This window comes from Varanus komodoensis, unplaced genomic scaffold (assembly GCF_004798865.1).
Source record: "Varanus komodoensis strain SLA01 unplaced genomic scaffold, ASM479886v1 scaffold7_3, whole genome shotgun sequence".
In the NCBI taxonomy this organism is placed as follows: domain Eukaryota; kingdom Metazoa; phylum Chordata; class Lepidosauria; order Squamata; family Varanidae; genus Varanus; species Varanus komodoensis.
Genome location: NW_025336480.1, coordinates 9,402,671 through 9,506,452, shown reverse-complemented (window position 1 = coordinate 9,506,452; position 103,782 = coordinate 9,402,671). Strand labels below are relative to the sequence as shown.

Here is a 103,782-nt window from a genome sequence, read left to right as displayed (position 1 = left end):
GAATGAAATGCTGATGCTGGGTCACATGCCTTCCTGCTGGTGCCACAACAGCATTTCCTGAGTTCCCTTCCAGCACAACAAACTCTTGCCACATACCCAGAAAAAACACCATCAGCAGGGTTATTCGCCAAGCACTTCCCCAGATTGTGAGGAGGAGGAGGAGGAGGAGGTCATTATTATCTGCTCCAGTAACAGACTGTCAGCTCTTCAGTTGATGTTAAAGAAGCAGTTTTGTTGGCTAAGCAAGTTTGGAAAAATGATGAACAGGGCTGATCATCCTCCTTGCAGGAAGCAGTTGGTCCAGCTGGTTGAGTATTGGGTGCTTCTGTGGTGAATAGATCAGATTTGCTGCTTCAGCTCCCACCATTCCTGACCATTGGCTTTGCTGACAAGGTTTTCTGGGAATTGAAGTGCAAAAGATTTGGAGAAGTATTTTTTGCTCATCCTTGGCCACATGACTGGCAATGGCTCCTGAGGATTTTAGCCAGGAGCCTCTTCTGGCTGTTTCGGGAGCAGTCAAGGACTGAATCTTGAACTTTTTTCATGGAAAGTAGATGCCCAGGTACAGAGCTACAGCTCTGTCTTCTGCATTTTCAGTACTTCTGGTGATGCTCAAACCTCTCAGGAGGAATTCAAGCCACTGATGAGCCACCGTTCTTTCTACAGTTCTCATCAGGTCAGACTTCCCTGTGACAAATTTATTACATAGGTTGGTCACCTTCCATTTTTAATCACCTATTTAAAGTCAGGATGGACCACTTCTTATCTTCCATATATTTTGGCCAACATTTCTCCTTGGCTGTGCCCTAGCCAGCATAGCCAATGGTGAGCTATAATGGGAGCTGCAGGCCAAGACATCTCAAGGTGGCTGGAACATGGGGCAGGAGGGCTTCAGCAGTGGCGAGCCCTCACCTGCAGCGCTATGCCAAGGGCCCACTAGGGTCTGGCGTGGCCCCGAAGCAGGTGCAGGCCTTGTGGTGCTGGCAAGCACCAGTGTATCCCCAGGCACCTTCCTTGGTGTCCACGGAAACATCCCTCTCCTCCCAGTTTTTGTTTTGAAAGTATCTTTGCATTTTCTTGCAGCTAGGATTGGGACAGTGGAAGAAGAGCCTGTGGTGGCTGCCAGATTAATTCCCCATGAATGCTTTTGGCAAGATGACTTGTCTTTTTGACAAGTTGCACCCACCCATGGCAGACATTTTATACTCATGCCAGGGACAGTTTCTCAAATTTCCAAAGATGCCCAAAACGTTACTTACCATCGGCCTAGAAGCTATTCAAAAGAGGAAAACTAGCTCTAGGGATAGGGATTTAAAAAAGACACCTTTCCACAGTCTTACATTTCAAAGCTGCTGACGCTTCAGTCTTCTTCCACTTCTCTATTCTTCAACCTTTTTCCTCAAGGATGATGGACAGTTAGTGAGTGTAGATGAAGCTTTGAAATGCAAAACTGGAATTCAGGGGGAAATGGAGCCATGCTATTTTGCGATCAAAATGAGGTCAAATGGTGCAAAAATGGGGCTTGTTCCTAAGTGAAAATGTGCACTGCTTTAATAACGCAATTTTAATCTTTAAGAAATGTAAGAGCTTCCGCGAAAGAACTGGGAAGCTCTTTTGTCAAGTTCAAGTCAGGCCGTTAGCGGTTCAGCAAACCTGCAGTGATGACATTACCTGCATTTTCATAATTTGCAAGTCGGGATCCTGGCCAGCTGCTCTTTCAAACCCCTCTGCTCTTATGACTGATTGGCACAGGCAAAGGGACAGGAAACAACCCAGTCCTTGCCACAGGCACTGCTCATGAGAAGAGTATGCCACGCACACAACTGTGACACACAGCGAAGCATCATGTCGGGACCAAACCTGAGCTTCCTATCTTTCTATTAGGCTGCAAGCTGTAAGGCACATCTCAATGGAGACAAGGGAAATCAAAACGAGAGCACAGTATTGAGAGCAGAGCAGAAAGAGGCTGCTAGTTACATGCTGCAAAGAAACCCAGTATTGCACAGAAGAACCCCTGGGGGAACCCCCAAATTCACATGAGTTGAAACATTTGAGGGAGTACATCCTTAGCCTTGCTCCTGAGAAGTCCTGGGCACTTGGAAGAAGCCTATGATTTATATATATGGAGCAGTTTTGGAGAAATTCAACATGCAGTGTCAAAACTCAACAGATCAATCTGCTCCCAGATGCATGCTCAGTATTGCTTCAGGAATGGTTGTATCAGGTCCTGAGCAGTGAAAAGAAATGTGTAACAGTCACTATACGAAACTGTATGGTACCATCAAAGTAGTGAGGCTGCAGGAAGCATGTTTCAGAGATGCTTCTCTCCTCAAATTTGTGCACTGTTTCAGGAAAAGGGTAGGCTAAATACCTTGTTTCTGAGCACAAATTCCTTTAAGAAGTGTATATACTACTGAGCATATTGAAAAGTATGAGGTTGCTTGGTAATTGACTGCTCAGGCAAAAGGGTCACCTGCAGGAAGAAGAAGGAAATCTTGAGGATGCTTCTGGATGATCTGGTGCTTTGGATCAAGAGGTACAGGACAGCTATCTTTTACTCCTTAATGGAGTTTAATGGAAAGAAAAATAGATGTTGTAACAGAAAAAGAAAAGCTGGACCACATATGCAAGACAACAATGCCTAGACCACCCCATCACATTTCATACATGGAGTGAGGGGGAGGGTGCTGCAAGATTCCTTGCCAAGAATCTTGCCAAGATGCAATGCAGGAGTTTGCGATGAAATTTCAGTGGCTTACAATGGACAATTTTAGCTTGAAAACTAAACTTCCCCGGGGCCCCGGGAGGTCAGGGATGGGGGTGAGACATGGACAGCCTGAGGGTGCCCCTTCCTGTTCTAGAATGTCTGGCGAGTTTTCAGGGACTGAAGAGATGAAAGTCTCACCAAGAGTATGTTTGTCCATAAGCAAGTTTCTGAGAGACAAGGAAAAGGTTATTTGTCTTCCTGTGGCCTAGAGAAAACCTTCCAGGTGTCCATGCGTTTAAAATATTGACACAACAACTCATCCGAAATTGATTCCAGGGTAGTTCACAGGGATTAAACCACACACAGTTTGAATTCACTCCACAGGTATCTTTCAAACCACATACAATTCCAGTTGAAGCCAGATATTGTTAGCCACCTAGGAAAACCTTGGCAGTTATAGGTGGCGTATAAATACATGTATAAACAAACAAGCAAACAAACGGCCAATAAAAGCATTAACCATAGTTAGCAAGTGGGAGAAGTTGGTGGCCTGTGGATCAGGCTTGCATGTGGCCTGAACGCTTTGTGTGAATGGAAGCCTGCGGTGTTTTGGAGCATGGGCCACAGGGATGCAGAGGTTCAGCACAGAGCTACAAAGAGCTGCAAACATGGCCAAGTCCAGGTGGCAGTGGAACTCTGGACTTCCAAGGCAGTGCCTCTGCTCTATGGCAAATGCTCCTGAGACTCAGGAAGGTTACGTGGGGTCTGCTGGTATGCAGTGGGGAGGAGCTGCTGCTTTGAAATGGGGATAAAACCTTTAAGGACGTCACAAAATGCTTGACAGCAGCTGAAGCAATTCTGACCACCCATCTACCTTCCACCAAGAGGAAATAAAGGAGAGGAAAACTAGCAATTACATGGATGATGCATTTATTGCACAAAGTTCCCCTAAAATTGGGAATGGTTATTATAATACAAGTGCACATCTTGGGAAATATATTTATATATATATAATATATATATACAAAAACACAAAAGATAACAAGTATGTACATTTTGCCCAGCATATTACACATACCACCATCTACATAATTTAGAGGAGACTGAAAACAAAACAGAGAAAACCTTCTTGAAACAGCTACCTTAACTAATAGAGATTTTAAAGACAAGATTTGAAATCCTAGTTTGGATTCATCCTCTTTTGTGTGTGTTGTTTTTAGCAGCCCTACATTTTCAAGCTGCAGTGGATTTTTTTAGATGTATGTGCAATACACTTAAATATTTTCAGCCTTAAAATTAAGACATATTAATGGACATGGGAAGTATTGCAAAATTCAAAAAGATTAGTTCTGTATATACATGTTTCTGAAAAGCATGACAAGAGGTCAACACTACAGTGCTGTTATAATTCCCTTTTAAGAAGAAAACAAAATCGAAACAAAGGTGTGTGTACATAGTACCTTGATTTTGCATGTACCATAAACAAGCTATCAGTTACAAGAAAGCAGGCTACAGTAACCATTCCAGCAACATCATTAGAATGAGCATTAAAACCTTTCAATACCAAACCCCAAATGAACTGGATGCTGGGAGTGGATAGTTCACGCCTGGTTGTCTGATGCTGCTGAAGATGCTAGATCAATGGCAATGCTTAGTACGACCTGAATAATGGTCACATCAAATTGTGGTTCCTATAAGTAACTTGCCACTGCGGGTATGACTGAGGGCGCAAGGACTGGCCTGCTGGGACATCACCACACCTCCTGCTGTCAAGCAGGGCTGCGAGCTCAGCCAGAAAGCAGCCTGAACGGCTGCTTCCAGGACAACAGTAGCTACCTGATGTAGCACAGCACCTGCACAGACAGCTGTCACATTGCACAGAAATGCGACAGGCATATGTGGGACAAGCAAGAACTGGAGACCAGTCACCCCAATGTCTTCAAAAGCCACCGTGGAACAAGCAACATCAGTACAAAATTTGAAACAACCCACTTTCTCAAAAGCAGAGTGGAATAACGATTATTGAAAAGTGTAGACTTCTAGATGAGGGTCTCTTTTACTTAACACCTTGTGTCATTTGGCCTGTGAAGTATTCATTCAGAATAGCATCTAAAATTTACGAAGGAAGGAATGACAGATGAACCAAGCAGAAGACTTCATTTCCTAAGGGCAAAACAAACTTTCCCCAAACTGGTGCCCCCCTGTGGATGGTGGGCATTGTAGCCCAACACATCTGGAAGGCAGCAGGTTGGGAAAAGCTGATGCAGGGGCTTCAGCTGAGCAAATGCAGTGGTCTTACTGAAGCTGGCACAAGGAAGTCTTCTCAAAACCACCCCGGGCCTTAATCTGTACTGAAGTCAGCAGGTCATGCAATCCTTTTCAGGACCGCAGCTTTCATCTGCACACTGAACAAATGGTTAAGAGCTTTGTCAGATCAGGATGGGAATGCTTGGAGCCTTTTGCTACCGCTGTCTCTAGAGGAAGGTCTGGGATCACTGGTATTTGTAAGATATACTAATTGTGGGGTAGAAAGGAAGAGTAAATGTACATTCCGGTTTGAGGTCCAAATAGGAACCACTCTGTGTTTATACATTCATTTCTGGGGAAGAAGGTAGAAAACAACAGAACATTGTATGAAGCAGGTGCTGCCAGAGCACAGAAAAAGCCTGTTGTCTAAAGCAGTGCACGTTTGCTTTTGTTTACATACCAGCCTCCAGACCACAGAATTCAAATTCATAGTTTAGCTCAGTTAAGAATGTAAACGGGTCACTGGACAAGAACAATCCACATGAATGAAAATCTGATCATGTATTTCCCTTTATCAAAACAGGCTCCAGTTTCAGTTTAAGGTTTTAAAATACCTTCTGTGTTCAGCCCAGCAGGGTTGCCTGTGCAGTCAGCTTCAGAAGCAGAACGAGGCTCCCGCGTGCATGAAGGGCTCTAAGCCGCCACTTAGCAGCAGGGACCCAATGCGCGCATGGGGCTCTTGATCAAGGCTGGCGCGCTGCAAGCCCAAGCTCCATTCGATCCCATCACAACAAGCAGGCTTTGTGATCATTTTGCTGGCACAGCTCTCTGCAGTGGAATCAACCACAGCGCTCCAAAACCAGTGTTTTCACATACGCTAGTCGAGGAAAGGGCCTGATCTGGAAAGGCCTTTACTGACACGATTCTCATTGAACAAAGCCTCAGAGCAGCATGTGCAACCGTGAAAGCCACATTAGGCGGCCTGCTAATTCCTGATGAGCTTGGGGCTTGCAGACGTCTTGACAAAATAATTCAGGGCAGGGGAGGTTGTTGCCCTAACATAGCCGCCATATTCCTAGCCTCAGTCCTGCCATGATAGCTTGACTGTGGCCCGATGTGGCAGAGGAAGGGGTGCAGGGAAAAGACATCTTGTTGGCAGAATTGGATTGGCGAGGCGGCCTTGCTGTTTGTGGAAAGGTCTGCCCAGGTTTTTAAGCAAACCCGTTTGGAACCCATATGGTCACTCCATTACCACAAAGGGTAAGCAGGGGGACGCACATCATTCAAAGGAAAAGGGGTTTATGGTGGTGAGAAATGATAGGGTACTGCTGCTGCAGAAGATGAATGTTGGGTTTGGGTTCTCCAGTTAGTATTTCGACAAGCTGCATAAGGACATACGCAATATAATGGATGTGATTATCCACGAAAATGCTAAAAATTTAAAATGAATAGTTAAAGGCCCAAAATGCATGCGGGGGGGGTGGGTCCTCTGTCACAACTAATACAACAACCACAGGAGGTGACAGTGGCACACAAGAGTGCCAAACCACTGATGCTGCTAACAAGGGAATTTGCATCTCTTAAACTCCAATGACAATGTGAGTACCGGGCAGGGAAGAAAGAAATGCTGGCAAAACCAGAAGGAAATAAATTACCTAGCCCTAGCCATCGGAAGGGAAAAAAACCTAACACGTTTCAAGTGCACTGTCACCTCTGTTTCTCTCAAGCATAACATAAAATTATGAAATGGCTGTATAAGTCCTGAGAAATATCCAGCATAATGGTGTTATTTTAATGAAGTTGGGACTATATACCTTTGATTTATGTTGTCAGATGACACATGAAATCTAAACACTAACCATTAATGCAATTAGTCACAAGCATTATGACTGATGCCTGGCTAGATACTAGGGTAAATGAGAAAAACTTTTAATACAGCATCCCATTATTGAACCTGAGGTAGAAAAGCCTAATCTGAGAATCATCTAGCCACCTACCATATGTATTTCTTAGAACGGATGGGTCCCTGAATAGACATCTGTATTGAAGAATAAAGGCGAGAACAGTGCAGAGGTAAAGGATGAGTAGACGGACGGCACATTAATAGCTACAGTTTGCGGTTCTTCTCACTTAGGGCTGCAGTCCTGTGAAAACCTACCTGGCAGTATGTCTCACTGAACTCACTTCCAAGTAACCTGTACAGAACTGCACTGTAAGCCTGCTGTTAAATAAATAGGTCAGAAAAGCTGGTGTCATTGGGTACTTTGTCTAAAATGTTGTCGACATAATTATTAAACCACGGAGCAAAACCAGCCCCAACTTCAAAACAGCTTCTGTAATATACCTGAGTATTTATGCACAACATTTTTTTAAGTACTCTCACGCCTCATCCAATCATATTTCCCATGGTATGAATTCTCTTTACTTCATACTAAAGCATCTGAAATCTGAAAATGGGCACAAACTTATATCCTACTGAGATCGAGGGGGTTTCAGCGTGTAGTGAAGTGCGTAAATTCCTTGGATTTTAAAGGAGTTTATGGGCATGTATCTTTTCTTTATAACAGGACTCGAATCAAGACGAAGAAAGCCTTAATTTTTTCCCGCATTTTGGAAAAATAAGCAGTAGGGAGGCTTTACCACATGTGTTTTACCGCAGCATCTGCAAAAGCATCTGCCAGAAAAAAATTGTTAGTCTTCAAGGTGCCATGAGATTCTGTGAAGAAAATTGCAGAGAAATTGCCTTTTCTAGTCTGGGTACTGTTTGTTTTCTAGTGTTCTTAGACAACAGCATCAAAAAGCACAGCATCAGTAACATAACTGAGGGAGAAATTATACATGTCTTTTGGCTTATATACTCAGGCTTTCTCTCCATGGAAAGTGCCTAAAATTCCTTTCAGAGCAGAGCATGGGTCACTGTCCCAACACCCTGCCTGACTTTCAATGGCTTCCCCACCCCTATACAGAAAAAAAAGAGATAGTCAACACTTAACCTTTAACGCTGAAATGGTCAAAATTGTTACAGGTTATACAGATTATAATCAAGTGTTTTAAATGCTCTCCTAATTGGTACCAAGTAGCCAGCTAGTTCCATTCTCTCGTATAAACAGTAACAGCACTGGATAGGGTGATGAAACAGATCTTTTTCCTGGTAGTCCATAATTTTAACAGTTTGTAGTTTTATCCGTTTTGGCAGTAACTGTCCAAGCCATTTACGGTCCTCCAAGCTCTAGTGTCTTCTTTAGTGACCTAAGTCTCTGGTCTGATTTTCTTTTTAAATGAATGGGAAATGAAGGAAGCGGGCAACGGCCCCACTTGTTTGTGCCTTATGTGTTCAGCTGCAGGGGCACAAGTCACCAAGCTGTTCGCTTCATTTGCCCGCAGGCAAGAAAGAGCCCGGACAAGAGTGGTTCATCTCTGCTTCCTGGTATTCCCTTGTATGCATAAAAAAGGACGTTATTGTCTTTACCCTTTGGTATTCTAGAGCAGAATCTGGGCAACATACGGAGAGTGGGTGCTTGCTACAGCTGCCAGCAAAGGGAGGTCGCTCGATTCAATCCTAAAGAACAGACAAGTATTTTCAATGCACAGTCTCAAATGTTCTGAAGCTCATTAGTATGGCACAATATTTTTCTCACGTCTAGGTACCTGCCCTTGGATTATTAAAACAGCAGTAGTTGTATATTTAAAAAGCAGAGCCTCTGAACTGTCACACTAGATATACTGCGATGACCAAAATACATTTCAGTAATTAAAGTGCACACTCATTCACTTCATAAACACACATGACTGGGTTGCTTGTCGCAAGAAGTCTTCCCCCTGGACTAGTCTGGCGACAGGTCGACATTACTAGGGACTTAATTGTTTCCAGCTGTCTTGGGAATCAAAGTACATGGAAGCAATTTGGAAAACTGCCCATGAACCCCAATGATTTTCAGATTTAAACAACTGGGTTGAAAGAAGTAGAAATGAATAAATGAGCTCCAAACAGGGAAGAAAAGCTGGGAAAGAAGTGTGCTTTTATGCCTCTGAACAGTATACACTGCTTGTAGATCGCTTTAGGGATGGGCAGCATCTGGCCAGAAACAGCATATTGAAACATATATACAGCATAGTGCATCAATAATGCTATGTATACGCCAAGAAATAATTTACTTTTCCAGGAGTTTTATTAATAGCTGGCTGCTATTGCCACTTTTAGAATACAGGTCCCTCTTGCTTCTTCTGTAAGGCGGTAGTGCCCATAAGCAAGTAACAGCTGGTTTTGGAATTCCGCCTTTTGCTGTTCCTAGTGGATGGAAGTAGGCCAGGAACAGATGGGCTGGCTGTCACTTGGGACTTTCACTTAGTCCTATGCGTGGGGTCTCAGATGCATGCAAGTTCAGTGTGCAAGTGACTTGCACTGTAACCCTAAGCACTGATCCTAAACATCAGAGGGACTGACTTCCTAGCAAACACCATGTCACAAATTTGAACTTTTCATAGTTTCTGCAGTGTGCTCTGAACCTTAGGGAAAACCTACAATATGCTCAAAAACAAAAGGATGCCTTTTGTAATAGCAACTTACTGACAGCCTTACTGGACAAGGTCAGTGTGCCTGGATAGGGTCTCACACAACATGCCACGCAAAAGCCCAGTAGCAGCATCAGCTATTGCAGACTGGCTATTCAGATCAATGCTAAAGACATATACATAACAGGCCAAGAGAGTTATACTCAATGGGGCTCATACCCGAGTACCACTCCCAGCTCCTTCACGTGAACTCTCATCTGGCCTTTCAGATACTCCGACAACATTTTGCTCTTGAAATAAAGCTCCTGCAACCGGTCCTCCAGATGCATGACACACTGGGGATAAATGAAAAGAGGAACCATGAGGTTACAAACTACTCCAACCAAAGCAAAAGTAATTAAAAAATATAATTAACCCATTCATGCTGCATTTTTAAGGCACGCTCAGGTAAACTGAATATGCTTATGTCTTTAGTAAGTATCTCCAAACTTTCTTTGGACTTTGAAAATAAAGGACTATAGCTGTACAGGAAGCAACCCTCTCTAATCAGAGGGAGAATTTGGTTGAAATTAGAACATGTTATTTTAAAAAACAAATTGTCAGACAGCTATGATTAGCTCTTAACAGCTTGTTAAGATAGATATTACTGCTTGTGCTTTCACCAGATTAATACAATAACAAGGATCTTTTATGAAAATGTTTACTTCTGCAAAACACATCATCCTACTCCACCCCATTTCACCCTGTGAAATGAAGCAAAACTATTTGTTCAATCAGACTGGGACCAAGACATGTTGCCCTCATTCTGATTTAGCTTTGCTACTACACCCTGTAGCCAAAACCATTTGACTACATGGCATCTTCAGGCTTCATACATGATTCCTGGTTAGTTCAGATGCCTTCTGAAGACATCCCTGATTAACTGTGTGTCATTTTTTGTGAACAGTTATGGACAGTTAAGCAAGAGAAGTGAAGTAAGAAAGGTAAGAGAGGAAGCATTGCTTCTCCTCCAAACTTCCCTTTTGGTCTGATAACCTTCACAGATGAAAATTCAGTGCAGCCATGTGTGTTGCTGAAAAAAGCCAATGTAACTCTGAGCAGCTAGGTATAGCTCACCCATGCTGTGCAGCTCTGAGATCAACTCTGTCCACATAAAAATGATGATAAATTAAACCACAACTGTTCACACAACACCATTCCTACAATTAATCATGAACATTAACTTGTTCTGAATCTATCCTCTGCTGCACACCCCTGATGAATCTGACTGATCTGTTAGATTAAGTACAGGAATATTTAAAAATGCAGAAGTATTTTCCATCATGCACCTTCCAGTGCTCACTACTTGCAAATGTGTAATATAGGGTTTATAAATGCATAGATTCAAACAGGGCTGCCAACAGAAGCCTTTCCTACCCGTACCTGGAGATGCCAAGGTTAACCTGGAATGGAACCTTCCACCTGAGAAACATCCTTGCTAGAGGATGCCACCATGTTTCAGATGGAAAAAAGTCCAACTAGAATCAAAGCTAACTAGAGAATACTGAACTGTAATATATTTTGCTTTCAGATGGAGCACTGAGTCAAAGAAATGGCTCACTCCCATTTATACTGAGATTTGATCAGATACTTACAAAATTTGGAGATAAATTATGCTTATAAAGTTGAAGAGTGGAATGGAGCAGGTTGGAGACCAGGTTGGAGACTAGTACATCTTTCCCCAGTTTATTGTCGATGATTCGCCTCTGACTACTGGCTACTTGCACTGTCCACTTATCCGTGTCTGCGATAATGCAGACAGCTTCTGCAATTGGTTCATCGAGAACAGGGTGCTAGAAGGGAAATAGTCTGAGAAGTAATTTCTGAGTATCACTCTTGGGTGAGAATTCTCCTTGGAATGAAAACTTGGAAGGATTTAGCACCTATGTATATACTCTGTCATATATTAGTATGCAGGGCTTTGGGAAAAGCAGTAATCATGAAAGGCAATCAGTAAACTTATGCCTTACGACATAAACAGTAGGCAAGGGCCAGGAATCAAAGAATTCCCTAACTGCATAACTGCATGACTGGACAAGCTTTGGTTTTCTATTGTGGAACTAACTGTTGTGGAACCATGTGGTACCACATGGCACCCGATTTCCAAAAGTGATGAGAATCTCAAAAGTACTTTGCAATGTGGCATGGAGCCTGTTCTTTAAAAGAAAGTGATAAAGACACTCAAGAACAGACATGCCTTGAGTACTGTTTGAATCTCAGCCAGTTTCTTTATGTGTGTGTGTGTTCATGTGCATATGCATATATGTCTCTGGTAGGTATTTCCAATTATAGTTAAAAATTATTATTAAGAAAACAAAACTTGCTTGTGATGGAAATAAGAACTGGATGGATGCAGCTGAGGCAACGCAGAGCTGCGTTGACATATTCTCTTTGCAAATTTGCTTTCAGTAAGTTTGCATGGAAGTCAATTACAAAAGTAAGTTCAGCAGATTGTGATGACAAGGCCTTGTCATCACCACCTGCTGGACTTCCTTTTGTAGTTGACTTCCATTTCACATGGACAACTGCTGAAGGCATGGAGATATGTCTAATTTATGCAAAAGGACCAGCAGAGGGAGCAAGGAACAAGCATGTTTTAAATAATGGGCTTGAAATAAGGGTGTGCGAGGAGATGGGGTGGGGGGTGAAAATCCAAAAAATTTCACGATCCCCCAGCCCAATTCTGGTTTGCCAGCCCTGCACTGGTGCTGACTCAGTACGGGGCAAGCTGAGCTGGCTCACTGACTTTTGTGTTGAAAGCAGCCCATGGTTTGAGCATTTTTAAATACTAAGGAAGTTTACACAAATCGTGCAATTTCAGTGTTTACATAAATTATGCAAATTGTGTTATTTTGCAGCTTTTGTGCAAAGACCAAAAAAGCAGGTGCTCTAGCAAAATTTCTAAGAAATTGTCCAATCCACACAAATTGAGCTAAATCCACATTCTTTTGGGGTGCCTATTTATGCACAACATGGGGTAAATTGCAAAAAGTTATGCAGTTTAGGTGAAGTTACACAGACTGGGCAGATTTCCTTAGCAATTTTTTTAAATACACAAACAATGACCTGCTTTTTAGAGACTGAGGTCTGCAGACCTCTTTCCTCCCCCAAGTCAGCCTGCTTCTAATCATTTGTTTGGAAATAGGCAGTAAGTTTGCTAAGCTCAAAGAAATCTGACTTCCCAGCATCAACACATCCTTAGTTTATGGCATTTTTCATTTTCTTCTTTAAAAAGGGAAGGTCCAATCCATTTGAATTATTTATACTTAATTTGTAACTGGGCAAATTTCAAAATATCATCAAAATTATGTGACTTTAAGTGTGACTTTAATTTTTCTAGCCAGTGCTGAATATTCCCTTAAATATATCACCTCGGCTATTCTTAATGTTTGAAACAATGTCTTCCTTTGTATGTGTGTGGGTGCATGCATGCGCATGCATGCTTACACATGTGTGCGCATCAATGAGAAGCATTCATTCAAGAGAAAAGCAAAGTATGTCTGGAAACAAAATGTTGGTTCCTACATCCTGAATAATTTTGCTCTAAAGGCCACTGTGTCATAGGAAATGGTCGAGACAGATGCTGATCTTAAAAGGTCACTGCTCATTTAAGAAGGCCTGTCTAATAGGATGCTTAATATGTATTGCTTTATTTGTAGTTAATTCTTATTTCGGTGTGCCTGTAATGACAATTAGATCACACTCTCACAGCTTTATTTCTGGGAGGAATCAACTATTTTAAAGGATCTGCTAAGAACATAAACATACACTCAGTGGATTGGCCCAAGAGTCCAGCTTACAACCCGTGGCCACCTAGATGCCTCTGAGGGCGGAGAAGCAGGGCATGGTGGTGATTGGCCATCCTCTTGCTTGCCACTGGCACCAGCAATACAGAGGCATACACTTATCTCATGGCCAAATCAATAACAACCCTAGATGGGAAGCAAAAGCAAAGGACAAGCCTGAACCCAAGAATGACACGTGGCTAGGGGACTTTTGTTTCAGAAGAATCGTTGCCCTGGTGGCTCTTAGAGGAGGAAAAATGGATCCAGTCTTAAATCTTAACGGTAATTTCAATGGCATCTAAGCAGAACTAGCCTTTTCCCTCAAACTTTGCCACTGTGTTTTAAAATACTTTAATACTGGAAACTGTAATCTGCCACTGACTGGTTTTGTTTATGAAAACTGCCTGGAAAATTAGCAAGCGGCCTGCCAATGTTTCCCAAAACATTAATTATGACACTTCAATATCAAAATGTTAGTCCAAAGACAAATTAACAGTGACCATCTGACTCAAGGTCTCCAAAACCGGCTTTCTAGACTGGACAAGTATTTCATATCACTGCTATTAATTAGAATTTTAGCAGAATGTGACTAAAGAAACTAGAAATATTTAACTGAGTCACAGCTCCATCCCTATTCTAGCAGGTTTTCAAAATACTCCCTTTTGTTGACTGTCAAAGATAGATTCATCTGTTGCATATAGTTTAAATTACCTGCACAGCATGCGACAAATCTGACATCAAACAGTGTCTCAGTTTCTCATCATTTCCTACTCCTTGCAAAACAAAGTCAGGTACGTAAGATGAACAGTAGCCACCTAGCAAGGACCTTCCAAAATTGGCAATACTGGGCTGGACAGAGTTCACTTCAATTAATTTTGACCTGAAAGAAAGGTATAACATGGGCATGTATACTACAACTAGCACTGATTTCGCTCTGCTTCAGCGCAATACCACAGTGGGCAATCTATTGCACAGTTAAGGTTACTTAAGTCCCATTAACTCTAGAGGGTCTTAGACATATACAACCATATGATGGATTTCCATCTTAGTCCAAATGATCTCATCTTCCTTGTTGATTCAATGTTGAAAGATGGGTAAAAGTTTCTACCAGTTCATAGATGGCAGAAACTACACAAATGCAAGAAAAAACTCATGGACCAGTGCTGAAATTAATAACTGTAGAACTATTTTTTCTTGGTCAAGTGCCTTTCTTTCAAGAGACTTTCTCAAATAAGGTATATACCCCACCAAGTGTGAAAGGTAATTTCAGACCCTTTAAGTGGCAACCTCAGTGAAATAAGCATTTCTTACATTGCTCTAATTAGTGCCTTGAAAGAAGCCCAGCTGAAACAATTAATCCATCATTTGTATGAGGAAAACATATACAACCTGTCTCTTAATATTAATTTTGCAAACACTAAGCATAGGTCTTTGTGCGTGTATGTGTGTACATACAGAAACACATAAAATGCATACATCTGTTCTATCAATAGATGCCATATTGGGCAACTATACCAAGGCCCCCATTTTGTAGGAATGCAGTGAACAAGACAGATGTGATCAAGTGCTAGTTTCCATAGGAAATACCTACCCAGGAAAAGGTATGTCTTCTTCTTCTGCCCATTCTTCTTGCTCTGCCCCATAATAGTTATTGTTTGTTCTGGCCACGTCGTGAGCTGCATCTTCACTTTCGCTGTCACCAAGGGCACTATCAGAACTTTCGTTTCTTGGAATGTCCCAATCCACACCTGGGTCAGCCTTTTTATCTGCATTCTCTCTGTCCCCATGGGGGACAAACATAGAGATCTTGTCTCTTTGGTCCTGCTCTGCAAAACAGTTTTTGCAAGTTTCTTGACGAACAGATTCCATAAACTTACAAAATTCGCTGGAGGATTTGTTGTTTTTTGTGCACGGTTTGGAGGGAAATTCTAGGCTACTGCTAGGATCTAAAATGTCTGTTGTTGCTTTCACTGGAATATCATCAATAGTCCTACTTTTAATTGAACCTTCCTCAGTAAAATATTCACCAAGAAGACTTGTACTTTCTGTATTGTAAGGATTCCAATTCTGCAGCTCGATGGCCACCTGTGGGAACTGTTCAGGCATATTCAGATTTCTTTGTTGGTCCTCCAGGAGTTGCCTAGCTTCACAGTTCTGATCGGCAGTTACTCTTTCTTCAGCCTTCATTTCGTTGGTGTGCCTGGCCATTTGTTCAGCTACTGCTTGACTTCGGACCTCAATATCTGAATCGGGTGACATGGAATCCCCTATGAGGAAAGTCACCTTTGTCTGGGCCTCAGCTGTGCTGCAAGGAATTGCCTCAGATGAGATTTTATCAGGCGGCTTCTTTTCTACCACAGTACTTGTTGATTTCATGACTTCCACAGACTGATCATCAGCATCCAGTGATGCCTCACTCTTCCATGATCCACCTGTTGGTTCCAATCTGGAGTCCGCCAAGGCACACGTTTCCACCGAGGCTGATCCTGCAAAAGCCACTCTCTCTAACTTTACATCCAGGCAAGAGCTCAGCATCTCTTTGCACTGCTTCAGATCATCAGGCCTTTCTTGGTGGTCAGCAGATGCAGATCTGCTTCCCCTCACAGAAGCCTCCATCTCTGTCTTTATGGCACCCTGTGAGTCTTCTCTCTCCTGTCCTGAAACACCTTCTGGATTTTGACCAGTTTTGAGAGGGCACTTGCAGTATTTGCAGCTGCAGTCCGAAGGCCGGACTTCTTCAGACTCCTGAAGGGGTAAACTGGCTCTGTTCCTATGCATTGTGACCAACACATATTCAGACTCCTCGACCTCCCCTTTCTCTAGGGTGGTGGTGATCACTGTGCCAGGCATCACAATGGCTTCATCCTCTCCATTTTCCAGGAGATGCGTCTCTTGAAGCTCAGAACATCGTATGAAGTAAGTGAGGAAATACAGCAAACGCTGCACCAGATCCTGCCTTTTGCCAACCACAATCGTTTTTGATAGTCTCACAGGTGACCCAATAGCTCCATACAGGTCTCCTTTGGGATAGAATATAAAAGAAACATTCTAATATGCATATTGCCTCATAAAGTACAATGTCATGACTGAAAATCAGACATGCTGAAATTTCCAAAACATAAACTTAACAGAGATCTTCAGTATAAGTTTGTATTTCAGTATAAGTATTTGGCTGGGATGGCTACAGAGCAAACTTTACCTGCAAAAATATTATGCAGCCCTGTTCTATTTAAAAGTGATTCCAAACTGCAGTCTGTGAGACTTTGACTTATGGGACTGCTGCAAAGATCACCTTGCCCATCTTAGTCTCTGCCATGTTGGGTTACTGGAAAGGTTGTGACCCTATGCTCACTCGGGAGCAAGCCTCCTTGACCATACAGCACTCGCTTCTCAACAGTGGTGCCAGGTGGAACCCTGATGTGCAGATGCTTATCACGGCAAGCTCCATAGCCATGCCCTGAAGGGCCATCCAGAAAGGTAGGAAGCCGAGCTGATCCATGGAACACATAAATCGCAAAGGGCAGGGACATGAAGCACAGCACTCAGTTTATCAGGAACATCTGAGAGAAGTGCCTGCTCCACTTCACTGCATGCTCCCCTCCATCACTGCTTCTGAAAACCCACACATGAGACCAGATCCTAATTCTTAACTAAAGCCTTCCAAGAATGGAACTTGTATCATAAAAGGAAGAAAAATACTTCAGGATTAAATGGTTCCCTCGAAAAATATGGGTGAAGGATTTGCAGAAGGAGGGAATATGGGTCTAAGAATAAAACACAAATACTGGTCCAGACTGCTAGCTCATCTAGTCTGCCCTGTTCTGATTGGCAGGGGCTCCCCACAGTGTCAGACCAAGGCCTTTCTGATTTTAAATCCTGCTTGAGATGTTCTTGATTATTTCTGCTCCTCCTTAATCCCCTGCTTTACTTTGTGGTTTACATTATTGTATTTTCTTATGCTTTAATTTATGGTAAACTACTCTGGAATTGAGAGCTGAAGAGTGATATATGCATATTTTAAAATAAAATAAAAATAAAACAAAATAATAAACAGAAAGATTAAGTGGAGACATGAGGTACTGAGGGAGAGACGGAACTGCTAATTCCCATTCTTGTTTATTTTCCTTAACCCAATTCAGCAGATAAATACTGATACATTAATTTGTATGTCATTTTCTTCCCCTTTCTCAACCCTCCCTCCTACAGTTTTCCTATTATACAAAGTAGTTTAACAAAAGTGGCATTTGGGGCTTGGAATAAATTCTCTGGGGTAATTTCAGACATACCTAGCTGTGCCCATAATGGATTGTATGGATGAGACTTGGCCAGCATGTCCACACTCTGTGAGGAATGCTTTTCTAGAAAGATCCTGATGGGTGGCTGGCCATTCGGCATGACTGTTGGAACCCAGGCCAGATGGTTTGTCAAAATTGCAGTCAGAAGAGCTGGGAGGAATCTGAAAGAAAAGAAGGCCTATAGTTTAGGCATAATCCAAACTCTACACAAAGATTTTTTTAAACATTCAGTTCTACGAAGAGAAACTTCTTATACAGGAAGCACCCTGCTTACTCTAGAAGAGAAGGAAGAGCTTCAGTTTGGATGCCCTAGCCAGGCAAAAAAGTCTGATGCAGCTCCACAGCTCTTGTGCATCACAAACTGCTATCATATTTGTCCAAGAGGTTCACATGTCCCTTCAATTTCTTGCATTGGGGACCTCTGAACAGCATTGCTAATAAACTGGAAGTTTATTTTTATTCTAAAATATTGCTCATCTGAAGGATTTCAAAGCTTGTAGTGTCAGCAGCTTTTATGGCCCATGCACTCTGGAGAAATAGAATTTTAAATGTGCCACTAGTTTGGAGAAGATGGAAAGTATATCACAGCTGTTATAGCGGCTTAGCAGTCAGGCCATAACATCAAGCAGCACCCTGAAATAAAAGTGTGTGTGTGTGTGTGTGTGTGTGTGTGTGTGTGTGTGTGTGTTGAGATCTGGCTATAGTCTTGCACTTCTTGGTTTCGCTATGGTTTAGTCTTCAACAGTCGAGAAGGGATGGCTAATACGTGATGGCCAGCTGTAACATCTGGTTTCAGTACTGTTTGGAGGATATATGGTTTGGCAGTTTGCCTCAAGTTTTCCTTTCTGTCCATGCAGATTTTCATATTGTCAGGCAGCCATCACTGGCTCCAAGTTTTAAAAGGAGTCCACAATGTCAGAGTTATTTTGTTAAGCCTACATTTTAAAAAATTAGTGAAGAACACAGCATGATTTTGACTTAACAAGGGTGAAATGTTTCCAGGAAGCTGAGATGTAAGATATTTACATAACAGAGAATCTTACAATATCCAGGCTATGAACTAAATTTTGGACAGTTAGTTTCAGTCCATTACTGTTGCCTATTAAAACTTCTGAAGAAAAATATGTGCTTAAAAACTCTTTGCTCTGTAAAACTATATGTGGTTTTATTAACATTTAATTTTAGATGCTAACTAATTCACATCTTTTACATCTTTTAGCTTCTGGCTTGAACAGTAGTTTCCATGTGCTAAGTAATTAGCGTCTTACAGACCCTTATCTGGGATTCATTCCCACTCACCTCGGTGAGGGTTATTTCTGCATGGACATGTATTTGCTTGCTAATGCTGAGTAAAACTGAATTCAAGCCATGAAAAAAATAAGAAAAATGCTATGGGTTTCATCTGTGCTTTCACCCAGTGCTGCTGCTGAGAGTACATTTTTGGATCCTGGTGTATGGCATTTTCTCTTTCATGAGCTTTGCAGCTTTTTACAGGATCAGGACACTCATTATACATGTACTTACTGAAATTCCACTTCACTTAGTAATAACTTATTTGATTTCTTTGAACAGTAGCTTCCACATATATCACATGCCCATTTCATAACACATATCCTCCTCCTTTACCATGTAACAGCTCTGAAGCTTCTTAGTGCCCTCCAACTGTTTGCACTTCAATTCCCATCAATCCCAGACAGAATGACCAATTGCCAATAAAACTGGAAGTTAATAGTCTAAAACTCCTAAAAGTACAGAAGGCTGTACTTTCTTTTCTTAAGTTCATCCACACTTCATTCTCCAGCTAATCTACCACGTTGATCTTTAATATTGCAACATTAAAAAGCAAAAGGGAAAGGAAAGGAATTCTTTACTGGTTCTTGGAGGCTTGTTCCATTAAGAAAGTAAACTCCTTCATAAAGCGATGACAGAGCTGGTTTTTCTCAGGCATTCCAGACATCATGGTAAGCCAAACAGGTTCTGCAATCCGTGGCATAGTGTAGAGATTACAAATGGTTGTTCTAATGTAAAAAAAAAAAGAAAAGAAAAGAAAAAAGACTAAGTGCTCATGGTAAAAAATCTGTTACAATATAGGAAAACATTGTATCCTAGGTTGGAACTATTTCAGTAGAAGTAAATTGCCATTTTACTAGTAACCAGAGAATATGCACTATTCCTGGGTAACCTCATCACATCCCATAGCTTTCAGTACCACCTATATGTTGATGACACAATGGCACTCGATCCTACTTCTCTCCCCAAATCTTCCACCTGTGTACAAATCCCACATCTGTCTGATCAGATATTTGTCATAGAAAGTTCAATAAGTTCAAGACTCAATTTTTCATCTTCTCCTCATTGATGTTAACATCCTGCAAGAGTAGGCCACATGTTTTTGACTTCAGCTGGACCATTCTGGACCACTGGACATGCCAGGAGGGGCTTGTGGGTCTTGAAGTTCAGTGTATCCATAAATCTACCTTCTGGCCACTCCCAATCGACTACAAATCTGTCTATTTGACATTTACATTTAGGTGAATGCTGGCCAAATGTCATTACTTGACTTGGAGTGTATCTTAATTTTTTCTTCCTTATACTATGATATAAATCTTTCAAGTGGTGTCTTCAGGTGAGTTAGAGATGCCATAACTAAATCATTTTTACATGAAACCCTGGTGGTATCATATCCATTGTGGATGCTAACACAGAAATCAGGGTTTCACATTTTCACAATGACTCTGACTGACATATTAGAAATAATATGAGTTGTTTAGCTAGCACTTATTTATTTATTTAGACAACTTATATGCCGCCCCATTGCCTGAGCCTTGGGGCGGCTTACAATCATTAAAATCCCGTATAAAATGCAAAAAATTCATCAAATAAATAAAATACATAAAATAAAATAGTGGAAACAGCCTGGTCAATTTAAAATCAACAAGTAAACCATTAACAGTTAAAATAGCATTTAAATAAAAAGGCCTTGGCCTGGCGCTGAAAAACAAATAACGACGGCGCCAGGCAGACCTCTCTGGGGAGCGCATTGCATAGGTTGGGTGCCACCACAGAGAAAGCCCTCCTCCAAGTACTCACCCTCCTAATATCCTTCACGGACGGTTCCTGGAGAAGGACATCCATTGCTGATCTCAAGGGGCGGGAGGGCATATATGGATGCAGGCGATCCTTTAGGTAACCAGGGCCTAAGCCGTTCAGGGCTTTGTAGGTGAGAACCAGCACCTTGAATTGGGCCCGGACTTCAGTGGGGAGCCAGTGGAGCTGACGGAGGATTGGGGTTATACGAGAACAATGCCCAGTCCCCGTCAGCAGCCTGGCAGCAATATTTTGCACCAATTGAAGTATCCGGACCGTCTTCAAGGGCAGCCCCACATAGAGCGTGTTACAGAAGTCTAATCGGGAAGTGACCAATGCATGTGTCACTGTTGCCAGGCAGTCATTCTCCAGGTACTCTACAAACCTCAGAGAAGTATGCTACCTAAGGTTCCACAAATGTTTGTGTTTCTACCAAAATTTTTATCTCCTTCATACAAACTCCCCAAATTTATCCTCTTTCTTTAAGTGATAATCCCAAACCTTCCCACAATTTTCATTTCTATTCTTTCTTGGGTATTTGTAGTGAAAACATTTCCTGACAAATGCTTTGAGAGCCGTCGGGGGGGAGAGGAAGGGTAAGATGAAAGGATAAAAAAATGCAAAAAAGACCAAAAAAAGATGACTATAGGTGTTATTTCTAGAGAGATTACTATATTTTTGATAAGGGCTTAGGAATAGAAGTAGATTTTAAAACATGTATAAAACTGAGGTAAAAAGTGAAGAAGTTAGGGACATAACTCAGGCACCCAAAATGGCAGTTGGAAATGAACAGGGGGAAATGGCAGAAGACCCACCTTTATATACTAAGGGGGGGAGAGGCAGGATTCCCACCAAAATGGGCTTAGCTAGGAGAATCTTCCCAACAACAGACACCACACAGAGCCCCTATGTCCTGCACAGAGACCACGAAGAAGAACCACTCTTTCTTGTGCTTTTCGAAAAAGCTTGAAATTTAATCAGTTCCTTTGCCTCCTAGAATTCTTACTCATTGTGAATGTCTCATATAGTTAAATAATTTGTTCATAAGTATCCTACATTCTGAATAAACAACCCATAGTTCTGGTTCTCTGATGCCTTAGTTGACCATGTCTTAGCAATGAAAGCCTCAGGTCAGTTAAAATTCCTTGGTATAAACTGCTCACTAAGTCTGGCATTTTCAGAATATTAACACCTCTCTAGTTTTTATGGCTCCAGTAACTTTCTGTCTACGCTCCTATAATACAACAGCTATCCATTTAATTCTTTTCTCACCATTACCATCACCCAACCTTTAGGTGAAGCACAAAGCCATGATTTTGTGTATGACGCTCTCACTCTCCTTTGTTTCCATATCCACTCTGTCACTAAGTCATGTTATTTCTCCCTTTACTGTTCCTTGGCAAAAGCTCTAGTCCACGCTCTAGTCATCTCTTGTCTTAGCCACTGCAAGCCTCTCCTCTCTGATCTTCCATGATCTCATCTTGGTCCAGCCTTCTGTTGTCCAAGTCTTTCTCTTCTCTCACTGTTCTATGTGGCATTCATCCTTAAATCTCTTTGGCTTCCTTTCTGCTCTCAAATCCAACACAAGCACCGCATCCTGATCTTTATAATCTTCCATGGCTTTGCTATCTGCCCAATGTCAGATCAGTCATCCAGTTCCATCACCCATGACCCTCCGAAAGCCTCATGCTCCCTTATATCTTTGCTGCCTTTTATAGCTCAAACGGCCTCCCAGGATGCCTCTGTGAGACCGCCTCTCCTACTTCCTTTAAACTTCACATTTCCATCGAATCTTTTGGAGAATCTCTTGCAGAAGTGGGCAAGTTATAGGCCAAGTAACTGATAGGCCACCTAACCCACCATGCCATATCACTGCCTATGTAGGCAAGGGCAGATGAAGTTGTCAGAGAAGAATATTTGGAAGGCCACAAGTTCCCCATCCCTGGAAGCAGAAAATGGTAGGACGGCGATTTTCACCACCATAAAATGAGAGCCAGTGGGTTTTGTGTGTGGGCATATGTTAAAACAGAAACTGCTTTGGATATGCACTCCAGTGCCGAGGTGGGGGAGGTAAGTCAAATAATGTTTTATTTTCTTTTAAATGGTATGAGCAGAAGGAAAAGTGAATGGCAGCACTCATTTCAGTACCTATGACACAATCACAACCACAAGGCCCACAGGACTAATTTTTTCAGAAGCAGAGGTTGCCAGAGGTTCATTTGGGTAAAGACACAGCTCCCTAACTGCTCAGGAGTTCTCCAGCAACTCAGCAGTGCAGGACAAAGGTGATTTTCTGGGAATTTTTCTGGAAAAATTTGGTTCAACTGTTCTTTCCCAAACTAAATGCACATGCAAACTGCACACATGACCTCACCTGAAAAGGCCCATCAAATGGGAAGCCACACTGGAATGAGAGTGTAAGAACAGCCAGAGCGGCCTGCAGTCCGCAGCCCCCTCTTTACGAGCAGTGCTGTTCCCGTTAGGCTATCCACAATACAGATTCGAGACAAAAGCCCAATGTAAACAAGCTTCCCATAGGGTTACCTTTCTGCTCCTTGGACCAGACACATAGATCCCATTGATCAGAAAGGGCTCTAAAATTGCTTAAAACAGATGCCTGTGCTTGCACCCTGAGGTCAGGCAGTATTAGAAGCGTGAGGTAAAACCGAAAGCTCAGGAAAATAATTTTAAAAAGAGGCTTTTGGGTTTTGTTTTGAGCCAAGGCAAACCTCTCAGAAAGCTTATTCAGTTTGAGTAAGATGTTCTAGGGAGCGGGGAAGCGTCTCTCTCTCTCTCTCTCTCTCTCTCTCTCTCTCTCTCTGTGTGTGTGTGTGTGTGTGTGAAACAGTTTCTGTTCTAATACCAAGATATTAAGCGATTTGTTTTCACCGAAAGGCTAGCCTGAGTCTTGTGACTCGTTATTTACTATTCTGGTAACTGTGGCTGCATCTGCAACTGATAGTGTTTCCTCAGAGAGAGATCAGATTCCACTGGCTGGCTGCCAGCAGGCATGTGACTGCAGCAAAGGGAACCCTCAATGCCAGACACGTAAGTAATTGCACAGAACAACTAGGGTGAGGATTAGCTGCCTTTCAGCCTTGCAAACAGGGGAAAAGCCTGTCTTTCCTTGCTCCCTGAGATATGCAAACTGCACAGACGTATTTCCCACCACCACCGCCCTTTCGAGGCGCCACTTGTAGCCAGCCTTCTTTCAAGGCCTGAAACAAGCCCCACATTTAACAGAATCAACACTGGATTAGACATCAGCACCTTACTGGAGTCTAAGAAAACTTCCTTAAGAAGCTTCTTTTCCTGAGAAAGTTCCAGTAAAAAATGAAAAAGGGCCTGGGCTTAGAAGTATTGACAAGTAAGGAACTCTTAAGCAGCAGCAAAAAGGAGGCCAAAAGAAAAATTGAATAAAACATCCATGTGCGTATTTTTATGTATAGGCACACCTTTAAAAATTAGTGTGATTTGAAAAGAAGCACATTATAGCGGGGAAGGCTAACGAGGTGATCTGCATTGACTACTGATGGGCAACTGTAATACCCCAATTCTCTTTTCTTATGGCTCTTTATATTTAAATCAGCTGAATAAGTGGGGGAACCTTGGGAAAACCTCATTAGCAGAGTGATGGATAGAGGAAGATATTGCACTAGAAGGACGACGTGTCAGAGGAGGGGGGCACGGCCTCAGCACTGCTGTGTCCTGGCCCTCTTTGCACCTGCAGGTTTCATGGCTGCCCTATCAGCCTGCCCTCGGTTTTCAGGGGGGAGGGTGCTGTTCTTAAATGCCAGATAGGAGCGAAAGAAGACCGCTCTCATTCTTTATCTCACAGTGAGAAGCAGCGATCTCAATCCTACATGCAGCCAATCTAGCTTACATAACCAAGACCTGGAGTACTTGAATCAGTATCAGGGCAGACTTAAGGGCTGGAGAGTGGGGGTTGCCGAGGTCTGTAAGGGTTTTTCTCTACAGGCTCCCTGTTCTTCTAAAAGCTGGTCTTGAGTGTGAGCAACTTGTGCTGGGCAAGTGGGACAGACTGGAGATTCTGTTGGTGTACCACCCACTTCACTGCTCAGCAAATTCCATATCTAGGCCGACAGAAGTGGTCTCAAATGTGATCTTGCCTCTCCAAGGCTGTTGGTTTTGGGAAGTGTCAACATTCATGCCAAGGGCCTCTTTTCTGGGGCAGCTCATGATTACATGGTCTTCATGACAATCAAAGGACCGTCCCAAGATGTCCTTGGACCAACACACATAGTGGAGCACACTCTAGATCTGTTTTTTCAGCCAAGTGCAGGGATGGTGATCTGAACACGGGGCACTTTGATTCAGTCCCTTTGTCATGGTCAGAGCACTACCTGCTGGGTAGGTAGTAGACTGATGAGGATTGTTTTCCTCTGCAAGGGAAAGGAGACTAGAGAGATCTCCATGCCCACATGCCAGTGGATCTGAAAGGCTTCTAGACAGCTCTGGGATGGGATGAGTTCCAGTTGGTATAGCTCAAGGATGCTAACAAGGTGCTTGGACAGGTTCGTGCAATGACCTCTATTCTGAACCCTTGCCTCTCTTGGCTAATAAAAACTAGCAAAGAAGAAACATTGCTATATTGTGGCACCTTTGGTTGTGAGAGTATGACTGGATCACACATCCAACTAATTCCCTTCCTCACAACACTCTGATGTGTAGTTAATGCGTTTATGGATAAGCAGACTCTGAATCCTGGTACAAGACTAAGGATGATATCGAGTTGTGTCCATCCGCTGGCAGAAGAGCATCGACCCGCAGAGCAGAATCCTGCCACAGTTCTCAAGCTCTCCTCCTCAAATCTGCTCCAAGGGGCTGGAGGTTCTGTAGCAGGTAGAACAGGATGGCTCTAATCTACAGAGTCCTATCATTTCAGAGCAAAACTGTGCGCCACTGACCCCAAAATGTTTGTTCTCATCTGCTTGGGAGGATGGCTCCATGACTGGGCACGCCTAGTTCAAAGCACACAGGAAGTTTCCACTGACTTAAAGGAATTCTTTCATTGCCAGTGCCAGACCCTTTCCAAGGAAAAGCAATCATTTTCACACGGAAGAATCTATAGAAATAATCCATTTGTTTACTTAATACTGTAATTTGTTCTGTGCTCAATTTAATTTTTATCTCACAGGCATTTCCCCCTCCTTTTTATTTTTATAAATACCTGAGTTATTTTGGAAGGCAGTCAAGACCTTCAACATGCCAGGATGTGCTCTGGAAAAAGCCACTACTAGATTCAGAGGGGCCTCACTGAGCAAGACCGTGGGTCCCATTGCACAGTTGGTCATTTTAAAGTAACTCAGCGAAAGGGTACATTCGGTATTAAAACCCCGGAGTGTCACAAGGACTGACAAAGCTCAAGAGGTGTGTCCCTCTACCCTGTTTGCAATGTCACCTCCTCTTCCTGCATACTTTCCTCCCTCAAATAAATGCCACCTGGATGTTAGAGACATAATCAGCATTCATGCACCCAGCCAGCCCTCAGGGCTGTAAGGGCAACCAAATGTGTGTGCAAGGAAAGTTGCTGGTTTTACGCAGCACACTGCAGCATGGCAACAGACACCTGCACGAGCTCTTGAGCACCAACGCGGAAGGCACGCTTGCTTTCAAGAAGAACAGAAATGTTTTGTGCCTGTACAATTAACCAATATGCAAAGCGAGTCTGGACTGAAACACCATAGCGAGATCGTTATCAATAGCAACACTTCCTTGCAGGAAATACCTTGAAATTGGAATGGTGAGGAAAAATAGGGCCCTCTTTTGTTTCTGAACTCCAGGGAAACAGAAGCAGGCCAAGGCGCAAGCAGGGGCACACAGAGAACTTAAGACAACACCTTCTCCTTAAAGCATCTTAAAGCGCTACAGGATTTGGCTGAGCTGTAGTGGTTTGTATTTCCAGGAGCAGGATTCCCTTTAGTTTCTCCTCTGTCTGTGGTTTGGTGCAAGCATTCATTTTTCAGATGTTTGTGGGTAACTTTGTCAAATCAGCCCCACCCACTAATTTGCCTCAGTCCAAATACATACATTCATGTGTACTAAAAATAACACATGTCTTAATCCTACGGCCAGTTTCCTTACAAGGCAAAGGTTTGGGCTTTTTTACACAAATATTAAAAAGCAAAATCATGCTTTTTAAATTGTGCACGATTTAAGCTGTACAGATAGATTCTTTTCATCTAATTAGTAAGGAATAATATCACATATTGCAAAGTCAGAATGCTGAAATGCCATGAGAGCAATTAAGACAGGCAAGCTTTGAGCCCAGTGTCAGCATTCTAGTCTTCACTGGTGCATTTTGCAACACTTATAAAAACAAGGTACAGCACATTTGTAACTTACAAAAAGATGGAGAAAACAGAAAGTTATACAAGAGGCTCAATCTGCAAAATCAGGGAAAGACTGGGCAGAAATTCTGCATGTATTCTATGTGAAAGCAAATAAAACTGAACAGCATTTTCACATTGACAACTGCCATTCCAAACAGCTCCTGGTTGGGGTCTTGCAATTCCCTGGAATTGCTACAAATCAGGTCCAAAGGGATCTTGTCCCTTGCATGCTGCAAATGCTTGAACGCACCCGTTTGTCAATTACTCAAAAACTAAAGCCTACAGGAGGGAGGGGAAAATATCGCAGTAAGATAGAATGTGAACATGGTTACTGAAGACTAAAAATAGCTTTATGATAATTTTGTTTTGTTCTCACTGCCCAGACAAATATCTTACAGAAGAGGCAGTATATTTTTCATTTGTCTTGGTCTCTAGTAAACAGATCAGCTGGTCTCTTAAACTGGACACTGACTCCTCAGTGATTACTAGTTTTTGGTACGCTGTTTGAAAAATAAGTTTCTGGGTCAGGTTACTTGAATAACAGGTGATAGTCCAAATGCTATCAGCCCCCTAAATAAAAGCAACTCTCTCCTTTTTGAAAGTTTTCTCTTACACAGCATAGAAATACACTCACAGTTTCTCTCACTCCAGAAGGTTGGTAAATGTGTCTCCCCAACTAGCTAGTGTTTGAATCACCATTTGATTTCAGTATTTGGCTTTTTTTTTTTTTGCCAAAGAGGGTTGGAAGAAAAACCGCTCCTGCCATTCTACAATTTCACTGTTTATACTCAGCAATTTGCAGCTCCCAAAAAGGAAAACTTAGCATAGAAAATATCCTAACTACTGTGGTCCTTCTACACATTAACATGCTTAGTTAAAAAGTAAAATCACCCAAAGCTAGTTTAATTTCCATCCTGGATTTTGTGTATCCAGTTGTACTGCTGCAGAACAATATTTACTGCACCATGGAAACCTGGGCATAAAACTGTGCTTAAAAGGCTCAATCAGGACATCTCTTCCTGATACAGTATAAATCCGACTGGTTTTCTCCTTTGCAAACATTTTCGTTCTATTTACCCCTATTATCATGCTGATAAGTGATCTTTGCTTCTTTGGATGTGCTCCATGGGTCAAATGGAACAGAACCATTCTCAAATTAGGTATGGAACAGAAGCCAAAAGGAGACACAGTCAGGGATAAAATGAAAACCAGTCCTGCCAGTGGCACAAAAGAAAGAGGTTCCCATCCCATGTCGATCACTATTGCAAAACTCTCAGAGTAACTGTTTGTCCTGTCTGAACATGCTTGGTTGGTGGCGAAACTGACAGAATTAATAGGTGCTGTTCTCTACCGGGAGGCACCTCTTCTCCTTCAACCACTGCCCCGCTAGTCCTGCGTGCAACCAGCACTCCGTACTTAGCTCTTTGCAGCACTGTTCAGGTTAGGTCAAGAGAGGATGGATATGGGATGGTCACCAAATGTTTCAGGGGAAAGAGTCCCCTCTAAGACAGTGCTGCCATACTGCAAATATTATCTGTATCAATTTGCAAGGTGTTGGTCTTAAAGCAGTCTTTGAACAAAGTAATTGTTCCAGGATGCTGGTCCAGTAGAACAGCAGCTTGAGCAGACACGGGGTGGCAACTGTTGCCTCCAATTAAGTCTGTGCAAACCCAACTTTCTAACTTTCCAAGCTCTCTGGCAAACTCTGCCACCTACAAAACTTGGCACTGGAGAAGTCAAGGATCAGAGCTGGGAGCGTCTGCATGCTTTGAGCTCAGGCCCAAGTCACAGCCCCCCTGGGATCCTTCTGCCTTTAATTATAAGAAGATGGAAACTGAAGTTAATGCTTCCTCTTCTCAAAATGCTGGAGTCTCTTCAGAAGCCAAAGGCAGGGCACAGTCCATCAACTATCCATACCTCTGTCTGCTACAATCCCAAAAGGGAAACAAAAATATTTATCCTGCTCTCAATGTTGTAGAGGCTACATTTAGGGGATGAGGCAACCTTAACATTCAAAATAATGAAGCAAGTGGAAAGAATCTGACAGCCATTCCATCTTCCCCTGTCATGCTTTTCAAGGGGAAAACATCGATGGCTGATTCAAAGTTTCCTACAGGACAATACTATAGAATTTGCCCATCTTATCATATGATCAGCTAGACTTATGAAAATGAGCATAGCAAGTGGACGTTAATTTCAGGCAGCTATACATGCAAAGAAGCTGAAGCCCTTCAGCTCATAATCTGTTTCTCATGTGGCTTTCTGTGTTTGACAGCTGTTTCAGAAGAACTTCTGCTCACACCATCTGCTCTTGGTGAAGTTGGGATCTTCTCAATACAACCAATAATAGGCAATATGGTTTCCAATGCATTCTCCAGAAGCGTAACAACTATAAAGTGCAACTGTATATAGGTCACACTTAGTCAGTCACAATGCTTACTTTATTACGAATACATTAAATTTCTATACTGCCCACAGCCGAAGTTTTCTGGACGGTTCACAACATTTTAAAGTCACCCATCCAGATTCCGAGCAAGCCCAATTCCGCTTAGCTTCTGAAATTAGGCAGGATCAGGCATTTCAGGCTATACAGATGATAATTTTTCCCATCCACTCTCTGCCTCCATGAAGCATTTGTGAGATTTGTATTCCTCCTTTTCTCCAAACAGATGGGCAACCAGAAAGGTAGCCTAAATGGAGAGCAGAAACTTGCCCAGGTCTCTTAGAGAGGTTCATAATAGACAAAGGATTTGAACCTTGGGTTTTCCATGTCCAGGTAGGACACTCTAACCTCTACTTCACACACTAGCTCTCTTACTGTTTGGCAGCAAACAGTCTCTCTAAATCTCAATTGTGAGATGAGGGACTTCAATTGAACATCATATGCTCAGATTTAAAAACTCCGTCACACTTTGCAAGAGAAGCCTTAAATATTTGGCTACAGCATATACTGAAGTTGGAAACCAAACTCACCTGAATTCATTTAAGGCATCCACAATCCTGTTATATGCCAAATTCCGCTGGCTGGCATCAGTGGATCGACGGCTCATTTTCATAGCCTTGGAAACAATTGTACAACATATAACTGACATCAGGCATAGCAACAGAGAATGAAAAACAAGTCATGTGCTGTGCTCTATCTAAGGTACACCCAGACAGGCAAACAACTTTGTTGGGTTTTTGTACCATGATAAAGCCTGGCTCCTTGCCAGATTTCATGTCAAGATAAAGATACGCACAGTGCATGTATCTGCATTGTCTTTTCTTTCCACACTTTTTGCTTGCAAAGGGCTATAAAGAGACCCCAGGTTTCCTGCACTGACTCCCTCACTGCAAGAGCAGTGCGTCCTTTGAATTAATATGCTTTCAGCCAATTGCAAGCGTAATTAATTGTTTCAGCAACAGGATCTAATCTGTGAGTAAAGGACTAAACTGAAGTTGCAATGACCTGCAGTCCTTTCAAAATCAGAAATGCTATCAAAGCAAATGAAGAGGACCCAGTTCAGGTATTCACTGGGTAAGCAAGAAACTGCACATGGTATAGGACAGCCTTCCCCAACCTGGTGCCTTCCACAAATGTTGTGACCATGGGCCACATCTGAGGAAGGCTGGTGTAGACACATATGCACCCTGTCCCCAGACAGATAACCTTCCCCCGATGAAAGGCATGAAATACTTGCATCGACACACTGTCTCCCCTGCCTTTTTAGAAGAAGCACTACATAAAATGGGCATTTGCACAATAGGAAACTGGGTGGAACACTCATGTCACATGGCACAATATCCGTGTAAGGGAGGAGAGGTGACTCATCCACAAGGTTTCTTGCCTAGAGGAGCAGAAGCAGCCTTTGCTCAAAGGAGTACCATCCCTGGGCAACACTAGGCACCCTGTTCACTGTATGAATGCAGTCACAAAGGCTGCAGGAAAACCTGGGAAGCCACAGGACTGTCGGCAAGGCAATTCTCTCCTTGCCACTGCTTTGGCATAAATAAACCATGTGAAGATATAGCACTGGCTTATTAAGAGTCTGACCAATACATCTGTTAGCTCAATTCTGCCCACTCCAGCATTCCCCAAACTAGTGTCCCAGGTCAGGGAATCTGGGAGTTGTACTCTAAAACCTCCCAAATGAACCCATGTTGGAAAAGGTTGGTCTGCCCTAGCAAATTAGCGGCAATCCAAGGTCATAGGCAAGGGACGTTCCCTCCTGGCCACTTCAGATCCTTTAACTAGAGATACCAGAGGCTGGACTCAGGGACTTGCTCTATGCAAAACATGTGTGATTCCATGGAGCTATGACCTAACCAAAGTCAGTATTACTTAGTCTGTCTGTGCACTCACATAGAACCTAGTTCACAAGATACTCTAGCCCTACTATAGACCAAATAGTACCAATTGACAAGCCAAACCAGATTTGCTTTTCTGTTTTTATTTTATACTGGTTAGGCAGTGCCTTAGTGGCTTTTTTTCTTTTTGGTAAAAAAGCAATATAGAAATCAAAATCATCACCCTCAATTACATGAAATTAAGTAATTAAATTGAAGATTTGGATAAGAATAAGGAAAAATACAGGCGGTGGGGTTACTTACCTGCTCTATAGCACTCTTCAGTTTGTTCATATGGCTCTCAAAAAGAGGGAAGTGTGAGAAAAAGAACTCATTAAATTTGCTATTTTCTTCTTCATCTTTTGAAAGTGAGAATATCACTCCAATTGCTATTTTCTTTTTCCTGACAATTCCTGGGCTTGGGCTGGAGCTGTCATCCGACAAGTTAAAGCTTTCTTCCACCGACCTTTAGGGGAATCAAAAGTTGCATACTAAATTACTTCCAAAAATTTACACTTAGTATGCTGAAGCTTCACTTAGAATAAACCTGTTCCCTCTCTTCTCTGTCACAAAAGACAGTCATATCTGCTATGGCTTATCTGAGACATTGTTCTAAGCACGGCAATGTGGCACAAGAGTCACAGTCTTACTGTCTAAGTTCAGCACCACAATAAGACATTGCTTGAATTCACTATATGAATAACAAGTATATGTTGCTGCCCTCACACTTTTGTATTAACAAGAGATACTGAAAAAAGACCAAGTTCGACTGAATACAAAGGGGAAAAATCCCATTTCTAATGCATAGTGGAACTTACAGCATAAAAGTATGATTAAGTAAGAGCAGGCTAAAACATGCCAATTCCAATATCCTAAAAATCCACCCTGGCTACCATATGAAAAGATCTCACAGAACTTTTGGAAAAAGCAGCAAGATGTTGCGCCTGGAATTTCCTTCTAAATAAACACATATGTAAGTTTCCTACAGAAGCATGGAAGGCATTTTTAACAGCTCTGACTCACCACCTAGGGAAGACCCCATTCTCCAAGCTTGTTGTCTGACTGCGACGCCAACGCCGTTGGTAACTACTAGCACAGCTTCTGTTCAATGAGGAGCCCGGAGAAGGAAATGGGGTGATAAGCAGGCTGCTAAGAGATGCTAAGAGCCAAAAAAGAGACAGAAGGAGATTGTTTCCTTTAAAACAGAAGAAACAGCATTTTGCAAATCAAGTGCAATTTGACTGATAAAAGTGCAATAAACATTGTGGCCCAGGGGCAGCACATCAGTCATCAATCTGGGTTCGATTCCCTGCCAGCTCATGCACACAGATCTGTGAGAAGCAGATCCATGTGCAGTTTCCTGACAACAATCTTGTTTAGATGTTTTTCTACAACGCCTCACTCTGCCCTAATTATTTTGGAAACACTGGAACATGAATCCAGCCATGCTTTGTATCAAGCATAGCATAACAGAAGCATGCAAGAGTAACCATGCTGGGTCAGCACAAAAGCCCATTAGTCCAGCAATCTGTTCACACAGTAGCCAGCAAGAAGTCCGCAATTCATCCACCACACAATAGCACCCTCCCACTTGTGATCCCCAGCATCTGCATCAGAAGAGCACCAAACTGTGCCTGCTACTGTGTGCAAGGGCTCCCTCCCAGTCTATCGCTACTCCAAGGGCCTGGGAGTAGTAAGTGATCAAGTGACCACACTTATTAGGCGCGTGGAAGTCAACGTGCAATGCCCAGGACACATTCTCACCACAACATCTGTTTTTATGCATTCGTGTGGATGCAAGACTCAGCAGCATATGGAAACCTGCTTCTGTGGATTTATCAGCATTGATGCGTCAGGATCTAGAAATTTAGGCCATGACATGCCGTCCGGGCAGACCAGCAAGGGAAATCTCTGCTGTAAATATACACCCTTTAAAGTGTGCTCTGTAAAAGCTCTCTGACTTGTGGTCACCTCTATGATCTTTCACCCTCAGCCCTGTATATATAACACTCCAGTATTAACAAGCCAGCTAGTCACGAGGATGAGTGAAATATCAATAATGAATTGCTTTCAGTTTTAGAAAGTGGTAAATAATCTACTGATATTGAATGTGATAAAAATCATGCAAAATACATACTTTTGGCATTACCTGTTAACCTAATTAGTATTGGAGAAATATTTTATATCAAACACACTGAAATAATGTAAAGTGCTGACCATATTAGTACATGCTGAAGGGAAGACACACCATCAGGACTTCTGATTTCAGATGTCCAGAAGCAGAAACAGACTAAATGAATATAGAATAGTGATAATACAGTCCTCGACTCCTTGATAAATACATTACCAGATCGTGCGATTCCGCTGTCTCTGTCTTCATTCAGCTCCCGCCCAGGCATGTCCATTGGGTTGCTGTGAACTACGCAGATAAGGATGCCAGTTAGCCCAAGAATCTGAACTTTCCATTTCGTACTGTTCCATTTAATTATCCAAATAAATCATGCTGATTGCCTGCATTCATTTAGGATGTAAAAAAAAGCAGCACAGCACATATAGAAATACACACATCCATCACCAAGAAAGGCTGCAAAGCTGGTCCAGCCAAAACAGTTGCTTGTAAGAGTGCTCTGGCAGTGCTTGTCAAGCCAACCATTTTATTTCAAGGCAAATGAAATAATAGTGGCACAAGGGGGAAGAAAGAAAGCACTCCATGCAAGCAATAAGCAGCATACTAAAGAAGAAATTGATAGCAAACAGCTGTTCAACGGGTGTTATAGAACAATTGGGATTTGGATTTAGAATTCTTTGCTTCTTCAACTAAGCATGAAGCTATCTGCATTTGCAGCCAGTTCTTATTAAACAGAGAAGTGAAATCCTAGACATGTGCTAGGATTTCATCCACCAGATCAAAAGCCTCTTGATCGCATTTATTCTAGAAGTCATATCTTTGTCTGATCCATGAAAATATATATCTAAAATCAGCCATGGAAATAAGACTTGGTTAATAGAAACTAATAACAAAAATCACACTATTTATTTCAGGAGTACAGGTGACCAGTGAATTATCATTCTTTTATGCTGGAGTTCAAATTAAATCACATGCTGACAAATATCCATAGTTAGACATTGCAAGCCGCATTCAAATGCTTAGCTGGATTTGAAATGAAGAGTAAGAGATGGAGTTGCTTTAAATTTTAGCGTATTATCTATATCCATCCCCACTGTGTGCATCCGATATCTGAGAACTTGGTTTGTTTTGACCATGTTTTATTTCCAAGGCTAAGCTACAAATCCACTCAGTTTTGTCACACCAGCTAGACTAACCACACAGCACATAGCAAACCTGCAAAGAAAGAGGCGCTCCGGATCAGGCGGAGCGGACCTTGTTCAGAGAATGCCCGCCTAGGGCTGCAAAGCTGTGAAAAACCTACATGGCAAAACGTAAAATACATATGAAAGAATGAGGTTAGTAAAGCAGAACAGATTTGGGGAGGGGAGAGAGATACAAGCCAACACAAACACAGACCCACAGACACAGCTAAACCCACACCTTTTACATTTGGAAATAGAAATTCAAACTGGTTAACAGTCCTTCTCAATAAACAGTACCTGTAACATTTTTATATATGCGTTTTCCTCATTCACAATAAATTAGAACGTGGTGGATGGGGGAATGTCAAATTAGTTTTTAGACTGTTCAGAAGCACTCTCATTTATTCTGATTATCTCAATTCACAATTCACTGTATTGACATAATCTATAATGTACCTATTTCTTCACTGGCTTAAGACATTAATCTTTCAGAGTGACCAGTGCATATATGCACACACATACAGTGTGAAAGCCCATAAAACAAGCAGACAATTTTTTGGGCGAATAGCTTTTTCCTCCATTTTTATTGCCCCCCCCCATTTTTCCCCTAGGGTTGTCACACTAAGACATGCATGTATAACAGGCATTGATCTCAGAGGCAGCAAACCACTTTGGCAAGTTGTCTCAGGTCAGTTTGGTTCTCTCCCCAGAACAGTTGCTTTAAGGATGAAAGGGCGGTGTGATGTAGTGGTCAATATGTTGGCCTAGGACTGGGGAGATCCAGATTCCAATCTCCCCATGGCCATGAAGATCATTGGCTGGCCTTGGACTCATCATCAACTTCCAACCTACTTTACAGCATAGAATATAACGGGTTAGGGACAGAGGAGAATCATGTGCCCTTGGGGGAAAGATACAGCTAATCATTGCAAATTTAAAAAGGAGGGTCAAGTGCTGTCTTCACTATCAAAGCAATTAGGATGGGGCAGACCTGGGCATCTCTGGGCGTCCCTTTCCAATAGTTCCTTTAGAAAAAAGTTCTACATCTGAGCTTTTGGGCGAATTGGATCAAGGAGGATGAGAAGGGAACACTTTCTCCACCTCTTCACATGGCTCACGTACTGCAGGCAAACTGAATGGGAACTGTCCTTTCATCTCTGCTTCTGCCTTTCCTTGAGGCTTTTGTTATGTCTTAATATTTTTACGACAGCAGATGGAAACTCCTGCTCCATACTTCAAGCAGCTTCCACTTGCTTAGGTGAAAGCATTTAATATGTCTATAATTCTGTGACCCCGTGCACACAGAAGCTTCCCTTTTTCTTCTTCTGTGAGAAGAAAAACCCCAGTCTGACTTCTCTCTTTCAATAGGAGAGAAGCGAGAAATGGTTCCTTTAGCTGTGGCCTTTTAGGTTTTAATCATCCACAGGATCAACTAAGGGTTTGCCTGGACCTGATTCACTCAGGATATCCAACTACATAAACGGACTTTGATATTCAAACGCTATACTGTCCTATAAATCTTATTTTCCTTCTGTTAATCAGCTGTCTTAAAAGGAAGATGAGCATGAGGCCCAACCGTGCTTCCAAAAAGCAGGTGAGCTGAAAAACCCTGGCTTGCACACAGTATCCTACTAATGCACAGAGTAAACTTTTGAACATCTAGAGTTGGCAAGATCAAAGGGTCATGAGTATTCTTTTTACTGAATTTAGTTTCCAGAAATGTTCTGGTTATAGATTAACTCTATTTTGCTTTGACCAACATTTTGTTCCTTCTACTTTTAAAATGTGATTGCATATTTTGAGAGGTGCCTACTTTGGTGCATGTTTCATAGAAAGATTATTTCTTCAGGTTGGATGGCTGGGGCATGCTGGAAGCCGTAGTCCAAAACTTCTGGAGGGCATCCTGTTGGGGAAGGTTCCTCTAGGGGTATTCACTGAACCTTTTCATTGACAGGAATATTCTTAGGTGTGGTAGAAGAGTTGCAACAATCCCGCAGAATCCATCTTTCTTCTGTTTGTCACTTATTTCTCATGCTTAGCCTTGGCTAAGAAGTGAGCAGAGCCAAGAGGAAGTCTGTGAATCTTTACAAATGCTAGTGGTACTCCTCCTGCACAACATGGCAACTTTCTTGCACAGCACAAGCAGCACAAACGAAGCTTGCAAATCACACATGTGTGCACCATTGCGTGGGTTCAATTCCTGGTGGGCACCTACGCAAATACTTGGCACACTCAGCACCAAGGCTGACCCTAGGTTGCAAGAAAGTGGGCCAGAGTCTGGGGAGTGGAGCTGAGGGAATCCAATGGATTTCCAAAGTGGATTCCTCACACATCCCTATTAGAAGGGATCAGGACACTTCATCAGGGCATCTGGATTATTCACACGCACATAACTCACTTGGCCATTTTGCACTAAAAAGGCCAATTCACCAACCATTTCCAATAGTATTTTACCCTCAAGGTTACACTGAAAGTGAGAGTGAAAGGTACAATGACAAAACTTGTATACTTTAATATACAAGTTAAATCTTTAATATATATCCTTTAATCTTAAGCTGCTATAAATGATGTGGTCTAAAGATGTTAAGACTGTACAAAAGAAAGCAGGGAAGGAGAATTATTTTCCCTAATTTTTCAAATAACCCTGAAAAATGGTGGCGGCTGGGGCGGGGTGATTTCCTTGAATTTCTCAAGAACTCCATACTCGTTTTTCTCAGTTATTTCCTTTAGGCTTTCCTGTCTCTGATTTGAGCACATTAATGTGGTGAAAGAAAACAATATGAAATTTTCCAGCATGTCCCCAGTCCTGAAAGCCAAGGTCTACAGATTCAAGACCTGGTTTGGATTGTATAGTGCATTCTTCACTGTGCCTGCACAACGCATGCCACAAAGGAGCAGAGATCAAGTCCTTGCCCCCACAATTCTCACCCAGCCCAGCTCTCTTGCCATGAGCATTGCAAGAGTGGACCACGTGGCCCCTGACTGAAGTAGAGGGAAACCAACAACACCAGAAAGTTCAGAGACATTTCTGCAATGAGAAGGAATTGGCACATTCACAGAACTCTGGATAAGTCCAGAAGTTCAGCAGTATTTCTAGAACAAGAGGCACAATAATCTGTCCCCCTGGTTTGCAGGTCAAGTTCGCCCACAACTTATCCCTTGAGGACAAGCAATGCCTCCTGCCACAAGAAAAGCAATTGGTCCTCTTGCTGGATGCACTTAGAGATGTTTCATTTAAACAAAGAATGTGACTAGTGCCATTTGGGAAGTGTCTGGAGTACTTTCTCTGGAGAAATGCAGTCAGAAATTGGACCTCTGTACAGAAGGCATGGATGCTGGTCCTCAAGGGAGTAGGTTCCTCCCACCTGTTCTACTCAGGCACCTCTCAGTCCACAAAGCAGGGGGTGACGAGGAGGAAAAAACCACCACTGAACGATGCACAAAGGGTAGCCCATCTCCAAAACAAGCATAAGAGCAACTGGGTACCACTCACAAGGACTGATGCTTCATGGAAGAACACCAATAAGCTTTGCAAGAACATGAACAGAAACAAAAACAGAAGTGCCAGTGAGCATCTGGTCTCCACCTGGTCAGCTCAGACCACAGCTGATAGCATTTACTCTTTGGGTGAAACATTGCATGAAAACATGGCAGCCTTGGGCCATGTTTGAGCAGCTGATGAAGAAACAGATGGATGCCTTTTGAATGCTGGAAGCATGCTTGCAAACATCTGTGCAAGGCCAACAAGGACATGCTCTGTACCAGTTGTATCCCTACAGTGCACCCCAACTGTTTCTCCCCCACTCCTCCTCTTCCTTTGTGATGGCCCCATTCTGTGGTACCTTGACGGCCTCAAGTCTTTGGCCTGGAAGGTGAAGAATTCTACAATAGTGCCTGTTTTCAGAGCAAGTGTTTTCTTCCCTCAGCCCGCTGCTCTGCTTTCCAACGGCCTGAGAAGCTGCTGGCATCCTGGCTCTTTGTTCAGCTGCTTCCTCCCTCCTGCCCACATTTCTTCTCGTGGGGAATCATATGTTGCTCATGCCGCCGACTCACCACTCCACCAACTCATCTCAGAGGTCTATGTTTCTGTCTTCCCACCTCACCCGCAACACCAGTTGCACTATGCCATCAGCCTGGTTTCCCCTTGCACACCACCCTCCATCTCCTCATGGGGCAGTTCCCTATTTTCATATCTAGGGAACTGATCGTTTCTTGTAAGCAGACACAGCGGTGCAACCCTTCAAAACTCTTTATTATGAAATTATGATAAGCAGCGTGTCGTGCGGCAAGTTTTGGCACCAAGAGAACAGCTAATTTAAATTAGCTTGGTAAAGCACTAGGAAGAGGGGGCCAGAACACAATCACTTCTCAGGTTGCTGGAGAACAAAGCAGGGGGCTAAAAACAGGAACAGCCACTTCTTCAGTTGGCATCACCCGGGCCTATTCAGCAAACAGCCATCCACCCATGACTTATTCTCAAGGTGGAAGCTCTCCTGATGTCTGAAATTACAGAAACCTTTCCTTAAGATAGGTCCTCAGATAATGAGAATGCGGCAAGGGGCAGGGGCACTGGGCACCACTCTGTGAGTACCTTTGGCAAAGTGAGGCGTGCCTCAGAACACCAAGTAAAACCAACACAACCCTGGTGTTTCTCGGACAGCAATAAACGCTACTGTGTGTCCCAGATGTAAAGAAATCACTTTAATTTTATACTCTTGATCTTTAGCCACCTATTAAAAGCTAGTTTGTTCCTAAAAGCTGAGCAACATTGATTAAAAAGATAGCTTAAAAGGATATTTGAGCACATGGTTCTTTTGAATTTATATGGAGCAATCCGCCGGTGCTTATATGGGTTCACTATGGATTAACCTTTTTAGCCAGCCTGGTAGATCAGCCATTAGACAGCCAAATACACCATTCCGAACAGTAAGCAGCTACACAGCCCAAACAGATGGCAGGACAAGCAGGGAAACAGAAAGAATGTAGCTGGTGGGAAAGGAGAGGGTTTTGACAAGATACTGTTTCATTTTTTGTCACAATGCAATTATGGAAGATTAATTAGGCTGCTATGGAGCACCTGCATGGATAAAGGCCTCTAACTGCAACAAAAACAAAGGAACAAAAGAATGACAGAAACCACAACAACAAAAACAGCAGCAAAAATAAGCATGATTAATAAAGCTCACTCTTCATATTTATTAAGTTGTGCTTCACAATAATTGTCAAGAAAAAATTGCATGTTTGAATCCAGAAGAGACCTGCATGAGTGGAAAGACTCTTCGACAGGCCCATGGCAGCTCTGCCAATTTCTTCTAAAGGTCCCTGACCCACTGCAGCCCCTCAAGCTCCATCACATGCCCTTGCGGAGGATCCCTGGGCCCTCAGGAACATCTGTGAGAGAAGCACTGGAGGCGGCAGGAGAACCAGGGACATCCTGTTGGACAAGCAGAGCTTTTTTGCTCATTATCTCTGGCCCCAGTGCATAAAATGCTAGGAAGAACCAGGCTGGTTTTATTACCTGAGAACAACTGAACAGCCGTAATCTTACAAGGCAATAGCAGTAACAGCAACAGTAGCAACAGTGGTAGTGGTGGTAACATTGATTGAGTTAAAAGCACTTGACATGAATGGCCTGCACATTTGGACAGAGCTGGACACCACCTGAAAGAACAGATGTGTAGTTTGGGTGCACTCCTAATCCCAGCTGTATTAGTGCAGCTGGGGTTTTGACCCTCTTCCAGAACGAGGGCCAAAGTCTACTTTGGCAACTGCTCGGGAGCTGCATTCCCGTGGTGGACAGTCAGAGGCAAAAGAGGAGAGGGCAACATACCAGAAACAGCCGCATGTGGCTGTGGGACAGTATAGAGGTACAATAAATAAATTGGGTGAAAGCTCTTGCTGCCTTGGGAATTGCGGGGAGAGGGGGAAACTGTCAGAAAACAATCAGCAATCCAGCAAACGAGTAGGATCAGGAAGAGCAGACACCTGGGAGGAAACTAGGGGCCACCTGGATTTGGTCTGTGGGCCTGAGGTTCAACGCCAGAGGCTTAGGTAGCCCCGGTGGTGTCTTTGTCCACCAAGGCAACTTAGGGATAGTGGTAACTTCACCATGTGATCCATGGCATCCTGTTCCTTTAAAATGTTGCTTCCCAGTTTGTGGAAGTTTATCTGATATATCAATTGTCAAAAGCCTTATGATAGAAATATCCCAAGAAAGTCAGCCAGCACATAATTACCTATGTTTGTAAAAAGTCCATTCATAATTGTACCATGATCTGGCTTTAGAGTGTTGCTGTCTTGATTAATGAACTCAAGACTGTCTTGAAGCCTACATGAAACAAACACACAAACAAAAATCCAGTCATTTGTGTTCTCTAACTTTGTACTTTGATTTTATTATTCTCTGTGCTCTGCCTCCATTTTCCCCTCCAAAACGATGAATGACTGCAAGCCAAGCATAGCACAGAAAAAGGAACACTCTTTCCCTTCCTCAATCTTTTCCCCGGCCGAAGTCAAACTGGTTTGAGGCAAAGCCTGCCTCCCCACACCCATAACTCACATCAATCACATGCTGTTTCTCATATACTCACGTGTTTAAGCTTCCATAGATACTGCTTCCAGTTCGAGCTGTGAACACTTTGCTTAGCATAAGCTGTGGAGGGGATCTGTAAAATGAAGACAGCAAGAAGGTGAAGAGGGTATCTCAGTACAAAGCCTCTTGATTTTGCTCTACATACTTTGGCATACCATCCACAATCATGGAGATACACCCTGGCCCAAAACATCCGGAGGACATCAGATGGAGGGCAAAACAGGAGGGTTCCCCACAGACGGCCACTCATTCTCTCTCTGATCCCACCCACTTTCACCCAATCACTGATGGTTCGGTGGTTTGGTGATTTCCCCAAAGCATCCTATCTGTAAGGCAGGTTGCAAAGCAGAATGCAATAGCTATAAACCACTCAGGTGTTCTTCACTCCTAAGTTTGGATTCATTCACCTTCCAAAAGATTTTGTTGTAGTGTGAACAACAAAATTATGTAGCTCTGTAAAATTGTACTTGATTTATGTTTCATTTCTAATTTAACTTATTTCTCCTAGACAGTCAAAGCAGTGGGAAAAATGACTACCACAACAAAACTGAAACACACATTTAACAATTAAAAACAACCTTTCATTTTACAGGATAAAGTAAGGGCAGACAATCTCTGGTCTGTGGGCCTAATCCTGCCCGACACAGGAGCCCTGTCCAGCCCTCTATGGGTTCCATCCTCTGCCCTCCGCAAACTCCCCTTTATGTCACAGTGGGAAATCCCTTTGCATCACCATTCAGAGATCAAACATCAGCGGCAAATTCCTTCTCCAAATTCCACTTGGTCAGGGCTAGCAGGAAAACTGCTGCAGCTCTACCGAGCCCTAGATGAGCAGTACGAGGGAATCCACCACTGTGGCAGAGGGGCTGGAACGCCCGATAGGTTCTGTTCCCCCACGTGGCCGTGAAGCTCACTGACTCTCAGCTTAACCTACTTCACAGATTACATAAATTGCCTGGTGTTCTTGCAAGAGGGAACAAAGGAAGGGTAGAAACATATAATAAATGAATAAATAAAATAATACTGCAAGCCTTGGCCAAGTCAGACTCCTCCTTACCACCCTGACTGGGATGCAAGCAGAAGCCACCTGGCTTTGTTAGCACAGCCAAGAGTCAGCTTCTGCAAGTCAGGCCCAATTCCTTTCCACCCTGCTCACACTCCTCTCAGGCCTGCCTCACTCATGCCCCCATCACATCTCTCTCTGTAAAGGAAAAAATAAGCGGGTGCTGCAGCTCACCCCCATGACATCAACCAACCCGCAGGTCTTGGTATGGAGGAAATCTGGCTTTGGGCCCAAAAGACGTGGCCCTCCATCTCAACACATGGACCACACATTTAAACACAAAAAGCTTAATGCCACGAAAAGGCTTACAGTGACATTCCAACCAGGACTTCTGGTTTCTTTCCCCTAAGAAACCGGTGCTAGAAGCCATGGTTGGAAACTGGCTTATGATTCCTGCCTAGATTTGGGAAAATGAGCCATTGGGTTCAAATATCATGCCGACCTTTTTCTTGCTTGTAAGTTGCTGGCTACTGAAGCCACTTCTGCTGGTAGGAGAAGCAATGCAGGAGTGATCTGGTAGCACGCATCAGCACACGAGTCTTCAGAGCTGATACTGTTTTGTGGGGATGCAGCAGTGCAGAAGATAAACTAAAAACCACCTCTGAATTTCTGTGAGTCTTGACTTGGTATAAAGCAGTGGTCAGGGAATTGCTGTTGGACTACAATTGCCAGCATTTCTGATCATTGGCCATGATGGCTGGGGCTAGTGGGAGTTGGAATCCAGTAACATCTGCAGAGTTACAGATTCTAAACCCCAATAATCAGAAACTCTGTGCAGATATAGAACTGAATGCAGAGAGGGAGAGAAAATGGGCTTGGACTTGCTAGCTTTGCCCAGGGATTAATGCATTTTGTTGAAAATGCACCCTCTGTATTTTATGCATTGTCAGGGCCTTTCATTCCACCATCCATTCACTGATAGAACTGGGGGGTTTTGTATGAGAATTTCATTCATTTGTAAATGCACACCTGGCTAATTTACATAAAATTTGCAAGGGAACAAAATTACACATATTCTCCCCAAAAGTTTTTTTTTAAAGTGTGCAAATCCACTGAATTCATGTGACTCAGAAAGATCTGGTCCAGGTTGAAATTTGCAAGATGGAGTCATAAACTTCTGAAAAGTCTGAATCTACTGCAAATTTCTCAGGCATTTCTAGCTCTGCTCACAACTTCCCCACACTGATCAAAGATGCATGTAAGTGGCAAGGATACAAGCTGTGTTTCAGCACCTACGTTGCCTGACACATACATGCAAAGGAGCCCGTGGGCTGCAAACAAGCCCTGAGGAAATCAGACAAGGCCAGGAAGAAAGAGCAATCCCATAACCCTTCTCCATGGCTTCATTTCTATACTCTTTGGATGTCTGCACAGGGCTATGCAGGACAATGCTGGCAATTTCTTTTAACTTAACAACATGAGACCCCAAGAAAAAGCTCCAGAAGAGCAAAGCCTTACCGGATTTGATGGATTTTTAAGGTTGAGCCCTTGTAACTCATGGCTACAGAGCCAAACATCATCTCTCCAAGCATATTTGCATCTGAGGAACACCGAGAGCCCTGCAAAATATGCCATTAATTTTTATGTTGCACAGTTGATCACTTTTTGGGCATTCTTAATTAAGGCTCTACCTAAAGGGGAGCAGGAAACATCATTTTGGCTTAGAATCTTTGAAATATCATCAGTAAGAGCCTACTTGTTTGTGCGGCCACATCTTTTGCACACTGGAATCTCAGTCTTGCACAGCAGTTTGGAATTTACCACGGCTGTTTCTCATCACACCAATAATACTCTTTCTACAAATATAGTTTTGAATCTGATTTTCTCCCACATACACTGTTGCCAATCTAACATTTTGGTCTGGGGAATACCATATGCCTCAGAAACCTTGGGGCACGACCTCCGCTCGTGCATCGTTCTGCCCCTCATGGATGCACCTTAACTTTGACTCTGAGGGATGCTCTGCACCCTCGGCCACCCTGCCACAGAGGAAGAGGCGAGCAAAACTTGTTAGAAATCAAAATAGAGCCTTCCAATAATACAGCAACCAGTCTGTAAGATAATAGTCACCAAACACATTGTAGAACCTTTGAAAAATGTATGCAAAACATACTAAAATGTATGACAAGCTGTTCGAACACCTAAATTCACTACTTTCCATCATTAATTAGCAACATCAGTATTAGACTAGCTCACAATTTTGCACGCTTGGGTAAATCAAGTACATATACAGTTATCTTGTACTAGTCAAATAAGTAACACTACAGATAATGGGTTGGAATCAGATTTAAGTTAACAATGAAGAACTTAATTCTACTGATTTAAATGGGCTTACACTATGTATGAATGAATTTGGAGCCAAGCCTACATATCTTTTGTAGGCTGAACAGTCAAAACCGGCATTTTCTAGCATTAAGACAGAATAGTTTTCAGCCAGTAATGTACGGGAGGGTCGAACTGAATTTGTGGGGTAGCACTATAATACTCCATTTTGTAGAATGAGATTTATGGGATGTCTCTTGGAGATGCTTTTTTTTCAAAGCCCATTAATTAATTAATTTATTTCCTTCCAAGGCAGCTCACATAATTCTTTTTTGCCTCTCAATCTTATCCTCACAACAACAACCCTGTGAGGTAGGCTAGGCCAAGAGTCTGTGACTGGTCACCCAGTGAATCCACGGCAGTGAATCCATGGTGGAGAGTAGAACCCAGATCGCCAGAGTCCCAGTTTCACTCGCTTAACCACTATACCACACTGCCTCTCAGAGTGACAGTTGTTTATTTGATGGGCAAAATATGATAATATAGGTATAGATACTGCTGGATTGAATGGGCCTTTTGTCTTTCTCGTTTTCCTCTAAGTTTTTTTTTTGCAGGTATTTCATCACTTCTCATAGCTTTTGATAGCTGAAAATCCATAAGTGCACCTCACTGCACTGAAATTAATACTTTGCAAGGCACGTAAATTATTCAAGGGAGGAGCTATATTCCATCCTTTGCATCAAACATTTAATTCATTGACATTATCTTCAGATATGTTTAATTTCTCCTCAGCACTTTTAAGAGAATATTGCCAAGGGCATGTTTGCTGCCTCTTCAGTACCGCATGTGGGATACTAATAGATGTGACTGATAATACTAATTGTGGCAGAGATTGTGAGTAAAGTCTGCCTGATGTGGGATCTAAATGAGGCAGCAACTTCAATTCTGGGCAGAGTACACTGTTTTCTTTGTGTAAGAGGAAAGGAGTTGAAAGAAACCCATGTCTCTTCCTGTCCAAACCACAGCAGATACTCTTCCATGATGAGGAAAATAATTTTATGCTCAGGCACGGCAGCACATGAAAATGAGGGGGGAGGTGACAGGGAGAGAGGGAGGGAGGGAGGGTGTGTGTGTGTGTGAGAGAGAAAATGTGTGTGAGAAACAAAATGTGTGTATGTATATGGCAGCGTTTATGTAAAAGCAAGAAAATGTGTATATGTGCAAGTTCATGTTTTGAGTGAAAGGATGTGAGAAAGCAGGAAAGTGTTGGGGACAGGGGTTAAAAACAGCAACAAATGTACATTAGTAAAGCTCGGTAATCTGGTATTAGAACTGTATATTTAACATCCTTAAAGCAAAATTCCAGAATATGTTATGTTAGGATTCACCACTCCTAAAACAGAGAATTACTTCACTACAAAGGGTATAAAAGCTCAGCTCTATTTTAGGAAGGCTGAATAGAAAGCACTTGTGATCAGTGCAAGGTGAGACGACAGAAATATATCCAGTCAGATGATTCTGGCTGCACCGGTGGCCAAAAACTGTCCTCTTACGTAAAGTGTAGCTCAAATTCAATGGGTGCCAGTCTCATAAAACTTTTAAGTTGTCAGCAAACAAAACTGTACAGTTTAACATTTTCAAATTGCTTTCCATGCAAAAATAGATGTTTTGAAACATCCTGTAGCATAAGGCTTCACAAATATCTAAATCAAGCATGACAGACATTTGAAATACAGAGAGATTTGGAAGGGCGCTGGGAGTCCATGACTGTAGACAAACTTTTGAAACGGCAGTCTTAGAATCAAAAATTTACCATTCAAATTCTCAAAACTCTATTTCTGTATCAATGACAAAAACTGATCTGAGAGCGATTCTCCTCTTCTGGTTCTGACTAAAGACTCAAGAAAAGTCTATTATGGATAGACTGGAAATTTCTATTGGCAATCCTGAGTAAACAATGGACAGTATCCAAGCTGACATAAGCATTAATAGAAATTACCTTGCACTGGCAAAAGGCATTTCTAGCACAACACCAATAATGTTAGCAGGCCTGATGGGTTTTCCAAGGAATCCATTCACGGGTGAGCTAGAAGTTGCTAACACTAGCACAATGTAATTTGCATTAGCTATCATAACTTACTTTAACTCTTGGAAGGGGATACGGTTCATCATTTCCCAAACTTACAAGAAAGCTAAAACTTTAACACTGATTACAAACACCAGAAATAAAGCAGAATTTGTGTTAATTTGTGTAGAACATTTCTGGTTGAAGAGTGAGAGATGGGCCAGCTCCTTTTAAAATCAAACCTCAGCAGCACACAGTGTAAAACCAGGGACAATTTCCCCCTTTGACTCTTCTTTCTTCCAGTGCAAGCCCATTTTCTTTTATTTGCTGGCGAACAGGGCAGGTGCGCACACTACCAAGTTCGCTGCATCCAAGTCACATGCCTCTTAGTGGCTCAATGGTCTCTCACTACCTGTCATCCCTGTTTGTCAGACCAGCCAAACCACCTCTAGTAACATTCATCCTGCTGGTGATATTCTGAGGATTGCCTATTCCAGCCTGCGGCAACATCAGCCATCTGTTTTGTTGGACAATCACCAAAGAATGGCTTCCGGGCTCACTCCCCACCCTACAGTCCCAAGTGCTTCCTAAAAAGGCAGTGTTTTTGAACATGCAACGCAAGTCACGATGCCCACATGATGCAATTAAGAAGAGGAACTCTCACCTGAAATTTTGGACATTGCTCTTTTGTTTCAGAAGATGAAGAGGAGGAATTAATAGAACTGTCCAAAGAGGAGGAACTGTCTCCTCCTGGTCTGAGCTGGCAACATTTTCCAAAGACTTTCACCTGCACATCACTGCAGAGTTTCTGATGGTGAGAAAGACAGTTTGCATTATATTCAGCAAACCCCAAAAGATGTTCTTGAGTATCATATCTCCTGGAAGAACCATATAGGAAAGGAAAGCAAGAGAGCTTTAATTTAGTACAACTATTTTAGAAAGGAGATGACAAGCCAAGTGGAGCATCTTGAAGCATTCTGGCCACTTAATATGTCTTGTTGGTTTGCTGCAAAGTTGGAGTCAGTTTGCAGTTCTCAAATATCACATTCAGAATCTGATTCTAGATGATCATGATTAAACTGTAGGAATAAAGCTGTGCCAATGGCAAAGTCAGTGTAAATTTATCCTAAGTAACCTCTCAGATACCAACTACCACTGCCTATAGATCTGCAGTGGTTGTCCTACATGTGGAAGTTTGGAGGACTAAAACTGGTAGAAAGGTCAGGGTTTCGGACGGTCCTTACAAATAGGAGGTACCTTACGACATGCACACTGATATTGCTCTAAATAAGAAAGGAGCCCACACCACTGTCCCGCACATCCCTTACACTCCTGGCAAAGGTCGGCAGCAGAGAACTGTGTGCAGCTGCAGCCTTCCACGCACAAGAGCAGCCTTTCCTGAGTTGCTGCCTTCCACATGCCTCGGACTACCACACTCGGTCAGCGGGGCTGCACTGGCCGGGTGGATGGCACCTGGTGTCCCACACATTTGAAGGGCACTAGGCTGCAGATGGATGCTCCAGGATGTGTCTGTACCCTGGAGAGAAGCAAGTGCACCGAACCTGGGCCCTTCTGCATGCAAAGCAGGTGCTCCACCACTGAGCTATGGCCTCCCACTTAATCCAAACATGCATGCACTTTAATAATGTGCAGAAAACAAATATCTGTCTCCAGTTGAGGCCATGAACTGTCAGGCAAAGAAGGCTGCTTTCCACATGTGGACTGTTGTACTTGGATCAGCAAGGAAGAATGGGGAGGGGCACAATGGGAGCAAATCCTTCTGTTCCTCCCATGGGATAAAACAACGGTGGGGGTGATGTATGCAGAACACGCTAGGGAGGGGAGTTTATTGACCTTCCACTCTGAGGTGGCCTGGTGTTTCTTCCATGTTTGCGACAGGGCTTGAATTTTTAAGAGGTCCATGTGCAAGCCAGATTCACAGGAAACCAGACAATTTCAAGGGGCAGTTGGTGCAGCTTTTCAACACAACTTCACCAGCTGTTCTAATAACAGATTTCTTGCAAAGACCTTTATGGGAAGGTAGAGGAGAGAACGACTCACATTCAGTTGCTTATGTGCAGCTTCTCCTTCCTCAAAATCCTGCAGGCAGGATGATATGCACGTCTACATGAATACCTCCACCTGTGGACTTTGAAAGCAGGTGGCCTAAGCCTGCACAAAGTCAGCTCCAACTCCCTTCTTCCTCTTTTATGATTGCAACCCAAGAATACTCTCCTGTTTTCACAAGAACAACCTTCTATTATGAGTGGCTGATCATTAAAGAGACAATGCTGAACTTGGGCACTGTTAGAATGACTGCTGGCCAGATTCCTTTTTTTCCTCTCCTCTCCTCTCCTTTCCTTGTTTTTTTTTTTTTCTTTTTGGGTGGTGGGGCATACAATGGTTGAAAACATGTGAATGGCTATCATATGACTTCACTAGCAACTCGTGAACTAGAATTGCAGTTTATCTCTGACAAACAACAGCGTCTTGGGCTAGGCACAGCATCATGTGATAAAACCACACTGAGCCTGCAGGGTTACAGCATCTCTCCTAGGCAAGTCACACTGCAGCTTGCAGCTGACATTGAACATTTGCTTAATCACATTCAGGAGCAAGGAGGCAGATGTAAGTATACACACTCAAGTATACCAAGATTTGCTATGAGGATAAAATGTATTTCCCAAGTAAGCAGCTCCGCAAGCTTGACTTCACTAGCTGGTTCCACACATGAACCATCTTACAGAGGTCCTATACAGTGGTCTTCTTCAGACCACCACCAAACACTGGATCTTGAAGTTATCATTACCTGACTGAAACACTAAGAAAGATTATACCTTTGCCCTTTACAAGGGAATGTAATGCACTTAAGGAACACTTGGGTAAGCAGAGGTCAAATGGTCAGTCTTTGGGATACCATCTGTCAGTAGCTTGCCAGGGAGCAAATCATCCACAAAACACAGAACCCAGACAAATTTTAGGAGACACAATTTTACAACCAAGCAGATGCTTCGGGGTAACCTGCTGGACATCTAGATCAAGTATCTGAGGTGTCCACTTCTCCCCTGCGAGGTGCTTGGATTTGAATGTCAATGAAATACAAGATGCAACCAATCGCCAGTTATTATGCAACAAAAGAAATTGGCCGCCGTGTGTGTGCCTGGCACAGCTCAAGCTGTGTTTCCAAAATTATAGAGAGGTTACTGAACAAGGACTGCATAGACGAGAATCTTGGGATCCCTGTCCCTGAGAGATGCATGCTAAGTGCAGTAAATCAACACCATAGTCCGTGTCCTGCTACTAGCACCATCTGATGCACCCACTGGAGCCAGCCGCACAAGGAAAATAGTAGCAGTGTTTCTACACCCATAGAGTGGGACAGACAGTTCTTGCTAGTTCTCTCTCCACTTCTTCTTGGAGGCAAAGCTTCTGAATAAGACCCGATTCTTCTGTAGACCCAAAAGCCTTCTGCCCTTCTTCAGAAATGCAACCGTCCATGCACCAGTCTCAGTTTTAGGCAAGTCATGTAAAAGTAATGGACTCAGAAGAACCAATCCCATCAGCAGTTTAGGATTCAATGTAAAATGTTCACATCTGTAACCACCAAGTGTCTGAATAAAACCAACTTGCTTAACTTCTGACCCATATGTACACAATAAACTTAGGATGCTAATATCCATGCTCAGCTATTACTGAATTTTGCTTCATCCAAAAGGAAATGAACTACTAGCATAGACCTCTCCAAGCCCAGCCCTTCTCTGCCGTATCTTGGGAATTTCCCCTCACTTAAGAATATCGTATCTTTCATGTTATGGAGTCAGACCACTGGTCCATTGGTACCACTCATCAGTACAAACGATCCAATTCAGTTCTCGCAATCCAATGTACCCAGTGTTGTCAACACTGACTGGCAGCAGCTCTCCAGGGTTTCAGGAATGAGTTTTTCATGACCTACTTGGTGATGCTGGGGATCAAACCTAGGACCACCAGCATACAAAACAGAGGCTTTAACACAGGACCACAGCCACTACCCTACTTTTTGGCCCTTTCTTTTCTTCTCCCAGTGGTTCATGTTACGATTTGAATATTGTTGATTTAATTGTTGTTGATTTAATTTATTGTTGATTTAATTGTTTTTAAATGTACATGGTTGTGTGATTTTAATGAATAAGGGCATAGGGAAAAAATCAATGAAATCAATAAAGATATTCTTAAACATCCACGGTTGCTATCCAATAACAAGTGTCAGCTCTTTGGAACTTTCTATTGCAGGCTTAATATAGTCAATTGCTTTGCTTCTTATCCCCTTCCATCTCTTTTTAAATTTCCAACTTCATCTTCACTAGCTCATGACAGCTTCCATTGCATCAGTCCCTCTAACTACTGTCCTGACTAATACAGTCTTAAAAACATCGCTCCCAATATGGCCTGGGCAGTCAATCACAATATAATGCATATGAGCATGAAACCTGCAGCATCATATAAAGCAGGGGTGGAATACCAGGGGCCAAATATGACCCTTGAGCATTCCTAGAATGCTTTGCCTGTTTTCTTGACTTCATCTTGTTTTCCTCAAACATGTATAATTTGCTGTTTTTCTCCAAAGTTTGTGAAGTTTTTCCTCCACACTGAAAGAGCGAAATGCCACACCTGTGGGTTAATTACTGTCAGCAAAAGCTTGAAGTGAAACTACAGTTTTTTTGGCATTGTCTGAACCTACACACCACTGGAATGCAGCCCTCAAGGTCCTTGGTCTGAGAAAAGGCACAATACCCATGATGTAAAACTGAAGATTTATCAATATCTTCGTAAGTGACAAAGACCAGCAAAATTAACAATGATTAAGAAATCAGCCCTCTGATTTACTCTGGAATTAGAAAACAATGCTTCTTGCACTTTTGGCATACAGATACACAACAGTACAATGCAGTATGGCACATATGCACTGCATGGAACAGAATCATTTTATATATGGTGGCCTGTTTTCAACAATGTTCCGTTTTGTATGCAGGGGAAATTATGTGAATGAGAGAAAAAAAACTTGTCCAAAACCTTACCGTTACGACAACTACAGCTGAGGCAACAGTTTAAAGATAACTTCAGAGTCATCAAGAAAGTAAACTGGTTGCAGCCACATCAGTTCAATCCAGCCCTCTGCAGGCAAGGCGGCTGCACGTGGGGGAAACTCCGCTGAGGTTAACTCACCCTTGCCATGACAGGAGCACACAAACTCTGCCTGGCTGGCTGGCGACGGAGTCTTCTCCCTTCCAAGAGAGGTTCACCAATTCCACCCTGCCCACTCCCATTTATTGACTTATTTATGACAGAACCTTTGCAACCGTTGTTGTGAACCGCGCAGACAGCTCTGGGTATCGCGCAGAAGAAAAACTGCTATAAAGAAATAAAGGAGCACGAGCTGTGGCTGTGAACAGGTACTGTTGGAACCTGAGTTCTCAGAGTGAGGCAGGAGTCTCAATAAAATATTTTACTGCAGTAATTTCAGTAATTAGCAAAAAGCATTTATGGTCTTAATAAAGATGCACACTTAACAAATCACAACAAAGCTGCTAGACAAGAATCAGTTCACGAGCCTCACAACAGAAGTGCCAACTTTCCCTGGGTTCAGCTCACAGAACAAACCCCAGCAAGTTCACAGTTCCAGAGAAAGCAGGAAGGCTTCCAGGTTGCCAGTGCTTTGTTTCCAGCAAGATCGACTGCTGCTTGCTCAGGTATAAATCGAGGGGAGTGGCTGCTAAAGAATACTATTAGGCAGGCATTTTATTATAATGCATGAAGCTGTTTCTACTCTTGCTTCTCTTTAAAAATTAGGCATGTGGTGATCTTACTTTTGCAGTTTTAAATGTTGATTTATAAGCTATCTTGAGTCTGATTTTATGGCAGCAAGGCAGCATTATAGATGTCAGCCGGAATAGGAAACAAATAGGAGTGGGGCACACAGGCTTTGCATGGCTAGCCATACAAGGGAAAACTGGCAATCCAGATTAGATTCATGCACTGCACTCAGGGGTGCCTTTGAGAGCAAGTAAACCAGGAACATCAGTTGAGGAGAGACTGGCCAAACTGTTACCTGGTCCTAATGGGCATAATCACATTTAAAAACATTCACTGACTTTCCAGGCTTAATTCAAATTTCTGGCTTGGACCTTTAAAGCCCTACACAGGCCACCCTGAAGGCCAACATTCTGCCATATATACTTGCCTATCTTCTAAGCACTGCATCCAGGTGCCCACAGTGGCTAACGGAAAGGGGTCTTTTTTGTGGTTCTGCCTGATCTGTAGGACTTTCTCTCCTGCCATGTTCACTTGGTGATATCACTATTATCTTTTCGGCTCCCAGCAAGCACCATCCTTTCATTGGTTCTAAAGATACTTTTATTAAGCTGCTGTTTATGTATTTGATAGCTCATTAATGTTTTTAGAGTGTTTGAATTTTTGAAATGTTCCCTTGAGAATATTTATTCATAAAGAGGGTATAGGACTTCCACTGTTAGTGCTTTTCCCTCTTCACTAGGTCCTTTAGTTGGTAGTAGTCCTGACTGGTTCATACATGGGTTCTGAGATTCCTTTTGGTAACTGTGAATTATACATAATGCAAATCAACAGCACATTAATGATAAAAGACAAAAACAAATACTTATGTTCAGTTTTACACAGAACATAAGGTAGGAATTTCAATTTTATAGAGCATATTTTAAAGTGGCACTGTATAAATAGTTAAAGAGCTTATTAATGATTGACAGGCAGTATAAGAATGTTTCTGATATGCATAATTCATGGTCTGGATCTAGGATGGGCTGACTTCACTTTAAAAGGAAAAACAACCCAAACTTTGAATCCCTCTGGTATGACACTGTGTTTAATTTTAAAACATATATGCTCAAGATATAATGATAATGATGATGATATTATCGTTATCATTATTATTATTATTATTATTATTATTATTATTATTATTATTATTATACACCCCACTGACAAAACTATCTGGGCAATTTACACAATCCATAAAATAAGTGATAAAAACAAATAAAAATATCAGGAAAAACATTTAAAAATTTAAAACAGCTAAAAACAGGTGATAAAAAACAGAAAATAGAAGACATGACAAAAGGGTGACTCTGTGAAAAACCTGGTAATCCCCCTTCAGCCCCTGGGTAGCCGAGTAAGTCTTTGGAAGCCTCCAGAAAGAGGACCATCTTAACCTGGTGATGAGGAGGGCCATCTTGACCTTAAGGGCCAGCTTGGCCAGAGTAGGGAGGCTGTTTCATAAATATCGACCTTCTTCCCACTCCTCATCTAGAGGGTCAAGAGGACTGCAAGAGGCATTGTTGGGCCATGGCTCAATGACCAGTGCTGGAGGCTTCGGCAAGGGGCGGCATAGAAATGTCCTAACAAATAAATAAATAAATCAATAAATAAGAAAGAGGTTACAGCAGGGGTAGCTGTTCTAGAAATCAGAAGCCACATTTGATCATAGTCATTTCTCTATGTAAACATCTGTGATCTTAAAAGGCATTTTAATTCCATCCACATGGGACTGCCTTTGGGACTTATCAAACTTTTAACAAGCACAGCACATACTTAGACTGGTAGAGAAGTGTTCCTTCTAGCAGAACTGTTTGTAATTAGGAAGGGTTGACAGAAGATATATTGCAGGCCTTCCTTTTGTTAAAAAAAAAAAAAATCTTGGCTAGGGTGTGCCATCTCATGAGCTAATGTGTCCCACTCAGCAAGAAATGTCACTCCGGTGGGTATAGGGAAGAGAACGTCGCCTTGTCAGGAGGAGGAAAAATGCACACATGCCCTGAGAATTAGCTGATTTTCCAATTCTCCTGATTTGTTCAACCCCAAACCTTGCATTCTCCTAACCCAACACAGCAAGCACTATATTTGAATAAAGCAAGGATCTATCAATCACAGTAGGATATGTGGGGGTCAACAAGCAGAAGTCATTGAATTCTCAAATGCAGCTAACAGATGCTCTTTTCACAGCAAGAAAACATTTGTCCCACACAATGTTTTACTGCAAAAGGGCAAAAGTGTCGTGGGATGCAGCTAGCACTTCATGTATGCCATCAAGTGAAGAAAAGAAACCATTTGCCACTTTGCTGAGAAATGTGATTGAAATATTTTCACTTTCTATATAAAGTTTCTGTTTTTCAGAAATTGATTCAGTGGTCATTTGTTGGCCAGCTTTGGTGAAAGACTCAGCACACGCAAAAGTCTACTTGAAGATTTGCAGCCTTGCAATGGAAGAAACACTGTAATTAGAAATAAATAAAAATGATTATGAAATAAAAGAGAACGTAGTACACCTGCAGGCATTTTCATTACCTCCTTATTTTTTTTCCTCTGAGAAAAGTTTAAAAGAGCTTATTGCTTGGATTGTCAACAATAACAACAAATTTAAAAACCCAAGGTGGATTAAATATTCCCAAGTAAAGAAATTTCAGGTGAGATGTGATGGGGAGGCAGAATCACACAGTGGAAGACAAAAATGTGCCAGAAGGCAGAGGACAGAAAAAGGTTGATAACATACCCCTGAGCCATTCAAGTTTCTTAGTAATTATAGCTTCCTTATAGCCTGAAGTGCCTGATCCTGCTTAATCTTGGAAGCTAAGGAGGGTCAGGCCTGGTTGAAATCTGGATGGGTGACTTAAATGTTGTGAATCTCTCAGAGAGCTTTGCTATGGGTGGTACAGAAACGTAACAACAACAACCTGAGTAAGATATTATGGTGCCTTCCAGTCTTTAAACTGACTTCAATCCTTGCTTGCCGCAAGAATATAAGAATAAACTACAGGTGCAAAATTCTTTTACCTGACAGCCTAATTTTGTTTCAAAGAACTTTTCATAGCAGCATACCATTGGTCAATGGGACAAAAGAGGAGGGACCAAAATGCCATTATATTTTAGCTTGAAAATCTTATTAACAGTAGCCTTAGCAATGGTATTTTAGATATTTAATTGGGGAAAAACCACCACAAATGCTAGAATAAGCACCAACCAATTAGTGGCTGGGGAAAGAGGATGGGGTCAGGTAAGAGAGTATAGCTATCTGGAAAAAACTGGGGGAGAGATCTGGTCCCCAGGGCTGGAGTTTTGTGCCCCTGAAATAAACACCACATACAAGGTTGCTAAAACTATGAGAATTGTTGCATCCTCTGAAAGAAAATATAAATTAGCAAAAGGCTTGGTGAAAAAGAAGAGATTACTATTTTAATTAAGCCATTACAAGGAATCACTGATGCTCTAGTGCTTGGCAATGCAATCTCCTTTTAAATCTAGCAAAACAAACATCTCTCTTTGAAGTGTAACTACCATTGCAAGGAATGTACTGCTGAATCTTCTATGTATTAAGCTTGTGTTTCACTTTGAAGAATGCATACATAGTATAATCAAGTTTAAAGGAATATTCCTTACCGAGACAGATGCATCTTCAGTTCTTCTTTTAGCGCTGGAGTCAAATAAAACATTTCGGCCTCTTCTTTCGCAGTCCTGGTACACAATTAGTCGGATCTGACTTGGATCGAATTCCGGCAATGGCCAACTATAATAAGTGAAAAAAGAAATGAATAGCTTCTTACAACTGATGCATCAAGTCTATTGAAAGATGGCATCATAAATGGACAGTATAAAATGCTAATATGTATGAAAGACATCAAGAGGCAACTCCTTGCCCAAATCGCACAGTGCTGTAAAATCCTGCTACTCCATGTCAGTTAAAACAATTTCTTCTCAAAAGTACTTCTCACCCTTTTCAATACACAATTATGAGTAGGATTATAATATCTGTGTTAAAAGCACATGCAGTGATAGGTAATGGGTTGTCTTGAATTTGTTTTAGGATTAATATCACAAAAACAATTGATTTCTCCTAAAGAATTTATCATGACCATGGAATCATCATGAGTACTCAGTCCCTTTTTCACAGAAATCCAAGACATATTTAACATCAAATTTCTAACAGTACACTGAAGAATTTTCCTGTTAAGCCCTTTCTCTTTCTCCTGAAAGGCAAAACAACCCTTCCTCCTAGGACTGTGGCCTCTGCCTCTACACAATTGCCTCTACAAATCTTGGAATAAATTGCACTGTGTCTGAAGAGGGAGAGGACCTTTTAACAAATTCTTGACAGCTACTCTCTTAAACATGATTTCTGTCTGGAGAGATGATGCTGAACCACGATTAAAGCCAACAAATATGTGATAAAAAGGGAGGAAGAGGGGAAAGTGCCCGAGTCACTATCTTACAACTCCAACCAGCGTGATGGATGGCAAAGTAAAAACAAAACAAGCAAAATCTAGCACTATTCAGCATTCCTACTCTGAGAACAATAAACATGAAAGGAGGGGGTAAATCATTAGCCCCTCACTCTCCCTTGATGCTTCTGTTACACTCTGCACATGGAGGTCACCTTTGTGAGGAGAAATCTCCATGAAGGGCCTCCATGCAATTCTAAATGCTGATTTCCTGGCGTTCCAGATCGCCCTGATGGACTGAGAGGGCTCTCTTTTTCACATTACTGCCCTCCATGTGTGGATGAAGTTGTGAGTATTGTAGATTGCTCATGGTTTACAATGAGGCAGCACAGAAATGGGACAGTATAAAAATAGGACTATGGGGCGGTACAGAAATGAACTTAAAACAATAATTAATAGTAATAATAATAGTGTGAGTGGGGATAGGGGTATTCCATTGCCTATTATTCTCAGATTTATAACACTTAAATAGGGCTTTTCTGACTTATTTCATGAGTTCCTGTGACGAACAATGCATAATAACCAACGCAGGCAAGCTCTTGGAATTTAATTTCACTATTGATCAAGCGTCTTGTACAAATCCCCATCCCCACACCATCCCCAGATTAGAAGATGAGTACCCAAAAAGTTAGCATGTCAAAGAAAAGGCTATGGTAGAAACTTGCACTCTGACAAAGAAGGAAAGGTAGAGGGAGAAAACACAGCATAAGGATGAGCATTCAATCATGTGAATCTAGCAATATGAAGGCCTGGGGAAAAAATGGAATAGAAAAAGGGAGGACCCTGTTTTTTCCCAAGGACCTAAACAAGTAACATTTGCTCTTGCAGCTTAAGTCATCCATCCTACCAAAAAATAAAGAATAAAAAAATTACAGGCAGGGGTTCAAGTTTGGCTTTAGTTTGCAGTCTACATACCATATATTTCCTGACTTTCTTGGCTGCCTGTTTTATTACTGTTGCATTGCCGCTGACAAAATGTCACACACTGATACAAAATCTGAACCACTGTATAAATAAAAAGCACCTGTGGACAGGCAGCATATGGTAGCAACACATTTTGTAAGGACAAAGTGGTGGTGTGTTTTGAAGAAATGTAGCATCTACCCTCCCAGCTTAAATGTGAAATTGCCATTGAGCCAAGAGAATCCAATGGTGAGAGGAGCAGGAAAAACTAAAACATTATGCTTAGAGTCTTACTTGAGGAGCCTTAAGATTTATTTATATACTGCTCAGGCCACTCATATAAATGTGATTTTCCTGCCCTCAGTGTGTGCTAGTAACCAAACAACTCCTTACCAAATCTCACCCTCAAATCCTTTCATTACCTAACTCTTAGCAGTGACCCACCCCCCACCCCCAGTATTAAAGTATGACTTCCACATGCCAGTATTTTGACATTCGCCTCTGACATCTGTACCTGGCAATGAAGAGCAGAAAATGTTCCAGAAATTTTAAGCAAGTCTGTTTATAAAAAGCTCCACGAGCAGATTACCTACTAAGAGGAAAGTGTGCTAAATATAAAAAGCCTGCTACATTCAGTAACCTGTTTGATCAAGGTAACATGAACCTGTTTACTCCACTGTCTATACGCATGTTATTGAAACTGACTTTGAAAGGATGCGAGTGTGTGCTATAAATCGCCTTTTATAAGTGAGCCAGAAAACTATTATCAGTGTTACATAACATGACCTCTAAAAGCATTCTTTGGCAGCCCCAAAACAGGCTCAGAAACTGAGCACAGGGTATTCGTAAGACACTGGCAAGCTAGATTCCCACACATATCCATCCAACAGCCAGCCACATGTTTTTGCAGCAATTAGATGTGTGAAAAATAAATTGCTCATGTGAAGCCTGCATAAGCGACAAGGAGCGTTTATCAGCGAATGGAGTGTTTGTAAAAAGATCGTTAAAAGATTACTATCATCCCAAACTGTCATGCTGCACTGAAGTTGTGTTTTTTTTTAAAGCCTGCTTCTTTGAGAATCACAAGCTTCCCTCTAAAGCAGTGCTGACCAATGTACTGCCCTCCAGATCTTGCAGGACTACTGTTCCCATCAGTCTTAGCATAGCCAATGGTGAGAAATAATGAGAACTGTTGGCCAGAACATCTGGAGGGCTCCAAGATGCCCACCTCAGCTGCTCTGTGAATGAAACCTTAAAAATGTGCCCTAGTTTTAGCATGAAAACTCAAGGCAAATAAAACAGTCCAACTGATCACCTGATGTGTAACCTGTGTCATAGACAAGAAGATACAATTAGGACAGAATACAGAGAAAATGGTTTCTCGTAGGCAAAGGTGACAGATGGAGATGCTTTTTATTCCCTATCTGTTCAAGATGTATGTGGAACATATAAGAAAAGCTGGATTAGAATCAGAGGAAGAAGTAAAAATTGGTGGAAGAAACACCCATATTTTAAGATATGCAGATACCATAATACTGGCAGAAAGCAGCAATGACTTGAAATGACTCCTGATAAAAGTGAAAGAAGAAAATATAAAAGCATAGCTGCAGCTGAACATTAAAAAAACAAGCATGTCCACAGAAGAATTACAGAACTCTGCTGTTAATAATGAAAAAATTGCAATTGTGAAAGATTTCACATACCTCGGCTCAGTCATCAATTCAAAGGGAGACTGCAGCCAAGAAATACAAAGACTGAGACTTGGAAGGGCAGCAGCTGAAGGAACTAGAAAAGATCATCAAGTGTAAGGACACTTCACTGGAGACCACGGGCAAGATCATCCCCACCATTGCATTTTCAATCACAGTATATGGGTGTAAAAAGTAAACAGTGAAGAAAGCCGACTGGAAGAAGATTGATGTGTTTGAAAGTCGGTGCTGGAGGAGAACTTTGCGAAAACCCTGGACCAAACAGAAAGATGAAGAAGTAGGTCCTAGAACAAATAAATCCAGAGCTTCCTCTAAAAGCAAATATGACAAAAATGAGGCTGTCATACATTGGACACTTCATGAGAAGCCAAGACTCCCTGGAGAAGATAATCCTGCTAGGGAAAGTTGAAGGCATAAGATGAAAAGACAGCCCAAATATGAGATGGATCGTCTCCATAAAGGAAGCCACAACACTGAACTTGGAACTGCTGCATGGCTCTGTCATGGACAGGACATTTTGGGGGACTTTCATTCAGAGTTGCCATAAGTCAGAGAAGCATTGCTGGTGCATAACAACAAAAAATGAATAATGTTTTGTTTTAAAGGATCTCTTTCTACCCTCTTTTTAAACCTTTAGAAGACACTGAAGTGGTACAATAGGTAACATATAACATAATAGGACATTCTATATCAGCCAGGTAAGTTTTGAGTATATTTGCATAATTTGTGTACGAGTCTGTTGTAAATGGATCCACAATTCAATTTGAATATTTAATCACATTATTATATATTATATGCTATAAATATGATATATATTATATTCTGCAATACTGTGCGGCTCCTGTCCAACAGCATCCAGGAAGCCACATGCCTAGGCAGGGATCTGCCATTCTCAGTCTGACTCTCTGACCAGAAAGTCCCCCACTCCTCCTTGATCCTCCCAACACTGCGTTGGAATAAGAGGATTCATTGTTAGCATGGCCAATGCAGCATCTCTCATTTTGCCCAAACCCTGCCAAAGTTCTTGAGTGGGGCTATTGGCCCAAGCAGCTCTTCCTCTCTGGAAGAAAAAGCTGCCCATCATTGATACAGGAAAGTGATGCTTTTTCTGAAGTAGCTTTTTGGCACCTTAGAAAGATCAGGAATGCTTGCTCAGGTCTGTTTTGACATTGGGAGGTCAAAAGGCTTCTAATATGGAGGACCTATTTGAAAGCCCATATAGTTAATTATATGTAACCTATCTTATTACACATCAGTTTTATTGGTATGACAAAACAGACCCAGTGTTGTGGAAGTGTACAAAAAAGACACATCACTAAAATAGCCCCAAAGGACAGAGTTTAAACCAGGGGAAACTACAAACATCTGTTTCTTTCCAGGGGGTGACATTGCAGCAGGGTAGGGAACCTGGGCTACATCCAGCCCTCTTGGGGACCCAATCCCTAAATGGATACGCCAACCCCTTTTTCCCCAAACAGCAATCAGGCGGTAGGTCCCTGGCTTTTCTGCACCCCTCCCCAGAGACCTCTCCTAAGGCTTAGTTATTGACAGAAAAGGCTCCAGGGTGCAATCCTGTGGCGGCAGCTGAGCACTTGAACTGGGAGCTTGTCATCCAGTACCAAGCAGGAGTGGCAAAGGTGCCCCCCCATCCTCCTGCCATGCATTTCTGCTGGAGCGCCGTTTGCCTGTCCAGCTGGAACATCTTGGAGAGGGAGGGGCAGCGGCTGGAAGACGTTCCAGATGGCTCATATCCGGGCCTCTGCAGGCTCTCCCCTCACTGCTCTCCAGAATGCCCCCTTCTCCCCTCTCTGAGGTCGCTTTGCAACTTCAGAGAGCGGCCAGGACCGTTCTTTCTGCACCAGCTGCAAGGCAAGAGGAGGGGCAGGAGTTGGAGTGCTATTTCTGCCCTCAGATCTGGGAATCCAGTTTGGCCTATGGTCCCCCGAGGGGCTGTGAGAGGTTTCCTCCAGATATAATATGCTGGCATTTTTTTAAAATGTTTGATCCTACAGCCTTTTGCACCTGGACCTTTTGTCTTTGGTCCTGCCCATCAGTGGAATGCAGCCAACAAGGGATACAGTAGATGGCCAAACCGTTCTATCATCTGGAGCATGGAACAGTGGCATCTGGTCCTGAGCTGGATATAAAAGATGCTCAGTTGTGAGCGGGTTGTAAAAACACAGCTTTTTTTTAGTGCCAAGCACATAATGATCTGAACTCAACTTATTTTAACCTGCCTTGCTCCCTGCAACCAACAGAGAACAGATACTGAAACACACTCCATTCTTTACCATTTTATTTACCTCTTCACATTTATTTATTTTATATTTGTTTTCTGCTTGTTGCATTTCACCCAACTTTATACACTTTGGTAATTCTGCTGCTCAGCCTCTCCTTTCTTTGTACATCCTAATGGCTGCTATGGTCCCAAGCCATAGGATGCTCTAAAACACCAAGCTCTTTGTTAAGCACCTAAGGGTGCAATCCTATCACCCTCGGGGTGGCTGCTCATAAGCCTTGAAGGCATACGAGCCTCCAGTACAAGGCATGAGACACAGCGGGAACCTCTGCAACACCCTGCATTTTATCTATTGGCCCTCCAAATTCAGCACCTGGAACACAGGCTAGAATCAGGAGCACCAGCCTTCACCCCTCCTCAGCCTGTCACTCTTTTCCCTCCAAGGCCCAGTTGCAACATGGAGGTTGCCAGAGGACCTCACTGCTTTGACTTCAAAATAAATCCTACAATCTCCCAGATGATGTCAGGAGACTGTAGGATTGCTTCCTTAAACCCTTTCTTTTGGTCCCTATACTGTGCAAAGTAGACAGGATCCCACCTTAAAGTACCCAGAAATAAGATACCAGAACAGGTGGATCACTGATCTTAGTGCTCCACCATGTACTGTAACTTGGATGTTCAAGCTGAATCAGACTAATAAAACATTTCATACCAGGAAACAGGTGCAGAAGATAGCAACAAGAAGAAAGAAGCAGCATTGGTCAAAAAGTGAAAAACTGAACAGATTGGGTATACTAATTGTTTTTAAAACTGCAGTTTTATGGATGGAACCACTGATTTAGATGCAACTCAACAGGAGTCAATCTTAACTGAATTCTAGATTAGGTAAACACCAATGGTATTTCAGACTAGATATGGTTTTCCACTCATTGAAATCTCTTTGCTCCAACTTATTCAGATTGCAGAAGCTACATTCCAGTATTCTGAGTTCCCTCTGAAAGAATTTACTCCTTCATATCCTATCTACAAAATATTAGTATGACCAGAGGGCTGATAATATTTTTGTTACATTATCATGATCCTTTATAAAAACAACAAAACATGGATTCCCACTTAGACAAAAATCCTTTTTGTTCCTTAGCATAATTTATGAAAAATATAAACGTGCACTATTTCCTGTATGTAACAAAAACATTTGCCTTCATTTTCAAAGTACATAAAACTTATATTGATTTACAAGATGCACATTACCCTATTTCCCATTTGTGACACCAAAGTACTGCTTTATGACATTACTCAGAATAGCCCCATAGAGACACTTGACAGCTTTCTTATTGTTCCCATTATACAGATGGAAAATAGAGGTCCAATGTGTTTCACCTTATCAAACCATTTAATCCAACAGGGTTTCCCACCTACAAGCCACTAAAATGAACTTTCGTTGAATTTTCCCTGCAATGCAAATAGTTTCAAATTTTATTTAGATAAAATGTAAATTCTATGGAAAATTCTCATAATTTTCCTAACATCACCATCATATCCAATAACACTGGCTGATTCCCTAGAACATTACGGCTATCAAATTATTACTTCCAACATCATATTAACTAAAGTTACAAAAACTGCCGGACAACTAATCACTTTAAAACTATTTTTAAGGGCATCTACGCAAATGATATTTATAGTTTATGCCAGCTTATCTGTCCTGCATGCCTTTCATATTGGCACCTTTTTAGAACACTGATAGAACAAACGCCCTGAAATAGGCTCCTGGTCCTTTTCATCTGGTACCCAAGTCACTCTTGAGCTTCCTAACAGTGACTACTACTGGACACCTCAGTGGAAAAGTATAAGCATTCAAATGCATCTAATTACAGTGATGTATAACAAGGGAAACACTGAATCCTCTTGCTAATAACTAGTGCCCAGTTTATGTTTCAGCTTGTAGTATTTATTCTGTTAATTATTTTGGTGCATGTGCAATGATTTACACCATACAGGGTCAGGGTTAGGTTAACATCAGAGTGATCTCATGGGTTAAAATTAAAAACGCTGTAGGTTTTAAAGGAATTCTGTAGTACATGTCTGTATGTATGTGGGTATGGTGATACCTTTGCTGATGTAATGTTGCATGAAGGATTTGTACATGTAAAATTAAGGTTACTTCTCCATAAAACAGATGTTGTAGCACCTGGCATAGCTGAGTCTTACAGCGATTGGAACCTGTGAATGGGGAGTGACTCACGGGTAGTGGATTTATACCATATGAAGGATGAGATAGGAATCAATAACAAACTCACTGCTTATAATACATAACAGAAAAGCAAATAACTGAGGAAAGATGAGGCTGTTTAAATCCCATTTCATTCAAAAGGATTTAAATTGCCTCACTGTGTTCAGGATTTTGGTGTTCCTAATGAATTCAAAATTCATAACATGGATAATGCATGGCTTAAAATATGTGCAGCTGCAGGGTTTAAAAAATACAATAAAATTAGTCAAGGTAAGGAGAATAAGGGCTTGTAGGCCGCTACCCTCTCCTTCTCACCTTGGCGTTCATGGCCACCTTGCACCAACTTGCCATGAGCCAGTCATTCCAGGGGAAATTCTAAGGAAGCTTTTCTTCAGAGGAGCTACTAATGGCCTGCAGGTCTTACTCTGGCCATGTCCAACACCTTGTTTCCGCCCTAACATGGCAGTGATGGATAAGTGGGTACCTATGGCACAAGACAGGTGTTTAACTCTTTGTCCACATGCCAAGTCTCCCCTGCAAATACGCCCCCTGGCTCTGTTCACTGTATTTTGCCTGAGCCCAGCTGGGCTCCTAACGGGATAAAAAGCCCTCCGGAGGAGAAAACAACCTGGGTGTCAGGAGTGATAAGGATGACTGTTGGGGCATTCATTCTCACAAACTGCTGGCTTCATTCTAGATGGTTGAGAACTAGAATGTAAAACAACTCACAGTGCGACTGGGGAGGGTGGGTCCTGTTGAGACTCTGAGATGAAGTAGGCGGAGGAGATTATCTCAAGGCCAGACACTTCACTGAGCCAGACTGTTCCTGGGAATGGCCAAGATGTATAGTCAGTGGGAGGGGCCTTTGAGGATTTGGAAGTCTCTGATGAAGACCAGCCCCCGCCCCGCCCTGCTCTCGACCACATGGTGAGCGATCAAGCAGAGGCGGGGGGCCCAACTGAAGGAGCGGGGCGCAGAGAGGAGGTGTGTTCGCCTTCAGAGAGCCCCTCCTGAGGGGGTGGGGCTCAGGCATGTTCATAAGCAGAGTTCCTGGAAGCAAACACTAGAAGTGGGTTCAGCAAACCACCCTGTGCATGCTCAGAGATCTGCTCTGGGTGATTTGTACTTGGGAGCAATAAAGGATGTTTTGCAAGGGAAACTGCGTGTAGCTTTTGACAACTCAGAGGAGGAACCTTGGCTCCCAACACTGGGCGATATTTGTAAGGCAGAATCAGTAGGCGAAGGAAGGCTTAAACACCTGCTCTTCTGCCCACCAAGCCTGCCCTGCAAGAAGCACCCCACTTTTAAAGTCTTGCTATCCAAATAAATGTGGCTCTGTTTGAATAAGTCTGCCAAGATAGCATGGCAGTCCCATGAATGCTTTCCTCAGCTGTGTAAGGGCTTTAAAATACACATTCTAAGTTACTTGATGACATCTTATCCTCACCTGGAATTCTTACAGGTAACACCCTTACTGGTAAAACCCTTCTCACCTCACAGTCATTCCTTCATAACTATCACCTAGTGACCTGTCAACTTAAGTTACTGCCTTTATTCACTTAGGGAGATTTATCTCCCTGTTAGCCATACCTAGGTTTAGTTTCCAGCTCTACCCACAATAAAGTGCTTTAATCAAGTATTTTATATTGGATAACTAATTTATAGAAACACCAGCCATACAAACACAGGTATTAGGGCTGTCCACAAACCCTTGCATAGTGCTACAAAACCAGCTCTGATGGCGCCATCTTGCTGGATTGCTCTATGCTAAGTGGGTGAAGCCTGGATCTACTTGAATCTGCAGGAATCTACTTCCAGGGTATACCTAGCACATCCTCTCCACTGGGTTCACTGTGATTTACCATGACAGAGCGTTAGGCTTCCCATAGGTGGGAAACCGTATTATATACGCAGCTCTGAGGCCTGGGAGGTGGCCTTGGGCCAAGCAGGCTCTTAGCTTACTCTGCATCACAGATAACATTAAAATCTGCTTTTGGCACCCAACTGGGAGGGAGGGAAATTAGACAGGATGGAAAGACAGACAGACAGTATTCAAATCACGCAATATTGATGAAAGTGATGAAGCTCTGGTAAGGAAGCTTACAAAGGTTTAGAAAACACTAACTTTGAAGGGAACCTCCAAATTCTAGCAGCAAGCAAGAGCTAATCACGGACTCTGCATGGCATAGTGGTTCAAGTGGCGGGCTGGGATTGAGATCGGAATTCTAGTCCACATTTGAACATGAAGCTACTGGGTGACCTTGGGTCAGTCACTGACTCTAAGCCTAACCCACCTCACAGGGTGGTTGTTGTGAGGATAAAATGGGGAGGAAGAGGACAGTGTAAGCCACCCTGGATTCTTGGCAAGAGGAAAAAAGGAAAATATAAATATAATAGTAAACAAATAAACACAGACAGGATCCGACTAGAGAACAAAACAGAAAGAGGGGCACCACTGCAAATTTCAGGGCAGGGATTCACAGAAACCTTCAAATGATTATCCTGAACATTTCCAATTGCAGGACACCTATACAAACCAATACAATTCAGGTAACTTGCTGTTGTTATTTTTTAATTTTATAACATCCAAACATATAAGTGCTTGTGAAAAAGGATGATCTGAAACAATTCCCCCCTTGTCCTTTTTTTTATAAATGAGAACATGGAGTGAGGATGTAGCACTTCAGCCCTATTCTTTAAAGGAGGGATGCAAAACCTCTTTGAGACCGAAGGTCAAATTACATTTCCTGTATGGCTTCCAGGGCACTCTGGAGAGGGAGCCAAGGTGCCATGCTCTGATTTACATGGGTGAGCTTACATTAAATTAAATTAAATTAAATTATTAAATTAAATCTTTAATTGGTAAGGGGTTTTGTTATAAACCCTGGGTACTCTATAAACACAAGCTCCTAAAAACATTTTATTTTTCCTACAAAAAGCAAAATAATGGCACGGAAAAACTGAAAGCCAGAATTCTCAGTTCTTGGCATTCCACAGCTAGGCCCACAAATGCAGAACAAAATTTTGATCTAAAGAGAGTTAGAAAATATGCCAATGCAGGAATGCAAGGGAGGATCAGGAAAGACTAGATGTCTTATGATATCATGAATATTTGCAGTTGGCAAGAAGGAGGTGAACACCAACTTTGGGGCTTCATGTTCTGCTACAGTGGAATTAATTCTATTCATTGGGCAATCAATTGGGATCAGTGCTTATATGCATTCGGGAGTGGGCAAAAGGAGCATTTCTGGAGCTGGCTTAACTCAAAGAACTAGTGTGACTGTGCAGCCGCAATTGTTCCTCAGGATCCATCATTAAAACAAAGAAAATGTCCCATCCCCATAGCCGTCTAGCCCTGCTGGGCAATTCCTGCCCCCTCCAACCCATACAACTACTGATTACAGGAGTTTCCCCACCTCTAATGAACTCTTCCAATCCCTGCGCAAAGAGCATGATGATGGACTTGTAATCCCAATCAGCGATAGCTTTCCTTTCCCTGCTTTCAGAGTGCCTGAGGTCAGCCGATGTGGAAAGGGGTCTTGCACAGGTGGTCCATCAGGCCCATCCGCCCAAACTTTGTGAAAGTCAGGACATCCTTTGCCAGATTATCTTCCCAAATTCTCATGATGCCCCTGAGACATCATAAGATCTTCCGTGCTTTTTCTGACACTCCGCTCTCACCTCTAAGGGAAGCCAACAGACTGTGCCAACCATCTCCAGCCTCTCAATCCTCTCCACCACAGTGGGCTCCACCACAGGAGTGGGGAAGTCCTCTTTCTTACCTTCTTAACTATCACACTGAAGTGGTTCTGGATCAAAGTTATGGGGCCAACAGCACTACTTCAGTGTTTGCAGTCTTGCAGGAAGATGCAACTGACACTGGTACTGGGACAGAAGGGGAACCATAGACAGACTTAAAGTTCTGAATGGGACAAATTCTTCAAAAGGCCAGAAATAAATAGGGCTTATTCCAAAAGTTTGAATAGTTTGAAAGTTTTATGTGGCAGGAAATGCCACATTTCCTGCATGCCACACCTGCACAGCTAAAGTTGGAATCCAGTAACCCCTGTCCAGATGAATGCTTGATATCACACCAACTTCTGTTAGGCAGTGATCGGGTGGGCAAGGCTGAGCAACTACCAAAGGATGAACCCTCAGCAGGGTCCCACCCACAAGAGCCCTCTGGATTTGTTCCTCTTCTTCGCCACTGCAATTTGCTTGGTTCTCCTGCCTCTTGCTCTGGTCCAGGGTACAGTGTTGGCCAGGAGTGGGAGCAGAAGATGCCACTGGCTCCTTGTTCACAGGCACTGTGAACAAGATGAGGAACAATAACCCTTGGTGACAGTGGGGATGAGAAGGTAAGGCTCCCGGGGGGGGGGGGGGGGCTGCTGAAGGTAGGAGCTGGCCTTGGGCAGCAACCTGTTTCTTCAGATGCAAAGACAGAATCTGACCCATCTTACTCACCTGCTCATTCTCCAATAATTTCTAAATTAAGCTGCACAAATTTTGGTTAAACCATCCTGAATTGTTTTATAGCCTGCGCTACTTTGAATGTCACATTTAAAAAAATCCAATCTCTAATGCTGTCTCTGGGCTTCTGTCAGACTGTTCTCTAGACCCGCCTTCTCCAACTTGGTGCCCTCCAAATGTACTGGGCTAGAATTTCCATCGTCCCCAAACAACACGGCCAATGACCAAATAAAACTAACTTGAGCTAATTTTCACTGTTATCTCTTGCCTGTGGGTTTATAGTCCCTTTTTCCATTTGGCTAAAGAACAGATTTTGATTCAGGATTAGTAGTAGGATCATCTGCTAAAGACCCACTCAAATCCCCCCACTCCCCATTTGCAAATATTCCTCAGCCCATTTTTTTTAAATGATATAATTGGACTGGGTAAGATGGATTAAAAGAATATACTGATGCTTTCGTCATTTAACTGCTATAATACTAGCTACAAGTACTTCAGGAGGGGGCATGATGAAGCCAAAGTGAAGCACTTTTGAAATCACATGTATTTCAATAATGGAATTTAATGGAAAATAATGGAATTTAAAAATGCATACATTTGAGTGGAGCATGCTCTAGATAGTCAGATGATAAGGTATGGGGATACTTTTAAAGTATATTGTACCCCAACTCTAAGCACATGTTCAGTTTCTAGGAGCTTTATTATACATTGAAACTTTCACTAGTTGATTATTTTAGGAAATAATCCTTATTATACAGGCAGTCCCACCTAAACAAGATTGTAACCTTGATGGATTAGTATTTCAGGCAGCCTTCCATAATCTTTCACTACAGCAGCAAATCTCTTTGAAAAAACTATAGGAGGTTATGGCTGCAACTCTACAACTACTTACTTAGGAGTAGGCTCAGTGAACTCAATAGGGTGTACTTATTGGCAGAAATTATCTCAATTGCACTGTGAACATATATGCACATGCACGCACACACAAAAACACACACACCTGCCATGCTACAAAGCTCTTCTGTAATAAAATAAAATAAAGACAGCATCAGTTCTGTAAAATAAAACAGGACAACATCAAACATACACACTTTTTAACCAAGTTTACCGAATTGCAATTGAAAAGATTGCCCAGATCTTAATATTTTGTCATACCTGGGAAGCATTTTTGTCCCTTAAGCGAGCTCCACTTTTCAGAATCTCTACAAACTCCTGTTAGGAAGACCAGCTGCCAACCCAGGTTAATAATAGAAATGAACCACATTCATCCAGAACCACAAGACTGTCAGGTGACAGATCGAGAGGTCTGAATTTAACTGAAACAAAAGACGTTCCATGCTGAAGCACAAAAAAGGAAAAAAGGAAAACAAGGATGCAGAGAGGAGCTTGATCTTAGAAGCAGGATTATTCCTGTCACTGACACCCCCCCACCAAAATCCCTCAAAGAAAAGAAGCAGATCCCTGAAGCAGAATCCAAGCTTCGAGACCAGAGTCCGTGCATAGATGCTGCCCTACAGTTTCGTAACAGAGAGCCTGCCTTTCCATTCTGTTGTTCGGTCCAGAATTGTTACTGAAGCAAACCCTGCTTCCCCAGTTCCTTTGTCTCCTCCAGTGTGTTACTGCAGAGGACAGAAGATCAATCTAATTCAACAGTGAGCTAAGTGCCCCCTTGGCAGCCACTGTGCCAGTTTCCTCTATCCTTCTCCTTTAGCAAAACCGATCTGGGTTGAGCCTCATGACCAGGTTGCCCAGCAGCGGTGGCTGCAGCCCCGAACCTCCATGATCCACGTCTGCCAGAAATCCAGATGGACTGAAGGGAGAAAGACAACAATGCAGCCTCCTCTCCGGGCGACCTCCCACCTTCCCCTCCTCTCATTTTCTACATTCTTGGAAGCTGCAGGATGCCTGTGTTCAACCCTTGCTGACAAGCTCAGCCAGATGAGTGGAAAAGCAAGCCCTGATAGTCATCATGTGACCCAGAGCTGTCAGTATATGCCACCTGGATCAGCAACCGCTTGCCAGCCAATCCCGGCTCCGCCTTGCAGACATGCATGCAGATTTCACCATGAAAATAAGGCCATTAACCATTTAGCCAAGCCGAGCTCTTGATTGGATGCCTGATTGATTATTCAGCACAAAGCAGGAAAATTATGCTTCTTGTTCAAGCCCTTTTATTGCACTCTTCTGGCACAGAGCTGGGAAGAATCCCAGTAAGAGTGCATTTAAAGTAAGAAGAGATAGCTTTGTTATCCCCCCACCCTGAAATCTGTACCCTCCAGCATTGCTCAGCCTGGATCTTCTATAGGAACAAAGGAAGCACTGTTTGCTTCTCTAAGGGCTCATTAATATTACAAGTGAAACCCCAGAAACTGCAAAGACAATTGGATGACAATGTGCAGTTTAAGACCCACTTAGAAACCCTGCCTGATTTCCTGGCTGTAAACAAGGTTTCATAACTGCTTCTGGGGCATCACATAAATATGGAAAGGGCTGTTTCAGGAATTTCATCATAAAAGCAAACGCAGATTTTGTAGGGCTTGCCCTACAATCCTGGAATATGGGGCAAGAGCAAGTCATGAAGAATCTCCAGTTTACTTGGAAGTGTAATCCTTTCTCTCTTGCCTCAGCAGTAAGTCTTACTGATTTCACTGGGACTTCCTCCCAATTGTGTTCAGTACTGCAGCTCCCAAAGGTGGCAGTCTGTCTTTCTGAACACCCTTTTCCCATTGTCTCTTTGACGTAAGAGAATAAGGAAAATAACAAAGAATTCATGGTTTTTATGTTTGCAGAAACCATCATAGAAACTAGAATCTTTCTAAAAACAAGCAATTTTTAAAAAAATTTGTGTACATTTTTGGGGAGAAAAATTAAGTCATGCCACCATGAAACCCCCCCCCCCCATGAAAATGGCATACTCAAATCTTGGAGGGAGGGAGTTTAAAACATCACTAATCTTTCTTTAGCTTTAGACTCCTGTCAGTCCCCTAAAGCACATGTTGTTTATTTCCTAAAATTCAGTTACTTTATGGTGCAGGGTAGGGTAGGGACAGAACAGAAACATGTTGGATGGCAACCCTTCTTCATAAATATATTTTGTAAAATGTTGATTTTTTGGAAGATTTCCCCAATTTTATACAGTACAAGAAAGAGTCTGACTAGGTGTACACATTATTAAAGCCCATGGTTTATTTCACACATGGTTTGTAAACCTACCTGGGGTTTATCTAGCAGATAATCTAACAAACTGTGGTTTGTTTTCTCACTTCCTGGGTTGTTTCTCTCCTCCTTTGCTCACTCCCTACTTGTAACCCAAATGTCCTTATGGTACTGAGGTGCTGGCATGTAGAGCAGCTAGGGCTCTTTTTGTTTTAATTATTCTTGTCCATCTGCTCTCTAGGCTGGTGAAACAACTTATGGACAATCCATAGTTCTGGGTTTACATGTAATAACAATCCATGGTTTAAACAAACCAGAGCTCACAACCTGAAAACAAAGCATGAATTCTCTTTTGGGTTTTTTATAGTTGACAACCCATGCTTTATCGTGATATGTGGGTTTGCACTTCATAGCAATCCAGAATTCAAGAACTCATGAGTTAAACAAACATGTATTAGCATGTTGGGAAGCTCACTTCACTAGCTATCTTATATTTGTAAAATCAGTGTTACTGGATTATGCCATTCAGTGTCCAGAAGTTTTGATGGATTCCACTGAAGAACAGCAGTGTTCTTCCAGCACTGTTGTTTAGTGTTTGAGGGATATCTGATATACCTAAGTCCAAACCTGGTTTGGTCCCTGACCACTGGATCTCTGTAGATCACTAAAGAATTCACTTTTTTAAAAAAAAGCTCTGGGAATTCTGTTACTTCTGCATTTGGTGGATTTCAGCTCAGGAAACTATACCTGGAATTACACAGCTCAGTTATTACAAGTCTGAAGGATTTTGCTATTTAACTTGCTCCAACATCTAGTTATTTAAATCTTCAGAATGCAACAGCCCCAGCCCTGATGCATTGGCTGGTAATTTTTTCCAATGGACACAATTCTTTCAAACCTATCTTTTAGGCTCTGCTCAAATCAATGGCGCATTAAAGCACTCAGTTTTGTCTATTATTTTGTTATTAAGGAACACAAAGGGAACGCATATTCAGCGACACCCAAAAGGAACCATGGTTAAGTGCACATCTCGCTCTTAAAATAATGATGTCAAAAGTGACCTTTTCTCCTTTGATCAATGTAATGGTGAGAAGTTAGAGAACCTATTCTATTATGTAAATATCTATTCACAGGAGTGAGTTTCCATCTTACCTGACTCTAATATACATGTGCATAAAGGAACTTTTAAAAAAGGTGCAATTGTTGTCTAGCCAGTGACCAGGAAAAGGTGTGAATGGAGTTCAACTAAAGGTCTAGGAAATGAAGACCAGCCTCAGAAAATACAAACAGGCAAACCAACAGCAGGGAAATGCAGGCAATGCCCAGGTTGTTGCAAAGAGGCCCTGAAATGCCTGTAATAAGGACTGAGATCCTGTTTTGTAACTGGATACTATGCTTGGTTTTATTCTAATTCTGAACGAAGTTCAGTTCTGCCGTTAGAAAGATAATGTATTGTAAAAATGGACCTTTAAGTCACTGTCAGTGGCTTTAAAAAAAAGAGATGCTATCTAGAAACTATCAACCTAAGGAGGATGTCTTATGCTTTCATCATAGTGAATGTATGTTTGAAACAGAATCTATTTTCCCCATCAACAAACAAATCTGATATCTCTTACTTTACTGAAATCTCAAAACAGGATAAGGAATTAAGCAACTGGCTGACTGTACAGATGAACAGTACTGACAAATTTTTGCAAAACTATTAAAAACACTATCTTCCATTTTTGCAGGAACGAGCACTAGCTTGAACCTACAAAAATGGTCACAAAGAAGATGCCCATCATCAAGTCAATGGACAGAGCAAGCACAATTTTAGGTAAAAGGCAAGCACAATTTTGGGTAAAAGTTGATTTTGCAAGCCTCAAAATTTCCAATATTGTGAAAAGTAGTAAGTGAATTGTGATTTTATGAAAAGCTCTCTTACTATCCACATAGTACATTGATGGATACTTGAGAAGATAAAGCTTTTTTCTAAAGGTGTTCAATGCTAAATGAATAAGTTACAGATAGTTAAGTAAAAATAAACTAGCCAAGGAAAAATCTGATGCATAGTTAAGCTATACTGGAACACCAGTGTTTGTTTTGTATCCAGTTCCCAATTGCAATCTATTATAAATAGACACCAAACAAGTCTACATAATACCAACTGGTACTGCAAGACAACAGCGCATTTTTTCCCAGCCAAACAGTTATTTTATTGTGCACCCAATCTTTCCCCAGAGCTATTAAAATGAAAGTGTGAATAGAGCAGTGTGCACATTTAATGGAAAGATCTGGGAAGAAAAATTACTAGTGAAAAATTGCTCTTGGCCATTCTGTTGAAGCTATTATCTGTATCTCTCAAAATTACATGTGCGGTTTCCAGCTAGACATACAATATTCTGCTGGTGAGGGATGGGAACAGGAATAAGCAAATTGTGAAACTGTTGCTGTGACTTCTAGATTTTGGAAACCATTCCATAATTTACAGCTAGATTTCTATGTTTTTCCAGTGAAAACCATGATGGTTAGAAAGTGTTGATTAAAACTGAAGCTTCATTCTAAAACATTTCATATTTTAAAATCTGTTTAAAGCATGCATACTCAAACACAGACGTGCACATTTTAAATTTGTAATTTCAATAACTTTTAATAACTTGTATCAAATTTATAAACTAGATATGGCCACCAGTTTTGTTTTGTGGCAGGATGTTACAGTTAAAATGTAAAAACTGAAACTGATGACTTCTAGGATTGCCGTGCTGGGACTACAATCTTCTGCACACTCCCTTGACACCAAGTTTCATTCTGCTGTTTGGGACTTTGGTCCAAGTAAACTTACCAAAGGCTTGTGAGAAAATATTTATTTTATTTATTAAAACATTTCTATGCCGCCCCTTGCCGAAGCCTCGGGGCGGCTCACAACATACAATAAAATGCACAATAAATTAAAACAATAACAATATATATATATATATATATATATTAGAATAAAATAAGCCGCCCTGGCCAAATAAAATTTCCATAGTATTAACATTTAAAATGCTGCTTAAATAAATATTGCCACATAGGTTAGAATGGTGCATCAATTTAGGCGATCTGTTCTTTCAGATGTACAACAAGGGTTGAAACTGACAATGACATTTTGAAGAAATCTGGGCAAATCCTGACCAAGTGAAGACTCAGACATAAATTGTTAGGGAGAAACCCTTTGGACATCTAGTCCTTGGTGCATGCTACTATTTACATGGGGATGAAGATGTTAACAGCCATTTGCACAGCCATGATCCAGAGGAACAGCCAACTGAACACTGCAGGAGGCCACCTGGCTCATACCTTTACTCTGACTACCCCAGGATTTCAGGAAGAAGCTTTCCAAGCATGATCCTGCAGGGTAAAAACAGATGCAATATCACAAGACAACTCAGTGTGAACTGTTCAGCAGGATTACAAATGCAGGCTCCTTTGCTGGATGAGACATAGAGCAGCCAACTGAACTCTAGTCAAGCCACCAGCTTTCCCACTTCAAGGGGCTTCCCTCCTTTATTGTTTTCTTAAGTACCATCTAGGCATCCTTCTTTAAAAACAGTAACATGCACAGTTTTAAAGTTGCTTAAAATGCAGAGTTCAGAAATGGGGGCGGGGGGGTATTTAGCCAAAATCTGTGGTGGCCTTGAAGTTGATCCTTTCTCTACTTGGGACTTGGGACTCTCCAAGTTGCACCCAAGATTGTGTGGGATTTCCATCCCCAGGAAGAGGGCAAATAGTGGCTTAGTGCAACTGCAGGGAAGGTCCCCTACTGTCCTCTCTGCTCTACACCTGGGTCAAGAGTGGGGCTTGTCACACTGGCTGGGGGAAGAGTGTGGCAAGCACAGATGCGGTCTCTGGCTTCAGAGGACTGCAAAACCTACCCAGGAACTACCAGCCAATCAGCATCTTCTTCAGCTGACTCCTGCTGCGGCCCTGCAAAAACCTCCCTACCAGCCCCAAGCACACACTTGGAGAGAAATGGGTATGCCAGAAATGGGCACAGTGCAGCTGCTTCCAAAGTAATCCCAGTGCTCAGAAAAAGTTTTCAGAGGATTACCCAGGAGGAGGTTTACAGCAAAAAGAACAAAGAATCTTGTGGCACATTAAACAGAAAATCATTTATTCTGGAAGAACCCTTTCTGGAGACCATCTCCTTCAGCAGATGCTGCTCTAAAAGTTGTTCACTTTCAGCATGAATAAATGGCCCTTGAAGCCAACCTCCTTATTCTAAAAATTCAGTATAAGTGATAAGTGGTGGATTCCCTTTGACTTGGAGACTCCAATTGCTCATGCAGATTTCTTGGTATTAAATTAGATGCCAAAGAAGTTAGAGGACAGCAAATCCAGGAGGCGCCTTCTGACGCGCTGTGTTTCTATCCTGATGATACAGGATGAGGATTTATAAAGCAATCTCCCTGCTTCATTTGTGGAATTTTATGGGAGATCCAGTCAAGGAGGTCCTCTACTTGTAAGCGTCCACTGCTTCTTTCCCCAACAAAATTCACTGACAACTAAAAAGAAAGAACAATTCTGTGGATTGCTGTAAGTAATGTAAATTTCACAATTTATTCAAGAATTGTATTCTTAACCCTGCTAGCCTGGGCTCAGGACCAAGGTCAAGATGAGAAACCTGTGCAGCTGATGTAGCCACAGAGTTGGCGTTTTTGAGAACTTGCATGTGAGAATTGCTTCTCCGTTCACGGTGTGAAATCTTCCTGGAATGCATTGCATGTTTTGTTTTGCAATGTTTTTCAACATATCCCCCTGGAGCCTCAGCATATGACAGAAGTTGCCACAATGGCGGAAGCAGCCAGAGAGAGAGAGAGAGCGAGCGAGAGAGAGAGAGAGCGAGAGAGGCAGGCAGGCATACCTGTGCAACACTCCCTGGTCAAATCTTACGTGGGAAAATGACCTTGCACGTGAAAGTGATATGGCACATGGAGGTCTGCAAGCTCTCCTTGGCTGTAATCCCTACCCAAATAATTGATTAATGGGGCTGCACTTGTTGACTGGGTGATAATTGAGAAGCAAATCAATCTCTAGACAAGTATTTGTCAGCCAAGTTTTGGAAAAAAGACCATTGCAGAGTGTTGTTAAGTTGATACTACCAGAAACATTAAATATGATACCACTTCTTAAATTTCATCTAGCACCACCAGACAATTAGTAGTATTGCTAATAATAATTATAATAGTGAGTCAAAATTGGTGGTTTTAAAAAACATACCATTTTAAAAATGACCGGAACTACCAACTGCTTCAAGTGACTTAGTTATTAGCCACTACTCTTCAGGGATAAATAGATGAATTGAGGCTATGATCCTGTTGAACTCATTGGGACTTATTTTTGAGTAGACACATACACAACTGTGCTATGAATGCCTGAATTTAAACAACTTTCAGATTATAAACATCTTCTGAAGCATACTTAGGGAAATATATTCCTACCCCTTACGTAACTTTTGTTTTATATTATAATTGCTTTTTATTAGAAGCAATGGCCTCTTTCCTATATTAATCCATTTGGGAACAGGAAAAGGCTTTACCTGACATAGCAACATCTTTCAGTCCCCAAATTGCCAAGTGGCTGCAGAAGTATGACAACTTTGGGCTTAATTACATGGTCAGAGGCTGCAGTCAGCCACTTGCCCACACAGTGGTTATGGATGCCACGTAGTGAGCTTGAAGTGACTGCATCCACCTCACACTGTTGCAGGCAGGCAGAGGTGGAATCCTGAATGGAAAACTAAACCCTCCTCCTCACCACACGGCAATTTTTTTTACAACAGAGCCCTTAAATGCTGCATTGATGCCAACCATTTTAATCCTAGATAGGCAGCATTCCCAGTCCTATGGCCTGAAGCACCATAGAAGGGATTGCCTAGGACAGAGCTAAAAACTCATAGCCTGAGCGCCACAGTTTTTGCTAATGGTGGAGTGCATATTGTATGCCATTTAAGCCAACACTTGAGACCCAACCCATCCTGTATCACTGGACACAATGGTTAAAATGAAAATAACCTCACTGTGGGAAGTGTGACTTGCATATGTTTATGCTTTTTCATTTATTTTTATTTGTTCGTTTTAAAACATTTTAACCCTGTGTTTACCTGAAACAGGTCACAAGTTGGTTCACAAATAATTTGGGCTAAGCACATAAGCTTGTTTGCTTAAAGCTTGTTTATCCACCAGTCAAAAGGCTTCTGGACAGGCTACAAAAATTTGTGATTAGGTAGCTCACACTCCAGAAAGAGGTGAAGCACAAGGAAAGACACTGGGAAGGAGGGAAGAGGGGAAGCATGAAGGTGATGCTTAACTGTTGCCCAGATGGGAGTGTATCAACTGAACTCAGGTTTGTGCTGTATCTAGCATTCTTCTGAGCTGGCCAGCCTGTCCTTTGCTGGACTGGCGCTCTCTTCTTCTTCTCTTCTGCAGTTGACTTTCCCTTGAGTTCAGACTTAATCTGCTTCTGTGGGCTGGCTACGTGTTACCTCCTTTACCAGAGGTGACATGCCTGCATACACTCCTAGCTGAGGAGCTTGGGTGGAGGAAGTCTTGCACCCATCCTGCTTGGGGGACCCTATGGGCAACTGGCTAGCCACCGTGTGTACGGAGTGCTGGACCAGAGGGACCTTTGGTCTAACCCAGCATGGCTTTCCTTATGTTCTCCCAACAGCTCAGGGCAATGTGCCTTCTCAGCTGTTCTTCTGTGGGTGGCTGGAAGAGGGAGGGACCACCACGGGAAACCTCTGAATGCTGCACTGGTGCAAGAAATATGGACTTGCTTTGGGGCACTGTGAGGTCCATCTGCTACAAGGGTCACTTGAGACCACAACTATCTGGCTGTCATGGGATCACTTCCGAATCCTGGTTGGGATTGGTGAACCACCACCTCTTCTGCTGCTACTGCTACTGTGAGTGGGACCCTCAATACCAGGCAAGCATCCAACATGGCATTAGAAAAGAGCTCTGGAGGCATTTGCAAGGTCCTGAACACACATGCGCCATCCATTATTCATACTTCTCTGGCATTGCTAGATTAGACACAAGTGTATTTTCCCAACTCCAATACAATTAATCATTAAAGGGGTTGGGGGAAGTGAAGCAAGAAGAATTTAGAAAGACAGCTTTCTGGAAACTACTGAAGCTTTCACGCATAAGGATGAAGCAAGAGGTAAATCGGGTGCTTCAAGATTCACAATCAACAGTGTATCAGAGTCCTGTTTGACTCTGTCCCTCATGTGACTGCTTCATTAGATGTTGATTCATTCAGTCATGAGACACAAGTGAGACGTGAGCAAACAAGGATGTAAAGTCTAACCTCAAAGGAACGGCAATGCCTGTTCTGCCAGTTTGCTGTGTTAGCAACGCAGAGAGAACGCACCCCCCCCCCCCGAGGTAAAGGGCACAGACTTCTTCGGACATATCACTGGGTTGCAAAAGTCACTTTGCTTGTTGCTTCAAACAATTCCCCGATAGAGCGAGAATCTTTCTACCTGGAAGTCTTCTTCTCCTTTAATTCCTGGCTTGCTTTGTTAATACATTTGGTGGAATGTACAGTCAGCTCTTGGCTGCATCAGGGATAATCCTATGTACTTTCCTGGGAATGAGCCTCCCTGAACCCAGGGGGACTTATTTTTCAGATGCAGAATTATCATGCTCAGGGCAACAATTATTTACTGTGCCAAGCTCATGCAAGACTCAAACATTTGCATGCTCTTTCACCAGCAAAAGAGGATCGCCAATATAGAGTCCACAGGAGATACTGACTGAGCCTTCTTTAACAAACCAACCCACCCTCCCAATATTGTAGGAGATCAAACAGATCTTTTCAGGCCTTGGTGAACTATAAGGGGGAATAATTAAAGAATAATTGTGCATTATGTAAGAAAAAGAAATAAAAACAGAAGACACACTTGCGTTTAAGATGTTTGCCTTTCTACCTGGTGAAATTTTTGGGATGCAAAAATTGTTCAGCTTTGCATGATGCATGTTTTGCAGGTACATAGGAACGTGGGAAGCTACCTTATAGTGAGTCAGGCCATTGCTCCATCCAAGGCTATTACTGTTGACACGGACTGACAGCAGCTCTCCAGAGTTTGAAGGAGTTTTTCCAGCCCTGCCCAAAGATGATGAGGATAAAACCTTGGTTCTTCAGCAGGCAAAGCATGTCCTTTTCCACTGAGCTACAGCCTCTCCATAGGAAAGTTTTAGCACAGAATCACAAACACACAACTGCTCTTCCAGGAACATTCCTGCTCAGGTGAAACGCAAAGACCTAGGACTGCCATTGAAAACCACAGTCCCTTTCTAATTACCTCTCTTTGCACTATAACACACAGTACCAAAATGGTTGTTTTGAGACTACCCTTGCAGTGGAGGCAGGACGTGTTCCAGTGGAGCAAAGCTCAGGGAACCAAGATTTAGGGTGGATGCCAGGAAGTACTTCCTGACAGTTAGGACCCTGAGGGTATGGAATGGGCTTCCACGGGAGGTGGCTGAAGCCCCAACAGTGAGGGTGTTTAAGTATAGGCTGGACATGCACATGGTAGGCATGTCATGTGTGGAGCAGGCTGGAGCCGGAGGTCAGACTAGATGGCCCAGAAGGCCCCTTCTGACTCGCTCTGTTTCTCTGTATTTCCATTCCTTTCCCCATTATTAACAACCACCAATGTGAAGTAGGTATGTGCACAATGTTAGCAACATGTTGAGGAGAGAAAGAAGGAAGAACTAACACAGGGCAGCTGTTTTCAGCAGCAACCCTGTGTTTTTGATAGTGTCTAGTTCCATTCCTGCTTAGCGACTCTGTACCACTAGACCTTGCTATAGTATTTCAGGCTTCTTACCATAGCAGCTGACTCTTCTAACTTAGGAACCACCCAAATGGCACCACTGTCACTTTTTTCCCCTCAGAGTCCCAGTACTGAATACCGCATCTGTCTTGTATATACTGTACATATATTTCCTCTGTCACCCTTTTATCTTTAAAATGCAGCAGGCTTATTTGGATTTTCTTTTGTGTACATCAAAAGATTGTATCAATTAGGAATAGATCTTGCAAAAAGGGCAACTGCTAATTGGGGAACATCCTTATTTGGAATAGCAGGTGCACAAATGTACTTGCAGAGAAGTCAAAACAACTAGCTTTCCTGAGCAATTTAGTGCCACATACCACAATTAACCACTTCTGTTTTCCAAAGAGGATGTCAACTTTTTCCCATGTAAGATATTCTAAGTGACCTGAAACTATTTCAGGTTAAGATTAATATAGAACAGACACAGCAAGAAAGTACTTAGTTTAATGGTATTACTATGTAACCTTAAGGACAAGCCAAGAACAAGTGATATCACACAGAAGAGCACACAGCCTAGTGCAAAATGTAGTCAGTCCTGCCACATTCCAACAATCCTCATCCAGCAGGCCATTTATATTAGCCTACAAAGCTGTAATTATCTGTAACAATTTTAAGTCTAGAGCCAGGATACCCAGTTAATGGCTTTTTTGTGATCTTTGCATTCCAACTTGAAAGACATCTCAAAACCAAGCTCACATTGCCAACAAAGGCTATTTAGAAATCCACTTGAAATCTGAGTCTCTTGGGAGAAAACAGCCTTGAGAGGGTTTGGGAGGCAAGGGATGGATCATCCATCACTTTTCAAGCCCCACCTGGACTTTTTATGTACTTCCTACAAGGTCCCAGTTTCAACCAATGATCATCATGATGGGCAACATTTACCACGTCACTTCAAGCACTATACTTCCCGCAATGTTTCTGTTTTGAAACAAGCACTATCTTGGGAATTTAAAAGCATTTTCTCAAATCTAAGATAACCACTACAACACCTTTTGTTATGAAGAATTGTGGCTGGCCCAAAGGAATGTCATCTCAGGCAAATCTTGTTGGCCATGCCAGAAGCCTGCCATGGCTATGCCAAGTTCTTGCAGGTAGAAAGTATTTTTCCCACTTCTCCTTCCCAGAGTAGCAGAATAAATACTATCTAGAACTCTCAGCAAATGTTAAAGTGCTTGCAGAAAAATGACTCATTATATTCATAGGGAAAAGGCAGGATATTCAGCTTTCCTGTCACCATGATTCAGAAATGTGAGCAGGGCTTTCCTGGCCATTTGAGGGCAAACAGGAAACCCTAAGGAAGCTGTTGGCAAGACTAGCTTACCAAAAGCAAGCCAAAAGCACTACAAAGATCCCTTCATATGGCTGTGTTCTTGGAACACAGAGCGAGCTCTAAGATAGGAACTGTTTAAATTGTCACTTACCTCAGAGGGTTTCATTTTTTCTCTGTTTTTCACAAAAATATTTCCCAACATAATAGTTTCATGCCTCTTTCTCCTTTTAAAGCAGCATGCTGCTTATTTCAAAGCAAAGATGCTAACAAGCTACAGTGTGTGACACAGACAGAAGAAAAAAATAATAAAAAAGAGGGTGCTGAGGTAGCTGAGAATAGATCAAGGGACCTTTTCCTCAGCATGAGGAGAAGCCTCAGGACAAAATAACTAGCAGGAAGGAATCTGCCTTCTGAATCTTTTAATGAGTGAAATATATGTGAACATTAGTTGTGCAAAGCACAGGAAAATAATGGGATGCAGGTTCCAAAGCAGAGGAGGACAGGAGGAGATTGAAGGAAGAGTGTCAGAAAGCTGCAGATGGAAAATGTGTAAGAAAGTGCAACTGAGGGTGCAGTCCTTTGGCCTTCTGAAATCGCTGGAGGCCCTGACATTTCTTGTAGTCCCAGCTCCATCCCTAGGGCCTGGAACTTGGAAGGTTGAGCTCCCACCACTGCTGGCTGCCCCACACCTCTAGGTTGTAGCTGAGCCTTAGAGGGGGAAAGGGGGTTGCCTGAGGACTGGGAAGGAAAGGATGCTGGGGTCATAGACTCATGTCAGTTCCACATTCCAGTCTCCTCCTCTTCAGCACTAAATCTAGCCAGCCAGCAGTAGCATCCAGAGAAAATTCCGAGGGCAGGGAGGCGGGTGGCCGTCACTAGGCCTGGTGCTAGTTACAGGGTACATGTAAGCCTCTGAATTCAGGGGCAACAGAACTGCAGCTTCACATGACTGAGGGTCTGGAGCTGCTCCCCTGTGAGAAAAGGTGCACCATCTTGGATGGATTAGCTTAGAGAAAATGTGAGTGAGGTGAGTCATGACAGAAGCGCAGACAATTACGCATGGTATGAAGAAAGGAGATAGTACTTTCTTCCCGACATGTATCATTTAACTATTACAACAGGATGCAGTGATGGCCACTAATTTGGATGGCATTAAAGGGAGACTGGACACATTCACAGAGGTGAAGGCTGCCAACGTGTACTATGTTGATGTCTATATGGTGCCTCTAAAATCAGAGTAGGTAAGCCTATGGATGCTTCTTGCTGGAGAGCATGGTCTGAGCTAGCATGGCTCTTCCTATGTTTTCCTATGAAAGAAGAATGCACTATGGTATATATCAGGATAGACCTTTATTGCCTCAGCTCATGTTCAGCTCAGTTTGGGAGAGTAGGAGAGTGTGAAGTGAAAGGAGTGAGTCAACTCATCACACGTACAGCAACAGGTACAAAACCTTGTATTGCCATGTGCGAAAGAGGAGGAGGTTTGCCTGCTCTTCTGCGATGGGTAAGGAACTGATGGCTGAGTGACTGTATAAACCAGGCCTATAGCTCATTGGCACAAAGCCAAAGAGAAAGGAAGTTCAAGATTATACCCATGCCATGTCTGTATCAGATTGTGCAACTCTTGAGCTTTGTGCGTGCCAGTGTTGTATGCACGTCTGCTCCCTTTTAATCAGGTTCTCATGTTGCTTTGGCTGGACTCCAACAACAGGGCATGCACATATAGAAAGGATACACCCATACAGGCAGAGCTTGACTTTCTATTTTTGATGCAGGAGCTCTCCTGCCAGAAACAAATCACTATTCCGTTTTGTTTAAAGTCTTGGCTCTTTAGCGATTGAGATAGTGCAGGTAGAGATAGCCAGCAAAGCTTCAGCTGCATGTGGATTTTTCTCCCTATGCACATTACCCCTACTCTTGTAGTCTCTATGGGCCCGCTCCTGTGTGCGTAGCTCCCATATCTGCATCTGTGGTTCTTAGCACCAAGAGTTGGATCTACCCTCTGTGGACAGAAGGACTCAGTCATTCCTTCCACTAAGAGGGAAAAGAACATTTCTATGCAGGCAGGCCTTTGGTCTCCTGTTAAAGGGTCTTTTCATATTGGCTGGTGCTGCTTACCTTCTTCTATCATTCCGTTTTTAATTTATTTGTTTTCATGACATGTGCTTATTGAAATTTTGGCTTCAGTATGTATTTTTACTAATAGCCTTGAATTCTACCTTTGGTATAAAGACAGGACACAAATTAATTGAATACAGGCTCAGCTTACACACCACATCGCACCCCATCCAGCAGGCTCCCTAGACCCTCTGTGGCATTTTCCACTTCTGCCGGCCCAGCTGCACCCACCTGTCTGGATCCAGTGCTTTACAGGAACAATGTCCAGGAAGCCCTCATAATTACACAGTCAAAATAAGTACTGAAATCAAGTGCAGTGGGATTACTCCTGTTTCAGTATTGCTAATCATGCATAGTACTGGCCATTTCTTTCCACTTTACCGGTAAAAGTTCTCTGTAGCAGTTCCAGGCACTCTTTTGGGAGAGTAAATATTAACTATCTATGCTTTATCAATGCCCTAGGATCCAAAGATTCAGTTATTTAAGGAACTACAATATTTATTCTAGGGTCTCCGAATTTTCACAGGTATGACTTCCATATAATAATGGGAATTCGGTTCATTATAAAGTTTTACAGTGCAATCGCATACACATTTACTCCAAAGTAAGCTCCACTGTGTTCAGTGACACCTAATACAAGAGAAGTGTGTAGTATTGCAGACTCAGAGAGGAAAACTTTCAGCCTCTGTTAAGTATTATCACAGATCAGGTTCCAAAAGCATACACTAGTTTGTAAGTTTAACATTTGCAATATAGTTCCTTCAATTAGCACTTGTATGCAGAGTGTATTATGTTGCTCTATATCCAAACGCCTAACAGCAGCACATTTACCCATAATACACAGGAGTTTAGGAACACATTACTGTTTGTCCTGCGACTGCTACAGAAGCAACGTCTGTGTTTATACGCATCTAAATCAGTGTTTCGGGCAAGCACTCTTTTCAGATGTTTGCCTTAACACACAGGAGCTAAAACTGTGTAGGGCAGCAAGTACAAAAGCCCCCCTCAATAGCCCCTGTACACAGGGTCTCTTTTTCAGAACTAGGGACTTTGTATCTGAGCAGGGTTTTTCAGCATGCACAGTTGCATGGAGGCATCTAAATAGAGTCCAGGTGGCTACGTGAGAAGGTCTGCATAAGTGCCCCCGGCTAGATAACTGAGGTGGGGCTTGTGCGCATGTTGTCAGCCCATGAATGTTTTTAACCCTTGCTTATTCTGCTGAATGCCTGTGCAAAACTTATGCCTACTTTTCACAAACACCTGGAAAGCATCCCATAGCTCCACACCTGCACACAGTTCCAACACTAAGGGTCTCTGTTTCAATGGGACTTGTGAAATGATCACTGGTACCACACATTGTATGCAGTCTCACTGACATTTCATTAAAATCTCTTGATCCTAAGAATGGCTGATCTCACACAGACAATTGAAGAAGTTCTGGGACCTCAGGAACTGCACAAGCCAACCCCCCTGGACCAGCATGGTGATTCCAATCATGCTGATCCATGTAGCAGCCAAAACTCTTCCCATCAATGTAGCTCCAGACCTCTAGATAGGCACAACCTTCCATCTGTTTCATAAGGCTGCCTTTTAGAACTGCTATGCAACTCCAGCATATGAATTTGCTGCACTCAGTTTTGGAGAGGCTTAGCTCTAGGGACCAGGCCTACTTCTCCCTAGGTTTTCTCAGAAATTGAATCAGAACTGGAGGAGGAGGAGGAGGAGTTGGAATTCTTAGCTAAATTGCCAAAGCTGGCAGGCCCAGTGATAAGCCGGGAAGCTCGTGAGAACCAGACCATGTCTGGTTCTGGGAGAAACTCTTGAAGAGATGCACTTAGCCATGGGCAGACATAACACGGTAAGCCCCACAGTCCGGCGTCAGATCAAAAGTGCGGATCAACTGAGCAGCATTGTACATTCTCACTGTCCCACCCACATGCAGCAGAACAACCCTGAGTGCGAACAAACTCCTTTTGGTTAGGAAGAGAGGAGCAGCATTCAGTTGGGAACCAACTTCTTAGCATTAAGTATAGTCCTTAACACCCAGTATTCTAACTTCTTTTGATAATTACTTCTGCAATAGTCCTCTTTTATATGTATGTATTTATTTAAAACATTCGTATGCCACCCAAAGCGCCTCCGGGCGGCTCACAAAGCCAACTAGCTGGCCAGTGTTAACATTAAAAAGATTGCCATTGAAGGCTCTTGGCTTCCTCATCTGCTTGAAAGGAGAAGGCAGGGAGCGGGGAAAACCGGTTTCTGACACTAGGTTTTTCTACCTTGACACATCTTGTCCCACTGGTGCAGGGTGGGGAATCACAGGATCCCTCCAGAGCGTGACTGTGAGTGCACAGCTGAGATGAAATATGACTTTTGAACTCAGTGGGTCACCACTCTTAGCCATGGCACTGACTCCTCCATTTCTGAAGTTGCATCTTTGCCCCTTCCTCGGGCACACTTTGTATGACAGAAAACAGTTCACAAATGGTAACCACATTCTACACAGAAATCATGTCATCCTGATTGCAGAGTAGCAGAGTAAAAGAAGCTGATCAGCACCCTATCAGGGTGCTTCTTAAATTGCCCTTTCACTGCATAATGCACATGAGCCATTCTTAACCTGGACCCTCCAGAAGTTTTGGGCTATAGCTCCCACCATTTCCAGTCAGTATACTTGACCAATGGTCAGGAATTCTTGGAATTGCAGTCCAAAAACATCTAGAAAGCACCAGGCTGGAGAAGGCTGATGCACACTAAGCCTAGTGTAATTCAAGGTACCTGCCTAAATGAAATTCCACCCAGTTTTCTAATTAATCCAGACTCAAAGATCACATCTATTCATGCCCCAAAGTAGTAACCACCATCAAACTCTGAAGTCCAAGCACTGCATGCAAACATTAGCATGCTGAGGATACAGTGTTTGAATTGCCCAATAACCCTGCATTCGTTTATGCCCCAATAGAACCAAGAGCCAAAAACTGAAAAACATCTTTTAAAAATAAAGACTTCTAAATGCGGTCAGTTGGATGACATCTTGAAAGTAGATCTTGATCAAGCACATTTCATACCGGAATAACTCAGGAGATTCCAGGGGACAGTGGAAATAGCCAAATGGAGACTTGGTACAAACTGGAAAAGGGCCACAATATCATGTTACAGTTGAAACTGGTCTTAAGCTATTACAGCTCCCTTAATGTCTTCATTAATCAACTTAAACAGGTGGCAGCTTGTGGCTCCCCTCCCTTGTCTGCCACATAGCAAATGTTTGCAATTTCAGTTGAACAAAGTGAAAGGTGTGGTTCCTTGTGGCAACATTAACTTAAAGGGTAGTAGTTGACAGTCACATCACAATGCCATATATGCCTATGGAAATACAAACACTTGATGGCCCCTTCCAGGAAAGTAAGGCCATTTAAGCAGAATCTATGAGCAATCTATGAGCAACATGTGACTGCTCAGCTAGTTATATATGGCTGGTTACCATTCTCAGCATTCTCAGAACTTGTTATTGGAAAATACACAAATAAGGTGCCTTTGTGTTATTGGCAATACACAAATAATCTTGGCAATATATACTAAAAGATTAGCTGCTGAAGCTAAGTAAATGGAAACCCAAATACACTGGGTATACAGCAGGAAATCACTATATGAGAATGACTCCTGGAGATCCTTTGGTTTGCACTTGCTCTTAATTCACACCTACAAGGAGGAAATCCAAAGCTTCCAAACACAGCTTTTTAAATGTTGGATTCTGGCAAACTGTAGTTAATGAGAACAAACCAGTATCATACTGAGGTCTGAGATCCTAGCTTGTTCTCAAGCCATAGTTTAAATAAAGGACAGTTCTCCAGGTCAGTGTATCTCAGGGAGCTGTGGCTAGTTAAAATCAGAAGGAGAACCTCCATTTAGTCGCAGATGCAAAGAGAGAAAGGGTAAGAGGAGAGTGTGAGCTTGAGCCACACCAAATTTGGATCTCATCCTGGGAAACCACAATTTTCTAAGACATCCCAAGCTGGTTCACAATTTTCTACCACATCTCAGTCTCCTTGGGTCTTCTTTTGTAAAGGGCAGACTGCTCTTAAATTTGGGATGGATGTGCTTTCAGCAAGAGGAACATATAAAAATACATAATGCATGTGCACATTGCAACCCTCTATTTCCTCGGAGCCTGCAAGAAACAAGATGCGGCAGTGCAGCTATGAAGGAACAGGTCACTAAGGACTTCTTTCCTCAGTGGAATAAATCCTCAGTGGAATAAATATTTCACTGAAAAGGGAGGGGAGGTGCTGATATCAGTATTGATCTATTGCACCAATAAAATACATTTTCATATGATGTTATGTTAAAGGATTATCAAAGTGCAGCATAAGTTACTTTATTAAATAAATCAAAGGAGTCTTTTCTGGGAGAATCCTTTCAAAAACATTGCTGCACAGGCTGCAGGATAGGCAAACAGAAGACACAACTAAAACTGGCAGAATAACAAGCTCCTTCAAGGTTGCTGTGCAGATTACACACAGCTGGCTCACATGAGTAAGAAAAAACCAGCTCATTGACATGTGAGATGGTAAGAGATTACAGGAAAGGAGGCAGGAAACAGAATGGTACATTGCTGCAAGTTGCTAGGCAGAATACAGCAAAGAAGATTATCTCTGATGAGTGGCACTGTTTTGGGACACTCTTGACCCCAAGGATTTGTAGCCCTTTGCAACACTCCACAATAACCCCCCCCCCCCCGGATCTGGACAACATGACAAGCAACAATAGGTAATAATATTAATAATAATTTCATTTCTATATCACCTAATAGCCGAAGATTACCAGGTGGTTCACAACAATTTATCTTAAGTTCAATATTGAAAATACCGATAATCCATTATAGTGTAAAATTCCAACATGCAAAATTTAAAGCAGCTTAAAAATCTAAAACAATTTAAATAAAAACTTGAGAGATGCTATAACAAGCCATGGATTCCCAGGTTGGCTTGTTTGTGAAATTTAAGCCATCCTACAAAGAAAACATGCTGTGTTCCAAAAATATGACAGCACAGATCCCCTTGCCAAGTTCCCATGAAAAGCTATGTCACGTTTAAGTGAACCAGGTGAGAGAGGGGATCACTTGTACCGTTCTAGCTAGGCTAATCCCTTTTCAAAATTTGCCCTAGATAGATATGATACATATGTGCACAGAAAGCCAGTGTTGGGGGGGATGGTTAGTGCTGGACTGGAACTCACCCAGATTGCCTCAGTCTCAGTTCCACACTCTTAACCACTACCCCACACTTCCTTAATACACTAGTGTGTGAATCCTGTGTAACTCCAGTTGAATTAGTGGATGTACACCCATGCAAGCAAAAACAAATATCTTCCTTGAGTTACTCACTACTAATTCATTCAGAAAACATCCTGCTGGTATTTTCCCCAGTTCAATTACCATATTTTTCGCTCTGTAAGACGCACCTGACCATAAGACACACCTAGTTTTTAGAGGAGGGATCCATGGAAAGCTTCCTGATAATCACAGGCACATTCCCCATCACTTCCCCATGGGCTTCATTAAAAGATGGGTTGCCATTTGAAAACACACACCGACCTGTGATTAACAGTTCTCACCTGCGCCGGAGGAGGGGGGCGGAGCAGGGCGCGCCGAATGCGTGCCGGCCAGGTGTGGTGCAGCCAGGCTGGTAGCGTGCCGGTGGTGGTCTTCCGGGCAGCGCGGCAGCAGCAGGTCTTCCTGGGCGGTGGGGGTGAGCAGTCCGTCTCTCCATGCAGCCGGCGGGTTAAAGCCCGCAGCTGCTCCTCCTCCGCACTGCTCCCCCTGAGCGGCACAGCTCTCACCTGCGCCGGAGGGGGGAGGTGGAGCAGGGCGTGCCGAGCTCGTGCCGGCCAGGTGGTGCCACGTGGTGCAGGCGGGCCGGCAGCGTCCCGGGCGTCGGGCACATACACATTCGCTCTATAAGACGCACAGAAATTTCCCCTTACTTTTGAAGAGGAAAAAGTACATCTTAGAGCGCGAAAAATACGGTATATCAAGCAGCAGCATTTTTTAAAAAATGTAACTCAACCCGAATGGAAGTATAAGAAATGGATATTTAGACTCCAAGTCACCCAAGGAGGAAATGGCTTCTGAAATGGAGCAACCAAGCCCCTGCTGCAGCTAAGTGGGGGAGACACAGCAAACGTAGAATGGTTCCTTCTGCCAAGCACAGAGTCCTTCCCACTGCTGAGGCAGGTCAGCAAACTGAAGTATGTGCACTGAACACGATTATTTTCAGAACACACACACTCCTCTTCCATCTGATGCCGGTGACAAGTATCTCTTGGTCATTTGCAGTCGCTTAGGATTAGGAAACTTTCCAGAAGGCAAGCTAAAAAAGATCTCATGCTAAAGGCAGCACTTTGTATGGTGTTTCAGACAAATTAGAAGTATTTGACAGTAATTACTTGGCTAGACAGAGTAGCTAAGCATGTTCACAGCAGCCTAGAACACTGGCTCATGGTCCTACAGCAAGGAATTCAAGCTTCTTATTCAAACCACGGTCCCAGGTTTTTGGGAAGGTTGTTCATCCTGATTTTTACACTTTCTCTTTACAAGTATTGTACAATTCTTTTCAAGGCTGGGGCAGGAGAAGTCATAGACATTTTCATTCTCAGGTGACAAAATTATTTTGTCATTATTATGAGGGTGTTTTACACCACTGCACTTAAGTCCTCAAGCAGTGCTTCTGTCATTCCTATGTTAAGTACAGAAACTAGCAAAGGTGGAGCCCTTACCAAGTGAGAAGCATCACTAGATGGCAGGAACTAGTCAACACCCTGCCCGCAGGCACCAGGACACTCCTGGACAGTCTTGGAGATCCAACCTCTCCTTCCCTTCTCACATGTTTCAAATTAACCAGCCAGGATCACCTTCCAGCAAACTGAGGATCTCAGCCCCTGCCAGCTCCATTTCCCAGGAAGGCCTTTGGGCCACGCATGGAGCTCACCGATATTCTGTCATTATTATAATATTACATTTCTATCCCTTTTACCCTCATGCCAGAAACCCAACCTGCTTACACAAACCTTCTCTACCCTATTTTATCTGTACAACAGCGATGGTCTGAGGTATTTTAGGCTGATAATGAGTGACTGGCCCCAAGTCACCCAGTGAGCTTCATGGCTGTGCAGGGATTAGCATCAGCTCATCAAGGTCCCTGTTCAGCACACTAACCACTATTCAACACTGTCATGTGCCACTAGGGTAGTGGTAGTGCCCAGGAAAGTTTCTAAAATTCTAGTTGTGCACATAGGCCCCAAAAGTTTGCCTTATCTCTACATGAAACAATTTAAAACACAACAGGCTTGTCTATGCTCATTGCATTATGTGATTCAGTTAATAAAAATAGATAATAGGTTGATGGTCATCTCACTGAACTACACTTGTAAGCCTTGCCATACAATCTGTATGGGCCGCTGAAGCAAGTTTGTACCCTGACTCCTAGCACCACACAGAATCCTGAACAAACTGCAGCCTTTCCTCACTTGAGTGCCCATCAGTAGAATGGCTAACAAACACCTGTGGGAAGACAAGATGCTCACATGTTCAAGTTGCAGAAGATTGGGAGAGGAGACATCCTGGGTATGCCGATGGCTAGGTCTTATACTAGAGAGATTTTTCAACAGAACATGGCTCCATCGAGGATTCATCTGTTGTTTAGAGTGCAACCCACTGCATGCCTCCTCAGAAGTTAGTCCTGCTGAGTTCAACAGGCGTGAATCCCTAGTAAGCGTGTAAGAATGGAGCCTCAGGATTCACCATGGTTGGAAGCCCAATCTGAAAACCATCCAAATACGTTGAAAGACACATTATTTTATGCAATCTGTTGCCAGAGTTGGGATTGCCTGAGCACACAGGCCCCTTCTTCCCCCTTCACCAACACTACATCCAGCCAGATCACAGAATCATGGTAAGGCTTACTAAAAGGGTCTGGTCTGGCTTCAGAAATGATGCAGCGAGAGAGATCTCCTGAGGCTGGTCCTTGCAGAGCCTGGTCCCTAAATACCTGCAAATATTTTCTCCATCAAACCATCAAATGATCCTTATGCTAAACACCCATGGACAGGTGTTTAATAGTCTGCCAGTGTCTAGATCCTTATGCATGTTTGGTCAGAAGTGCCAACTATTTTCTCCATTTTCCTCTCAAAGCATGTTTTATCCTTTATGAGTCCTGTGCTGCATTTATTTAAGTGTTCTTAGGGCTGGGTGTTTGTTTATTAATTGTACTGAGTTCTGCTGGTCTATCAACTTGGGGTTTTATATAAAAGCAGACTTGAGGGAGTTGTGCTTTTAAAGGTGGCCTAAATATGTGTGTACGTGTGTGTGTAAAACACAAATAATATAAATAAGTAGCAAGTTCTACTCAAGTTAATGAACAAAGGATTGCAACCTAAGAGGTTTCAACTTTGTCAAAGTCAGGAAAGATCTTTGCATTCCAGTATAGAAGAGCTATAGATTTCAAAATGTCCAGCCCTACTATGGGTTGTGAATAAGTCTAGTAGCAAGACCCTTTTTTAGCATACATCATCCACCTTTTTATTTTTTGGCCACAAAATCTCCTAAGAAAACATCAAGCTTTTTTTCCCAGCCAGAACCTACCAAAGGAGAGGAATGTATAGCTGTGCAACTCAAAGGAAAATTCTCCAAAGCTATAAACCAAAGAAAAAAAGTGCAAAAAAGTTGACAGCTGGTTCAGAGACATATCCAACTCCTAGGCAAGCAAACTAGGGTGATCCAATGCAATTAAACACTTGCTCAAATAGTATCAGTTAAATGGATGTCTCTCTCACAGTCCCATTATGACTACTTTCAGGGTCCCTGGAGTGCAAAAGGGGAAGAAAGAATAGGTTGCTCTCTCAATTCTGTCTCTTTTGAAAGAGTTTTATGCTGAAGAGGAAGAAGAGAAAGCTCACACACTTTACAACAGAGGCAGAACACTTTTAGGGGCAGCCAAAATATGTCAGCTCTCACAGCCCAATCTTAGTAAACCACAGCTGCAGGGTAAGGAAGTGATAACACAGGCAACAAGGGAAAGCGACACACTGGACAAAAGAGCAGGCTCTTGCTCACTGTGATGGATTCTAGTCCTGCTCTTTGAAGGTTCCAGTCAGAGAATCCAGCCACACGAAAGGTTAAAATTAAGAAACTGGGCCCACTTTTTCCGGGAGCAGGGAGGGGGATAGATCAGACCGCATGTTTTGGACACAATTTATAATTCCTTTCCAAATATGTTGGAAGCCGTTCTGCTTGCTTGGCTTGCACTGCTGTAACATTTCTTATGGGTGATTTACTGTGCTCTTGCTCAGAGCTGTACATCTGCAGGAAATCATTACATGATTCCCCAAAAGGGAAGAAGAATGGTGCACCTCAGTAAGAAGCCTGCACTGAGTCACTTCTCTCCTTTCAAATATGCAAAAAACAGGCAAGGGAGGAGTGGGAGAGACAGAAGCAATGGAAAGAAGGCAAGAAAGGCGTACAAGTGCATTCCCCGAGCTGGAGAAAAATCCTCAGGCCTTCAAGGCACATCCCGTGCACATCTAGACATCAACAAGATGTGCTATTCCCAGCATGCCCCAGCTAGCTGCATGCCAGGAGTTGTAACCCACCCGCCCTGCCCCTTAGTAACTTGATAAGAGGCAAAGCCTAGAGATACACCATATTCTGTAAACCACTTTGCAGTGTGAATAAGCTTGCCAAGGGCAGCAGGCACAAGCTGTCTTTCATTCAAGTGGGCTTACTCCCAAGTAGGCAGATAGCAGCAACAGTAACAATTGTGCTACCTGAACTGATATATTAATGGATGGGTCCTGTCTTAATTGTCAAGACCTAACAAGTCCTGTTTTAATGGGTCCTGTTTTAATTGTCAAGGTAGTTCCCTTCTACCTCAATAATTGCTTCTCTAGCCCTGCAAGTTTTTAGCTCCAGGAACCTCACAAGCACCTCTGAAGAGGGGCCAGATCACCAGGGGGGTGGGGTGCAAAAGGCATGCCCAGTGGCTCAGGAAAAGCACTGTCATGTGTAGAATATGGGCCAACAGAAAAGGTACATGCTAGAATAGAAGACATGACGCTGTGCATCATGGTTAATTTCCATATTCTGAGTAGAAGTAAGCTTATAGGGCTTGGGCTTCTGAAGGGACTGGAAGAAAAACATTGGAAGGGAGCCCTTTGCTTTTGATGCTACCTTTCCCCTGTGATGCCTCATTTTAATTTCTCCATTAGATTTCAACCAGAAGCACCTGATGGTTTGGGGGTTACCTTTGCTTTGCTTGCTTTCTAAACCTGATGACATTCTACTCTTCTATCTATCAGCTCATCCTGCAGTACTATGTATTTCAAGATTATCTTCTCATCTACTTCACATTAGGGTGGCAGCATAAAAATTGGGACTTCCAGCAGAAAATAGCACCAACTAGCACAAAACAATATTAGCACAGGTTTGGAGGGGATACAACAATGTTGAGCTTGGGATATTAACAAGGAATCCTAAATGATATATTAGAACAACTTTGTGCCTGTGGCATAAAACATTGAGTTTGCAGAGCAAAAGTAGCACAAAACTTTGGCATAAGCTTATAGGGAATGCCATATTTGGGGATCTGTAGTTAACAGATCTGGAAAAGGGAACAGCAGTTTAAAGGAGACAGTGAAATCCAGAAGTATGCCAATACATATGATTACAAGTAATCATACCAATAAGTCGACTTCATCTTTCCAGTAGCATTAGTTTTAATAAATTAGCTTATACACATAAATCAGACACACACACACGCCTGTTCTACTAAATACAGAAAATACTATTTATACATAGAACACTGAAAAAGCTTTTAATAAAATTTTACCGTTGTTCATCCCAAGAGAATGAGGTAATAATCAAGTTCAAATTAAGGACTTAATCCTAATAAAATAGAAGTAATTTCTAATTTGTTTCATGCATGTTTTGAACTGACTGCAAAGTTTATCAGAGGTAAAACAAAGTACTGCCAGATCTACTGAGATTTCCTTTTTGTTACAGCTTGGTGAGGGGAAAAGGAACTAAATGGCTGCTATTTTAATAGGAAATATAAGCTTTTTCAAATATGTAAGTTATTCAGGCAAAGAGTAGACAGATGATTAATGAACAATGCCTTAAAGCAAGTTCTGCAAACCTAGGGAGTAAAGCCAAAGAGGTATCTAAGTAAGTCTTCACAGAAACAAACATAGACGCAACATCGGAATTATGAGCCACTTCAAGGAAATACAGTTCCAGTACAATTCTATAGAAATCTACCCAGAGGTAAGGACTATTATAGTTAGTACCTGCTCCCAGGTGTGGGATAGAGGACTGCAGCCTTAAATGAACAATCCTATGGCCAGACAGACCTTACCTGATGGGCCAGAGGATAATAGTTCAGATTCCTACCTCTGAAGTCTTACCTTGAAACTGAAGTCCTGACTCCCCTTCTTGGTGCCCTTGCTGTGGAAAGAACTGCATCAGCTGCTCTCTGCTCTCTGAAGACAGGAATGTGACCTCAGAGAGGTTAAAGGGGCAGGAAGGGAGGAGACTGGAGAGGCCAGGATACAAAGCCTCTTCCCAGTCCCTCAGACACTCCTCAGCTGGATGGGTGAAAATGCCTGTCTAGCAAAAATATAGAGCAGGAGGGTTCAGGTGCAGAGATAACTGTTTTGCTGCTGCTTCTCTATATTCAATCTTGATTTCAAGGGCTTATGGACATCCCAAAAGGATTACACTTTAAAGAACCTTTAACCAATATCTGGCAACTTCAGTTCATATGGATGGCAAATTAAAAAGAAGCTATGACCAATTTACTGTACTCCATTCCTCTAGGAATGTGTTTTTGCCGTAACTTCCCGCAGGTGCCACACAATGGGACAAGTCATTCAATCAGGGCCAAGGCGAAGTAAGTGTAGGATGGTACATGGGTTTGGGTTTGGAGAAACTTGGATATTATGTATATTATGTTATGTATATTACTTTGGTTCTGCTACATCCATGAATCCAAGAGAGAAGATGCCGTGTAACCCCAAATCCAACAACTCTGGAATCCTCAAAATATGCTACCTAAAGCTAAAAAACAACAGGGTCAATGAGATAATATATTTATTAAATCTTAATAGTACAAGCATTTCCTAAAACAGTGAAACAACTTCCCTCATGTCCTTCCCCATTTAAGACTGGCATGCTATGAAACCATTCTTCATTAAGAAACAGATTTCACTAAATACAATTTAAATTCACATCTCTGTGCATTTCACAAACAACAATTTCAAATCTGGTGTCATTTTTTCAACACAGATGCCCCAATCCCGCACCACATGTATACGACAAAGCCCTTTGAGAACCACTGCACTGTACCATTCTATTCTGAAGGAGTGCTGCATTGGGATAATGCAACCGTCTATTAAGCAAGAACCAGACAGCATTCTTCTCGGTGATATTACATCCAGGAGGAGAAAAACATCTTGATATAAAAGTTTAAAAGTGGGGTGATATTACATCCAGGAGGAGAAAAACATCTTGATATAAAAGTTTAAAAGTGGGTCAAAAAATACAAAATATGCTGGGTATTCTCAGCATTTCAGACGGGTCAACTATATTTTCTTGAATTATTCTTTGTTCTGCCTGGATATAGCAGCAAAGGACAGTTTGCCATGAAAGTGGAAGTTAAGCAGGAAACAGGAAAGCTTGAGGAGAAAGAAATCTATTCAGGCATTCTGTCCCTAAAGAGAGCAAACATGCTGGGAGGGAGCCTCCCAGCCCCACCCTTCTCCCTTACTGCATGCGTCACCTCAGATCCTAGAAGGTGTCTCTGGAGAGCTTCCTGTAGGTCTCCACACAAGCCAGAATGCAGATTCTCCACAGATACAGGATGCTCACCTCTTCAATTGCCCTCCACAAGCTGAAGGAGACAAACTGGACACTGGCTTGGGCTGCTCCCCCTGGATGCATGTTTGCTCTTTTCAGCACAGAACACCTGTATGTGGCTGAAATATTACTAGCACTATGTCTAAAACTGAAGCCTCGGTCTTTGGCAATGTCAAGTGGTCTTAAGAAAAGCTTTCTTAAGCATGCTCTGAACCTGTCTGAAGCAATTTTCTTAGGATCCAACTGAAAGCTCTGGAAACTTTTTGAGAAAGCTCCATTTATTAAACATCGTGCTACAAGCAGCTGTGATGGAGATCAGCTTCAGGCCTGGGGCATGTGACAGGAAGCCTTGCAGTCCCAAGTTAAATGAAAAAACTTCCAGTGATGTTGAGTAATGTTAGTTGCAACTTTTTTTGGCAACCACCCATCAAGCCCAAATGCCAGGGACAAAATGCCAGCACCAACACCAACATGATGGGCTGAACTATCTTGAGCTTACGTACCGCATGACTGTTTTTCTTAAGAAAGTGATCCTTCTAAATAAAGGTGCCACCTATACTGATGGGGAACTACTACAAATGACATCAAGTTCTTCCTTCCTTTGGAAGAATGCAAGGAGGAAACACTCACATTGGCTTTGTGAGCTATTTGATAACATGGTTCTTGAAGACAAGAAATTATCACTCAGCATTAGTAAATGCTTGATCCTTAGTATTAAATAAACACCATCCCAAGCACTTTCACCTAGATCACTAGAACTGTCTCGTTGGATCAAGCCAAGATATCTTCCCAACGTGTTGGACTACAATTTAAGCACCAGCCAGCCATTCTGCCAGATGGGGGATGTTGACAAAACATGATGGAGTACAGCAGACACACCATGTATAATCAGAACCCTATTAGCAGTCATGTATATATATAGCATATATCACCATATATATATATATATATATATATATATATATATATATATATATATATATAGCAGTCATGGTTAAAGAGCTGCTGACAGCCCTATCCCCCATGAAACGCTGGGGTAACAGAACTGTGCTATGCATACATGGCAAAATCTAATATTGCACATATGAATTGCCATTAACACAATGGTAGTTTCTCCCTCCTCTCCTCCCAACTGTGCCCACCAATCAAAATCTGTCTGGGAGGGTGTCCAAACCATCTGGAGCAGATTCTGAAGGCACACGGCATAGGAGACAGCAGGGAGCTGCCCCTCACCATTTCACTGATGGAAGTTGTTCCATCAGTAGGATGTGGGTAATTGGATACTACTGAGACACACACAATCCTTGTGGCACCTTTGCAAGCTCGACAGAAAAAACTGTTTCAGTTGCAGGTATCTATATAAAATTGTTGGGATGCCTAAGACAGCACAAATTTAAATTTTGCCTCATGATGAACAACAAACAGGCACTCAAATAGCTAATAATGTCCAGCCCTTTAACGTTCTGCCCCAAACCTATACTGCTTTAGGTTAGACACTGTAACCAGCTAGGAGGGCAAGCCCTGTCTACAGCCACACAAGCTTTAAAACTTTTGTTAAATCCAGGCAAATCTTTAGTTGAAATTTCACCATCCTTAAATGCTTAACATGCCACCTACATCCTGAATATACTTTAAAATACTGAAGAACAGAAGCTATAGGGTACAAGGCCAAAGCATTAGAGAAATTGTGTTTTTAATAACCTAAGGGTCTGAGTACACATGGCATATGCCAAATTGGGCTGCTCTTATTTGAAAAAGATATGCCCCTTTCAAAGGATACTCTAATAAAAGGGATATGACAATTTCTCAAAGTTAAAACAAAAATACTTTAAATAAGTCCACCTCTAAGCAGTTTTCATGTACTTCTCGCATAAGCATTTGTCCAGCTATGTCATTAAGAAATTCCCAATAGCAAACTGATATTATAAAAAAACAGTATGCTAGAAAGAGCCAGCAAGACGCATTTTGTAAGTATGGGTCTTTTAACTGCCATATGGTTTTTCCATTTGGGCACCCTAAAGCAAGGATATCTTCTTGCTTTAAAGCAAGCCTTTGTATCCACTTACTGTGGATAGATTTTCAAGTATTGAATTACACAACAAGTTCTAGTTAAGGGCTTATCAGAAAAGTGGTAACACAGAACAAGTCAGAATATTTAAACCCTCTCTGCAAGTATGAACAGTTAGTTGTTAAGCATTAGGTTTACTTAAAAAACTCAGCACATATGTATCTCTTTGCAGATGTACTCAGTGGGGCTTAGTCCTAGGTAAGTGAACATACAATTATAACCCTAGAGGTTTATATTTATTTAGGAAACTGACTGGCACCAGGGTCAAAGAGGAGATGTGCAAGAAGCAGGAGATCACATGTATATTTTATTTACACATAAATCACAAAGTTTTCATAAACAGCATAGATGATAAACTACATTTGGTGTCAGATTATGTTCCACAAATGTGTTTATCAAGTAAATATCCCACCTTTCTGCCAAAAACAGCACTCAAAGTGTAACCTGAATTATCTGAAACTGTTCCTGTAAAAAATATGGTTCTGTGGAAACAGATGTTGAAGCTTCAAGGAAATCCAAAAAATGTATTTAAATATATTTAAAGTGATTGCTAGGATTCTTAAATACAAGAGGAAATTTTTTAAACCATATTTTAAAAAGATGGTGCGATGTACATTGTTTTTATATCAGCTTTGCATCATACAAAATTTAAATTGTTCAGTAGATAGGTGATGATAGTTTTACTAAGAAAATATAGTAGGCTCATTTGCTAAGAGTATTACTAGAAGAGGTGAATGCACTGGAACAAAACAAAACAAAACAAACCCCTCTAGTGGCAAAATTAAACAAAGCTAACTGGTTCTCCCCAGTGAGATCCGCCAGTCACCAAATTTGTCATCTTTTTGGTATGAGATAAGACTTTCCTCTGTCCCCAGGCATTTAATAAGGCTTCTTACTTTAGTTCTGTCAGGGCACAATCCTATTATGATGATCGTAAGCCCTCCGACTCAGGCAGATATGCCCATCCTATGCAGGACAGAAGGAGTAGCCATGTTCCTGAGGCCTACATTTTCACTAGATGGGCTCATTTAGCCAAAGAGTTTAAGAGAGGAAGGGAGGGAGGCTGCAGAGGCCCCAGGATAGCTTTGGCCTCTCCAGTCTCCTCCCTTCCCCCAATGCCCCCCCTTTCCCCCTCTTCAAAGTTTCATGCCAACCTCAGCGAGGTGGCCAGTGTGGTTCTTTCCATTATAGGTGGGGGTGGGTGGGGGGAATCACATATTCTCACCTCCAAAGTTGGGCTGTTATCTCCAATTTCATATTCAAGAATCCAAAAAAATCCCTTAAGTTAAAAATGTTTTGTTTTTTTCAAATTGCTTTAAGCTTGTGCATGTTTTAACTCTGCTGTAAGACACCTTGTGTCTTTTCAAGGGAAAGCTAATAAGTAATAATGGATGCTCCTAAATAGTAGCCTTAGGGCAATATATTTCATGTTCGGACATATAATTAAACCGAGATGTTTACACAATGAAAAAAATTCATGGGCTGAAGAAATTTTGTGAGAACAGCAAAATCTTTGTTAAAGTCAAGTGACAGCAACACCTAGCAGCCTCCATGAAACTGGAAAGTTACCTGTTATGTAATGGACACAAAGGAATGCCAAAGTGTATTCTACACCCAGGCATTGTCCTTAAACTCAATTCAAAGTTTGCAATTGATTTCTGTCCTCAGCCTGCAATGCAAGTCATCCAATCACTCTTTCTGAAGCCCAGTCCCATGATTCTTTACTCAGAAATGCCCCAGTGAATTCAGTCCAGCTTTACTCCCAAATAGGTATGCATTGGACTGTAGCCTAGGGGCCGGAAGCCAATCCCATTGAACTCTGTAGGGCTTTCAGCTAGGAAATATACACAGCACAGACATCCAGCTAACATACCGACATGGTGAGAGGTTTTTACATGATAGCACAACATGGAAAGGCTTCAAAGTTAATTTCTGCTTTCAAGGCTTCACTTGAATATTGACTCTTATGTCAAACATGGCCCAAGTTTCTGCAACTCCAATATAAACAATACTTGTCTCCAACAAAACTGGCGCATCAACGGCCTGGAGGGAAGGGGGAGAACATCAAACCTCAGATCGCTCTGAGATGTCAACAGCATCTTTTCTGACTGCACGGATCACATCCAGGTGCCCAATTGTTCCTATTATCAAGCCCAGATAAACGCCTACGGGAGAAACATCCTTGCCTGTAGGTTTTCTGGAGCGCACCCTCCCAGGGTCAGGGGGGATTACGCTGTGGTAAGATCCTGACTGCGTTCTCCGGAACTTCACAGACGCCTGGCAGCCGCGCAGCTCCTTTTCTGCACCCCCTTAACGTTTACGGTGGCTCTGGCCAGGCGGAGGAACTCCCTTGCCCGTCCAAGGCAGCCAGGCGGGAACAGCACCTTTTTCTCTTATTTGAGCGTTTAATGGATCGTGATTCAGTTCAGCGTCCCAAAGCAGAAGGCAGAGGAAGCAAAGTGGAAGCAACTCTAGGCTCCTCTTCTGCCTCCTCTTCAGCAGCCGTAACGAAAAGAGGGCAACTGCCACAAACGGCCGAGGCCACCAGGGGAGAAGTGGCTGCTTTTGGAGGGACTTCTCTCTTTTGGCGACTCAAGAAAGCCAAGAAAAACTCGCCGCCGCTCAGCCCTGCACGCACGTGACGGCCACGATCCTCGGCGGCGCCATGAGTTGCGCCTTGGGGAGGAGGTGGCGCGAGAGGATCCGCAGAGGGAAGGAAAAAAGAGCGCTGCACGAAGTTTTGGCGCATGGCGAGGACACACACGTCCTGTGATTTCCGCCTGAGAGGAAGATCGGTTGTGCGGCTCCGTCAAGACAGCCCCGCGCCAAGAAACCTCCCCGCCCGCCTGCCTCCTTCTCCTCCTTTAGGCTTCTCCTGGGAAAGGGGAGGCTGGGAGTGAAAGGTTCTGGGAGGGAAACAAGTTAGAGATGCGGAGTCGGGCGGAGGAAGATCACAGACGATCAGAAAGATTACGGTGCAGCAGCACGCGATCAGGCAAAGAGCGGCGGCGGCTTGCTGTAAGCCGAGCTGCTGGCCCCACCACGCGAAAGGCAGGGTCAGCCGTGGCCCCAAGGCGAAATACGGGGGGCGAGCGCGGCGCTATCCCGCCAGCCTCGCTCTCTGCGGCCAGTCCCGGCGCCCACCGTCCCTTCCCATTCCTCCCGTCCCTACCTGAAGACACACTCCTCCTTGAACTCCTTGCAGGGGGAGATCAAGCCGCTCTTTTTGTTGAAAAGCTTCTGCAACAAGGTGGGCGTGGGGGGCATTTTGGGAGGGTGCCGCTCCGTCCCGCGGGCCAGCCAGGGCAGCGCTCTCCGCTCGCAGCTGGGACGGCCAGCTAGTTCCGCGAACCCGACTCCATTCGGTGTGTGACAGTCATATGACAAAAATTAATCACTTGGAGCAGCCACGATAGAAGAGAAGCGGGAGGGAGGAGGGCAGGCGGGGTTTCGCACGGGTTCCCCGGCAGCGGATTGGCTGAGCGGCGCAGGCCACGTGGTGAGCACGGTGATCCCTGCTTGGCTTGGCCGAGCCGCGGCGCAGGGGATGTTTTGGTGCTGAGCGAGAAGGCGCGGAGGGGGTGGGAGAGCAGCGAAGTGGAGCCCCGAGCGGGGCTTTCTCCCGGGGACGCTGGCTGGGAGTCACCACGTGCACCCCTCTAGGCCGCAAGCTGAAGTGCGCCTACGTGGGAGTCGCTCCCATTGACCTGAAAGACCTTCCGAGTAGCCTTGCGTAGAAGTGATACGTTAAGCAAAAGGAGGAAAGACTTGCAGGCGCAAAGCTAGACGGAAAGGAGGCATCCCCATTCGCCCTGCGTTTTGTATGTGATCTGCTTGGATTTAAAAGCAACCTCAAGCTGCAACGCACAATGCAGGAAGATCTAGCAACCGTGTTTTAGAAGCTATGTGATTGTATTATTCATTTATTATATTTGTATCCCACCTTTTTTCCATGACAGCTTACTTCCTCCTCCTCCTCGGTTTTATCCTCACAACAACCCTGTGAGAGTCAGTGATGGGCCCAAAACCACCCAGTGAGTTTTATGTCTGAGGAAGCACTAGAACCCAGTCTTCCCAAGTCCCAGTCTCTTAACCACTACACCACACTCTCTCTTGCTCACTTCGGACTAGCCAGACCTCCACAGCAACAGTTATGTGACCAATCACATATTCCCTGCGGCAGTTTTTGTGGTGGTGCCCAGCAGATTTTCAAATTTCCAGATGTGTCGTGGTTCCAAAAAGGTTGTGGATCCCTGCTGTGTGAGGAAGACGACTATATATGCCCGACCGCCCCATGAGCTCTGCGGGAGAGGCCCTTCTCCGGGAACCCTCCATGAAAGAAATTAGGAGGGTAGGTACTCGGAGGAGGGCTTTCTCTGCGGTGGCGCCCAATCTATGGAATGTGCTCCCCAGAGAGGTCCGCCTGGCGCCGTCGTTATTTGTTTTTCAGCACCAGGTGAAGACCTTTTTATTTAAGCGTCATTTTAATTGTTAACAATATTTGCTTATTTATCTGGCCAGGGCGACTTCTTTTATATTTTTTTCTTCTTTTATATTTTATTTATTTTATAGTTAATTTTAATTTTATATTGTTATTTTTGTATTTTATTGTATTTTATTGTGTTGTAAGCCGCCCCGAGGCTTCGGCAAGGGGCGGCATAGAAATGTTCTATTAATAATAATAATAATTATTATTATTATTATATTATTATTATTATTATTATTATTATTATAGTGAAAGCAGCCACCCAAACAACCCAGTGGGGGCAACCCAAGCTCAGAAGCCACAGAATGCTGAGTTGGGGGCAAGGAAAATGGGAATCACAACCCTCTTGTAGTTAAGGCCCTTCTGACAGGGTCTTTCCAGCGGAAGGGAGGACCTTCTGCCCAAAGGCTAAATTCCATTCCGAAATGCTCCCAA

At 42.7% G+C, this 103,782-nt stretch overlaps 1 protein-coding gene across 10 annotated transcripts; it reads right to left on the bottom strand.

Moving 5' to 3' along the window:
- Positions 1-3,620: 3,620 nt before the first annotated feature.
- Positions 3,621-102,262, bottom strand: FNIP1 (folliculin interacting protein 1). Of its 10 annotated transcripts, XM_044454504.1 has the most exons (19): positions 69,638-70,347; positions 64,742-64,838; positions 56,090-56,216; positions 47,310-47,453; positions 43,777-43,877; positions 41,254-41,328; positions 40,900-40,991; positions 34,695-34,778; positions 33,699-33,770; positions 32,375-32,510; positions 31,616-31,817; positions 29,999-30,084; positions 19,457-19,603; positions 17,577-17,746; positions 14,882-16,310; positions 14,002-14,170; positions 11,101-11,298; positions 9,686-9,801; positions 3,621-8,513 (listed from the first exon to the last, which is right to left on the bottom strand). In XM_044454504.1, the coding sequence occupies exons 1-19, from the start codon at positions 69,744-69,746 to the stop codon at positions 8,435-8,437; spliced, it is 3,633 nt and encodes a 1,210-aa protein (XP_044310439.1). In that variant the 5' UTR covers positions 69,747-70,347; the 3' UTR covers positions 3,621-8,434. The 10 variants fall into 10 exon arrangements, with proteins under 10 accessions (XP_044310439.1, XP_044310442.1, XP_044310443.1 ...); XM_044454507.1 differs by lacking the exons at positions 64,742-64,838; positions 69,638-70,347 and adding an exon at positions 102,034-102,262; XM_044454508.1 differs by lacking the exon at positions 47,310-47,453 and having other exon boundaries at positions 69,638-70,536.
- Between the last annotated feature and the right edge of the window lie 1,520 nt (positions 102,263-103,782).

Bases quoted from the DNA above. Each gene is read 5' to 3' on its own strand.
- FNIP1 (XM_044454504.1), bottom strand. From the start codon at position 69,746: ATGTGGTTCATTTCTATTATTAACCTGGGTTGGCAGCTGGTCTTCCTA. The intron at 41,329-43,776 runs GTAAGGCTTTGC...TTCATTTTACAG, and splicing joins TTAAAAATCCATCAAATCCG to ATCCCCTCCACAGCTTATGC. The intron at 31,818-32,374 runs GTGAGTCAGAGC...ATTCCCCTAAAG, and splicing joins AATGGGGTCTTCCCTAGGTG to GTCGGTGGAAGAAAGCTTTA.